The following is a 138,962-nucleotide window of genomic DNA, read 5'->3' on the forward strand; positions in this document are numbered from 1 at the left end:
AGTTTAACGTATGTTGGAATGTTTGATGTTGTCCTGCAGATTTCTGAGTCTATTGATATTTTTCTCTATGTTTCCTCTCTGTGGTTTTCAATCTGGATAATTTCTAATAATTTATCTTCAAGTTCACTGTTTTTATTTCTTCTGTCATTTCATATTTACTGTTGAGCCTTAAATTTTTTTTCAGTTATTTTACTTTTTAACTCTAGAATATCTACTTGATTTTTAAATAGTTTAAATTCTCTGTTGAGAGTATCTATTTATTTATTCTTTCCCAGTATATTTTCTTAATTTTTTGAACATACGTATAATGGCTTTTTTTTTAAGTTTAAAAATCTGTATTCAACATCTGGGCCTACTGAGAGTCAGTTTCTAACAACTACTCACCACCCACCACCCCCACTCCTTGACTTTGGGTCACACTTTTCTGTTTCTTTCCATGTGTTATAATTTTGGGTTGAAAACTAGTCATGGTAGATAATACGTGGTCGTAACTAAATTGTTTTGTTTTTCTGAAATTGTTGGTTGTTTGGTTTTGACGGGTAGTGACTTCCCTGGACTCAAACCACAAATGCTGTCTCTCCCACAGTGTGAAGCTGCTGATAGTTCTGCTCACTTTTATTGTTTTGTACTTAGCTTGACTCCCTGGGGCTCCCCATTGTGTCTGTATGGTTCAGGGTCCAGCAGTGATCGAGCAGAGATGATGCTCAGACACCGCAAGCCAATAAAGACTTAACCCTCCTCGGCCACCTGAGCTCGGGGTGGACTGAGAAGCCCAGTCAAAGGTTCTAGTTTCAGGCGCTCTAATAGTCTGAAGGCCATGAGCACCAGGGGAGCTGACGATGTAAGTCTGAGTCCAAGGCCGAAGAACCAGAGTGCCCATGTCTGAGGGCAGAGGAAGATGGTGTCCCAGCTCCAGCAAAGAGAGGAAATTCACCCTCTTCTGCCTACTTGTTCAATCCCAGGCCTCGGCTGATTGGACGATTGGTGGGGGTGCAGCTGATTGGATGATGGGTGAGGGTGCAGCTGATCGGATGATTGCAGCTTCTTTACTCAGTCTGCTGATGATGCACATGCTAACCTCTTCCAGAAGCACCCTCACAGAGGCACCCAGAAATCATATTTTATTCGTACTCCTTAGCTTAGTTGACACATACACCATTGCCTACGGCTCTCTCACTTTCAATGTCTCTCTGGTATATAAGCCACTCCTGAATCCTGTTGGCCACCTTTGGCCATTTAAGCTGTGGCCTTTGCTGCCCTTGCTGGGAGAGCTATGGCACCCCCAGGCATCGAGGCCACAAAGTCACCTTTCCTCTGCTCAGCTGCCATCCTGCCCCAAGGTAAGACGTATCCCGTTGTTACCTGCCTTTGGTCGTGTTCTGGTGTTCCATCAGCAGAATAATTTCATCCAGGTTCATACTTGTTTTCTGTGGAGGAGAATTGCTTGGTGACTTCATGCTGACGTTACTAGAAATCTTGCCCATTGTATTCTGTCAGGATTTTATTTTATTATACAACTAAAACAAGTTCCTCATCAAATTGAGAAAATGAGATCACTTCTCAAATCACTCGTAATGTATTGCTTAGAGATAATTACTGTTAACAGTAGAGATAGATCCTTTTATATCGTTTAAAAGATACACATTGAAGGTTGAAACGAGATAAGTTAGCATATAATTTACTATTGGGGTAAATGTACATAACATGAATTTTGCCATTCTAACCGTATTTAAGTGTACACTTCTGAGGCATTAAGTACGTTCCCATTGTTGTACATCTATTACCACTGCCCACCTCCAGAACACTTCCATCTTAGCGTCCCAGTTAAACATCATTCCGACCTCCCCCGGCCCCTGGCAACTGCCATTCCACTTTCTGTCTCTCCGAACGGGACTACTCCAGGTGCCCGATGTGGGTGGAATCATACTTACTGGCCCTTTTGTGTACGGCATATTTCGCTGGGCAGAATGTCCTCAGGGTTCATCATGTGGTAACCGTCAGAACTTCCATCCTGTTTAGGCTGAGTAATGTTCGGTGGCACATCGAACCCACATTTTGGGTATCCACTTATTCTGGAGTGTTTCCCATTGGGCTTGTTTCCACCTTCTGGCTTGTGTGAGCGATGCTGTTGCAACCAGGGGTGTGTGTGTATCGGTTCCAGTTCTCCTGCGTGCGTTCCCCAAGGTGAGGTTGCTGGGTCACACGGTAATTCTGTTCAGGTTTTTGAGGAATCGCCGTGCTGTTTCCCACAAATGAATCCCCCTACTGTTTACACCAGCAATGCGCAAAGGTTCCGGTTTCTCCATATTCTCTCCAGCCCTTACTTCCTGTCTGTTTTCTGATAGTAACAGTCCTAATGGGTGTGTGCTATCTCCTCATGGTTTTGACTTGCATTTTCCCTAACGATTAGTGATACTGAGCACTTTCTCTTGTGCGTATTGGCTATTTTTATATCTTCTTTGGAAAAATATTATTCGAATTTTTTGCCCGTTTTTAAATCAGGTTGTTTGTGTTTTTGTTGTTGCCGTTGACTTGTAATTCCTCATATACTACGGAGATTCATGCCTTCGCAGATACGTGATTTGCAAATATCGTCTCCCACTCCCCGTGTTGCCTTTTCACTTTGTTGGCTGTTTCCTTAGATGCACACAATTCTGATGAAGTTCAACTTAACTACTTTTGCTTTTGTGGCCTGTTTTTGTTGTCACGTCTAAGAAATCATTGCCAAATCCAGAGTCATGAAGGTTCCCCCCATGTTTTCTTCTAGGATTTTTATCATTGAACTCTTATATTTAGCTCTCAGATTCCTGTTCAGTTAACTTTTTAACATGCTGTAAGGTCCTTGCTGGAAAGGACTGTCCTTTCCTTACTGAATGGTCTTGGCGCCCTGGTTGAAAGTTATTTGATCATAAATGATAGGGTTTACTTCTGTGTTTTCTATTCTATTTCATTGGTTTATGTGTCTGTCTCTATTTCAGTGTCATACTGTTTTGATGACCATAGCTTTGTAGTAAGTTTTAAAAGCAGGAAGTATGAGACATCAAACTCGGTACTTCTTTATCAAGATTATCTCTGCTATTCGAGGTTTCTTAAGATTTTTTTTAAACTGTCAGCTGCCCAGCAGCGTATTTTTTTTTAATATTTTATTTATTTATTTTTAGAGGGGAAGGGAAGGAGAGAGGAAAGAAACATCAATGTATGGTTGCTTCTTGTGCATCCCCGCAGGGAACTGGCCCGTGCCGGAAACTGGCCTGCAACCCAAGCATGTGCCCTGACTGGGAATCGAACCACGATCGTGTGGTTCGCAGGCCCGCGCTCAATCCACTGAGCTACGCCAGCCAGGGCTCGAGGTTTCTTAAGATTTCATACAAATTTTAGGGTGAATTTTGCTTTTTCTGCAAAAAGTATTAGAATGTTGATAAGGATCGCCGTGCATCTCTAAGTTATATACACTGTGTTTACCCTACTTTTTTCACAAAATATACATATACAAAAATATATCATGAATATCTTTTATGTGCTTCAGCAGCACCATTCGTCACAGTTGCCTGATATTCATTCCACTGTAGAGATAGGTGTGATTCACTTCATTGTACCTGATTGTTCGGTGTTCAGGTTATTCCCCATTTTGGTATCATAAAGAGTTCATAATGGTTATCTGTGTACCTTATGTTCCAATAGGGCCTTTTTTGAGGGCGGTCATCCCTGTTTTAATTATAGAAAGACCACTGTTGTGAGAAGGAACTTTAGAAACTGTTTTGCTGTCTCTCCTCTGGTTTACAGACAGGAACCCAAAGGCCCCCAGAGCATTGGTGATTGGTGGGCAGTCACGCCCCAGCCCTGGCTGGGCTGGTATCTGAGCTCCCCGACCCGCGAGGCAGATGAATTTACAGCAGTACCTCTACCTCCCTTTGTGGGTACAATGAGAGGGACAGTGCCCAGCCTCCAGGGCAGATGGGCTTGCTCCGAGCCCAGCACAAAGCAGACACTCAATAAACACCCACCCCTCTCCTTCGTAGCAGGCCCGAAACCAGAACACGCGGGGGTTTCTCAGCCCAGTTTCTCCATTTCTGCAACCCGAGGCCTGAGACAGTTTTTCATTCCATCCTCTTGCTTGAAGGGAAGGGAGGAAAACCCTTTCTCCTCCTTCGGCAAACCACCACCCTTGTCATTCACATTAGCTAACGAATACTTCTGTTAATTCTATAATGTAGTTTATACATTATGTTTAATTATATTAATTTCTAGGTTATATGTGAGTTTTTATGAGTTATTGGTCAGGGATGGTTCTAAGCACTTTGTATATGTTTATTCATTGACCACCTTTTAGCTGAGAAAGAGACAGTTAGCTGGGGCCGAGAAGGTGCAACTCTGACCGGCCGTTGTCAGCCTGGGACGGCAGGTGCGGCCCAGGCCCTCTGCACAGCCACCGGGAAGCAATATTCTGCGTGGGACACGCTGCCACTGTAGAAGGTTACAATGCCTTGCTTCTTTAAGTGACTACTGCTTTCTCACTCACTGGGTGACTCTGCTCTCTCACGTGCTGTCAGGGGGATTCTGGAGAAGGATGCAAAGTGAGAGTAAAGTTCCCCCCCCCCCCCCCCCCCCCCNTCCCCCCCCCCCCCCCCCACTGAGGAGAAGCAGCCCCGCCTCCAACCCAAGTCCAGGGCCTCAGATAAGGGATGTCTGAGCGCAGCATTCCACGCCTATCTGAACCCCCTGCTCTCAAGGACAGAGTTCTGGGTCTGCTTTCAAAAAAATGTGTTTTAATCCTCACCCAAGGACGTGTTTATCGGTTTTGGACAGAGAGGAAGGGGGTGGGGGTGAGCATTGATCCATTGCCTACCTCGGCCGGGGATCAAACCTGCATCCCTTTCATGTCCAGGGCAACGCTCCAGCCGGCTGAGCCACCGGCCTGGGCTGCAGGGCCATTTGCAGTCCAGATTCGACGCCAGTCCCTTTGAATACAAATCCCACTTTGCTTTGAGGCTAAAACATTGCTTCATTTAAATTCCACCTGGACCCCACTCTCCGAAGTTCTCTAGTAACTCTACCTTTTCTCTTTTTTCCAGTTTTAAAGTTTTATTCTTCTTTCCTCGGTTAATCGACCGAGGGTGGAATAGTGTCTCTTGTCTGGATTTCATCTGTATCTGGCTTTTTAAAAACATGTTTACTGTGGTAAAAGTATATGTAACACAAATTTGCCGGCCTAACCATTTCTGACTCTGCAATTCGGTGGCGTTAACGTAGTCGTGCTACTGTGTCCCCGTCCCCACTCTCCATTTCCCAGGTGTGGTCATCGGCCCTGTAACCATGAAGCAGTGAGTCGCCATCCCCACCCCTCGGCCCCTGGTCACTTCGGACCTGCATTCTGTCTCTATGTGGACATTCTGCCTATTCTGGACATTTCGTGCAAACAGAACCACACAACACTGGCCTTTTGTGTTTAGGTTGTCTCATTCGGCGTCCTGTTTTCAGGGCTCTCTCACATGGCAGCATGCTGTAGGACCCAAGGCCCTCGTAGGGCCGAGACGCCCGCTCACACCCGTGAGGGCGGCTGGACCGTTTTCACTTATTATTCTAACTCTAAAAAACTTCAGTGTATTGGGATAACAGCGGTTAACTACCTCAGACACGTTTTAGGATCACTCTAGCCTTTTCTTTTTGGTTCTTGCGGCGGGTGTTCCCCCTCACGGCGGTGGGTGGGGAAATCCGACTTGGTCAGACTGCTGGCTTGTCCTCGGTCTTAGCTTGACCGGCTGGGAGTCAACTCTTAAGCCTCAAGGCCAAGGCTACCTGGGCTGCATGTCACTCCACGAACCAGAGCTTCTCAGACTCGCGTGTGCATCAGAATCACGTGGAGAGCTTGGTCAAGGGCACTCTGCTGGCCCCCCACCTCTTAGGGTCTCTGACTAAGTAGGTCTGGATGGGAAACCTAGAGGTACGTTCCTTAAAAATCCCTGGTGCCGTTGATGCTGCTGATTCCAAAGGACCACACTTTGGGAACATCGTTTTAACTAACCTGAGTGTCGCCTTCACTTAGGAGAGTTGTAGGGACCGAGTGTCAAGTGTACGAAGAACTGGGTTCGGATTTGGCATCAGAGAAGTGCTCAGTAAGTGTAGGCTGTTACTATTCTTTTTAAGCAAACTATTCAGACTCTCACATAAGCCACCCACCCGCTCATTCTTTTCTTCTAATATAGTGACAAGTTCGCTCACTCTGAGGCCCTCTGAGAACTTGTAGTCTAAGGCAGCCACTTGCACCTGGTGTGCCAGAAGGATTTTTTTAAAAAACTGTTTTCTTCTTTTAAAAGTTTTTATTTACTTATTTTTAGAGAGAGGGGAAGGGAGAGAGAAAGAGATGGAGAGAGACATCAATGTGTGGTTGTCTCTCATGCACCCCCACCCCCAACTAAGGACCTGGCCTGCAACCCAGACATGTGCCCTGACCGGGAATCAAACCCATGACCCTTTGGTTAGCAGGCTGGTCCTCAATCCGCTGAGCCACAGCAGCCAGGTGCCTCAAGGATTTTTAAAAATATTCGGTGCCTGACCATTTAGTCAGGGGCACTGACCTCTTTTTTCCTTAGATTGTCAAATAAGAAAATGCCAACAACCAACACAACGCTAGCTGTCCAGTGTGAATGAATGAAAATTAGACCTCTTTTTGTCAGATAGGCAAAATATGTATTTTTTGGTGTCCGCAGATTTTCAGTAATTAGCTTATGTGTGCTGTGAGATGAAAAAGGTTGAAAATCGCCAGGCTACGGGGCAGAGAGAAAACCAATTAATTACCACTCAAAGCCGAATGACATAAGCTCCCTTGCATAGATGTTGAACACGTAACTTCAGAGTCATTTTATAAATATGTTATTTTATCAATTGTCCCCCACAGAGTATTTTTAGCACAAACATTCTACCCTGTCATTGTTAGAAAACTTCTTAAACCAAAAACACTAGATTATGTCTGTGCTGAGTGCTGTTTAACCATTCCATCACGGGACACTTCACTGCTTCCAAAGTCGTTGCCTATAGAAACAGCCCTCCTGTGGAGATCTGGGGGCCAAACTATTTGTCAGAACCACAGACGCCTTCTTCAGGAAAGAGCCTTAACGTGGGGAAGTGATCGGGGCACAGGGCATGAGCTTTGGAAGGCCTCCCCAGGGCCACCGTCAGATTTCCTCCCACCTGGGGACAGGAAGGTTGCTGGCAGGTGCTTCCAGATGGCAACATCTGGGTTCCTCGCCGCAGTTTCCCATGATTCTGGGCAGCAGGCAGAGCAGGTGGGCCCCCGCGACAGACTCAGCGTCTGGTCACTGTCTCTGCCTTTCCCGGCTTCTTGCTGAGCCAAAGAGTTGGCCTGGGCACTCCGGGCCTCTGTCTGCCCTCTCCTTCCTCGGCTGGGGGCAGTCTTGGGCCCTACACCCATCCCTAACGGTGGGCAAATCGTTTTATGGGTTTTCAGTGAAGTGTGATGCATGGGAGGGCAATCATTTCCTGGTGACCCAAATTTAACCCAGGGCTTGGCTAAAGCTGGGACAAACCAAGGCAGGCGGTCACAGAGCATGAAGTGGCAACGTCTGTGGTCAGCCCTCATTTAAGACAAATCACTCTTCAAAGGGAGTAGCCACTTCCACCACCATCGCCGAGGACGCCCCGGCCTTACCTGTGTATAGAGCACTCTCCGTGGCACTGGGCACCGCCTGTTCAGCCCACCTTTGCTGCTGGGGCCTTGAGGTGAGCCCATGGGAGAACCCCCCCCCCCCGGACACCCCAGCCCGCGTTCGTCTCCTGGCCCTGAGAGCTGCTCTGGGGGCTGAGTTCCTTGCACACATCCCCTCACTCAAACTCATTCCTGTTGGTGGCCCACATCACAGCCAGGAAAACTTAGGCTCAGAGACGAATGGGAACTTGGTCGAGGGAGAAATCAGGAGAACAGGGGCGGAAGACAGGTCAAGTGTATCCTGAGGCCGGGTTGGCTGCCCCACGTCAGTCCCAGGGGCTCATCTGTGGACCATAGGCCCTGTGCAGTCTTTGCCCACTGCCGGTGGCTTGCCGCCCACGGGGAGCCCCTGTTCGCGCATCTGTCTTATTTTATTACTATCATCTCATAACCCGGGGCCTGGCTTGCTGTTCTCTGGGTGACCCAGGCTTAGCACAGGGCTGGGCACAGAGCAGGGTGCTCAGATGCTGAGAACGTCCTTTCCGCTTTTCCTTTTCTTTGTCTTTCCTGCCTTCCTCCGTTCCTCTTCCCAGGAGGAAGGATGCTGGATGACTGTGCTCATTTTGAGAAAACCTATTGAGGAGGGGAGATGCCCTCATTTCTCTCCTTGCAGCTCAACATTTTAAAGAAAGAAACCGACGTGATCAAAATCACCTTTCCCGAAACCCACTGTGATCTTAAAGAAAGCCTCGAGCATCCGGACTGTTCAGTATCTGGTGTTCCTGAGAGGTGATGGAGCGAGTTCTGTCCCCACAGGCCACTGCAGGAGTTCCACGGAGCCGGCACTGCTCCCTCCCTCGCCTTGTTTTGTCCTTCCTGCTGCCTTTACTGTTAACACGGGTGGGCCAGGGGCCAAGTGGGGCAGCCCATGACCTTGGCTTTCTCAGCAATCCCCCTGGGTCAGGATGACAGGCGCCAACGGTGAAGAACTGCCAAACAAGAGGTCACCGTTCCTCATATTCTCTTTTTTCAGCTTTATATAGTTGTATTTGAAAGTAAAATGATAAGATAGCTTAAGTGTGCGTTGTGGTAAGTCCGTATATGTGTGTACGGTGAAAGGTGAGCCTTCTAGGGGCAGGGAGTGGGGGCCGTGTGTGTGGAAGAGAATGAGTGTATGTGTGTTTCTTTACCCTAACTCCCACTGCTTGCAGCATCGTGCTTGCACATGCTAAACACGCGGTGAATATTTGTTGATTGAGTGTGTAGTGCTGAGTATGTCTTTAGAACCCTTTCCATAGCAGTGACGTCATTTTACAGAGAAACCAAGGTCCAGAGACGTGACTCCCATCGGCCAAGGTCCCGCAGCTGGAAAGGGGTGGAGCTGGGATTCGAACCCCGGCCTTGGACTCAGCCCGGTGCCCTTTGTACTTCTCTAGGCTGCCAGCTTCCTCTGAGGTTTGGCAGGTTCAACAGAAGCAAAAAGTTCAGAGGAAACTCACCGCAAGGCAGAGCGTTTACCAGCGATGACCTCACCTCCAAGGCAGTGAAAGGCTTCGCAGAAAAGAGCTGAAAAGAAAATACCTTTGCAATGAATGAGCTGGGCCGGCAGGCCTTGGGCTGACTCATGAGTCAGTTTTTCCTTTACAAGGACTTTATTGGGCCCCCTGGGCACGACTTTTGCCCTGTGCACAGGCCTGGGAGGGCGTAAGTGGGTGAATACAGGCAGAAGGGCATGTGGCCCTGGCCAGAAGTTGCGCTCTGCCAGCTCCGTGTCCAGGGACCCTTTGCTCCTCTCCTACCATGTGCTTCCCCTTTGGCTGTCTGGCCCCTGCCAAACCTTACCTGGGTGAGTCGGGGGCACTACTTGTAACCCCCAAGTCACAAGTCCCACAACAGCCTACTACGTTCACCACCAGCTCTTGCTCATCCATTCTTTTTTGGTTACCTCTCCCTCCCTCCTGCTGTGTCTTTTGTCCTTGAAGTCACTGGAGTGAAGTCGCTGGCCACAGAGGCTGTGCTGTCTATATGTGGAAATTCATGCCAAGAGTAGTTTTCCAAAGGTCCCCGCACAGTGGGCCCTTGGCGCTGTGTTCTTGGTGGTGGCTGGGGTCACTCGCACCACTCTGTTCCTGACCTGGTCCCCAAGGGCGCGCACACCTATGCCACTGCCCTGACCCCGCTCTCCCTGTCTTCTAAACGGCCATTTCCCCCCGTGAGCCGTCCACACCCGGGCACAGTCCACTCTGGCTGGTCAGTTCACCGGAGAGCCCTGAGCTGCATTTCGATTCTGGCCAGTGAGAACTATGCAGACATCCTGCCCCCCCCCCCCAGCCAGTTCCCTCACCCCTACTACTTCTCACAACCACCCTGGGGGGCCGAGTCATCGCCCACCCGTTTCAGAGATGGAGAAGCTGAGGCTCAGCGGGTCACCTGCTAAGATCTCACAGTCAGGAGGAGCCAGGAAGGCCCAGGACTGGAGCCCTCCCATCAGACTCCTCAGTCCCGCCATTGACAGGGTGTAAGGCGTTCTCTCGGATCCTGGCCCGCCGCAGAGGCTGACGCCAGGATCAGGTAGGGAAGGACCTTAGGAATGTGAGAAGGCAGTCCCAGGAATGCTTGGCACCTGCTAACTGACGGAAATAGCTGGGGCGCGACATCACACATCACTGTCTGATTGCCATCGATTGGCCTGTGTGTTTGGGTCGGAGCTGGATAACGATTAACCTACACACTCGGGGTTAGGGACGAGAGGAAGTGCAGATGATGGCCCAAGGCCGCACACTCTCTCACGTGGGAGAGAGGCCCGGCGGGAGCTGGAGCAGTGACCTGGCACGCCTGTGACAGCCAGTGTCCCTGCCTTCTCCAGGAACAGCCTCGGCCGATGTGTCAGGAAACAGAGCCTGTCCCATCCCATTTCGGCCGCTTCCTGGCTGTGGACCTGGGGCACCCCCTACGCCACACGGGGGCCAGGAGGGTCACATGAGATGAAGCAGGTGGAGGGCTTTGCGTGTCGGGATGTGTCAGCTTTGGAGGGAGATGGGCTCTAGAGCTGAATCCCACCTCTGCCACCTCCTGGGGGCTCCACCTGGAGGAAGTCGCTTCCCCTCCCCAAGCCCCAGCCCCCTCTGTAGCGATGGGGGTGCCGACAGCCGCATGGGGAGGTCGGCAGCAAGGCCCGAACACAGCAGAGTTCCACATCTCTCTCCCGTCCATCCAGTCCTTGCTTGGTGTCAGCCCTCGGGTACGGGGCCTGAGTTTCTGAATTTCCAGGAAACTCTTGGTGAAACTACTGTCACTGCTGGCCCGGCGACTGCACTTTGGGTAGTGAGGTGACAGGTTAAGGTCCATGGGATCGTGGACGTGAGTGTGCGGGGCAGAGGCAACTGCTAGGAAACTTTCCAATGGGCGCTGGCCTTCAGGATTGGCCCTGATTGAGACAGAGCTAGAGAAGACCTGGTCACTGATCGAACACATTAGTGTTGGGTGTGGGGGCGAATCAGCTCCTGTCCCCTCGGAGCCCTGGTGCCTGACAAGTATGTCCCTGCTACACCCCAAACGTGAGACCTGTGGTCATCCTCGCCCGGCCCAGAGCTCAGGCAGGATGACTGCAGGTGTCCAGGAGTCACCCTCCAGGTGGAGGAGGGCGAGGGGCCTGTGCCGTGGGGAACCAGTCACACAGACATGCATGAGGACACAGTCTATCTCCGTGTCACCCTTTCACAGCCTGGTGCGCAGGGAAGTACCCAGGCTTGGGAGGCAGGGACACCTGGAGTCATAGCTCTGCCGTGCAGACGCTGTGTCACAGACACGCTGTGTCACAGACACGCTGAGTGACCTCACCAAGAGACACATTCTTTTCCGTAAGGTGGAGACGATGCTTCTGACCTTGAGTGCTTTGGGGAGGGGTGGTTAAAAGGGGAGCGAGGGACGGTGTCTGGCTCCCGGCACTGTGAAACCCTTCCTGGGAATGTGGAAATCCCGTGTCTGGGTGCGGGCCGGGTCTCCCAGTGGCCTCCCTGGGCAGGGCAGCCCCTGCTCTGCAGCTCCCACGCATCTCCCCTTCTCCCCGCACCAGGCTTTCAGACGAAGATGGGGAGTGAGCCAGGGTCCCGGGGAGACGGGTTTTGTCGGAGCCTCTGACCTTAAGCCTGAGCACCGTCTGGCGAGAATCCAGAGACGTGGCTGAGATAACAGGGCCCTTATCGTGGTAAACAGACTCCTCCCGGGATGAGATTAGAAGAATAGACCAGGCTCTGTTCCCGCTGCTCTGGTAGGAGACCCAGCAGCGGCCCGGCTCCTGGCTTCAGCTCGGCTGCAGCGCCCCTGGGGCTGGCCCGCCTTCAGAGTTACCCCTCCGTGCCCCCTCCCCCCACCCCAACTTGCCGGTTTACCTGCTTGTTCCTCCCCTCAAGTTTACCCATCAGAGTGGCTACCCCCAAAAACCCCACAGCGAACAGCGGAGTTGATGAGATGTGAGGAACTTGTAGCCCCTGCGAACTGTGGGTGGGAATGCAAAATGGTCCCCCCAGGGAGGTCAACAGTACGACAGATCCTCAAAGAATTCAGCAAAATTTCCACGTGACCCCGTCATTCAACCTCTGGCTTTACACCCGAAGAACTGAAAGCAGGGAGGTGAACGGGTATTTGCACACCCGTGTTCGCAGCAGCCAGAGGTAGAAACAGTGTTCATCAGCGGAGGAGTGGGTAGACACAGTGTGGCACACTTACACACCAGGACTTGTCCCGCTTTCAGAAGGAAGGGGCGCGCTCTGCTCCGCAGCGGGACAGCGCAGTGCGGGAGAGATGGGCAGGGGAAGGGGCCCGGGTCTCTGGGGTCCCCTCCCTTGGGCAGACAGCTTACCTCCGGGGTGACCACCTGTCCCGGTGTGCCTGGGACTGAAGGGTTCCTGAGACACGGGGCTTTCGGGTGTAAAACAGGGACGGTTCCAGGAAAATTGGGATGCGTTTGGTCACTGTCTCTACCTCTCTGAGCCTCAGTTTGCTCATCCGTGAAACCGGGATAACTCTCTGTTGGGGGCATTAAGTGGAATAATGCAAGGAAGCATCAACCACAGTGAGTCCTCGGTGATGGTGTCAGTTACTTCTCTGCCTGGAGGAATCGCAAGGCTTCGACCTTGAATTTTTCTTCTTTCCAGGATCTTTTGAAATCAACACGGAAGCAGATTTGGGGGAGGGTCTGCATTCAAGACATCATTAAACCTGCCTGCTGTGGTTTTGGCCCACATGCCTCCTGATTGACAAGGCTAAAGCAATGAAGAACAGTGGTGGGTTAAGTAGAGAGAGACAGGCCAGAAGCCAGGAGGCTAGGCTCACTCTCAGCTCTGCCACTAACTTGCTGCGTGACCTTGGACAAGTCACTTTGCTCCTCTGGGCCTCAGTTTGCCATCTACAGAATGGAGGGTTGGGCCGCATGATCTCTGAGTGTGTCTAAGTGTGCCTTCTGGCTCTAATACTCAACGATCCTATGGCACTGAGCTTGGTACCCTGCTCACTGCTACAGAGAAAGCAATGGAAATGGGATGGTTTGATTGGTGCCAGTAACAAGGTGATGAGGAAGAAACCCAAGCTTTCAGCACCTTCTTAAGCACCAACTAAAACATTTTAAACGGCATAAGGGGGAAAATAACATCTTATAGACAGAACAGTTGGTTAATGTCTGTAAAGTGGGCTGGGCATGGGTCTCAGGGTGCCAGGCCACTGGACACTCACTCACTCATTCCCTTGTTTAACCACCTTTTTGTTTGTTCCTTCCTGCTTCCCTTCATTTGGTCTTTCATTCTTTCACTGAGGGATTCACAGAGTGATTGACAGCATGTGTTCTGAAGCTGGTTTGCTTGGGTTCGAATCCTGGCTCAGTCAGTTACTCGTGATGTGACCTCAGCAAGTTACTTGACTTCTCTGCATCTCTGTCTCCTCATCCGTAAAATGGAGACAGCAGAAGTACCTTCCTTTTGGAGCACTTTTGGTGTTAAGTGTGCTAATTTATGTAAAGTTCTTTAAGCAGCACCTGCCATCTCCAAGGTATGATATACATGTTAGCTATTGTTTGTTTGTTCTTTCGCCATTCACTAAGAGACAACTATGTGGCCAGCACTGGTCTGGGCAGCTGGCACTGGTCTGGGCAGCCACCAGGGCTTCAAATCTGAAGGTCAATGCCAACCTTGAGGAGGTCACAGTGGGATAAACAGGCAATAGCAGAGTCATGTGGTCAGTGTTGTGCAGGTAAGCACAGGGCGCTATGGGAACGAAGAGGAGGGCCTGCAGCCTGGATGGGATGGGCTCCACAGGTGGGGGTGTCTGCCCAGGAAGGCTTCCTGGCAGAGGTGTTGGTTGATCTGGTCTCCAGGCACAGGCACCTGTAAGCCAGGAGGTGAGGAGGGTGGAGTGTGCAGAAACTAGCACTGGGGACGGCTTGCACAAAGGCTCGGAAGGGAGGCTGTGGCTGTTCAGGGAGCAGACCGGGTTTGGGCTGGCTTGCGGGGGTGGGGGAGGCGGTAGGTGCAGCTGGAGGGGGAAGCAAAGCCTCAGCCATGCTCGGCATCCCAAGACTGCTAAAGAGTCAGTATTTCATCAGGTAGGCCAATGTCTCCAACTTTAGGATCAAACCTCTCCACTAAGAGATTTATTTATAAATAAATTATGTACATGAGCTACCATACAGATATATCATGCACACTATAAGACACACAAAAATAGAAACATTTAATCAGATTACTTGCCCCCTTTTTTGCTTGAATTATATGAGTTCTTTATACATTTTGGACATTAACCCCTCATCAGATATGTCATTTATAAATATGTTCTCTTGTTCAGTGGGTCGCTTTTTTGCTTTGTTGAGGATTTCCTTTGCTGTGCAAAAGCTTTTTGGTTTGACAGAATCCCGCTTGTTTATTTTTGCTTTTGTTGCCTCTGCTTTTCACGTCCAACTCAAAAAATCATCTCCAAGACCGAGGTCGTGGAGCTTGGCCCCTGTGTTTTCCTTCTAGGAGTTTTATGCGTTCAGGTCTTACATTCAAGTGTCTCATCCACTTTGAGTTAATTTTTGTGTGTGGCCTAAGATAGGGGTCCACTTTTATTCTTCTGCACGTGGCTGTCCAGGTGTCTCAACGGAATTTAAAACGTGAGATACAGAGCGCATGCGCACCGTGCTGCTCCTCCTCCTTTGCGTCGACGTTTGCTCTCGTGCGTCTCCTGGACCACGCCCCTGCCGCCCGCTTTGGAGCTCACTGCTCTGTGCCCAGGGACACATCAGAGGGTGGTAAGTGGGTTTTCACTCTTCAAAGATAATTTTGACAAATATACACGTGGGTATCCCCGCAGTCTTTACGATAAAGATGCAGTTGTATATTATTAACACCACAATGTGCTAATACATTAAGAAAAAAAGAGCAAGCCTACAAGCATCCCGGGTTGCCCAAGACCGAGTGCCTTCCTGGGATGCGGGACTTCAGAGCTGGGACCGAGCCTGGCCAGGCGATGTGTGTCGCCCTAGCGGTGTGTCTGGAACAATCCCATTTTGCAAAGAATAGAAAGGAACGTTTAGAAAAGAGTTGAAAGTCTGTCCATCCAAACTATGACTGTAGTTATCACTGGGTGGTGGGGGAGGGAGCCAATGGGAAGTTACGATTGCTTTCCTTAAAAAAATACATTATTTATTTATATTTAGAGAGAGGTGAAGAGAGGGAGAGAAACATCAATGTGTGGTTGCCTCTCATGTCCCCGAGAGGGGACCTGGCCTGCAACCCAGGCACGTGCCCTGACTGGGAATCAAACTGGTAACGCTTTGCTTCACAGACCCGTGTTCAATTACAATTGCTTTTGTGTCTCTTTATTAAGAAATGTATCTTGGGTTTTGCTTGCCTGAATTCGATATTTGCTGACCAGAACTAAATGTTATTGCACGAGTTTTTCCGACGTGAAAAACAAGAACGCTGAGGCTCAGTCGCACGCAGGGCAGAGCACAGAAGGAGAGGGCTGGGGCGGGCGAGTTAGGGGCAGTTAGAGAATAAGGTGAGAAATGAGAAGAGGGCTTGGACTTGGCAGTGACTGTGGCTGGTGCGGGGGCAGATGGGTTCCAGAGGTCAGTGAGAGAGAAAGACTCATAGGACTCGGTGACTCATCAACGTGAGGACTGAAGGAGAGGCCGGAGGTGGGTTTTTCTGAGTGTCGCTGTTAACCACGTGGGCAACGCAGAAGCAGCAGCAGTTTGGAGAAGGAGGGACGTTCTGGGAGGGGAGCGGGGGTACTGGGGGTGCGCTGTTAGCTTGCTGGCTTGGTTTTGGACAAACGGCCATGCTCATGGGACACCAGGGGAGGAGGTGTGGGAACCCAGGGAGCTAGCTCTGTGTGGGCCTGGACTTAAGCCGCTGTTGCCAGCACCCTCCCTTTGAAAATCCACTTAGACCTTCAACAATGCGCCCCACTGGCCTGGAAATCCCTTCTGATTCATGCTGGGTTGAGAGGAGTTAGGTTTTAAGATCCACTGCTATCACTCCCTAAGCAGCCAAAAATGACTCATTTGCATGATATAGAAAGTTTTTCTTCTTTATCTTTTAGCAAAACAAAAACAAAAACAAAAAAACCAGGACACATCCCTTACCATTTTTTCTTTCCAGAATTGGTGTAGTGATTTCGATCCTTTTAAATGTATTGAGACATGGTATGCAGCCCGGCATCCGGTGTGCCTTGTTGTGCCCTTGAAGAGCGTGTACACTCTGTCGTTAGGTGGGGTAGCCTATAAATGTCAGTTAGGTCCATTTAGTTGACGGAGTTGTTCGAGTTTTCTATATCCTCAATGGCTTCTGTCTGCCTGTTCTGTCAGTTATGGGAGTGTTGAAATCTCCGGCTCTGTCCGTGGGTTTGTCTGTGTCTCCTTGTAGGTGCGTCCATTTTTGCTGTGTGCATTTTGGAGCTCTGCTGTTCGGTGCGCACGTATGCAGAGGTGTCGTATCCTCTGAACCCCTTCTCTCGAATAAATATCCTTCTTAATCTCTGATAACGTCCCTTGTTCTGAAGTCTACTTTGTCCGATAATAATACAGCCACTACAACTTTGGTATGATTAGCGCTTTTCTACTATATATTTTCCTATGTTTTCATAGTCGTCTATTTGTTTTTAAATTGTTTTATTTTTGTTTCTTTTTTTTATTCAAAGTGTGTTTCTTGGAGACAGCATGTAGTTGGGTCTTGCTTTTTAAATTCAATCGGACAACCTCTGCTTTGAAATTGGAGCTCTTAGAAAAAATTCGAATTTAATGTGATTATTGATGCAGTTGGATTTAAATCTACTATCTTGCTACTTGCTTTCCATTTGCCCTGTCTCTTGTGTTTCTTAATTTCCCTTTTGCCTGGCTTCTTTTGGATTAATTATTTTTTATGATTTAATTTTATGTTTACTCTTTGTTTTGCTTTTTTTTTTAGCAGTTACTTTGGGGTTAATTATAATGCATCTTTAACTTATCACACAGTATTTATATGTTATGCAGCCTTACACATTTATTAGTTAGGCTTTGGTCAAAGAAGCAAAACCAGTGGGAGTAATGGATAAAATGATTTATTATAAGAATTTAACCCGTAGGAGTCTGTGGAGCTGGCTAAACAATTCATAAAAGGCTCTCTTCTGACAGTGAAGGGGAGGAGCTTGGGAAGAAGAGATGGATTTAAACTTGGGGAAGAGTAGACACAGACATCATCGTCATCTCTCACCTCTGCCAAGAGGACAACTTCAATGATGTGAGTGACCTGTGGGGAAAACTGGGGTTTTACCCCATGAAGCTAAACACACACCTGAGCCAGGGGTTGGAGAAACGGAAGGAGCAGTGGGCCCAGCTGTGCCTTCCTGATGACAGGATGACACAGCAGTCAAGTGACAGAGTGTGTGAGCTGCACCCAGGGTCCCTGTGCCAGTTGTCTGAGTGCTCAAAAAACAAGAAACAACACACAAATCAGCAAACCCCCCCAAAGCAAGTAGCTATTGCATTTATTTCACCTTCCAGATGTTGTACAAAGGGTCCCTGTGACCCATGCTAACTAAGAACTATATAGGGAAAGGAATTCTGGGAAATGTAGTTTCAGGTGAGCTGAGTTGACAGAATAGAAATTCACCACAACAGACAATACAAGAAACTTATAATAATAGTCTGGTTCCATTTCCTATTCCATTCTTTATTTGCTATTATTGTCTTACATTTTGCTTTTACATAACATTGTAAACCTCAGCATATACTGTCATTTTTGCTTATTTTTTAAAGAAACTAATAAATGAAGAAAAGAATACCTTTAGATTTTATTCCCTTGTTGATAACTTTGTGTAGATGCAAGTTTCTATCCAGCATAATTCTTCTTTCACCTGAAAAACTTCCTTTGTTATTTTTTGTAGTATGGAGTTGAGGGTGACAAATTCTCTCAATTTTTGTTTTAATGAAGATGTTTTTATTTCTCCCCCATTGTTTAAAGAGTATTGTTGCTGAAAATCTAGAATTCTAGGTTGATTGTTTTTTTCTTTTTTAGTGTTTCAGACAGAGCCTATTGTCTTCTGGCTTGCATAGTTTCTGGTGGGAAGTCTTTTCGTTCCTATCATTGCTGTATGTAACATGTCTTTTTTCTCTGTGTGCTTTTAGGATTTTCTTGTTATTGTTGGTCTTCAGCAATTTGACTGTGGTGTACCTTGGTGTGGGGTTTTTGTGTTTATTTTATTTGGGATTTCTTGCAATTCTGGATCTGTGGGTTTATGTTTGTTAATCAAATTTAGAATATTTGTAGCCACTATTTTTTCAATGATATATCCTGTTTTGTTTTTTTTTTCTTTCTCCTTTCCTTCTTGGACTTCAGTTACACATATGTTAGACCATTTGGCATCATGTCATACTAAGCTCATCTTTTTTTTTCCAGTCTCTTTTTCTCCCTGTGCTTCATTTTAGACAGATTATTTTGCTACACCTTCAGGGTCAGTTACCTTTTCTTCTGCACTGTCTAATCTTCTGTTAATCTCATCCAATAGTTTTTTCAATTTTAGATACTATATTTTTTACCTCTAAAAGTTCCACATGAGTATTTTGTATCTTCCATTTTTTTCACTGTGTTCACATCTATATTTAAAAAATACTTCAATACATAACCCTTTTTGCATGTTAGTTTCATCACCTCTGTCATTTCTGGATTCATTTCTATGGATTGATTTTCCTTTCTATTATATTTTCTAGTGTATTTTTCTGCTCCTTGGCACAAACAGTGTTTTCTGACTTGATTTCGGACATTATGGGTGTTACGTCGCTGACTGTCTCAGTTTTGTTGTCTTCCTGGGAGGAAGACGGGCTCTGTTGTAACAGGCAGCCAGGCTACTTGAAAACCAGCTTCATCCCTTTGAAGCCTGTTTGGAAGCTTTGCTATGTCTGGTCTGGGCTAGCCCTCACTCTAGGGCTAGGTCAGCCTATAGCTAAAGTCACGACTTCCACAAAGTCTCTCCTGAAGGTTCTAGGTTTTCAGTGACTTCTCACCACCCCGGCTGGTCACAATTCAAATGTTTCCCGTCCAGTGCGAGCTTTGGAAATCGTTCAGCTTGCAACTTTTCAGTTGTTCTCTGCCCAGGCCCATGGAATTTCACGCCCGTCGTCAGCAACAACTTCAGAAGGTCCCAGGCAGAGTCCTGGAGCTCTCACTGCCTGGCTTCCTTCTTCCTTCTTCCTTCTTCCTTCTTCCTTCTTCCTTCTTCCTTCCTTCCTTCGACACACGACTTCTAGCTGTGTCCCTGAACTCCTGTTTTCACAGCTTTAATTCAGCAAGATTAATAGATACTTGGCATTCCTCTCCCTGAACCATGGTCTGGAACCTACTCCAGGCAGAACACCAGGACCATCAGGGCCTCGCCTCATTTGCTTCTCTCCTCTTAGGTATCACATACTGCCATGCCTGTTTTTCATTGTTTGAAAGCCATTGTTTTTTACACTTTGTTTGGTTTCCTAGGTGTTTAGGGTGAGGGTGTAGGTCTCATCCTTGTTGCTCCGAAGCATCCAGGGGCAGAAGTCAGGAACTGGCGTAGAGGAAACTCTCCAATGGCTCGGTGTAAACGTTCTCCCGTCTTTCACGAAGCTGGTCGTAGTTTCTGTCTCTTCTGTATTTGCTGCCATCACACTCGGCCTTGCCTTGCAATCGCATCCCTGTGTGACTCTCTCAGTGGCCCACCGGGCCTCACAGGTGGGCACAGTGTCCCTCTGAGCAGCTCCTCTGAGCCTAGCGTGTGATAGGCTCTTGGGAAGAGAGCCTGGTTTTCCGCATGTGGCCGTGAACTCAGGTGACCCTGAGGAGGCGATGGGCACCTCAGGCTGAAACCTCAGGAGACCGGCTCTCTCCCTCGTGTGATCACCAGTGGGCACACTCCCAGGTAGAATCAGGAGGGTGCACTATTCTCCCTTATTAGGCAGGGGACTAAGGGATTGGCTAAAAGAATCCAAGCCTGTCCGGACTTGCCAACTACATCATCCTAACATTAGCGCTCCCAACGCCTCAGATGTTGACACAGTGGAAGGGCTTGACCACAGGGCCCTGGCAGCGTCAGGTGACTCCTCAGAGTGGGTCAGACCAGTTCCCCAAGGGGCCAGTCCCTGGGCCAATGTCCGGGAGCTCAGACAGCCGCAGCTCCCGCCCACTTTTCCGGGAAGTGGAGGGAGGATGCAGAGTGGTGAGGTCTGGGGCCCTGCTCTGTGACTTTGATCAGCTGACTTGACTCAGTTTCCCTACCTGTCAAAAGAAGCCTTAGGATGGTCTCTGAGGCCCTTCCCCCCTCTGAAGAGCTGGGTCCTGCCGACTGATGGGTGGATGGCCCTGCGCGTCTGTGATCCCCTGAGCTGGGCATTCGGGGCTTGGGATGGACAGTTCTCAGACACTGGCGTTCTGTGGCTCTGGGACTGGAACGGTCTGTGGCTCTCAGACAACCTGTGATGCTATGGGCCTAACCTTCTATGGTTCTGATGGTCACAGCTGGTGACAATTCGGTGACACTTTGTTACGTGACTCTGTGACCCTGGAACACCCCCTGCAGAGACCCTCAGCTGCAGCAGCAGCGTCATTTGTGTGCCTCGGATCCAGTTTTCTCTTTGCTCAAGGAGAACGCGGTGCTGCTCCCCATTCTTTGTTCCCAGGGTCATTCATCCTGAGTGATTCACTTACAGGAGCCAGGGAGAAGGAGAGGTGCAGGGGATGCCAGCCTGTCCACCCTCGGCCTGAAAGGGCTGAATTGTCTGCCCGCCTGAGAGAGCCTTTGTGCTGGGCTGTCTGGCGAGGGCCTGGCTGGGCCGGGCAGCACCGCTCTGTGCCCAGGGGGAGAGAGGTTCTGCCCTCCCGGCCCATTATCTGGCATCTGGCTTCCCCGACGATGACGCGGTGCCCCTCCAGGAAGGGTAAGCAGGAGAGGCGGCAGGGGCCATCGCTGATTCTGCTCCCAGGTTCCTGGCTGGGCTTGTGTCTGTTTGGCCCACCCCGGGTGACGCCCCTGATTCTGCCTGGCCCCCCGGCCTGGGGCCCGCCATGCAGCCCTCCGCAGTCTCCTGGCCGGGTGGCACTGTCTGACTCAGACCTCTGGGCACACCTTCTGCAATGTCTTTGTCTTCCTTTCATTTCCCTCTTAATGAGGATCCAGATGCTGCTCCCCGACCTGCCGGCCTGGGGACTGGGGACAAACCCCTGGCAACCCTGTGATTCTGTCTCTGACCATATGCACAGGGACAGGCCGGAGGAGAAGGGGTGCGGGATCTGAAGGAACCCCGCTCTGTTACTTGTTCCTGTGCCGCAGCTCACCTGCCCTCTCCACACTGCAGGCTCTTCATCGCTCACGGGGGCGGTGGGGAGAAACCATAAGAACACGTGTACAAACGTGCTCAGTGGACCAGGGGTTGATGATTCTCGTGCAGATACCAAGGCGAGTCCTCTTGGAACACACGTAAGCCCATCTTACGCCTCACCCAGGGGGTCCTCCGGCCCTGGGGAGAGTATTGGGTGGGTGCCTGGCTCTGACTCTCCCACAGGGAAACTCAGACTCTCTCTTCTGGGAGGAGAAACGGTAGTCTGGAGAAATTCATTCATCCACTCCTGTATATGTTCAGTTCATTCATTCATTCATTCACTCATTCACTCAGTCAGTCATACATTCATACTTTTATACTTTATTCTTTGTTCATCAGTCATTGTTTTAGGTGCTGGGTTGTGTCTTGGAAATTCAACCTGGAGAATGACTTCATTCCATTCCGGACTTGAAGGGCGNGGGGGGGGGGGGGGGGGGGGGGGGGGGGGGGGCGTGGCCATGCCAGCCCAGCCCTCTTAAGGAAAACAGTTCCAGACAAAGGTAAAGAGCCAGCTTGTTGCAGTCAGATGGGCGTGGGTCTCTGCCTTTACTTGCCTTGCTGTGTGACCTTGGGCAGATGACTTAGCCTCTCTGAGTCTGTTTGCTCATCTGCAGCACGGAGAAAGTAGTGGTGGTTCCCCTGCCAGGGAGGCCGTGAGACCTGAATGGAATCAGGTGTCATCCCTCCCGTGTGACCCAGTCTTTGCTCCACACTTGGCAACTCCAGAGTAGAGGTTAAGGTCATAGGAAGCTGGTGAGCTGTTCAGATCTCAGCTCTGCTACTTGTTGGCTGAAGGGCCTTGTGAAGCTACGGGGCCTTTCCTGCCTCCGTTTCATCTCCTGTCACATAGGGCTCATAGGCCTGTTGTGACAATTCAAGTTTGAAAAAGCCGATTAGGTAGCACAAGACCTGGCACACGGTAGACCTCAGTCCATGGCAGCCGACAGTACCCTGAAACATTCCTTATGACACCTGAGGGCTCAGCCTGCCTGGACTTCATTCCGGAACTTCTCACGGAATCACATGGCCCCGTGGGTGTGCATGGCGGCCTTGGAGGAAGACTGACACGTGGCAGACAGGGATAGACCTTGGAGCTTGGGGTTTCTTCTTTACAGGAACCGAGGCCTGCCGTCCCACACCCCTTGCCCAGTCGGCCCCACTGGAATTTCTAGATTCCTAAGTCCCCAGGGAAGGAGGCACCCCTTCTTGCCCCTTGAGTTTCCCAGGAAGGGTTTGGCCTCTGTTTGGATGCCTTGTTTTGGGGTTTCCATGGGGCTGCCTGAGCCCTGATTTCAGCTGATATATACCTCCGGCACCTTGCAGGGTGCGGTGGAGGGAGGGAGAGGGAGGGCGCAGCCAGCACCGGGCAGAGGATGAAAAACCTGTAACGGGTTAGCATCTCGGGGCCCAGGGTGAGCCGGAGGAAAGCCGTGTCTGGGGCCCTGCCCGTCTGGGTGCTTAGCCTTCTTGGCTGTGAGGCCAACTCTCTCTGTCCTGTCTGTTCCTTCTATTCTAGCTCTGATGTTCCAGGCTCCCAAGTGGTCCGAGAGTGAAAATGAGGCTGGTATTCAGGCTCTAAAACCAAGCAATTATTCACTTAGTCATGCGTTCAAGACGTCACTGAGGTTCTCCTGTTGCATGCTGGGTGCTGCACTGGCATTTTGGGGAAAAAGTGGCAGACTTGCCCGCATGCAGCCTATACACAGGGTGGAGAAACTGGTCAAGTTATAACCCAGCTGAAATAGCAACGTGATGAAATGTCTTATGTGTTTGTGTCTTTGCCTTTGTGGTGCCTACCCCTTTAAGAATATGATACAAATTTCCCAGAAATTTAGTAAGCTTATGAAACTTTGCCTACACTTTTAGGATGTTTATGGGTTCCCTTGCCATTTCTCCGAGAACCCCAGGCCAGGAGTTTCTGAAGCGCAGTGGGAAACCGGCTGAGAGAGCCAGGGGGCTGTAGAGATGCAGAGTGAAGGAATGTCTCTTAGTCTAGGAATCCAGGAAGGACTTCCTGGAGGAAGTCACACTTGTGCATTTAACAAGCACTTATTGAGCTCTTACGAAATGCTCTCTTTTTGATGATGAACCACTGAACAAGAAAGGCAAGATTTCTTCTCTCCTACAACTCACAGTCTAGTGGGGAGAGACAAAGAAATAAGCAATACACCAATGCACAGAATATCTGGAGGTGATGGGGAGCCTGCTTTAAGGGAAGTGCCAGGCAGAGGGAACAGTGCATAGAGGCCCTAAGGTGGGCGTGGAAGTTGGTGCTTGAAGACAGGAGCGTGGCAGGAGCTTTGTGCGTGGTATGAGACGCAGTTAGAGGGCTGAGCAAGGGCTGGATCGCGCGGCCCCTGTGGTCCAGTGTAGAAATTAAGATTTCACTTTGAGGGTAACAGGAAGTCATTTTTTTTCTTTCAGTTAAGAACTGAAAATTTGAATAAATGGAAGCAGCATGCATGTGTGTGTTTATGGCTGCCTTGTTTTCATCTGACTACGCGTGACAGATGCTGAATTAATTTATTTTCCACTGCTATTATGAATTTATTACCAACTGCCCAAATGCCTTTGTGGGATTCTATACATACAGATGTCATATTGGATGTGTCTAGTCTCCTACTGGCAGACATTGAGGTCGACCCTGTGTTTTCACGATCACAGCTGCTTCAGGAACGGGCTGATCCAGCGGAAGGGTGAGCTCCGTTGCAGCGCTATAGAGAGTTGCCAGGTGGCTTTCTGGAGTTGGCACACCCATGAACACCACCACCGGTGGCGTCTGAAAGTTCCCATTTCTTTGTGTCCTTGCCAGCCGTTGATATTGTCAGCCTTTAAAAACTTTGACAATGTTTTGGGTGTACAATGGTAACTCGTTTTCATTTGCATTTCTGTGATTACTAGTGAAGTCAGACATGTAATTTTGTGTTTATTGGCTCTGGGAGGCTTTTCCCTTGTGAATGGGTTGCTTGCAGTCATTGCCATTCTCCTAGGTGGCCGTCGTCTTTGGACTGGTGAGGGGAGGTTGTTTATATTTTCAAGTTACTAACCCATTGTCTTTTATCCGGTTTGCCAATATCTTCTCCCACGCTGTTCACCCGAGGGTTTTAAGGAGAGGAAGGACCTGATCTGATTTACATGCTGAGAAGACCACTCTCGCTGTGGTGTGAAGAATACTAGGCGGGGGTGGTGGGCATGCCGGGAAGCCGGGAAACCAGGGAGAAGACCATGCTAGTGGGCCAGGCACGGGCGATGGTGGCCCGGACTCGGCTGACCGGAGGGAACCAGGACAGTGGGCACTTCCAGAGGGCACGTTGGAGGGAGAGCTGACAGAACTGACTGGCGGGTCGGTTGTGGGGCGAAAAGAAAAGATAGGAATCAGGATGACTCCTGAGGTTTGGCCTGAGCAACTGGGTGGATGGTGGTGCTCTTCACGGAGAGGGAGAACGGCAGGTGGAGAAACGGGTTCAGGCAGAGAGGGGGGGAACGGGTACCTTGAATATCTTGGCTTGCAGCAGGCCCAGCTGGAGACAGCCCGCAGATGGCCAAGTGGTTATTAAATCAGGCGGGTGGTGGGTACATGAGTCCGGAGTCGGGAGAAACAGCCTGGTCTAGGAATGGACATCTGGGCATCGTGAACACATGGGCGGAATGTAAAGCCACGAGATGAATAAGATGGAGAAAACAGGGGTTCCTGGGGTGAGCCTCGGCACATGCCGATGTTCAGAGGTCAAGCAGAGGTGGAGAATCAGCAAAGAAGACTTGGCCTAGAATGTGAACTCCACGGGCGGGGCTCTGCTCTGCAGACTGCCTAGCATAGGGCTCAGCAAGCAGTGGGCTTGTGGTAAATATTTGTTGAAGGAACACATGAAAAAGTGAATGAGTGAATCAACGAGTGAATGAATGATCAAAGAGATTGAGAAGGAGTAGTGAGTGAGGTAGCAGGAAGAGATTAAGTTACCATGGAAACCAAGAGAAACCTTTCAAGAAGGTGGGAATGGTCAGTGGCGAATTGTCAAGCGGTTACGTAGGAACTGGACAGAGAAGTGGCCAGTGAATTTAGCAACATAGAGGTTTTTGGTGACCTTGAAAGGAGTGGTCGGGTTTGCCAGGTCCTGTGACGTATGGGAGGGCGGGGTGGGCACTGAGAAAGCGGCTTTTTTTTCAAGCAGAAGGAATGGCGTGAGAAGATGCAGAGAGGAACAGGGGCCTGGTCCAAGTCACTGAAAGTGGTTCCGGGAGACAGGAAGGGGGACCACAGGAGGGGGACAGAGTGGCCGTGTGAGGACAGGCTGGGTCTCAAGGCGGGGGCAAGGGAGGGAAAGGGCCAGTTCCACGGAGATGAGGAGAGGTCAAGGGCAGCCCGGTGTGGTTGAACATGAGCACTTGGGCTGGGATTAAGGGGGCAACCACGTGTCCCTGTATCAGTCAAAATTCAGGAGGCAGGATTCCAATTTGAGCTGTCTTAAACTAAAAGGATTTTTTTCTCACATCATCACCAGGGATAGTCCCTGGCTTCAGATACAAGGCTTGGGCCCTCTCTTCACTCTTGGTTCTCTTGTTCTCTGGGTCGGCTCTCTTGCGTGGTGGCCATGCGTCATGCCTGAACCAACCACTGTGGTCAAAGAAAGGGTGCTGTGCCCTGACTGGCCAGGCCTGGGTCATGTGCCCAGCCGTGCAGCTGGGGGTGCAGCTCAGTCTTCCTGAAACAAATTTCCTTTGGAAAATCAAGGTGCCCACACGAGAATGGGGTGAGGAAGGGCATAATGCCAGGCCAGGAAACCCAGAGAATTAATTACCCAGCAGCAGAAGGATGTGGGTTTGTAGAACATCAGACTATTTTTGAATGTAATATATTTTTATTCATTTTTAAATACATAATCTTTATTATATTTTTCCATTGCCATTTAATCCCCTTAAACTCCCCTCTCCCAGCAATCACCACACTGTTGTCCACGTCCGTGAGTCCTTTTTCCTTTTAGCCCAGTCCCTCCGCCCCTAATCTCCTGCCCCCACTAGCTGTTAAATTAGGAAAGTACCTTAAGAGAGTCCGTAACCCAGTGCCTTACAACAGAAGTAGAACGTAAGCCACAGAGGTAGCTTTAAATGTTCTAATACCCACATCCAAAATGAGGAAGAGAAACAGGTGCGATTAATTTTAGTGTATTTTATTTAACCCCTTAAATCTAAAATAGTACCATTTCCATATGTAACCAATATAAAAAGTATTAATCCGATGTTTTAAAAAGAAGGTTCTCTTTTTGTATTAGGTCTTTGAAATCCGTATTTGATACTTAGAGAACATTTTAGTCCAAAATTTTCCTCAGAAACACTCAACCCAGTGGTTTGGGTTGATCAAACGTACGTGGGAAGAAGAGAGGTTTCCACACCCAAGTTGTTCCAAATGCGCTTAAAAATTCTCCAGTGGCTGAACGGTGTGTCCGTTTTTAAAATTAATTAAAAAGAAATAAAATTTCTAAGTCAGGACCTCAAGCCTCACCAGCCACATTTCAGGTGAGTGGCTACCCACTGCACTGAACAGCCCCAACCCGGGTGTCCACCTGATGGAGGACCAGGGCGGGGGGTGGCCCACCCGAGGTCCCCTCACTGTCAGGGCCGCTTTGTTGCACATCACCGCGTGCCCCGTTTTGAGCAGGTCGCCGAGCACTCCCAGGCAGCAGCAGTTTCGGAAGTGCTCAGCGGGAACCCCAGCCCGCAGAAGGCCCGGCGGGAAAGTCGGGGTCCAAAGTTTGCCGAGGCATCGAGGCTCAAATGCCTGCTGGGCCGTAAACTTCTCGGAGTCCCTTTACTTTATGTTAATGTTACCTGTGACCATCTCCACCTCTAGATAATAAATGTGCATGGAACGAGAGCATAAATGACTGGAGCATGCATTTATGGAGCACCGACTGTGTTCTAAGCCCTACATTCAGCCGTAGGGATGTGGAGAGGACGTTGGCTCAGATTCTGGTCTTGAGGGGCTCACCCTCTGGCCCAGGGAGGACAGGGTGGTAAAGACAGGTTTGGGGTGCAACCAGGGTGATGTGGGGCAACGCTTTGGGGAGTGATTAGCTCGAGTGCCTCGTGTATGGAAATGACCAGTAAACAGCCTCTGGGACTGGTTGAGTCTTGGGAAAATCCGCAGGGAGCCCACACCTGGCTCTGCTGGTGTTGGGCCTTGGCCTGTGTGTGTGTGTGGGGGGGTGGTGTTTGGGTAACAGCCCAAAGGCTGGGAGGGGTTGTTTGGGTTGTTGATTTTGGAACTGAGAGGGGCTATTATTAAGTGGAGTCTCAGCTTGTTGGGGTGTGGGGTTGGCTCAGGGCAGTGGGATGGGTATTGGCTGCGGCATCTTTGCCGTCAGCTAACTTCGCTTGATTGACGAGAACAGCTCTGCATTGAGTATCCACAGCAGCATCCTTGTCTCTCTCTCCCCCCTCCCCTCTGTCTCTCCTCACACACACCCACACCCACACCCACACCCACACACACTCATGCTACCAACTACGTGATTTAATTTGCAGAGCCCAGTAAACAATGAAAAGGCAGGGTCCTTTGTTCCAAAATTAAGAATTTCAAGCCAGTGACGTGAAAGCAAAGCTTCCACCAAGCTCAGGGCCCTTCTGGGCATGGGACCCTGTGTGGCCGCCGGGGCCACCAGTCCTGGAAGCCGACCCGCCACACATGCGAACACAGGAGTCCCTGCTGTTGGCATTGGGCTTGTGCCTTCCCGCCTCCCCGCGCGCGGCGAACAAGGAAAAGCGTGAAGACCAGTGCCAAGCGCTTTAGAGATTTGTTATCTCATGTCATCTGTTGACACCATGTCTGCCATGACTGTCACACCCACTTCACCTACGAGGGAGTGGAAGTGCAGAGCAGGCCTGGAACCAGCCCCAAAGTCAGGTGAGTCCCCTCCACCCCAGCCTTTCCTCCCAAAAGGAGCAGGGCATCTCGCGCTCTGTGTCCTTTCGATTTTCTTTTTAAATATTCTTTTCCTCTAAAGGTTTAGGTGGTGCATCTGGTAGAAAAATGGATTCGCCGAACCCCTCGAGCCCCATGGGACCACTCTTCCCCTCGGTGAGGCACCCTGTGGGGGCCTGTGGGGCCCCTGCCTGCGCCACATTGCCAAGATTCTCAGGGGCAGCCCCACCTCTCTTTGTCCCGTTCTCCAGGTGTCGCCCACCTGAGCAGCACCGGCTTTGACTGAGACCTGGGGTCACGGAGAGAGTTGCATCACAGAACAGCAACCAGTTGGAAGGTGACATTCGATGCTCATCTCCTTAGCCGTCCCTTGGAGCCCCTGCCTCCCGGGGCCCCTGCCTGACCAAGGCCCCCCCTGAGTGGCTGCTTCTCCCTCTTTCCCGGGGTGTCTCATTCATTCATGTGTTCGGCCCTCACTGAGCAGCCGCTGTGTGTCAGGCACTGTGTTTGGTGCTGGGGACACAGGGCAGAAAAGGTGGACACATCTCTGCCCTCATGGGCTCCATCTGGTGAGAAGATGGACCTGAAACACCCGAAACCACCACAGATTAGCTTCTTGATTTCGGTTGCGCCAGCTGCTATGAAAGCAAAGGGTGGAAAATTAGACCGCGATGGGGAAGGGAGAACCCATTTCAGAGTGCACAGCGTTTAGGCCTGGACCTGAGAGAGGAGCAGGGGCCAGCCCGGGACAAAGGAGGTTAGAACACGGGACACAACCTGGGCAAGGACCCCGAGGCACGGAGGAGCTGGGGGACCCACGTGGGGTAGAAGGGAGCCAGGGCGCCGAGACTGTGGTGAGCAAGGGGTGGGTGGAAAGTGGAGACAACTGTACTTGAACAACAATTTAAAAAAAAAGAAAAAAAACCTTGAAGCTAAAACAAATACACACTGATTGTAAACCCTCTGAACATGCAACTCTGTACAAGGAAGCAGTAAATACCCATAATGTTACACCCCAAAGCTGACTGTTGTTAAGGTCTTACTCTGTATGTTTCCAGTTCTTTCCTGTATTTTCCTACGCTTAAAACTGTGACTATATTAACATACTATTTTATGACCTGCGGTTGTTACACTTCACACTATATTGTATCTTTCGGTGCCATTTAGTCTCTCAAGCCAAGTTGTTTTTTTGATGGATCCATTGTATTTCGCTTCATGGATTTACCGACATACATTTAAATTTAAAATCGACAGAGTTGCTATATCACTTGTCTTCATTATATACGATGCTATCAGTGCCTCTTTTTTCAGTCGCCCCATTGTTTGTTTACAGTAATTGGTTGGGAAACTACGTGGGCTGGAGCTATGTTAAAGCTTGTGATAGGCCTTCCAGGAGTGGCCAATATTTTGGCGTTGCTGGGCCACACCGGAAGGAGAGTTGTCTTGGGCCACACAGTAAACACACAAACACAAATGAAAACTGATGAGCAGAAAAAAGGTGTTGAGTCAATTTGTGATTTTGTGTTGGCCACATTCATAGCTGTGGTGGGCTGCGGGTGGGACACCCCCCGACCCCCCCGCACACGCAGCTGCCTTCCATACAGGGGGCACTCCCAGGCGCCTGGAGGGTCCAGCAGGTTCCTTTCAGGCCCGCTTTGCCTCAAGCTTTTCAAGAGGAGCTTTGCCCGAAGGCAGACAGGTTCCCAGGAGAAGCAGGGGTGTTGCCCTTGTGGCAGACCTTCAGAGAGGGAAGGGACATGTCTGTCTGGGCTGGTTCAGAGGCGGAGCTGCCCAGGGGACCTACGGAAGTCCTCCCCCAGACTTAAGGCTCCAGGGACAAGAAGGCAGACCACAGAACCGGCCTCAAGTTTCACTTTAACATCTGGTCGGAGGGCCAAGGCCACAGTGGGTCTGTGAAGACTCTGCCTCCGAGAGGCCGGGTTCCACGTCAAGTTTCCTGTGAGACCCACAAAGGGAGACTCCCAGGAAGCATTTGCTGTCCGCTCCAAGTGCGGCCACCTCACAAGGTTTGGCCCACCTGCCCCAACAAGATGCCAGGTGTTTTTAAGAGGCCAGGAGAAAGGCACGTGACAGACGGGCTCTGGTGAGTTGGAGGGTGACCAGTAAACTCTTTGGAGTTGCCTTGGCCCTGGAAGAGCCTCACACGTGAGCTACGGAGTTGGCCCAGGGCTGCCGAGGTGGCCTTGGCAGAGTACCTCCCGCAAGTCCTCAGTGCTCCTTCCCGCATACAAACTCTCCATCTGCCTTCCTCCTGTCCAGGGTGCACAATGTATCAATAAAGACCACCATCCACATGACCCGAATATGCGTGAGAAACACCATCACCCCTGCAACTGCCAGCTGCCTCTCCTCCTCTGGTCCCCGCATGTTGCTCTGTGAACACGAAGGGTCTTGTTAGTATAATGGAATCCTGCTGCCACACTCAATCATGGTGAGCTGCGACGATCTCTCACACATGTCCCTTTTCCCACCACCCACCACCCCCTCCTGCCAAACCCTCAGCATCGCAAGAAGGGCGAACACCTGTACTGACCTTATGATGGCCTAGGCATTGTTTTAAGCTCTCAAACATTTGTGATTTCATTTCCTTTCATACCCATGAGACCTCAGAGACGGAGCAGGTCTTCTGTCCCCAGTTTCTCCCTTGGGAGTCCCGTGTCCACACCGTTTCCATGGTTCCCAGAGTTTGGGCGGTAGTTGCATCTTTTTTTTGGACACTGAGAATGTTTCATCCCCAAAAAGCATGTCTTATATGTGAGATATTAATGATGACAATGACGAATATGCAGGCCCACATTCAACTTACGAGAGCTGACGTGACAAATTCCTGAAGCTTCCCCTGGGCCCCTCCTCCAGCTCCCCCTCTCCCTCCCATCTGGATGCAATAACCACTCTGAATGCTGTCTTTATCATTCCTCCGCTTTCCTCTGTGGTTTTCTCACGGACGAACGCAGCCCTGCACCCTGCAGTTACGGAGGAATAGAGTCGGGCTGTCTGCATTTCCCTACGGCACGCGTGTCTTTGGTGGTGAGAGTCAGCCCTGTGGTTGAGTGGAGCTGTCATGCACTCATTTTCGCCACCATCGCGCACTCTGTCGATTGAGGAAACCACAGCACCTCCGTCCCTTCTCCTATTGATGGACGCAGAATTGCCCCCACCAGTATCTGTTGCCTCACCCAGGTAAGGGTGGCTGGCAAGGCACACAGGAACAGGAATGCTGGGTAATAAGGCTTGCACCTCCGAACTTGACCAGACAAGGCCAAGTGGATTTCCAAATTGCAAGTGGCGGACAAGAGCTCGCATTGTTCCCCGGCCCCGACAACACGCCGGGGTTTAGCACCGCGCCAAGCCGGTGGGGGTGAACGGGCATGGTGTGGAGGCTTCAGGCTTGCGTTTCCCTGATCCTTGATGAGGTTGGGCGTCTTTCCACGGCTGTGGGCAGCACCTGACTCCTTGTCTGTGCTCAGCTGTGGTGTTCAGTCCTTTTTCCATTGTGTTGTCCTTTCCCCATGGACTCTACAGGAATTCGTTATGCGTTTTCCTCCTCATCTTTGGTAAATTATGTGCACTGCACGTGTCATTTCCTAATCTTGTGGCTTGTCTGTTCCCATTCTGAATGTTGTGTCTTTTGTGAGAGGAAGTTCTTAGTCTTCACACAGTATGATTTTTTGATGTTTTCCTTTATGGTGATACTTTTGTGTCTTTTTCAAGAAATCCTTCTCTCCCCTGAGATCATAGAGATTGTCTCCTGTATTTCTTCTTAAAGTTTTGCCTTGCACATTTAGGTCTGTAGTTCACCTAGAATTGATTTTGTAGATATAAAGATTAAATTTCAGCTTCTCCCAGATGGACAGGCAACGGTCCTAGCTCTATTTATCGAATAGTTGATCTTCTGTGTTATTTTGCAAAACCACCTCTTGGAAATGGGCCACGTGCCTGTTTGTGCTTGAGTTCCTTTCTAGACCCTCTGTCTGATTCACTGGTCCGTGTGCCTGTCCCCGAGCCCAAACCACGGCGCTCTAGTGACTAACACTGCAAAACAAGTGTTAATGATCGCTTTATATGGTGTGTATTGATAGGTAGTGGGCCAAGCCCTACCCTTTGTAATTCTTCAGGAATGTTCTGGCACTTTGCTCTTTCTCATAAATAATAGAAAGGTATTGTCATGTGCCAGGAACACCTCATTAAGATATTATCTGGAAATGCAATGAATGAGAAATTAACTTGTGCAAACATTTTATTTTATGTGGCTAGTATTTATATTTATCTGTATCACTTGCTCTTTTGCTCTTGTTGTTCTATCTTGTGTTTTACTCCTGTGTCTGGGATCATTTTCCTTATTCTTATGCTACATTTTAAACAGCACCTTAGGTGAAAGTTTATTTGTGGTCAGCATAGCAGTATTGGTTTGTTTGAAAATTGTGTCTTTGTTCTTGAACGATAGTTTTGCTGAGCACACAATTTTAGTGACAATTATTTTTAGTAAGGGGCAATTATTTAGCCCTTGGAAAGTCCTGTTCCACTGTCTTCTGGCTAGGTTGGTACTGGTAGAAAGTCAGCTGTCTAGAGTCCATGGGGTCTTGGTGTTGGTGGGGGCGGGTAACTCCTCTGGTGGTGGGGGGTTTTTCTCGCTGACTGTGGTTTTTCTTTGACCGTGGCCTTCTGCAGGTTCGTCGTGTTACGTAGAGATGTAGATTTGAATTTGTATCTTGCTTGTGATTTACTGTGCTTCTGGAATGTGACTCATGTCTTTCATCAGTTTAAAAAAACTTAGCCATTATCTTCTGGATGGTTGCTTTTTTCCCTGTTGCATTGGTTTCCTATGGCTGCTGTGACAAATGACCACAAACGTGATGGCCTAAAACAACAGAAATTTATTCCATCACTGTTCTGGAGGCCAGACGCTCTGAATTAGTGTGACCTGGCGGAAGTCAAGGTGTCAGCAGGGCCGCGCTTCTTCTGGAGGCCCTAGGGGAGAGTCCACGCTTGTTTCTTCTAGCTTCCGGTAGCTGCCAGTTCTCCGTGGCTTGCACCCACGTCACCCCAATGTTCAAGGGCACCACCCTCAAATTTCTCTCTGCTCTGTCTTCCTCTGCCTCCCTCTTTCTTAGAAGGATACCTGGAGAATCAGGGCTAATCTCCCCATCGATGTCTCGCAACTCAATCACATCTGCAAAGAATTCTCTCTCCTTTTTTTACCATATGTTCTAACATTAATAGGTTCCAGGCATTAGGACGTGGAGGTCGTTGGGGGCCACTTTTCAGTCTAGGATATTGGACTCCACTGAGTCGCACCTTACACCCTCCCAGTCTGTCCTCCATGTGTTTATTCCCTTTTTCATGATTTATATTTTGTCTCTGTGCTACATTGTGGGGAGTTTCTCCAAATATTTCTTCCCTTTTCCCCATGATTTTTTTTCAGTCTTATGTAATCTTCCACTTAATCCAGGCATCGAGTTTTAGATTTCCCTTAACATATTTCTCCTTCTGAGATGTCTTGTTTCTTTTTCAAACCCCCATGGTCATTTTTGTAGTCTCCCGTTTCAGGCTCAGTTTGCTTTTCTTTTTAATGGATTCAGTGGTTAAAAATCGAATCTGGCTAGAGAAAAAGTTACAACACTTGTGACATTTTCTTGTAAAAAATGACCTTCAGGGAAAAGGTGAAGATTTTCATGGCAATGAGAGGACCCGCAGACAGGGGCCAGGCGACGGGGCCGGGTCCACCGTGTGGAGGGAAGAGCAGATGGAGTCTGCTCACAGAGACGGTGAGAGTGCAGAGCTCGGAGGTTGTGGTGAGGAGAGATGAGCGTGGGCCATCTCGGCTGGTCGTTTCTGCCTTCCCACTAAGTAGCAGGGAAGGTCATCAGCCGAGAAAGAGGCTGGGGCGGAGCTGTCTGACCTATGAAAGAGCGAAGGTGTGAGATGCTTGTCTAGGAGAGCGGGAGGTGAACAGACGGAGAAATGGAACGGAATGGATGTCGGGCAGCACCAAATACTCTGGGGAGGCCAATGGGCTGACTCCAACGAGAGACTGATCAGCATGGTTGTAATTTTCTAAAGCACAGGTCTGGCTATGCCTCTCCCCTGCTGAAAACCCTCATTCACTCTTCCTGCTCCAAACTCCATTGTGTGGCATTCGAGGCTGTCCCTCCGTGACCCCAGCACTCCTGGATCTCAGCTCTGCCCTTTGCACCCCCAAACCCAGAGCGACTTGCAGTTCCCCAAACAGGTTTGACACCGCTGTGCCGTGGCTCCTGCTGTTCCCACTGCCTGGAACACCCTTCCCTGCCTCCGCCCTCCAACGGTGGGTCTGCCTAGGAAGTGGGTTTCACTACCCCTCCAGCCCATCACCCCACACTTCCCTGTACAGACTTTTCTATTGCAGCTCCCGTAAAACCTCACTGGCTCCAAATTGCTTATGGCTCTGCTTGGTCCCCCACATCGAGGGCACAGACTCTGTCCTGTCCTTCCTGTGTCCCTAGAGTTCTGCGCTGAGCAGGTGCTGTGACAGTGTCCATGGAGAGGATTGACCAACGGCTTCTAGAGGAGAGCTGGGTCAGGCCAGCAGGGGTGTGACCGAAGGGCCATCAGTGGAATCAGTGGGCTGTGGAGAAGAGACCAGGGCAGTAGCTAGGAATCAGAGCCAAGGCCTGAGGCCAGGAGAAAGCAGGCCACGCTCCCCCGTGGAGGGCTGAGGGAGACTGAGGGGGTGAGGGGCAGCAGGCAAGGTGGAACACGTGGTCCATAACACACATTTTCAGACTCTGAGCACCCGGCAGGGTGGTTCTGTGTTGTCCCTTGGTCCTTGAGCTGGGGAGGGACACAGGCTTGTCAGGACGGGGGAAGAAAGCTGCTGTAAAGTGCCTGTCTTTCTGGGAATCGTGTCTAGAAGTAGGACAGATATGAGGAGTCCCCCAGCCCCTTATTTCCAAAGAACCAAATGTTTAACTTGGAACAACCTCCAGACATGCCCTTGGGAAACAAGGTCAAGGGCGATCTGGGCACAGCCTAGAGTAGTGCCAAGGGCAGCGTGCTGGGGTCAGGCTGACTGTTGCCCGCACGCCCTGGTGCTGTGGGCACGCTGCTCTGCCTCTCGGAGCCGCAGGCCCCTCACCTGTGAAGGGGGGTGGCTATGAAGACTCATAGCCACCCATTGCAGTCAAGCAATGGGCAAAGGGTCTGAACGGATGTGTGCCTACGGAAGACGATACATGTGCCCATAAGCGCACGGAAGCTGCTCAGCATCCTTAGTCATTAGGAAAATGCAGATCAAAACCACCACGAGCTCCCAGTTCACACCCACCAGACAGCAGCGAGTGTTGACAGGGTGTCCAGGACGGAAACCTCCACGCATTGCGGGTGGGAGGTCAAATGGCACCGTTGCCTGGTAAAAGCGTTTTCTCAAGATGGAAACCAGAGTGACAGTTCGTGTGGTCATGACACGGGCTGTGAAAGCATTCCCAAAGAGAAGAAAGGCAGAGTAAAGGTTTTATTTTTACTTTCCCTCCGGACGGACAGGGCCGGGTGCGGAGAGGTGGGCCAGCAGCAGCACCGGCCCTGAGGGGTGGTCGGGGCTGTGAGTTTTATCGGGTGGTGGGTGGTTGTAGGGCAGGATTTTTCATCAGGACTACAGCTCATGTCCATGTTATCTTCTGGGTGCGGGTGGTGGTGGTCAGTTGTGGTCTGGTCTGTCCTGTTTGGCAAGTTCCTGGGAACTCAGTGCCTTCAGGGCACTTCCAGGAATTTTCTAGTCCTGAGGATAAAGGCCCATGAAACAATTAGGGCCAGTCATGCTTTATGGGGTCCAGCCAGCTCTGGGAAAAAGGACCTGACAAGTGGCTTTTGTCCTGTTAGTTACCTTGTGACCCAGAAGTTCTACCCCTAGGGATCTCATTGAAAATGAAAACATATGTCCCCACAGACACTTGCATGCAAATGCTCATAGCAACGTTATTTATCATAACCAAAAAGTGGATTCAAATGTCCATTAACTTAGACAATGGATAAGCAACACATGGTATATTCATTCAATAGAATAGTGTTTGGCAATAAAAAAAGGCTTGAAATATTGAAAACCTATCACACGGGTGAACCTGAAAAACACGATGCTGATGGAGAGAAGCCAGACCCAAATGACCACATAGCTTACGGTTCTGTTTACATGAAATGTCCAGAACAGACAGCTCCGTAGGGACAGATCAGGGACTTGTGACGACCTAATGCAGGGGGCAGTGGGGGTGGTGGGGAGGTGTTGAGGGGAAGGGTGGAATGACTGTACACGGACAAAGTTCTAACATTTGATTGTGTGATGGTGGGCCAACTCGGTGAATATAATAAAAGACATTGAACTGTGTACTTGCAATGGGCAAATTCTGTGGTGTGTCAATGAGACCTCAGTAAAGCTGTTGAGGAGCGAGAGGGAGATAACGGTGTCCGCCTTGCAGGGCTGTTGAGGGCTGCGTGGGGAATTGTGTGAATGGTACCTGGGTGTCTAGAGCACAGCAGGTGCTCACAGCAGAAGCACTGGGTGCCCTGATAGGCCTCACCATTAACACGGGTTAGCACCCGCAGCCCAGCTGCCCTGGCCCCTCTTCCGGCTCCTGGCCCCTCCCCGGGAGCCTTTTCCTGCAGGCATCCGCAGTAGGTGTGACGTGCTGGGGAAGTTCACAGCCCCAACCCCACCCCAGGAGCTCCCTTTTCTGTCTCATTTCCCCTCTCCCCCATTGGCATTTCCTGGGATCACCTCCCCAATAAACCACATGTTCAAGCACATGAATCCTTGTATCAGGCTGGATTTGGGGGCACTGTGTCTAAAGCCGTCATTATGGTCCTCAAGGGGCTAGTCAAGTCTCGGGACCGTGGCCGTCCCATCTCCATCTTGCTCCCAGTGCCCTGCACAGCTCTGGGCTCCCTACTCTGCCCTGAGGAGGTCAGTATGAGGAGGGAGGAGTTGCTCTGGAAGGAGCTGAGGCCCCGAGAAGGAAAGAGAGGGACCCAGGGGTCCTCCAGGTGATGAAAAGAGCTGGTGAATGGAGGATTTATTTTGTGCCTGGCACTGTGTTCAAAGCGCTTCCCAGGTATTGCTTCATCCCCACGGCAGGTCGGTGCCTCATTTCACTGAATCGAAAACTAAGGCTCAGAGAGCTGAGTGACTTGCCCAAGGTCACACAGCTGTTAAGTTCTGGTGTCTGGGTTCGAACCCAGGCCCTGAGCTCCTCGCCCCTGCACTACCCTGCCTTTCTCAGCAGTTCACGCACCTCCTTTCCATTTCGACTAACCGGGACTCTGGTTTCCCAGGAGGTTTCGGTTGGCCCTGCATGCCACCACCTCGGCCCCAAGTCCAATGGTGAGGACGCCATTCAGGCGTGTCTTTGGTTAGGTCCCTGTTTTTTACAGATTTATGGTAGAGGGGAGCCCACTCTCAGGAGAGAGCCTGTGGGCTGGTCGAGGAACAAGGACGCTGGTGTGGCCTCCTTTGAGGTCACACTGACTCTTGAACAAGGCAAAACTCTTAGTCTGTTTCCTGGCCCACAAACCACGTTCACAGACTCCTTTCTTTGGGTTTGCAAGGGACTGGAGGGACCACTGTGGGGGCAGCGCCCTGCATGGCCCTGGCAGCTGGAGCCCTGGGATTAGGTCAGGGACCCCTGTACGAAAGCACACCTGTACTTGGGCAGGCTGAGTCCCAGCCCTGGCCAGTCTGCTGTGTGCAAGTGGGGGCAGGGGCGGGGTGCAGGTGAGGGGGAGAAAGAGGGGAGGGAACTCACCCCTATCGAGTACCTAACCCGGGCCTGCTGCTGCGTTAGGCCCTGGGAGTCACACTTGGATGAGAGCCAGCGCCCACCGCAGTGGGACCCCACCCCCCATCACTTCGAGGGCAGGCAACACAGATACTGACGGTTCCGATCAATCACAGTGAACATTTACTGAGCATGTACTGTCGGAAGGGGCTTCGTAGGCATTACCTCGTCTAATCTGACCCCAGGCTTACAGAGCTGCCACTGCCCCACAGCTTCACCAGTGGTGGGGGCAGGGCATGGAGACAGCCCAGGGGGGGGAGGGGTCTGCTCTGTTGGGGGTGAGAGTGTCTCATGGAGGTCTTCATACTAATGTCCGATTGAGGCTTTGAAGGATGGATAGGAGTTTGGTGCAGAAGGGGCAGGGAGGGTGTTTCTGTCAGAAGGAACTGCCTGTGCATCAGCGAGGAGGCAGGAATGAGCCAGCTTGATGGGCTTGGGGAACTATAGGAGGTTCTAGACCAGGCTCAAGGCACGGGGGACCTGTCCTGTCCTGTGAAATTGCTGGGCATGTATGTAAGACACACTTCCCACCCTCTAGGGGCCTTTCCTGAGCTTGAGGAGATGAGCTTTATCTTCAGGAAGTGATGGCGAGTGGGGGAAGGGCAGAGGAGAGAGGGGGCTGCCCGAGGCCTGAGAGGCTGGCTGTCCAGAGGAGGGGCCATCTAACTGGACGGAACAATGGGAAGAGGAGGCAGGAGGCACATGAACCGTGGTGGGGAGGTTGGAAAGTGGCCGTGTGTTTGCTGGACCTGAGGAGGTCAAGAAGCAAGATCACGAAGCCCGTGTTTGGTCAGCCCTGCCCACCAAATGCCCCTTTGCAGTCTGACCTAGGTTCAAACCCCGACTTGCTGCTGACTAGCTGTGTGATGCTGGGCAAGTGGCTAAACTTCTCTGAGCCTCGGTTTCCTTTTCACCTGTACACTGTGTGGAAACAAACCGTGAAATAAACCCAGAGTTCTGATGGGTTTCGATGCACTCACCGGTACAGTCTCTAAGGCCATTGCCCTGTTAGCCAATCAGCCCCATGAGGGGGTCAGCGCACTTTTTCTCTAAAGGGCTGAACAACAAGTGTTTTAGACATCGTGGACTAGTTGGTCTCCGTGGCCTCTACTCAACTTTGCCATTGCAGTGTGAGAACTGCTACAGACGAAACACAAAGCAATGAGCAGGGCGTGTGCCCCTTAAACAATTTACAACCACGACTTTGAGTTTCATGTATTTGTCGCATATCACAAAATATTACTCTTTGGACTCCCTCCCCCTCAGCTGTGTAAAAATGAAAAAACCATTTCTGGTTTGTGAGCAGCGCGCAAAGAGCAGTGGGCAGATGTGGCCTGCGGCTGTGGTCTATTGATCCCCGACCCAGACTTTATCCTTTCAAACTTGCTTTTGATTCACCTTTTACTCACGTAAATAAATTCCTTTGAAGAGAAAACTGTGCATCACGTCGACACCATTTCACATAAATGGAAGGTGATCATAAAAAGAGCAAAGAAAACAAACAAACTGGTGTCATTAAATTCTCACCGGGTCCAGTGCAGGGGTCTGAGCCTGGAGCTGGGTCTCTGTCGGAGAGGGATGGAGGGATGTCAGGGCGAAGGAGGGGGGACTGGGACCTTCTCCTGGTCACATTCAGGGGGAAAATGGACACGGACTGAACACGTGGGTATCTCCTTGCAGAAGTTAACGTCGTTTGCCCTGTCTGGGTGGCTCAGTTGGTTGGGCATCGTCCTGCAAAGCGGAAGGTCGCCAGGCCCATTCCTGGTCAGGGCACCTGCCTAGGTTGCGGGTTCAATCCCCGGTCGGTGAAGCATATAAGGGAGAGAGGCAACTGATGGACATTTCTTTCTCACATCAACATTTCTCTCTCTATATATAAATCAATAAACACATCTTAGGGTCAGGATTGAAAAAATAAAAGAATTCAATGCTATTTAATGGGCATCTTTTTCAGCCCAATGTCATCTCGTGGGAGGCAGGCCTGATGTCATTTGGTAAATTGCCTCCCTGCGCTTGATTCTGTTACTGGGGGCTTCTGACCACCAGCATGGTGTCCTAAGTTCTAATCGAGGTCACTTACTGTCAGGGGAGAAAAAAACTGTCTCCGACAAGCCTGTGGGGCGTGAGTCAACCTTTGCTAAGTGTTTTGAAATCACCTAATGACACAGTTGATGACCAGGGCAGGAAATTAGTATCGTTAATTAAATACTAATCACAGTAATGGTAGAGAATTTGGGCTGCGGACACGTTAGTGCCCAAAGGCCTGGAAGCATCCTTTAAAAGCATCACTAAAAATTGTCATTGAAATTGCAAGAAGAGCGAGTCAAGGACCTACAAGCCTGGTGGCAGGAGGACACAGGCCCCGTGGAAAAGCCACCGGAAACAGCCCCAGGACTCCCCCTGCCCGTGCCAGGCAGAGGCCTTTGTACAGCTTCAGGAGGCCCGTGAGGATGTGCACCACAGTCAGGCTGTGGGGAATCTTAGGGCCCCAAGTGAGATGGTACCTCCTGATGTGAGGCCTCTTACAGGAGGTTCATGGGCCTCAATTGCCTCAAGGGAGAAGTGGGGAGAATGATACTTTGTGTCCAGGAGGAGAGGGGCTGGACCAGACAAGCCCTGTAGGTTTTATGCCAGTCCTGCCCACTCTTACCTGGTGTGAGTCTCAACTCCTGGTGNGAGGCCTTTGCACAGCTTCAGGAGGCCTGTGAGGATGTGCACCACAGTCAGGCTGTGGGGAATCTTAGGGCCCCAAGTGAGATGGTACCTCCTGATGTGAGGCCTCTTACAGGAGGTTCATGGGCCTCAATTGCCTCAAGGGAGAAGTGGGGAGAATGATACTTTGTGTCCAGGAGGAGAGGGGCTGGACCAGACAAGCCCTGTAGGTTTTATGCCAGTCCTGCCCACTCTTACCTGGTGTGAGTCTCAACTCCTGGTGCCCAGGTTGTCTCCGGGGCCAGGTGCTCTCCGTCTGGGGGCAAACACCTACCTCGGGAAGTGTGACCTTGCTATCTGGGGAGCCAAGCTGGCCCTTAGACGTGCTTGTAGTTAAATGTTAAAAAACAAAGCACAACTTTCGGGATTGGCACAGACAGATAGAAACAAGCACAGTTCATAACTGAACAGCTGGGTAGCCACCAGCCAGGCTGAGAGAGCACAACAGGGCAGGCCACTCTCCCCCGGCCCCGAGGGCCTCCTTGTGCCTCCTCCAAGCACTTGACACTGTATTTTTCTTTTTTGAATTCTTAGTTTGATCATGCGACGTCTTTTTTCTGAGACCACACAATGTCAGCGTTTGCCACCCCAATTTCTCAACTCTCCAACGCCAGCCGAGTCTCTAACAATGCAGTTCAGCTCGGACATGAACTACGTGGAGTCAGCACACACCCACAAGCTAAGCGCTCAGTCCCCCGAGACTGCCCCCCAACCCAACCAGCTGCAGACATCAGTCGTGAGTCCTGGCTCAGTTTCCTCATCGGTGAAGTGGGGATGTGCGCACCGGCTCACGGCGCTGCTGTACAAGTAACACTGCGCACAGTGCCTGCCCCTGCCCCGTGGCTGCAACCGGGCCAGGTTAGCTGTGACTGCTGTGTTCTGCCTCATACTGTGCTGCCAGGACTGGGCTGGGGACGGTGTGAACGCCAGAGTTCTGTGTGCGGTGCCCTTTCCTCCTCGTTCGCTCTGTCCTAGGAGAGGTCTTTCCCCTCCCTTCCAAGGCCCCTCTGACTCCTGAGTCTCCACCTTTTATGGGGTGTCCAATCCACGTCCCACATGCAGCATGAGCCCAGGACGCCTATGAATGTGGTCCAACACAGAATTGTAAACTTACTGAAAACATTGAGATTTTTTTGTTTTCATTAGTGTTTGTGTATTTAATGTGTAGCCCAAGACAGCTCTTCTTCCAGTGTGGCCCAGAGATGCCCAGACGTTGCATACCCCTGCTTATCACGACCTGTGACACCATCATCCTCTCGCCAGCCAAGAGGTTGACAGATGGAAATGGGGGGTATTCTTACCCCGCTCAGGGATGTTTTTATTAAAACCCAACAGCAAGGATTAGGCTCTGATAGCTCAGAAACCTTTGCAATACAAAGTAATATTAATAATAACGGCCATTTATTTGATGCCTACTATGTGCTGGCATTGCTCTGAATCCCTTAATGCATTCCTACATTTAATTGTCTTTTACAAAACTAGAAGGTTGAGACGTTTTCTATCACCCCCATTTTTCAGATGAAGAGAATGAGGCACAGAGAAGTTAAGTAACCTGCCCAGGGTCACACAGGAAGTGGCCGAGAAGAGACACAAACCCAGGCAGGCCGACTCCAGAGCCCAGTTACATGGCTCCTATTTAACTAAGTGCTCACTGTGCGCCGGGCATGTTTTCAAGGTGCCTGACACACACGGTGACCCAGGGCCTCTGCCTCGAAATACATTGAATTTCTCTGTTCATCCTCACAGCAACCCTATGAGGTTGGCATTGTTACCCCCAATTCAAAGGTGAGAAAACTAAGGCCTGGGCAGAGACTGGCCTTCGCTGGTCTCTGCTGCTGTTGAAACATTACCTACAAAGCAAGTTGGAACTCAGAAGCTGCTTTGTCCTGCACACCCGACTGGGGATGGTGGGAGCGTCAGGGCTGGGAGAGACAGCACTGGCTTTGTACACGGAAGCTAGAATTCTGTCTTTCCTGGTCCTGGCTGCATGGCCCTGGGAAAATTCCAGAGCCTTGGTGAGCCTGGATTTCCTTCGAGTACAATGATGGAAGTTATGTGCACCCCAAGAGCTGCTATGAGCCTGAAATGAGATAAAGTGTTCAGAGCAGAGGCACGTAGTAGGTGCTCAATAAATATTTGTTTTGTGTCCTCCTCCAAGCCTCAGCTGTTGCTCTGTATTCTCATAACACTGCTGAGTGCCTGTCTTTGTCCACTTACCAGATGCAAACAAACATTCTAGTTACGTAGGTACCTGGGGCTGGAACCTTCTCGAAGTCCAGGACCACATCCCGTGGGTCTTCAGTTCTCCCACTCGGTCCAGTGTCATTTGTGCAGCCATAATCGATAAATGGGTTTTTTCCTTCAAAGTGAAAGTAGCTTCTCCATTTTTTCCTTATAAAAGGAATACATTCTCATTGTAAAATGGGGAAGGAATTTACTGACCTTGTCTTGATGTGAGGATTAAAAAAATGAGACCCCGCTGGTACAGTGTCCCCGTTACACCTGACACCGAGCCCTGTAACAGCCACGATTCAGGAAACACATGAAGACACTTAACGAAAGCCAGAGCCACCCACTGACATTTTGGGTGTCCTTACAGACTTTTCTATGTATGTATGCAGACAGCCCTGCAGACATACGACACGCACTTTTTAGTGGAGTTTAACTCCATTAAACCATGGACATGCCTTTCAGTTCCATGGTAACTGGTTAGCCTCTCTCTATGCCAGGAAGTACGGGTGTTACCCTCTGGGTTGCTGAGTGTGACTTCTCAGGGATGTGTCACGACCACGACAAATTTGGTCAATGCCCTGCTGCTGGACACCTCAGTGACTTCTTTTGTCCCTTTGGAGTTGGACCGGAAGGCACAGGGCACCTGTAGACCAAGGCAGCTTCTCGCCAGCTGAGGACACCACAGTTATGAAACAGCTGTCGGGGAAGTCACCAAGGCTGACACAGTGACGTCTGTGATGTGTCACTGAGGTTGTGATAAGGATGCTTCCCTCCTTTCCCTGGCACTGGAAGGGCAGCGCTCTGGGAAGCAGGCCTTTGACTCACCTTCTTTGTAGTCACCTCCCGGGAGGGGGCCCCGTGCTGGGGTGTCTGTTTCAGCAGAAATAGGACCATGGGGTGACAGAGGACCTGCCCTGCCCTCCTCTGAGGGCTGTGTCTGACACGTGAGAAGCTGTTTGCAAACCAGAAATCAGAGGTGACGTAAGTGGAGGTTCTCCAAGCTCACAAAGCCAGCCAGTGGGGAAGATGGGGAGGGGGTACCCCAGAGGGTGAGGACACCCCTTACTGCCTGCCTGCCTGCCTGCCTTGTGGTTTGGGGAGCTCCCAGGGCCTCCCTGACAGTGATCCGCTCATCCTGGTCCCCCAGGCAGTGGCAGGGTCCTCCCCAGTCCCGAGGCTGGTGCGGACACAGCAGTAACCACACAAGCCCTGGCTTTAGGTTTCAGACCTGTGATCTCCAGGCCCTGGAATGGGGGAAAGAGTCCCCCCTCAGCCACCTGGCTTTTCCTCTTCAAGCCTCAGTTTCTCTATCTGGAATAGGGGAAGGACAGCCCGTTCCTCAAATTGCTGAGGTTGGGATAGAAGGAGGTGCTGTAGGCAAGCACCTAATCCAACGCCTGGCGCCTCAGCCATCCCTGTGAGCGCGGATGGAGCCGGGAAATGTGAGCAGTGAGTGACATGCTGCATGGGGAGAGGAGGCTCCTGGTGCTGGTTGGTTTGTGAAGTCAGGGACCCATGTCTTTGGTCAGAGATGGACGTGTCGCTTCTGTCAGCTGGGCAGTTTCCAGAGCTTCCAATGGTGAGACTGAGGCAGGAGAGGTCATCTCCGAGGGAGGGCTGTGGGCTCTAGTGTGACCTTGGGGCACCACCCCCCTCTGCCAGGCACCCTCCCAAGGACTGAATAGATAGCACTTCTATTGGCCTGGAAGTGGGGTGACGGGGTCTGGCTCCTCTTTCCTCCCAAGGGAGCTTTGGGTCCTTCCTTCCCTTGAGGAGCCCCGCCCCCATGAGACGAGGTGGGCAGTGAGTGGGTAGAAATGCTACAGCAAATGGATCTGCAGGGGGAGAAGATGGGGTCCCTACTCTGGCCTGGGGGTTGCAGAGTGGCTGGCTTCCCGGGGGAAGTGCCACCCTTCACACCCACCAGAAAATGTAAACTAGAAAGGACCGACCGTACTCGGTCTTAGCAAGGGTGCGGAGCAATTGGAACTCACAGACCCTGCGGAAGGGGGTGTGAATCACTGTATGGCCAGCTCGGAAAACTGTTTGGCACTAACTACTCACTCTAAATGCAAATATCCCCTAGGATGTGGCCATTATATCCCTGGTTTGTCCCCAAGAGGAACAAGCACTTACAGTCATCAAGAGACTCCTGTGGGAGGGGTCACAGCGACTTCACTCCAAAAAGCCCCAAACTACAAATGGCCCAAATGTCCATTCGCAGTCAAATGAATAAATAAATTGTGATAACTTCATCATATATAATACCACACAGCAAAGCAAAAGAACAAAATGCTGGTACACACAGCTACGCGGTAGATCTCAAACAGTTAAGATTGTGCAGGAGAAGCCAAAGATGCAGTGTGCAAGTCCCTTTGCCCGAGGCTGGAAAGGAGACGTGATGAGAGAGGTCAGCAGCTGCCCGCCTTTGGGGGCCACCAGGGAAAGGGAGCGCCAGGGAGCCTGCTGGGCCCTCCCTGGGAAGGGATCTGGGAGGTGAGTGCATTGAGGTGTGCATAGGTAGGAATGTGCTGAGCTGGACGTGTAACACTGAGGCACTTTCCTGAACCTAGGTTGTACCTTGTTGCACAGTCAAACAAGACAGCAAGTGACAGAGAAGGTGGGGACCGAAGCTAAGATCTGAAGGATAGGTACAAACTTGCTGGCTATGGAGGAGGGAGAGCCGTGTTTCTAGAGGTGAAACCAGCATGTGCAAAGGCCCAGGGGCAGGCATGCAAGGCGCTGCTGCTTCTCATCTTGGCTCTGGGCTCCCTTGATGATGCCTGTGCCCCTCGCTTCTCTGCACCTCTCCACTCATTGAGGGTTTGTGCTGTGGAATAGGTGGGCGGAAACGACTTCAGCGGCTCAGCCCTCAGGTCTATGTTTGAATGACCCACCTTTGAGTTGTTGAGGAAGCAGCTGCAGTGAGAGTGTGATGGATGGGGCTTGGAGTTCAACTGGGTTCAGAGTTCAACGGTGCCATGGATAGGCCCCCTCACCCCTCCCCAAGCCTCAGTTTCCCTATCTATAAGAGGGGTCTTTATCATGGAACATTTTAGTGAGAGGTGGGGTAAAAGAGATGTTCAACAGATGCCTGTCCAATGGGAATAAGGCCCGAGAGCAAGCCGGTCACCCCAAACTCGTGGCTCCCCCGAGAGTAATCCAGCATGGCCCTGGCCGAGCCTCTGAAACCCCTGGCCTTGACTTCTGGTCACATGAAGTTCAAACCACCATTTAGAATGGTGGCTGGCACATACTAGAGGTTTGAGGAGTGTTTGCTCATGACAGCCAGCACTTACCACGTGCCCGGTTCCGCTCGGAGCTTCTTACACACAGGGACTGGTTTAATCCTCACAGGGAACACGGCCACTCCATTGGTGGTACAGAGGGGGACTGAGGCACAGAGCAGCTGGGTCACTTGTCCTCGGTCATGGATGGGACTTGAATCTGATCCCTTGCTCACAACCACACCTCCACGTGGCCAGATTATATGGCACTGCCCAACTGGCCTTCCCAAGAAAGGCTTGTGGAAGCTCAGAGAAGGTGCTGGAGGTAACCAGGGCGTCCCCATGGCTGTTGACCAAGATCGCTGTCGGGTAGCCACTGGGACACTCTGGAGCCCTGACGCCAGTGGAACCTACGCCCTTTTCCAGGAAGGCCAACCCGCCCAGAATAATTGTTGAGCCAGCAGGCACCGTAAGCCACTTGTAAGCCCGGAGGTGCCCAGGAGGGATGAGGTCCAGCAACGTGCCGCCGCTGCTGAGGCGTGGCCGAGTTGCCCTGTTTGCCAGCGTTGGGTTTTTAGTTCCTGGCTGCTGTTGTTCTTGTCATTATTGTTTTCGGGGAGGAGAGATGGGACACCTCAAGAATTTGCTGTTTGGTTTAAAGGATTAGTTTTCACCTGTAGCATCATGTGGACCTCGCGGCCACGCCCTTTCCTCTGTGCGGTCACGTTTTACTGCTCTCTTTCATTTCTCCGGGAAGAAACCTGATGAGAACGTTCTAGAAGCTGCAGCCTGTGGGTGGGGGTGGGGGACACAAGGGAGAAAGCCATTGGTTCTCCCTGGTGGCAGGACGACTCAGATGCCAGAGCCGGTCACAGGGTGAGGGGGCCTTTGAGATGCTTATGTTTCTCCTGCTCTTCGTACATAGATGGGCTTTCCACACTCGCATAAGCAAAAAGATTGAAAATGCTTGTGGGAAAATGGCTAATGCTTGTTGAGTATTTACTACACGCTGACTGTACGGGTATTAACTCATTTCACTGGTACAACCACCCTGGGAAGTGGATATTTTTATTAGTCTTGTTTCCAGATGGGGAACTGGAGTGCAGAAAAGTCAGTAAGGGAATGACAAATTGCAACGATCAACATTTAAAAAAAGATCGTCACTGGAAAGGAATGACTTACTGATGCTGTGACATGGGCTGACCTCAGAACCTTGAAGCTCAGTGAAAGAATCAAGACACCAGAGAGCAAGTATTGTATGATCCCGGCCCCGCGAAATGCCCAGAAAAGGCAAACCTATGGAGACAGAGGCAGATTAGTGGTCGCCTGGGGCAGGGGTTGGAAACAGGGAGCAACAGTAAATGGGCACGAGAGATCTTACTGGCAGAGATGAAATATCCTAAAATGGACTTATAGCGATAGTTGCACAACTTGGTAAATTTACTAAAAACCATTGAAATGGGTAAATTGTACCCATTTATTTCCTCTTACCCACCAAGATCAAGATACACAGCATCTCACTTTTGCACTTACGAGGTCACAGAACTTTTTTTCTGGCCATTTTGTTTGTTCTTACCCTGTTTCTACGACTCAGTGGGAAGTCACTTCAAGTCCAGGTGTGACTTCCTCCATTTCCTTCAGATCTCCTGGTCTCTCTGCTCAGCCATCTGCTCCAGGTCAGGTTTCCCTCCCCCGAACTCCCTCCCACGTCTCAGGGTGGTCTTGTGGGCTGTCTCTCTTCATTAGCTCCCCCAGGGCTCCTTGAGTTTTCGTTCACAACCATTTCACCAGCATTTAGGCAGGGTCTGGCCAGAGCTGCTGCTCAATAAATGACCGTGGACTGTCTGACTCTCTTCAGTGCCCAGGACAGGGCCAGGTACCCTGCTCCCCCAGCCCTCCCCAGGGTTGCCCACCTCAACTCCAAGGCAATTCTGTTAGCAGCAGAGATTCTTGCTAGAAAAGGCTGCCGAGAACCATTCCCCCAGGTGTGGCTTCTTAACCCCGTCTGCCCTGTAGGCTCCTGGAGCATCTGGTGAAGCCTGCGACCCCTTCTCAGAATAATTTTAAAAAATTGCATTCAGATGACAATAAAAACAATTTTTACTAAAATACAGTTATCAAAGTTTTTAAAACTTTTGTGATATAGTAACATGTGCATCTTTCTTAATACATTGTATAAGATTTAGTGGTGAGCCTGGTATGATCTTAATTTCAGAATTATGGTGGCTTAAACAATATTTTGAGATATCTGTAGTAACTGAAGTGTGATATGAAAATAGCTGTGATTTCTATTAGTGGCAAAACCGCAAGGACTTCGCCCGCATTTTTGATCAAAGGAAATGCTAAGAAATTGGTGAAAATGAAGATACGACTTTTGTCCATCCCAATGTCGTGGACACCTCAGAATTCCATCCTCAGCCCTCTTGTGGGTGGGTGTCCATGAACTCCTGTTTTAAGACAAAGGGGTTTTGACTTTTTCATTTAGATAAACAAGAAAATCACCAAGACACGAGAGAACAAAAGAGTAAGGGAAGAGCTGGGACCATGCCAGGTTGGGATAAACAGAAAAAGGTTTTGGGACAGGCCAGTTTCACGCTGAGTATTGCAAAGGTGAGCCTACTTTGGAAGGAAGGAAGCAAGGAGCAGGGGGTGAAGGAAGGAAGCACATGGAGCGTTTGCCCTTGTGACTGCATCAAAAACAGCAGACTAACACTACAGCCTTGACCTCACCCTAGAGCAAGCCCACATTGCCTTTGTGTCTCTTTTGTCTTTTGACAAAGACAAAGCCATTGTCCCCATAAAACAGGGTACCTGCCCTCAAGCTTATACTCAATGAGACAAAACAAACACAAACACAAACACTGATAACAAGACAAATATTAAATTGCAATTCAGAAAATGTGTCCAGAAGAATCTGGACGATGCCGCATATCTGGCTAAGTGCATGCAGTGCAATCCACAGGCATTTCAAGGAGAGGGGCACCTCCCCTCTGAGGTTTGTGGTGAGGATCAAAGGTGGAAATGGACAAGAGGCCAGCAGAATCGGAAGGATAGTCAGAGATAACATTTGCTTTGGGACTGCTTGCTGCTCCTCTGGTCTCAGTGGCCTCTGTAAAATGGGGATAATAACTAAGTATGGCACCCGGTATATACTAAGCACTCAATAATGGGAGCTATTATTACCACGTAAAAAATGACAGATATTTGCAAATTGATTCTAGCTACACCAGATTGGAGAATTTGGTCTTTAGGGTGGCAGGTCTGAAAAACAGACTTGAATGAATGAAAGAAAGATGAATGAATGCATCCTCGGATTGGCTCTGCCCCCCAGACCGGTTCCTTCCAGATATTGCCCCTTAAGCGGCTCAATGAAATGGACCGCAGCACTGGGGTCAGCTACATCTCAGTGCGTGAGTGAACGATGGTGGGGAAATGGTCATTCTGGGCTGTGGAGCGACAGCAGCTCAGAAGCAGGCGGGTGTCATATTCCTGGATGGTCTTCACTCATTCTCCCTCCCCCTGCCTTCCAGAAACGGCGTGGCGCCTCCATGGGCTGCGGGGACTAGAGGGCTCTGCAATGCCTAGGCGGATCTTGGGGACACGTGGTGGAGGAGCCTGCCAGAGTCCACTGCGTGGGGAACGTGCAGGAGGAGTAGCGGCCTTATCCTGGGAAGGTCGATCTAGGCCGCCCAGGCTAAAGTGAGGGTGGGGTGAGGATGCACCTTCGAATGCTAAGGTCTCCTAGCCCTTCCAGACGGAGGTCTCCCGCACCCCGTGGGGATCTGAGGCATGGAGAATTGGGGTGAGAGATAAGTGAAACAGAGAACGTGGCAGAGGACGTGGGGGAGAGGGCTACCTAAAGGGGGAAACGAGCGCTGCCGAGGCTGCCGGTCCCTTTAAGAAGCCGGGCTGGCTCTGCGGCGGCTTCAGCTAACCGCGCGCCGGAGCTCTGCAGTACGTGTCCCCGGCAAAGAAGGAGAGCCACGCGGGGAGGCAGGAGCTGAGCAGAGGAGGAGTGGCAGGGTAGGACCTGGGCGGAGCCAGAGCTGCAGGCAGGGTGTCATTGGAGCCGAGTATGCGGCGAAGTCCGGGAGTGGGCAGAGCCAGACTCCATGGGCGTGGCCGGACGCTGAGCATCTCCGGGGCGGGGCCCCAGAATCAGGGAGCGCCGCAGGAGGTGCGGTGGGCGGGGCTATTGTAGGCGGGGCCTGTTTCTGCAGTGGGCGGGGCCCGCCGCAGAGGGGCAGTGCCGGCCAAGAGTCCTCTGCGCGCTGCTGCCGCGGCGCTTCCACATCCTCTCTGACAGCCCCGGCGCCGGTATCCGCGACCCTCACTACCTCTAGCAGCTGCCGCGGCCTCCATCGCAGCCTGAATCCCGTTCCTTGCCTCCGCACCCACATCCGGGGGCAGCCCGGCTCGCAGTCGCTGCGGAGGCCGCATCTGTTACACATCTGGAACCGCCCGGCCGGCCGCGCTGGAGCCCGCGCCCAACCTGGCCCGGCCGCGCCGGGAGCCCTGCCCGGAGCTGGAGCCTCCCCTGGAACCGCGGGCCCGGGGCCCTGAGTTGCGCAGCCGGCGCATGGTGAACTCGTTGCTGTTCGGAGAGATGGCTTTGGCCTTCGGCTGTCCGCCGGGCGGCGGCGGCGGCGGCGGCGGCGGCGGCGGGGGCTGCCCCAGCGGTGGCGGCGGCGGTGGGGCCGGGCCAGGGCCATCGCCAGTGACGGCGGCACTGCGGGACGACCTGGGCTCCAACATCCACCTCTTGAAGGGGCTCAATGTGCGCTTCCGCTGTTTCCTGGCTAAGGTACACGAGCTCGAGCGGCGCAACCGGCTGCTAGAGAAGCAGCTGGAGCAGCAGCAGAGCGAGCGCGAGCGGAGGCTGCGCTACAGGACATTCACCCGCGAGCAGGCCGTGCAGACCGGGCCCGATCTGCTACGGCCACCGGCGCCCGGCAGCGGGCATGGCATCGGCAGCGGCGCGGCGGCCGGCACCAATGCCAACGCGGTGGCCCTGGGCGGCCTGCCCCCCGGCGGCGGCTCTCACCCGCAGCTCTACGGCCGCCTGCCTGGGACCATCTGGAGCTACACGCAGGTGCGGCGCACGGGCGGCGGTGGCGTGGAGACCGTGCAGGGCCCCGGCGTGTCGTGGGTGCATCCCGACGGCGTGGGCGTGCAGATCGACACCATCACGCCGGAGATCCGCGCGCTCTACAACGTGCTGGCCAAGGTGAAGCGCGAGCGCGACGAGTACAAGCGGAGGTGAGTGCGGCGCCCCCTCTCCTCGCGCGGCCGCGGAATGTGTGTGTTCCGGGTGGGGGGCAGGTGGCAGCCAGCTGGTCCTAGCAGGTGGGCTGGAAACTGTTTGCAGAGTACCCTGCATTTGCTTGGAAAACTCAGTTATCTAGTTCCAAGAATGGGGGCGGTTGCTGACTACAGCAGGGGACAGACACATCCAACCCGTTGTTGGACCAGACACGTTCGTTGTTTTGTAGGTGACAAAACAGCTATCGATGTTTTAAGTAATCTTATTTCATTACCACGGCAACTCAGAGCATACGGAATTCTTGTCACCATTTCGTAGATGAGATGCAAGTGACTTGCCTAAGGAGTCTTGGCTAATAAATAATGAAGCTGGAATTTGAACTAGTGATTTTAAGTACCTCCAGGGTAGTCTGTCTCCTAGTCCAGGTACTTTCTCAAGGATGTAGAGGTGAGTTCTCTTCCCTCCATGGGTGAAAAGAAAAACACTGTAAAGTAACTCACTAACCTTTTGTTCCTTGAGTTAAATGAGGTTATGTATTTGAAGCTGGATGGATCTCTCCCCACTCTCTGGGGCTGGGTAGGCTCTGCCTTCTTGCTCCATCTCTGTAAGGTCCAGCTGGCTGGGCTGGATAACCAGCCCTACATCAGATTGGCCACAAGCTTTTAAAAATACCTCCCTACAATCCTCTTCCCCTGAACCCTCATTATCATGGTTTATTGGGCCCCAGCAAACTCAGGCCCCGAAAGGCCCCCCGGAGGAGGTAACCTTGGACTGGAAGACTGGACATTGAATGGACCCAGACCACCATCTCTGAGTAGAGTTTGGGATAGACTACCTACGGGACTGGCCAGTACATTACTACCCAGCCCAGATTACCCAGGTGGGAAACTAACATTGTTTCCTGCCTACAGCCTGGCTGATGATACTGTTTGCTCTACTTTCCCATTAGAGGATAGGGGTCTGTCTGTAGCATCTCAGGCCTGGGTGGGCGTGGGCCCTCTGCTGTCCCAGCATGGACAACTCTGCATTGGGAACCTGGGCTCCGAACTCCTAGATTTGGAGGATGTGCTGAGAAGGACCTTTCCTTCCACTCTCTGGGTCCTGGCGCTCACAGCAGCACAGAGTCTGCCAGGGGAGCTGGGCATGGTGCCCCTCCTCTTCCTCTACTGGGCAGGATTTGAATCAAATGGCAGCTCCGTCACCAGCCAGTGAGGTTGTTGGACCACTTGGAAGCCCGTTTGCTCACCCAAGAAGTGGAGCAATGATATTCAGTCTCAGTTGCATGAGGGGAGAGTAGGATGGTGACGCTTTTTGGAAGGTGTGAAAGAATCAAGTTGATGTTTAAGATGGTAGTGTCTGTCAGGCTGGCAGGACACAGATACCTGCAATCTCAGAGTTATCTCATGTAGGGCCTGGCTTTCTGGGGGTAGGTCTTACACCCCGCTGTATCCTAGCTACTCTTCTGGGCTGGTTGTCTCTCTCGAGAGCTTGAGAATGGCCTGGTGCCTGGCCATAGAGAGGCCACCTCTCTGCTCGCCGTGGACAGCTTCGCTGGGTGGGTGGGGTAGGGAAACAGGTACTTGCTCTGGATGGTGAAACTCCTCAGAGGGATGGGCCCTTCTGTCTGCCACTGCCGGTTGTGTGGTCATGCCCAGGTGTGTGTTGTGTTTGTTTTATTGTGTGTATGCTCTTGGACCTGGCTACTAAGGAGATGGAAAAACCGTGCCCAGTCGGTCTTAAAGGGAGGTAGGCTGGCGTTGAGCAATGCTTTGTTTAAGTTGCACTCAGGGTGTGGGGGTGATGTCAGCCTCTGGTGCCGGCCTGGAATGAGACGGGTGCTGCCGAGACAGGTGGAGAGCCCGTGTCTCTCTTCCCGCCGCTGGGAGGTGTGTGCACCTTCTCTGCCTTTTTTTTTTTTTTGGTGAACTGGGGAGACACATCTTTTCTGAAGTTGATTCAGAGCTCAAGTTAGATTTTTCCAAAGCGAGTATACTCCCTTACTTGGGCCTCAGTTTCCCTATTCGTGCAGGAAGAGGTGGGTGGTGTATCACCTCCAAGCTCCAGGCTTCCTCAGAGATGCCTAGGGATTCCTTGCATATTCAATAAAAATGAATATTTAAAAGCACATTAAAATGTTAATAGGGTCATAAAAATGGGCTCCTTCACTTTTAAGTTCNTTTCTGAAGTTGATTCAAAGCTCAAGTTAGATTTTTCCAAAGCGAGTATACTCCCTTACTTGGGCCTCAGTTTCCCTATCTGTGCAGGAAGAGGTGGGTGGTGTATCACCTCCAAGCTCCAGGCTTCCTCAGAGATGCCTAGGGATTCCTTGCATATTCAATAAAAATGAATATTTAAAAGCACATTAAAATGTTAATAGGGTCATAAAAATGGGCTCCTTCACTTTTAAGTTCTGCATGTTAACCCATCAAATTCCCTCTGCACCAACCTGTTAGTAATGGACGCAGGTGCAAGCCCTCCTTCTGCCATCTCTGTCTGTCTGAAGAGTGTTTTGAGATTGCAAAGCAAACTGCTGAAAACTCTTCCCATTCGTAGCTATTCGTCTCTGTGAGTCAGGAGATTCCTGATGCTCTGCAGCCAAAACTGGAGATAAAAGGAAATGGAATGTGGCACTGCCATCCATGATCCCAATTCTAAATATTAACAGATCGGAATAGCCTCTTCAGCGTCAGTGACTGAATTCAGAGTCGCTAGCTGTTATATATTTGAGCCCATATAAATTTATACAAGCAACACTCTGGTTTTACGTGTTTCTATATTCGGGTTTCTCGTAAGAACTTCCTTTTGTGAGCAGGGAGGGCGGATGATCAACTTTTTAAAAAGTTTAAAAGCCACTGGACTAGATGATCTTCCCAGCCTTCACAGTAAATAAGTCTGAGCGTGCGCTCCCGGCCCACTTCTGATTTCCTGTCCATAAGGGCAGTTGCAGACTGAGGCCTGAGACCAAGGCGTCTGCCCTGGCCTCCAAAGGCCTCAGGTTCTTCCAGGGTGTCTAGCATGGAGCCCCAAGCAGTGAGCCAAGAAAGGAGCCTGTGCCAGGAAAGGAAAGGTTGCCGGATTACCTCTGGTCCACCTGGGGGAGGGAGCACACAGCTCGGAGACCCCACTGGCTTTTCCAAGGGGCAGCCTGGTATGTGTGGCTCGGCGCTCTCCAGGTTGGAGACATTTCTGCTTCCACCGCCATGACACTTGTGGCCGTATCCACATGCCAACGCCTGTGTTACCTCTTATGTCAGATATATTTAACAGCTTTATTTAAAATGCTCACCGTCAGCGCAACATTCAGTGACTTTTAGTGAATCCATAGAGTTGTGCCACCATCACCACCATCCAGTTTCAGGACCACTCGCATGTCCCCCCAAAGAGCCTTCATGCCCACGTGCAGTGGATTCCCCATCTTGCCCCAGCCCAGGGAACTCCTGATCTGCTTTGTTTCTCTAGAGTTGCCTTTTCTGGACATTTCATGTGAATGGCATCATGCATTAGGTGGTCTTTTGTGTCTGGTTTCTTCCACTTAGGTATTGTTTTTGAGGTTTGTCCACGTTGTATCATGTAGTATTTCCTTTATGTTGCCAAATAGTATTCCACTGTGCGAATACACCGCCTTGGTTTTTGCATTCACCTGGGTGGCCAATAAAGTTTAAATGTAAAAAGTCACCTGCCATCATCTCATGTGGCATCAGCAATGGCACAGGAATTTCGGTTGGCAGAAACACCAACCTGAACCAGAGCCCCTGGCCTGGGGTCCCCGGCCCCAGCTCTGCTCACCATTGCTTTGACTTTGCCTTGGTCTGACGAGCTCTGAGCTCTTCACTGGGAGGAAAATGTGGTTGCTGAAACTGTAACACCGGCAAGGTTGTCAAGCACTGATTTGGAAACCAAAACAAACATTTCTGCTCTGTCACCACCCAGCGCCACCCAAATATCCTGTTCTGAGTTTGCAAGCTGGGGGCTTTTCCTGGGAGATTCCGGCTGAATCTCTGAACTTGCAACAAGTGGAGAGTTCTCCGAATTGGCCTCCAAGAGACCCAGACGCCAGGTCTGCCTCTGCCACTGGCCTCTGTGTGGCCTCAGACCCGTTGCTGTTCTCTCTGAGCCTTAGGCCTTCCACCTTTACACGGGTTGGGGGGGTTCATTTAGTGTAAAGTGGTCCCTTCCAGCTCGCTTTACACTTTGGCCCTGTGACTTGAGGGGTCTGAGTCAGGGCTGCTCTTTCTGCCCCCTGGGATGAGATGGGGAAACTGAGGCCCGGAGGGGACTGACTGGCAGAGCCGAGTGGGCAGACTCCTGTGTGCTGTGGGGAGCTATCTGTCGTCTGCCTGAGGGTCTTCACACCTCTCTGTGTGTCTGCCTTGAAGCATTTTTTGAAAAGCCACTTTCAGGGATGGGAGGGACTTTTGTCACGGCTATTTCTGATAGTGAACCGGAAGGGGCTGGGCTGTCAGCCCGAAAGGACGGCTCCAGAAAGAGCTGGGGGGCGAGCCAGCTGGAGTGTGCCCTGCCTTCCCATTGCATCCTCCACGACCCTTGAGCAGGTGGGTGTTGGCCTCGGGCCGCCCCAAAGCTGGAACACGTATCCTGAAAGCCAGCCAGGGGCTTTGTTTGCTGTTGTTCCGTGGATGCTAGGGTCCCTTCTGAAGCTGCCACTGATATGGGTGCGTTCGTCACTCTGACGCCCTGAGCGACTCTGGGCAATTGCTTGGCCTCTCTGAGCTGTCTGGTTCTCTGCTTTTTGTGAAAGAGGGAGAAAAATGTTGCTCCCCAGAGACTGGGAAGGAATAAATGAGCTCACGTGTTCAGGGACCTGGTCTTCCGTAGGCCCTGTGTCTCCTGCACCCCAGCCCACCCCTCCCCCGACAGTGTCTGTGCTCTTCATTTATAGGGGTCCCTCAGTACGGGCTGGACCGCCCCACACATCCATTTCAGGACATGTCCCCTGGAAGGCGCCAGGATGGTGTTGGGGGTGGGGGGAAAGGGCTGCTTCTTTGTCTGGCATTGGAGGAGGGTGTTCTTCCTACTTAGCGGTTGATTTGTGCCTCCGGAAACCTACCCCCCCCCCCCCCCCACAACCCAACAACCTCCTTTATTTAAAAGAAACACACAACCCCCCTCCATGTAGCTCCTCAGTATTCCAGAGCCTCCTGGCCAGGCTGGCATTCTCTCTGGGGACAAATTTGGGAGGGATTTTCAGAGCCTTAAGTTAGAGGGAAGAGAATGAAGTCCCAGAAAAGAAAAGGAAGCAAAGCTGGGAGACAGCTGACGCTGAAGATTCCTTCTCCCAGGAATGTGAGGGCGGGGCTTCAGCCTTGGCCACTGGATGCAGGCGAGGTCCCCCACAATACACACACACACACTCTCTCTCTCTCTCACTCTCAGGCTCTCTCTCCAGGCCTGTGGCCCACATCCCCACACGTGTCAGTGTTTGAAGGACACGGAAGGGTAGGCCAAGAATTCAAGTGCACCCTTTGCTGCAAGGCAAGGCGTTGACTTCCTGGGGAACTGACTTTTAAACTCAGTGATCCTGGAGACCGTGGGCTTTGCATCTGGAGTCCTGGCGTTTGAACCCTTCGCAGAGATGTAGCTGGCCTGGTGTTCTGTTTGTTCCCCATGTCAGGGGTGGCTGGAGGCCTGGGTCAAGAAGGAGGCAGTGCAGTTGTCCCCTGTGTGGGGATTAGGATGTGTGGCCCTTCCCTGACATTCTTTCATCAGGCATTTCTGAGCACCTACTGTCTCCCCTATCGCAGCACCCTACACCCTGAATCATAATTGCCTGGGATGTGTCTGTACCTCTGCCAACTGTACCAGGGGGACCCCCAGGAAAGCTGGGATTATCTTCTGGAGGGCGGGCGCCTTGTAGTACAGGCTTCCCCTACTAGGTGAGCGTTCTAGGAACCCATCTGTGTCAGTGTACCAGCTGGTGTTGTTGTGAGAGGTAGCATTTGGCCTCAGGGAAATTTTTTTGAAGGCTTTTTCAACATGTTTGCCGTTTCACGATGGGTAATTAATGAGTGCACCAGCCTACACCATGCTGAGTGTTCAGCAGTTTTTGACCAAAAACAGCATGACCCCCATGCTCCACCCTCCCTCTTTACCTGATCTCGCCCTGAGCAACTGTTTGTTTCCCCGGATAAGAAAAGACCTCAGCCCTGGCTGGTGTGGCTCAGTGGATTGAGCCCAGCCTGAAAACCAAAGGGTTGCTGGTTCGACTCCCAGTAAGGGCACGTACCTGTGTTGTGAGCCGGGTCCTCAGTAGGGGCCACATGAGAAGCAACCACACACTGATGTTTCTCTTCCTCTCTCTCTCCCTTCCCCTCTCTAAAAATAAATAAATAAAATCTTTTTAAAAATAGAAAAGAAAGTCCTCAAAGGGAAACATTTGCCAATGTGGAAGAGGTGAAACAAAAAAATGGCAGAAACACTAAAAAGCATCAAAGCTGACCAGTTCAAAAACTGTTTTGAGCAGTAGAAAAAATGCCTCAATAGGTGTATTGCATCAGACGGAGAGTAGTGTGAAGGTGACTGAAGTTTAAACATGTAAGAATAAATACACAATTTTTTATAAGTAAATCCTGTTTCTAGGGGTCCCCCCCTTGTAAGCTCTGCAGGACCGGCTTTGGGTCTGTCCTCTTCCTCATGTAGTCACACAGCTGGACCGGGCCTGGCCACAGCCCCCTTGACAACTTACCTGTGTGGCGAGGGAGGTTTTGTGCCTGGCTGCTGTGTGCTGGTAGGTCCCATTCGGGGCTGGGTGGGGGGTGTAAGGCACAGTGACACGGTGACCAATATGGGCTCCACATTCAGGGACTTGCAGCTTGCAGAGGGAAGGGTTTGGACTTGGAGTCAGAACACCCGCACTCTAGTCCTGACACATCGGTTCAACGAGTCTGAATCGACATTCATTGCTCGGTGCCAGAGGCTGGGGACTCAGCACAGGAGATGGAAGCTGAGTGAGCTTGGACCAGTCACTTTGCCTCTCTGAGCCTCATTTCCTTATCTGCCAAAGTGGTATGCTGAGCTCTGTATCCCGAGTTTGTGGAAGAAGTAAATGGGCTCATGCAGCTGCAGCTCTTTGTAAATGGTGAAGTTCAGAAGAGTTAGCTGGCAAGATTTCATAGGCAGAAGGGTGAGCACCCTAAGGGTGGGCTTTGTGAGAAGGGCAGAAATTGAGAACCAAGCTGGAAGCTGGGAGGAGGGTGGTCCATGCCCTTGCCGGCGGTGTCTGGGGGTTGTGTAGCCCCTGGGCATTGCTGGCTGTGAGATACTGAGGAAATTCTGGGCCAGATGGGAGGCTGGTGAAGACTTATGCTGGTGCTGCCTGCCTCCCAGGATGGTGCCCCCTCCCACCCTTCGTGGGCACTGGGGACTTGGTTTCCTGGGCAGGATGTGGCTTCTTACTCTAGTTCCTGGTACAAGAGAGGGTAGTCTTCACCCGTTGGTAAATGCCTCTGGTCCCCTTGAGGGGCTGTGGCTGGCTGACTCCCTGGTGGCATGGGGCAACTAGAGCCTGTGGAGTCCCGGTTGTGCTCCCAGCTTGCCCGGGCTTCCAGTTGTGCAGCTGGGGTGGGGGGAAGGTGGGCTTACTTGGTGCCCTGTGAAGACTGCTTTCTCTAGCTTTACCGCCGCGGTCTGGATTCTCTACGTGCTAGTTCATCTCTCACATCTCAGTTTGTCTCTCTGTGAAGTGGGGGTAAGTTTCCTTATGAGTTCTGCTTCCCAGAGTTGATCAAAAAACTAATTGAAGTAATGTGGGAAAGCATTTTGAAAAAAGTTTAAAAAAAAAATCATCACAACTTAATAGCCACCACCAACTGAGCACCTACTACATACACGCTAAGCTCTAGGACAGCTTCTTTAAATACAGGAGACTTATTTAACAGCAACCCCCAGAGATGGGAATCGATGATGCCTATTGTGTAGATGAGCGGTCCAGAGAGAACCTCTGGCCCAGGTTCTGCAGCGGGGTCAGCCTGGGTCTCCAGATCCCACGTTCATGCTCTTCCCGGGGGCGACACGGGCTGACCTTGTCCCATGCCAACTGAGGCAGGTCGGAGGCAGGCTGAGGCATGGGGTCTCCCCGCCGCCTGTCACAGTATCGCTGAGGCTGGTGGCAGAACGGGAGGCAGCTGCTCCTCTGGGAGGACTTCCTGCTGTCGTGTTACAGTAACTCTTTCTTGAGAAGCTGATGAGTCACAGGCAGTGGCACGGTCCTAAGCGCCCCCCTTGCCCCTCAGCTCTCCGGAGGTCATCCTAATGGGGTCCGACTCTGGGTAGGGCCGTTCCTGGTCTCAGCCAAAGAAGGTAGCACCCCTGGGCTGGCGGGCCTGGCAGGGGCTGGGATGGGGGCAGGGGACATATGTTACTACCTGTCCTGCACCGCGTGATCTGATTTAAAACTTGTGGCAACTCTGCAGGATGGAAACCAAGGTTCAGGGGGAACGTAACTTGCCTGGAGTCTTACAGCAAAGCCAGGGCTGGACCTGGGTCCCACACTCGGGCTTTGTGCTCCTGCTTTCTTGCCTAGCACCTAAATCTTAGCTCTTGGGAGTGGCCTGGGCTTCACACTAACTGATTATAGGCGGGAGAGACCATCAGGCATTCTGGTGGCTGGAGAGAAGCTGGCCTCCGCCCCGGGGCTCTGGTCTCCCTCACTTTTGCTTTCAGTTGGTGCTGTGAACTTTGCCAGGGAACAGGGAACTTGTCACAGTCACTCCATGCCTCTTGTTGGGGAAGACGAGACTGCTGGGTGTGGATGTCTGAGAACCCACAGTTCTGTTCTCTGGACAGAGGCTGGGCACCTACCACACCAGAGACAGCCCTTCTTCGCTCAGGAGTCAGAGACGGGGTACACAGGCAAATGTGGCGATGCCACGTGACAAGCACCTGTTCAAATAGCGCCTGTGCCTACTAGGGGCACACTCCGTATTTATTAGTTAATTAATTTATTAAACAATTGTTTATATAGTGCTCACTCTTTGCCAGGCTCCATTTAAAGCAGTTTGCATTTAATTCATGTAACCTCATAATAACCTTATGAGTCGGGCACTATCATTAGACCATTTTAGAGATGTCGAAACTGAGCCGCAGAGCCAGTAAGGGAATTGGGCCAAGACACAGCCTGTACGCAGCAAGCCCAGACCGGAGCCCAGGAAATCAGGTCCCACAGCCCACCCAGAAAGGGGCATGCCTATTGCAAGTGTCTTCCTGCTCTGAGCCTCAGTTTTCACGTCTGTGAAATGGGAGTGATAAATCTGCCTTCATGGAGCTGTTCAGAAGATTAGATGAAGATTAGAGGAAGATTAGATGGTGTCTGTGCCGGGGACACAAATGGTCGAAGCCCTGGGACCCACCTGCCCACACTGCTGTGTTTTTTCCAACTTCTTGTGCAACCAAGGGCTACTCGAAGCTCCCTGAGATGTCCCATCTTCCCCTTGCAATTACATTCATGCCTCCCTTGGATCTGGAGACAAGCTATGAGGGGTGTTGGAAAGGAGCCCGCAAAGCTGGACAACGCGGAGCAGAGCACTCGTGTGGAACTTGGGCGCTGGGAGGAGAGGAGGCCAAAGCATGCTTTCGGCTGCTTCTCAGCTCCGTGACCTTGGGGAGGTCACTTGCTTCTCTGAGCCACGTCTCCTTCTCTGCCAAGCGAGGCCAGTCATGTTGCACGGACGGCAGGAGAAAGTGAGTGGGACTGTGGGGCTCAGACGCTGGTGGAGGAGGCTGGGTGACTGGGGAGAGCAGCAGAGGTAGGGATTGAGTGGCACTGGGGCGGGCCTGGGCAGGAGCCCTCCGCGTGGCTGCTCTGGGCGGGGCCTGCCTCTATGCTCTCTGAGATGCTTGCTCAGCGCTCTGGCCTACTGGCTCTGACTTCGTGTGTGCAGGTTCACACATCCCCTGGCTCCTTGCTCCTTGATGGATAGACGCCCCCGCAGCGGAGACACTGCCTTCCGCCCTTTTAACTGGCCATTTTTATTACTTGGGTTATTTAAAACGGTGCTTGGCTTGCTGCCTCCTGTTTGCTGTCTTGGGGGAGGGGAAGAGCCGCTGGTCTAAGTGGCCCTTGTGAAATTCCCCGGCATATGAGCTCTTCTTTGGGCAGGGTCAGTGAATCTCCCCAGGGCCTCCTTTTTGCCCCTGGCCTGCTGTGCTAATGGGCAGAAGGCCGTCTGGGGGTGCGGTGGGGAGACTGGGGCTGGAGTAGCTTTGGGGAAAGCTTGTTGAGCGGTTAGACCTCAGGACCAGAGAGCCTTTGAGCTCTGGGTGGAAGCCTGGTGGCACAGTGCGGGGCCTGAAACCCAGGGATTCTGGAAGACACCTGAACCTGATGAGGGCCCGCTAAGGAAGGCTTCCTGGAGGAGACATCACTTGAGTTTTGCTCGGAAGGTCCAGTAAGAGTTCAGGAGCAGGGGGAAGGGCGCTCCAGGTAGAGAGAACATCTCGTACCAAGTCCTGCAGGTGAGGTTGTCGTACCGGTGCCTCATCCAGAGCTCGTTCCTCAAGCCCCGGCCGGAGTTGGCAAGGGGCCCGCCCTGGCCTGCCTGCTCTTTCCTCTTTCCCTTCTTCCCCACCTTGTGGCCTTCATGGCCCTCTTTGTTCTGCTTGCCCTCTCACACCCTCTCTCCCTCTTTCTTGTTTTGGGCTGTGCTCCCTATGGCTGGCTCTCTTACTTCTGCTCTGTGTTTCACCTGAGGCAGGGGAGAGCTGTGAAGGGGGTTGTGCCACCCTCCCCCCACCGCCTAGTGCCTGGGCTGGGGGCTCTCTGTCTGCTGCTGGGGCTTTGTGAGCCCCGAGTGCATGCGTGCGTGTGTCTGGGCCGCTGTCTGCATCCTGTGGTCCTGAGGTCAGGACCCTGCCCCCTGGCCACCCTAGACCCTTTGTATGACCCTTTGTGCATCATGGTGGAGGGCCCAGGAGGCTGCCTGGTGGGAGGATGGCTGCCGGGTCTTAGAGGTCGGCGCTGGTCATGGGGACTGCAGTCCCCCAGCCCCCACCCAGCCAGGTCTGAGCCCAGGATTAGCCACAGGTTGGGGAGTGGCTGTGGGAGGCTAGGCTTCTCACCTTACCTCTCCAGGCTTGTCCCTACTCTCTCACCTGTGACTTCCTCTTAGTGGAACACTTTTGTGTGCAGGGCACTTCCTTTCTCGGGCAGTGAGGAGAAGCCATACCCCCGCTGCCCCCCATCAGACTCCTAGCACAAGGTCACTGGGAGGGCAAGACCTAGTCTGCAAGGCCTTGCCTATAGTAGCATGTCCCCTAGAGCCAGCGTTTTCCAGTGGCCTGTTGGAGAGCGGACTGGAGTGGGGGAGTCTGTCCCTGTTCCTGCCACCCAGGAACAAGGGCCTCCTTGTGCAGATGCGGACGCAGCCTCCGGAGGTCGAGTCCCCAGTCCGAGGTCTCACCCAGAGGCAGGGGTAGAGCTGGAATTCCAACCCGTGTCTGGCGGACTCTTCCAGGGCACTTCCTGTCACACCGATGGGCGTGGTCTCCCGGGCTGAGAAATGGGGCAGCTTGGTCCTGGCCCCGGCCCTTGGGCTGAGATACGGGAGTTGGAAGTTCCGGTCCTGCCTTGCCCCTCAGCAGGCAGAGGGGAGGCTGTTTTCCTTCTGGGCCTCTGTAAGGTGACAGGAAGGTGGCTTCTGTTTTCGTCCAGTCCATGGTCTGCTCGGTGAGGCCTTATGGGTGAAGTGCTCACTCCCAGATCTTGGAGGAGAGGTGACGTTGAAGGCTGTCTTGGCATTGTTTTTCCAGGGTTGACGTCAGGGCAGCTGGTTTAGGGTTTCATCTGGGAGACAAAGGCTGCTTTGTAGCTTCTGCCCAGTTGAAGTCCGGGCACATCACCCCCAAGGTGGGAACAGGCCGGAAGGGTTTCTGGGCCCAAGCACAGAAGCCCTGGGAGGCATGGCTCTCCCTTAGCTCCTCCAGGGAGAAAGCTGGGATCTCATAATCCTGGAACACTCACCTCACCCCTTCCCAAGAATATCGCGTGTGCCCAAAGCAGGTCAAACTTCAGGGATGTATTCTCTGGACATCAAGACACTCCTGGAGGGTGGCTGTGGTCATGCCGCCATATACATGAGGACACAGTCTTGGCAGCAGAAATGACCTAATGGCTTAAAAGATCCCCATTGAGTTCCACCACTGTTGAATCTCCTTGTAAATCCAGATTTGGGGGTGTATCTCAGAGAGCCAGGGTGCCCTGGGCAGTGAAATCTCAAGGCTTGGGGGATTCAGAGCTCCAACTTCTATTCTCAGAATTCAGAGTTGGGCTACCATGCTTGGAGTGTGTGTTGAGTGTGTAACCATGCACCTGTAGGTGTATGCACACGTATGTACAAGTTACAAGAAGGAGACTGGCTACTGGAGGTTGGTAGCCATGAGAAAGTGATCCTAGGAGGCCTTCTGGGCAGGTGTATAGAATCATTCCAGGGGATTCCTGGGACCTTCTGCTCTTCTTTGTCAGGAATTGCCCCACTTTATCATCGGTCCATCCATCGGTCCCTCCGTCCATCCTTTTCGGGAGCCCTGTGCTTGGGCCCCGGGACGGGTGCTGCATGAACCAGAAAGGCAGAGTCCTATCCGCTGGGAGCTTGCCAGATGACTGTTAAATCAGAGCTAGAAGAATCCTTAGAGATTGTTTAGTTTTCCCTCAACGCACAGTTTCTCCAGAGAAAGGCAGTGACACCCAAGATTGTGCAGCATGTTGGTGGCAGGGCTGCGCCTCCCAGCCAGGGCTGCAGGCTCTGCCCTCCCCCACCCCCACCATTCTTGCCCCTCTGCTGTGCTGACAGATGGCTCTCCCCTCCTGGCCGGCAGTCCTCTCACCCAGCCCCTCCCTGCTTGGCTGTTTCGATGTATTCTTGGCTTTTCTGGAGTCCTCTGCAGCCACTGCCCTGGGGGACCTCAGGACATGCCGGCTGGACCAGAATGCCAGTCCCAGCCTGGAGACAAGCTTGGCTGTGCTGTACCCTGAGATGACATGCTTGTCCGTTTGGAGTGACAGGTTGGCTGGACTCCTGAGTGCAGAGGCTCTGAGGCCTGGCTTTACTGCTCCTTGTGGACAAGGGAGTCTCCAGAGGTCACCTTTTCCTGTTTTACCTTGAGGCTAGGAGGTCCTACAGACCCCATAAAGACCTTATTGCCTTGGAAACACATTCCAGAGCCTTCCCCAGATGTGCCCTCCAGTGTCTTTGTCACCTTGTGCTTTGGGAATGCTTCCTGGTCCCTAGCCCTAATCCCATGTGCAGCCTTCCCGCTGTTTAGCCTTCCACAGAGTCCGGGCAGGGGCGGATTTCAGCTGCCTCGTGAAGGCCTTTCCCACATTCTCAAGGCAGCACCCCCACCCCCCATCCGGAATTCACTGTCTTCCTGCCTGAGTCCCTCCTGACTCATGAACACTGGTCTGGGCATGCTCTGTGTGGAAGGGTCTGGCCAGTCCCTTCAGGACCCACAGGTTTCTAGGGTGGAGATGCATTCCATCTCTTGGAGACATGGAACCCTCTGAGCCAGAAGTGGCCCTAGATAGAGCCCAGGGGTCACTTTGCCCCCCATTTCCTGGTGGAGAAACTGAGTCCCAGAGAAGTTGAGCAGCATGTCTTTGGCCATTTAGTTGGCCTGGTGGAGTTGGGTCTCTCCCTCGCAGGGCAGTGCCGTTTCCAGGGTTTGGCCCAGAAGTGGGTGTTTCCAGCCCAATCGAGGTGGCTGGTGGCTTTCTGGCCTGGCGGTCCCTGCCCCAGACGGGTGTTCTGGAAGCAAAGCGGCTGGTCCCACTTGGCCCCACAGGGCTTCCCTCACAGTGTCAGCACCCTCCCCCACTCGCCCTCTGGGCTGGCAGATTCCTAGCGGTCCAGCCCTGACCTCAGAGCCCAGCAAGTCCACCAGGCCTGTCCCCAGGGCCAGGCATCGGCCTCCTGCTCTCCCACCTGTCCCCTGGTTCTCTCTCATCCCACAGCTTCCTGGCCTCCCTTTTGGCCCTGGGGGGGGGGCCCTCACTCTCAAGGGTGGTGGATAGGAGGCACAGTGGTTAAGTTGCCAAGGAGACACTACCTACTGCGACTGGGGCAGGAAAGGGTTAAGCAGCTCTGCCTGCTGGTGCTGGACTCCCAGCTGGTGTCCTGGCCCTCAGGCCAACCAGGCCATCTGGCTTGACAGATGCCACAAGGTGTTCCATCTGTACCAAGGCAAAGTCACCAGGAAGAGGCCCACGGGGGTGGGTGTGGGCTGGCTGTCTCTCCCTAGCAGGCCAGCCAAGTTGGGAAAGGGCCCACCAGGGGCAGGCTGCTCTGGGGGCGGCTGGCCTGTGATCTCCTGGCCTGTGGTCTCCAGGGGCAGGAGTAGGGGAGAGCCCGAGTTCCCAGGGGTGGTAAGAGCTCCCTTGCGTGGAGGGGTCTCGGAGGTGCAGGGACGGGCCCACGGTCAGTGCTCGTGGGGTGGGACTCGCACCTGACCCTGCTCACTGCTCTGCCCCGTGGCTCCTGCTCACAAGCTCATTCGTCCGGTAAATACCAGTTGAGGGCCTACTGTGTGCTGGGCCCTTGGAGACTCTGGGTGTCAGACAGCACCCCAGTCCCTGCGTGGGGAAGAGGGAATCCAGAGGATGAAGCCTCTGAGTGGAGGGATGTCGCATCTCAGCCAAGCCCAGGACCCTGGACCCTGGAAGAGCACCTCCCCTCCCCGATCCCAAGCAGCTGGGAGTGGGGCCTACTTGCTAGGATGCTTGGTATTCACTATTTTGTCCAGTCCTCGCAGCCCCGTGAGGTAGATATTGTCGTTACCCACACTTTGTAGATGAGGAAACTGAGGCTCACAGAAGTAAAGTCACCTTCACCGGGCCTCCAGCTGGGGAGTAGCTGAGTCTGCCTGACGTCACCGTATTTAAGTGATGGCACAGTGGGTAAGGGGCGGGGCACGGGTGCAAGCGGCCTCACTCGATCCCCAGGCTGCTCCTTCTCTCCCTCCATCATGGGCCATCATCTCCTTTTTGGCTTCTCGCTAAGTCCAGCCCAGGGATCGTGTGGCCAGAGGACCGTCTCTTGCCAGGGAGGAGCGGCCCCAGTCAGGTGTGAGAAGAGAGGCTGTCTGGTCCCTTGATAGGGCTGGGCTTGGCAAACTCTGCCTCCCCTGGGCCCCCGGTATGGACTGGGCAGCCTGGGAGTTCTCTGGAAGGGAGTCTCTAGTGTCTGAAAGACTCCCAGTCTGTCTGAGAGCTGGGGCACTGGACCCGGCTTGGGGGGACTTCATTGCAGGGGCCGCAGCCCGGGGCCTCTGCATTTCACTCTTACAGTTTGGAGGCCGTGCAACGGGGGTCCATGCTCCCTGACCTTCCCCCACCCATTATAAGGCCACCTGCACGGGGGAAGGAGCCCAGGATTTGGAATAAGAGAGACTCGGTTCTGATCTAGCATCCGCTACCCCACGAGGTGAGCAGAGGCAGGTGAGTCTGGTGGTGCTGAGCTTGAGACAGTCTGGATTCGAGTCCCAGCCCTGCCACCTTCAAGCTCTGTGACCTTGCACAAGTGGCTTCACTTCCCCAGGCCTGTTTCCTCATCTGTAAAATGGGCACAATCCCAGTGCCCACCCCCTGAGGGAGGTGGTTGCGAGGATTAAATGAGCCGACCATGCCCACCAGCACTAACACTTGGTGATGTTAATGATTCTGTCACCCCGGACAAGCCACCAGACCTCTGTGAGCCTCAGTTTCCCCATTGGCAGAATGGGGGCGAGGGAAAGAGAGGCTCCAGTGAAGGACTCGGGGAGGGGCTTTGCTGTCACAGAGTGTTCTCTGGGCGTCTGCTCGCTTTCATCCCCCTCCTCTCTGGGGGAACAGGAAGACGGGAACTGACCCGTCCCTACTGGGGGAGGGCTAGCCCAGCCCCAAAGTCGGGGGGCCACTCCCTGTGCATCTGTGTGTGTGTTGGGGGGGCCCAGTGTCCTCCTAACTGGTTCCCATCGAGTTGAATGTCAGGGCCTGCATGATGACAGGAGGCTGGCAATAAGTAATGAGTCTGTCCCCTTGAGCTGTGTTTAGTCACTAATCCCTGTCTTGGTGCAGGTGATGGCAGTTTGTCCTGCTGTGCCCGCAACCCTCCAGGCCACTTATGAACAATTAGGGCACCGCTCACCTGGGTGGTGCCTGCCCAGACCCGTCCTCGGTTGCACAAGCCCCACATGTAATTAATTGTTTTCCCGGGTCCTCGTCATTCCTCCTTCCTTCCTTCCTGGTGACCACTCAGGAATGTCCTTCTCATCAGTGGCCTGGCAGGAAGCACATGGGCTCTGGGTTCCTGTCCTCTGCTGCCACCTGGCTGTGTGACCTTGGGCATGTCACTTTACCTCTCTGAGCTTCAGGCTTCTCATTGACACGTGGCCTGGACTTCTGAGCTTCCTTTTCCGACACCCTGGGACCCCATTTCCACATTCTGTGATTTTTCTTTCTTTTTTTTTTACCATGCATGGAGGCTGTCTGGGCTTGCCTATCTTCATTTAATTCAACTGGGGGTCATTCTCCTCCATTTCCCAGATGAGGAGACCGAGGGCTGGAGAGGTGACTTGCTTAAGGCTGCAGACAGATCCTTGGTTTAAACGCAGGATGGGTGTGCCAACTCTTGCTGGTGAGCGATGCTTCTGGGCTGCAGGTGATAAGGGAGACTTGGACCGGGAGGCAGTTGGCCCAGGTTGCTGGGTGAATGAGTGAGCTGTCTGCCTTTGATGGGCAGATCACGTTGAGCTGCAGTCCCACAGTGCCTTGCATTTACCTGTGGGCACAGTCACTTGGAATAAACAAGGGAGAAACCCAAGCTGCAAATTAGGTTTCCAAAATAGCCTTGGGAGTTGCTATTTTTCCTAAAACTGTAAACATATCAGGGGTGGGGCCCTGCAGCCTCCTGGGCCAGACCCTGCGGGCCTCCTCGTTCTTGGCCTAGGTGCTTAGAACCCCTGCTGGCTTCTGGACTTGGGCAAGAGCTAGAGCCGGGTGGCAGAGAGCCTTCTGGCACTGGGAATACAGTTGGTTGGAGGGTGTTGGGGGCTTGGCCAGGCGTGGGCAGGAAGGGGAAGGCCCGGGAATGGAGCGCTGTGAGGAAGGCCCGGACATGGGGGTGAGAGAAGAGGGTCGTGGACTGAGAGTAGCAGAGCTGGCAAAGACTGTGGAGGTGGACTAGTGAATCGGAGCGGGTGAGGGAGGGCCTGTCCAAGGTCACGTAGTTGAATCGATCCTCGCTGACTGCCTACAGGTTGGATCTCCTAAGGAAGGGCCCAGAGGCTACGCTCAGTGGACCTGCCTGCCATCCAGCAAACATTTATTCGGTGCCTGTGCACCAGGCTCTGTGCTGGGCTCTGGAGTTGCAGTAGAGCCAGAGATGGGCCTGATCTTACAAGAGCTGAGTTAAGGAGGGAGGCCCAACTTGAGGCCCTTGGTAGCAAGGGACTGGGTGGGGCCTTTGGAATATAGAAGAGGGACACCTGACCTTGACTAAGGAGTCGGGGAGGGCTTCCCAGAGGAAGGGGTATATAAGCTGGGTTTTCAAATTGGCATAAGTTTCAAGAAAAGAGAAGTTAAAGGAAAGAGAAGTTAACAAAGGACACGTAGGACAGAGCCTTCCAGGCGGAGTCAGCTCATGCAAAGGCCCTGGGGGTTTGAGGCAGCTCAGCACACCCAGGGCTGGAGGTGCTGGGGGGAATGCTGTTCTGTGCTGGCCCCCTCCAGCATGTGGCCACTTGCTCCAGGGCTTGTCGGACACCAGGCTGGTGCCCCCACCGTTTCAGAAAAGAGGTCGAGTCCCTCCCAGCTCTTGCTCCTTGGGGAAGACAATGTGTCACCCCAATAAGGGCATGGAAGGGAAGTACTTACGATGGGGGTCTTCCTCCCCCTGGGCCTTTTGACTACTAGGGAAACTGAGGTGCAAATCAGTGTTGTTGCGGGAGCTGAGGGGAGGGACGTGTCCTCCCAGTGACCTGTCCTTTCTTGCCCAGGCTCCAGCAGAGGCTGAGCCCCCCTTGAGAGTGTGCCCCATCACACACAACTCTTCAGGGGGGCACGGGGGCCTTTTCACAGTCCCCACCCTTGACCTGGCACTGCTCCACGCAGACATCTGGACTGATAGGCGCGCATGTGTGCCCAGAAGTTCCTCACGGTGTTTAGATTGCTGGGATTTGGGAATGACGGCGCAGGACCCATTAGATCGGTGGTGCCACAGCCCCCTGCGGCGTCACCTGCTCCGAGAAGGCTGGCCGACGCTGTTCAGCGGGAAAAGGATGCCCCAAGACCGAATAGGGACTGATCCCGTTTTCATTTTTAAAAGATCTCATAAGAAAAATAAATCTCATAGCAAGGATGTACAGCCAATATTAACATCAATTGTCTTGGGACGGGGGCTTGGATGGGTTTCTACTTTTATGTTTTTCTGCTTGGCTTACCTGACTTTTTTTTTTTTTTAATTTCTTGTGTAATCATTTAAATCCATGCAATTTAAAACAAGGGGAAATGAGCAGCTATTTTTGTCTTTTAAGAATGGAAGTGCTTTGAATTTCTTGATTAGGTGATATACATCATTAAAAATTTAAAACGGTACAGAAGAAAAGGGTATTCTGACACACGCTACCAAGGTGGATAGACCTTGAGGACATGCTAAGTACAGTAAGCCGGACACAAAAGACCAGAGAGCGTGTGATTCCACTTACATGACGCACCTAGAATGGTCGGATTCAGGGGGACAGAAGGTAGAATGATGGTGGGGAGGGGCTGGGGGAGGGGGCAACGGGGAGATCCTGTCTCATGGGGACAGAGCTTCAGTTTCGGGGACAGAGCTTCAGTTTCGCAAGGTGAAGAGTTCTGTAGACGGATGGTGGTGATGGTAGCACAAAGATGCGAATGTGTTTAATGTCTCTGAACTTGGAGCCCGAGAGCCCAGGATGAGCACCCCCTTTCATCCCCACTCCCTCGGCCCAAGACTTGCCAGGCCCTGATTGCCCTGCCTGTGGGGCTGGGGGGAATGAGGCCCGGTGGCTGGGGAGCTCTGGGGCGCGGCCGCCCTCTCTCAGCGAGAAGGGAGTGCTCTTCGTCCGCTCCTGTGCCCTCGCCATTGGCTCCTGAGTGGGCACTTGGGAAATGTGTCCGTCGTGGGGGGAAAGAAGATGGACTCTAAGCCGATGGCCAGCGGAGCTGGGCCTCGGTGCACACGCCCTGTGGCATCCAAGGTGCTGGGTCTGTGCCAGCACCGGGACATGGTGCGGGACTGGACCTGCGGGGTGTGTCATTGTTGGGTGGCCCCACGTGTTACCAGGCGTCGGAAGCACCAGGTGTGGTTTAGCACGCAGGGAGCCTGCTGGTGCCTGGGACCCTGGCCAGTCCACTCGGGAGAGCGGTCCTCCCAGGCCGAGCCGCCCGTTATCCACAGTGGGAAGGACATAAAGACCACATTTGAGGCTGATACAGGGTGAGGAAAAAGTGGGTTTACAGTTATTTGTATGGAGAAAATACAATGATTCACAAATAACAATACAAGGATAAAGTGTTTCACGTACTCGCAACTGTGAACCTACTTTTGCCCACCCTGTGTGGCGTCCATCCATTGGACGTTTACTAGGAGCAGGGTTCCGAGCTAAGCACTAGCCATGCGGCTTCTTGAATACACCAGCCCCACAAGGTGGGTGCTTCTGTTCACCCCCCCATTAAAGATGGGCCGGGAGCACATATCTGCCCTTCCCAGCATCCTCGTCTGGTGGGGAAAGTGAGGGACCTCTGTAGCCAGTGCCTGGGTGCCTGGTGACAACCTGCAGCCTTCCCCCACCGTGCAGTCCACAGAGCAGCAGAGCTGAAAGAAACAGACCATTTATAGATGAAGAAACTGAGACCCAGAGAGAGCAGGGTGCGACCTCAGGGAGGACAGGGCAGGGCATGAGTTCAGAGCCCGCGTATGTCGCCTCTTTCACAGACTGGAGCAGCCCTGAGGAGGGGGCCTTTGCGACCCCCATTTTACAATGACCAAGTGGGGCGGCTCGGGCCCAGAAGCCTGTGCCCGGTGGAGTTGGGATCTGAACCCAGTTCGGTCTGACTCCAAACCCAGGGCCTGTGTAGCCATCACGCAGCCCAGGCCAGTTGCCGGGCTGGGGTGGTGGCAGGGCTGTGGGCGGTCAGTCGTGGCCAGTGGAGAGGGAATGTTCAGGCCTTGAGAAGTGAGTAAACAGCCCAAGCAAATAGGCTGGGTAAGCAGCTCTTTTCAAAGTCAGCGACTGTGACCCGTGGGCACATATCCATCCACGCATCTGGCCCCAGCCTGGTCACGAGATGGCGTTTCCTGAGCAGCACGCTGGGGTCGAGGTAGGGAGAGAGAGGGTGGGGTTTGTGGAGCTGGTCAGACAGCCTTACCCCCGAGAAGCCGCTCAGGCATGGGCATCAGATGCACCTGGACTTGACACGGAGCAAGTCATTTCACCAGAGCCTCTCAGTCTTCTGACCTGTAAGGTGGGAATTATAGCACCTGGCTCCCAGGGCCACGGTGGGAGTGCAGTGGCGTAACGCAGTTTCACAGTGAGTACAGTCCTTCTGGGGAGCAGAGTCTGCTGAGAGCGGCAGCACCCCAAATGCCACGGCGGAGGCATGTGCCAGGACTGGAGACACCGGGATGGGCGTCCTGGTTCGTCCTGAGGAAGTCACCAAGGGCTCCCTGGAGGAGGTGATGAAGGTGTAGCAAGCCTGAAGGAGTTGGAAATGGTGCCCCAGAAACCTCACGGTGGCCTGCAGTTTGGGAGGCAGACCCCTCATCGCCGTGAGATGCTCGTTGAGTCACTTTCCTTCTCGGCGTGGCCTGGTTTGTGGGGGGCAGTGCCCACTTGGGTATAGTTTCTGGACAGAGGACTGGAAGGAGGGTGCTGCCCAGCATAAAGCTCTGGATTACAGGCGTCTACAGAGCTGCTGGGTCTCCAGAGGTATTTTCAACAAATGACAACGAAGTCAAAGTGACCCTGGGAACCAGCGCAAATATGGACACTGGGTGACAGGAACAATGACTCGTAGTTGGAGGGACTCTTAGAGATACACAGGATAGGAGACTATGGAGTCATGCAGTGAATTAGTGACAGAGCGGGGACTCGAACCAGGACCTCCTGCCTCCTAGCCCAGAACCCTGTGCCCGACAGGGTACTTCCCTGTGGGCATTAGACCCCTTGCTTACGCCCAAGTAGCCTTGCACGGGCCGTGTCTGCTGTGAGCCGCTGTTCCAGATGGAGAGAGTGTCCGTGTGGCGGCCGCCTGCTGGGCAGAGGGGCACCCTTGACAGGCGGCTGCTCAAACCCAGCCCATCACCAGCTCACTGCCAGGCTCCCGCCTGTGCGGGCCATTACCGCCGCCTGTAATGGAATCGGCTGCCCTGGTTAAGTGTTCACATTAAATTAATGCCTCCTCCGTGGAGACAATCAGTTGGCATTTAATTTGTGTTTCCTTCTGAGCAGGAGAGTACAGCCGGGCAGCCGGGCCTCTCATGGGCACGCCTGCCAGGCGTCCCTTCGCTGGGATCAGCGGCCCAGTGCAGATGGGAGCCACAGGGAGGAGGCGGGTGAGTGTGGCAAGGCAGCGCTGGCAGGTACCGGGAGAGCGTGGCGGGCCTCCCTGCTCAACGGCTGAGGGACCCAGCCCTCCTTTTACTGGAGAGGGAAGGTCCAGTGAAACCAGAGGCGAGAACGAGGTCAGGAGATGGGTACGCCACGTGCTTTGGGGTTCTCCCGGCCCCACCCACTCCGACTGCCCTTTTCACTCATCTCAATGCTTTTCTGCCACAAACCTGAATCGTGTGTGATATTAGACCAGGGAGGTGGTGTGGAAAGAGGAAGTTGACTCAGTTGTGATTTTTCAGCCCTCTAGGGGGCTCTGCAGAAGCTAAGGGGGTGGGGGCCCTGGTTTTCGCACACAGCTCCGGCCCCACCACCAAGTGCCCACTCTGATCTGTTAACCCACTGGCCTCTTCGCAACCGCACTGAAGGGAGGGCTCGCTAGTCCGCATCTGTGCCAGCATTTCCCCTCCATTTCAGCTTAGTCTGAAGAGGAACCTGCCAGTCAGGGCATGGGCTGGGCCCCGGCTTGGCAGCAAGGGGCGGGGAAGGGGAGAGGTGCCTCCGGGTATCTGTGGGTGGGCTCACAGAAAACTGGGGGCAGTGTACACAGCCCAGGGGACAGGCAGCAGAATGACCCCAGCACACCCTGGCCGTCCCCTGGCAGCCTACCCCCAGCTGTGCTGCAGTGGGGTGAGCCCCCCGTGGCCCCGTGGAAATCCCTCTCCACCCGCCTGCTCTCCGCCAGAGGGCCAGGCCCAGGCTTGGCCCAGAGTGCAGGTTTCTGCCGGTGGCTCCTGGCCCAGCCTTACCTGAGCTTCCTTCCCATCACCTGAGCCGGCCTGGGCGTGCCGCCCTCACCTTTCCTGGGAAAGGTGTGGACCGTTCCTGCCGTGGCCTCCCAGCTCTCTGAGGTCTGGCTGCTGGAGCCAGCGTGCGGTTCTACAGTTCAAAGTGAGTGCCGAGCGTTCTGTCTGCTGTGTGCTGGGGCGGGGCTGGGTGTTTTCGCCCACACCTCCCACCTCGTGGGGTTCTCACCACCACCACCCTCATTAGCTCCCCATCTCACAGATGAGGAAACTGAGGCTCAGAGAGGGTAATTGACTTGCCCAAGCTCACACAGCTGGGAAGTGGTTAGATGAACCCAGCGTCTTGCCAGCCAGGAATCTCCAGGACTTTCTCCCCAGAAGCCCCAAGGCTGTCCCTGGAACCTGAATCCTTTTGCTGGAGTGGCCCGCACTTTCCTCTGGAGCTGGAGCCCCAGAGCCTCTTTCTCTGATCGCAGAGGAAGTGAAAAATCTGTGAGTCAGTCCCTCTGCCAGTGACTTCAGCTTGGCTTCCCTCCCCGCAGTAAGCAGGCTTTGTCAGCCCCTTTCCTGTGGGGCGTGTGTCATCTCGGGCTGATGGGGGAGGCGGACGCTGGCCGAGTGTTGGGAGTCGGGCTGACTTTGAAGCTGCCCGTCCCCTCCCTGCAGCCCCCTCCCTGCAGCCGCGGGCTGAGACTTCTCGTCCACCACGTGATCCAGCGGTGGCTCCTGGAGACCACGTCTGGCTGGGGGTGGGTGCGGCCCCTCCTCCTGGCCCCTGGCCTCACACGTGCGCTCCTTCTGCTAAGATGGTTGCTCAGGCCACAGAGCTCAGTGGCAGTGGAGTCTGGGGAGTCAGTTCCCCTCCCTGCCCTCATTGTCTGGCATCCCTGCATCCCCTCCTTGGCTGGAGGGCTGTGGGAAGTGGGAGAGGGAAGCTTTCTCCCCCTGCCTGCTTCCTGCCCTGGCTGTCTCTCCCCCTGGCCTGGCCTGGCCTCTCCCTGGAGAGGCTCTGGAGCCAGCCAAGTGGACGAGCAGACGGAGCTGAGTGGAGAGCTGGTGCTGGGAACTGGGCTCCTGGAAGTCCCCAGGCTGGGGGTGGGGGGTGCAGGCAGGGGATGATCCTTCCAGGCAGGAAGGGCCTTGGGTGGGGAAGGGGTGAGCAGGAGGGCTGCGGAGTGGTTACAATGCAGATTCATTCATGCGTTCAGCAAGTGCGGGCAGCAACAGTGTGACTCCTCACCGAGTGCAGGAGGGTTGTAGGTGCAGGGAGGTGCGCGGCAGTGGGCACAGGGACGGCGATCACCGGCAGCTCTCTGGACTGGTGCAAGGGCCCGACCCCGGCTTCAGACCCCTCTCCTCTAGTGGCTTGTTTGATGGCGCCCGTCCTCTGTGCCTCTTTCCCACCCTAGAACAGGCATCTCACCCCTGTCTCCTCTATGCGCCGACAGGCCAGGACGCAGGGTGCCTGAGACCTCCTGAGCTGGGTGCCGGCCGCCGGCCCACACAGCCACATTCCCGATTTGTGGGCCCCGTGGTCCGAGCCCCGGCTTGTCCTTGCGTTGACCCAGAGGCCCTCCCGCACTGCCTTGTCCAGCACCCGCCCCCGTGTGTGGATCACACCCCAGTGGCACCCCCCAAGGGTTTCTGGGGAGGCTGTTGTTCCCAGCCCTTCTGGTATGTCCCTTCCTCCCTGGGACCCTGATTTCACATTCAGGGAGTGTGGGAGTGGAATGGTTTTCCCAGAGTGTCCCTGGGATATGGTGGGCCACGATCCGTCTCCCTGCCCTCCTGCTCCTCCCTCCCCCGGAACCCTGGCTGAGGCCGCGGGGCGGAGGGCACCCTGCCTCCCACTCTGTGTGACCCTGGGCCTCGGTGTCCTTATCTGTACACTCAGAGGTTTGGACGAGGTGAGCCCTGGTGCCCTCAGCCTTCCCTTCGGGAGATTCTCTGAGTATCGGTTTTCTCCTGTGAAGTAGAAACAGCCCCACCTTCCTGGCTGTGAGATCTTGGCTAGTGGTTTTGGACTTGAGCTTTATCAGTAATGTGGCTGTACCTAAAGGTTACTGTGCAACCCACTGAAATGAGGTTATGCACGTAAAGCCCCTCGGAACGGTGCCCGGCACATCGGAAGCACTCAGACCATGTCAGATGGGCCATTAGTATTATCGCCGTCCTCCTCCTCCCCGTCCTCCTCCTTGCCGTCCTCCTCCTTGCCGTCGTTATCTTCCCTGCCTGCTTCGGAGGCCACTCTCGGCATCGTGCACTGAGAGTGATCGGAGGACCTGGCACACGTGAGGTTTGTAGGGCGTTTGCCCGCAGGCGGGTGGAGAGGGAAAGGATCTGGGGCACAGCAGACCTGGGGCCGGGGCCTGAGCACCCGTTGGAGGTGGGGAAGGTGGAGGGTGGTCCGTCACTGTCTCTGGCACCGTGGCTGGTGCTTGGGGTGAGAGTTGTGCGTGGTTTGATACCACCGTCGAGCCGCCTGGGGAGGGTGGGGTTCCGAGGCCCGGCTGCCTCCAGCAGGGGCTTGGAGCTCGGGGGGGGGGGGGGCAACTCATGGAAGTGGCTTTGGGGGCTCAGGGAGCGGGTGGCCTTTGAGAGTGGCCTGGGCGGATGCGTAGGATTCCAGAAGGCTGTGAAGGAGGGAGGGACAGGGAAATCGAGTTGCCTCGGAGTCTCTGTTTCCTCATCTGCCGAGTGGGGACAGTTCCTAGTGGTGCGGTTCAGTGATGCATTTTATGTGTGTATGAGTGCCTAACGTGGTGAACACAACCCAGAAGGTGACCAGTACGTGTGCCCCCCTCGCCTTTCTCTTATGCGACACTTTAAGAAGAATTTGGAAGTTTTATGAGCCGTCGGCTTGGTGTGGGCAGAGGCGGCTCTGAGAGATTCGGACAGCCTTGGCCCTGGCTTGAGCTGTCTCTGTGCCCTGGGCCTTCATTTTCCTCCCTGTACAATAGGGAAGGGTCCTTCTGTGTGACCCCTTCGCTGCGTGGTGGGGTCAGTGAACTTCAAAGGACGTGACAACCACCAGCCCTGACCCAGAGTAGGTGTGTCCCCTTTTTAGTGTCCGCCAGGCTCCTCCCTGGCCTTCCCTCTGTCCCTCGTTGCTCTCGCCATCCCTCTGCCTGAAACAGCCTTCCCGCCGAAACCCTACTCCTGGAGGCTGACCCAGGTCCTGGGAGGAGACAGTGCCTGGGAAGCAGGTGTTGAAATTTCATAGCCCACAACTTGGCGGACCAGTTCTCCGTGGAGCTGGGAGCTCCCTCCTCTGGGCTGAGTCGCAGTGAATGTGGGGTGTCTGGGGCAACTTAAGAAGCACTTCCCCTGTCGTCATCCTCTCACCCCGCCAGCCGGTGCAGCTGAAGGGCAAAGCTTTTCTGCACAGTCAACACCGGAGCTGGCAGAGCCAGGCCCCTCCGCGCCGTTGGGAGGCTTGTCAGCGCGGGCAGCGGACTCAGTCTGCCAGGCCAGCTGCTACCTACATGCTGGGGTCAGTGTTCTGCCTTCTGAGACCAGGAGTGCCGGCTGCCCACCCAGCTCGGCTCTGGACACAAAAGGCCCATGAAATAACTTGTGCAAGCTCATCTGCTGGGGTGCAGCTTAGAATCGCTGGCGAGGTGTGGGGCCACTCAGGGTGCCATCTGCGGGGGATCCCGCTCCTTAGAAATGCAGTGTGTCCACCCCACCCCGGCCCTGCTGGATTCAGGGCTGCATCCGAGCAAGACCCCTGGGTTATCCCCATGCTTGTCGCAGGTTTAGCAGGGGCCTGGCTTCAGTCCCAGTCATGCTTACTAGCTGAGTAAGCTTAGACCAGTTACCTCACCTCTCTGAACCTCAGCTCTCTCCTCTGCAAGAGGCCTCTGGGGGAAAATTCTTTACCCGTGAGGGTTAATAGTCCACGTGAAAGCTGATGAGATGTGTGTACAAGGCACTGAGCCCAGGGCATGCGTGGCACCCGGGTGTGCTCACTGGTCAGTGGCTGCTCCTACAGCTGCGGTTGTATCTGGAGATCCAAAGACGCAGCTCGGGTTGTCCCTCTCGGTTGACTTGGGGCAAGTCGTTCTCTTTCTCTGGGCCTTATTTTCCTCATCTGTACAATGGGTCTGTTGACCCCTGCCCCGCCTTCCTCCTGAGGAGGTTGCTGGAAGGACAAGTGAGAGGGGGCTGGGCCTCATCCTCAGGAGCCTGGGAATGGGTGTGTGTGTGTGGGTGGGAGGGGGGGGTGGCTGAGATGCCCCTGGGCGCCCAAGTCCTCATCCCTCGCTGCCCCCTTCTGTGAAAGCAGTGGTGAGGCAGGCCCTTTCTCGCACCCCCTCGCTGGGTGGACTAGGAATCAAGTTCTCTGCCCTCACTCAGAGCAGCATGGCCAGGAGAGTGACTCACTGTGGGACCTGCATTCTGGCATTGGCTTCTCTTGAGGGAAGTCCTGGGTGCCCCTTGCTGCTGGGTGGGGGTGAGGGTAGCTTGTGAAGGTCCCCCACCTGGGATTTCTGTCCCCCGCATTGGGCCCAGGAATGACCTCCTGGCCTGGCCTTTGCCATACTAGGGGACCTTGCAGATTCCTGGCACACTGTGGGCCTTGGTTTTCCTGTTTTTACAGTGAGTGTATTCAGTGAGTTGTCCGGCCTGCGATGGACCCTCCGTAGCTTCCTCTGTGTCCTTCATCCCTGGCAGGAGCACCCCCCCCACCCCCAAGCCCCACTGCCCTCTAGGTTTGGGACCCTGTGGCCCACAGCGGATCAAGGCTTGCTGCCAGTGTTGGGGGCTGGTAAAGGGAACAGGAGAGAGGCGAATCTGTGCGTGTGTGTGTGCGCGCGTGAGCCATCCGGGAGCCCTGGCCAGGCCCGTCTCATCTTGTGTGGGAGAGTGGAGGAATTTTCCTCTGTGTGTGCAAACAGTATCTGTTTTCTTGTTTCCAAAAGCTGGTGACGTAACCCACTCTTTATCCATTCCTCCCCTCTGGCCTATTTTTAGCTGGCCCCGACAGCATCCTAAAAGGCCTCCAGACCTGACTGCTCTGAGGCCATGTAGGGAGGCGGCAGTGGGGTGAGGAAGGCGAGAAGCTAGTCTGTCTGTCCCAGGATGGAGAGGGGGAAGGAACCTGCCCCAGCTTCCTCTGTGGACGGGGAGGGGCCTGGGCGTGGAGCCCGTTCAGTCTCCAATGGGGCCTGGTCCACGAGGACCCCAGTGGGGTGGCAGCCACTCAATCTGGAGCCTTTGGCCCCGGTTGGAGTCCTGGCCCCACCTGTCCTCACCCTGACCTTGGGCCCCTGCCTCTTTGCCTCGCTTTCTTTACCTGTAACCTGGGGCTGATGGAGGCACCTGTGCTGGAGGGTTGTTCTGAGGATCGAATTAGGTCATGCAGGTGGGTTCCTGGTACAAAGTAAACACTCAGTTAAGGTGAGCTGGAGTTGTTAGGGTGATGATATGACCATCTCATCCAGCCTCCAGTGATTGCCGGGGGCACCGTTTGCCCTGGCGTGCCTTCTCCTCCCTATCGCCTCCTGTCCCGCCTCAGCCAGCGTGTGCACGCATGGATAACATGTGTAGAGCCCCTGGAACAGGGCCCAGCGTGAAATAAGTGCTGAATAAGTGCTGAATAAGTATATTCACTATATTATTAAATATAATAAAACAAATATTATATTTTTTGTTTTAATGTAACGAGGCAGACTTGGGTATGAAGTCCAGCCCGACTCACTAACTAGCTGTGTGTCTTTGGGCAGGATGTTTAACCTCTCTGAGCCTCCAGGTCCTCACCTGTAGGATAGGGATGCTAATAGCTATGTAGGAGCTGTCTTCACTGGTTAGTGCAGGTTGCAGGACCACAGACTCTGAGAGTGCAATAATTAGCGCAGTGAAAGTGTGTTCCTTGGTGTAAAGACTGGCCTGAGTGTGGTGCTGGCTGCAGCCTGGCTCCTGAGGGCCGGCCTTGAAACTGCGTCTTGCAGCAACAGCAGGAGCAGCGGCATCGGTGCAGCACTATATGGTTTGCTTGGAGGGGGAGTGGCGGTCTCTCCCACCCTCGTCTCCCCATGGTGCTGTGCTCATGCATGGAGCGTGTGCTCGGCAGTGTCCACCTGGACACTGTGTCCACCTGGCTGTCCCTGCCCCACCTTCACCACGCCTAGACTGGGAGCTCCTGGAGGGCACGCAGGGATGGATGCTCTGCTGTGCCTTCCTTGCCCAGCCCAGGGTGGCTGCCTGTCCTGTGTCTGAGGACTGGCGTGGGAGGCCCCCTCTGACCGCCTGTCCTTCTTGGCTCTTACAGATGGGAGGAGGAACTTGCCAAGAACATGAACCTGCAGACCATGGTGGACACGCTAAAGGAGGTGAGAGCACTCAGAGGTCCTGATCGGGGGAGGCTTTTGGGAGGACCATGTGGCCAGGGGACGCGGTCTCCAGAGGGCACAGCCCCTACTCTGTGTTACCTCCTGCTGCCTCAGTCTCCTTGATGGAGCCAAGAGGCCTCTTCTGCATCCCCTGCTGTAGCGCTGGGAAGGAGCCAGCACAGTGTTGCAGAAAAGCTCAGGCACAGGAGTTGGGAAGCCCGAGTCCCAGTTCTGGTGCTCTCCCGGCTCGAGGGGTGACCTTGGGCTAGTGACTCTCCTCTCCTGCCTCTTCTCCCCACCTGAGGCTTGGACTGGGTGGTGTCTCAGCGCCCCTCCTCCAGCTTGCAGCATCTAACTAGGTGCCAAATGCCTTGGAGAGGCTGGTGGCATGTCACTGGGTGGGCTCTGAGCCCTAGCAGGTTCTCCATGGTGGCCCAGGGGTCCTTCCTTGCTATTCTGGCCCAGTAGCTCTGTGCTCTGGGCCCTGCACTCATCTGCTTGCTGAGTACCCCAGGCCACAAGCTTCCCCTTCTTGGCTTCTCTTTTCCTCTCAGTCAAATGGGTACATGGATAGTGACCCCACGAGAAGGCATGGAATGCTCTTTCAAATACTTTTAAAATCACTTTCTGATATTTAAAACATTTGTCTTTGAGAAAGTTAGACATTAAAATATCAATACGTAGAAGGGAGGGGATGAACGTTTCCCCATTTTTATCACAAAAGCGCTTTTTACTTTACAAACATAACATGTTCATGCTCAAATATTTGGAAAGTTGAGAAATGCTTAGAGAGTCAAATAAAACTTCTCTCCAGTTCGGCCTCTCGGCTGTTGACGTACTGGTGTGCGCCCTCTCGGTCTTTTCTGTGCAAATGCACACATATTCTGGGTGTGTATGTTTGGGTAGGTTGACACACCTGGCCTTGCCGTGTGGGAGAACCCGGCATGGTCAAATATTGGCAGTTTCCCACAAACTGACCCAGTATTTTAACCTATCGGGACCGCTTGTTGCAGTCACCTGCTTTCTCTCGGACTATCTGCCATGGGTGTTTCCACACCGTTAATATTCCTTTGAGAAGAAGTGTTTTAAGCTGAGGGGCAGAAAGCCAGGCTAGGTGAGGTCTTCGGTGCACCCCGTCCCCAGCCATCAGGCCCCCGGCTTAGTTGGACCCAGGGTCCAGGTCCTCCTGCCCCTCAGGTGCCCCGCCCGCTAAACCCTCCTGGTCTCCGCCCCCCACAGGCAGCACAGGAGGCGGAAGCCATCCAGGAGGAGATGAACGAGACGATCGAGAGGCTGAAGGCCGAGCTGGTGGTGTTTAAGGGGCTCATGAGTGATGTAAGTGCCACTGGCCGCTGCCCCCTGGTGTCGTGACCTCCCCTCACTCCCATCATGCAAAATGCTTCATTCACTCCGAGGCTCCAGAGCTCGGCTTCTAGTTAGAGTCCTGGCTGGCTGTGTTTGACTGTGAGGATGACCGATGCATCGGAGACCAGGCACCCTCCTCCCGCCCCCTCCCACTCCCGCTTCCCTTGGTCTGAGTAGAGATGCATTAATCTGCTGCTTAACCCATCCCGCCCTGCTCGGGCTCCTCTGAGGGTCTGTGTGTGTTGGCTCCGGCTCCTCCCCAGCTCGCCGTGACGCGGCGGGTGGTGGCCGTGGGGCCTCGGTGTCTGGGCACGGGTTGAGGGAGGCCCTGGGCAGCCTGAGAGGCCGCCTAGGCTGGTGACCTTCCGCAGGGTTGCTTTGTAAAGTCAGGGAGGCCACTGTATGTGTCCTTTGGATGGCGATCAGAGCCCTTCTGGGTAACTGTGGGTGAGGGGAGCTGTTGGCCCCCAAGGTCTCCTTCCTGCTGGGGACCGGGGTTTCCTGCCACATTCAAGCAGCGGACATTATGTAGGGAGAGACTCCAGAAAGGAGAAGGAGCCTGACCAAGGGAGGCCCAACGTGGTGTGGCTTCTGGTCCTGGGGGGGCATGAAGCTGGGTGTGGATGGAGAACCACCCCCCCGGGGCTCCAGGTGGAGACCATTTGGCTCATCCTCACCAGGGTCCGGGGGAAGCCCCCTGTCCTGGGCAGACCTGTGCTGTCAGCCACGGGAAGGATCTTTAAGAGAGAGAGCCGCCTTGGCAGGCACCTCTGGGTGGGGGACAGGTGGGGTGCGTCGGGAGGAAAAGAAGGGAAGTCTTTCACCGGTGGGAGCTGCCTTTGTTTTTCCTTTGCTCTAACAAAATACACACTGACACTGTGTCTGCTGAGAGGATGCCTTCCAGCCCCAGGGAGACCAGCACACGTGGTCTCACATTGTCCACTCGGCGCCAGAGCCTTCGGCTCCCACGGCCCCCCCACCCCCAGCCCCAGCCAAGCAGTGCTGGCCCGGCCCTTCATGCCCAGGACAAGCTCAAGGCCCCTCTTGGACTTCGGCGCCTCCCCCCCAGCACTAGGCTCTCCCGCCCCTCTCTGCCCATCAGGGGCCTGGGAGCAGTGCCCCCACCCCTGCTCGCTCCACCCCTCGCTCACGTAACCCCTGCTGTCCTCCCTGCAGCCCATGACAGACCTGGACACAAAGATCCAAGAAAAGGCCATGAAGGTGGACATGGACATCTGCCGCCGAATCGATATCACGGCCAAGCTGTGCGATGTCGCACAGCAGCGGAACTCGGAAGACGTGTCCAAGATCTTCCAGGTGACTAGGGCCGCCCCGCTCACCAGCCGCCACTCCCACCCGGCACTGCAACCCTCCCAGAGAGCCCCGGCCTCTGCCCTTGCCTGGCCGACCCATTCCCCTCACACCCCACCCACGCCCGTCCCCAGAGTTAGCCTGGCCTCCCCAGGAGAACGCAGAATCAAGGACTCTAGACTCCCAGGCTGGCCCGACTCCATCATCAAGGCTGACGGCTTCATCCTGTGGCTGAGGAGACGGCTCACCTGGGGGGTGACGTGACAGGCTCCAGGAAGGAAGTGGCAGACCTGGGACTAGAACTCGGGTCTCCTGACCCTGCAGGGCTTTGTCCACCTGCCCACGCTGGGTTCACTGTCTGGCTTCCGGCCCCTTCCTCGGGGTGCCAGAACTGGGTGCCGTCGAGGAGCCCTGGCCAGGCTGCGGGGGCATTGGTGAGCGGGCCTGAGCCCTGGCCGATGAGCCACAGAATTCCAGGCACGAGCTGTTGGCCTCGGACTGTCTTTCATTCCCGCTGGAGAGGCGCTCAGCCTCCACCCCGCCCCCTCAGTGAGCAGGTGTGTGTCCCGAGAAGAGGCGACGGGTTCGCTGGCAGCTGTCCACTGGGGAAGGTGTGGGGGCCGGCCCAGCCGGCTGCCCGAAGGGCACTTCTCTTGTGGTTTGGCTGTTGCTTGAGCGCAGGGCAGCATGGTGTGTTGTTGCTTTAAGTGTGTGTTTGGATATCACCAGGGGAGCTCTGGGCTTCCCTGGGCCCTCTGTGCACCTCTGGGCCTTCTCGCTGACCCTCTGCTGGAGAGCAGAGGGGCCCATTTCAGCCTTTCTTTGGTTTGCTCACGTCTTGTCTGCTTGAAGTGGAGGGAGCATGGTGAGCCCGGGGCCCCCACCTGCTGCCTTTGCATGGGAGCAGGGGGCCTCCTGGTGGCACGGAGCTACCTGCGCCTCCTTGGGGGCTTCTCTGGCCCTCTGGCTTCTCTGGTGAAGGGGTGAGCTGAGCCGGCCCAACCAGCAGGGCAGGGAGGGGTCCAGGCTGTCTGTGTCCTCCGTCCCGCACGTCTCCCTGCCTCACGCTTCCTGCTAACGCCGCCTGCTTAGTAGAGGACCTGTGCATCTCTCCCGGCGTGGCTGGCCCCAGCCACACTCCATCTGCCCCGTGGGATGCTCGCTCCCTTCCTAGCCTGCCCCGCCCCTCCATCCCGGCAGAGCTTCCTGGTCACCTTGCTCTCTTCCTTTCCGGCTCAGGTGGTCCCTAAAAAAAAGGAGCGTAAGGTGACTTCGGACGATGACATCTCAGAGCAGGACGGGGAGGTGAACCGGTTCCCAGATGAGGAGGTCGGCTCCATGAACATCACCGACGAGATGAAACGCATGTTTAACCAGCTGTGAGTGTCCCCACTGCCCCAGCTTCGAGCCCCTCTCTGCTCCCCCAGATTCCCGGGGCAGGGGCAGCAGATACCCAGGGCCTGGGCTGAAAGTCACCTGCAGGTGTGTTTTGTTGGACCAGCATAAGGAACGAGTTTGCATTCATTTGTGACATTTATACTTTGGGGAGCTCCCCGTTTTCAGGAAGGATCAAAAGGTGGGTAGTGGTGGTTGCATTTGGGTGAGGGCCTTGTCCAAGGCTGAGACCCACTCCTGTTAGATTTTCCTGGAGTGGGACGGCTGAGCTGAGCCGCACCCCGGGCCCACCACACTGGCTACGACGCATCCCCTTCTGCAGGACGCTTTACAAACATGACTTTACTGACTCCAGACAATGCACCCTAGGAGGTCGGGTCATCACTCCCCTTTTGTAGATGAGGGCACTGAGACTCAGCCGAAGCAGCCTGGCCCAGACCACTCCGCTAATACGCAGCAGAGCCGGGGTTCTGAGCCAAGCCCATCTGCCCGCGTTCTCTCACTGTGAGATACTGCCCAGGCTGAATGTGGCAGAATGTGGGCTGGGCATGGTTGGTGGTGGGTTGGAGCCAGCTTGTAGCAACTCATGGAAGCTGATGGTTGCATGTCTGCCTGCTCCAGCTTCAGTGATGGCACATTAGTAGCTTAAAGTTTGCCAGGTTGGAAATTGAGCAAATGCCACCTGTCAGGGCTGCGCTCTCTGCCCCTGCGGAGAGCTGGTTTACCCGGAGCTCACTGCATAGAGTCATCTGGGTCAGGGATGCTTTGTGGCCTTGGCCGCTCCAGGTCCATGTTCTCAACCCTGGTCCAGCTTTCACTCTAATCCATGTTGCACCCTAAAGTAGGGGAGGGGAAGAGGGGGAGGTGCCACTTTGGGCATTGGGCAACTTGTGTAAGGGCCTGGAGTCAAAGCGCAGGGCTGGGGCTGGGTGTCCAGGGTCCCCTTTCCCCCTGTTCCCATAACCAGCCCCTGCCTGCTCTCTCTGGAGGTGCAGTTGGACACCCAAGCCCTGAGAACTCAGCTTTTCCCCAGAGCTCCACTGCCCTCACCCAACTCATCACCTGCTCCAGCACCAGAGTCCCAGGCTGAGCGAGCTCTCTGCCCTGATGTCTCTCCCCTGAGGTCTTGGGTTTCTAACAGCAGGGGTGGGTTTGCAATCTTGGCTCAGATGGCTGGCACCAAACCTCCTGGACCCCCTCCGAGAGGGCACCCTCCTCTTAGCATGTGCCTCTGGTATCAGAGTCCTTTCAAAAGTTAGGGGCATGGGACTCCCCTAAGACTTCCTGTAAAGCTCTAGGGCTGGCTTAGCTTTACAGACTCCAAACGTCATTTTGCCCAGCCCCTTCCTATACTGATGCGGAAACTGAGGCTCAGAGAGGGACATGCGAGGACCCGGGATGGAGTCTGACCCCCATTGTCAGTCCAGTGCTTTGTCCCCAGCCACCTGTCTTCATGCTCGGCCCTCTCTGCGGCACCATCCCTGCCCCTTTGCAGCTGAGCCAGGCCACTCGGGAAGGAAGGCAGGACTGGGGACCGGCGGGGCTGCTCTTGCCCACACTCCCCTGTACATGCGGCTCCCCTGAAACAGGGCCCAGATGGGGCTGTGTCTTGGGGACTGCTGTTTGAAGGTGACAGGGAGACTCCCAGACTCTTGATTCCTCTTTGACATCACCCCTGAGAATCTCCCATTCTCATCTTTCGCTGACGTGAAGGGCTTTGGGGGAGAACCCTTGGCTGGTTCTCTGAATGTTGCTCTGGGCATTCCTCAGCTTCGTTGGAGGCGGCAGGATCGTAGGCCCCCACAGACCCAGAGTGGGACCGTTTGGTTGAATGAAAAGGCCCCTCTGAGGAAATCATTGTCCTCATTTTCATAAAGTCACCAGGAAATCATTAGGCTGCCCAGGATGGATGAGCCGAAAGGGGCAGGCCCAAGGGCTAAGGGGTCAGGGCGGCGGGGGGGGGGGGGGGGTGCTCCATGGACCAAGCTGTGCGTAAGCAACTAGATTGATCTGGTGGTGAAGTTGCCTAAGTTTTAAAAAAGTCCTCTGGTCACCCCTCCACCCTCGCAGTTCTCTGCCCTCTCTCCTGCTGACCCCACCCTGGGTGGGGCCAGGCCCCTCCCGCTGACAACACAGCATACTGAGACCCAAGCGGAGACTGCCCCAGGCCAGTTCCACTAAGTCTTTGAATAATGCACCCGAGTCAGGGCTGTTTTGTTTTGATCCACATCAGTTGCTTGGGCCCCGGGCCAAGGAGAAGGGGAGGAATTTGCTACTTTCTCTGTACTGTGGCCAGCCCTCCTCCTTCGCCCTGCCCTCCAGATCTGTTACGGGGTGGGGTCGCCTCTTTGCAGCCCTTTCTCTGGTCCATCTTCCTGTCTTTTCTGGCTTCCTGGTCCTCAGCCTGAGGTTTCCTTCAGATCCCAGATGCTGGGAAGGAAGTGAAGTCAGCAGTTGAGTATGTGATGTGGTGCTCCTGGACCCGGGGGACTTGTCTGAAGCCAGTCCAGCCTCGGGGCTCTCGGCCCTGCAGCCCCGGCCCCAGCTCTGCTCTCTGGGCTCACAGAGCCACCTAGAGGCCCTGGTGTTTTGGAGACAAACCTGGCTCCAGGGGCTGCCCTAGGCAGCTTTTTACTAGAAATTCTTTCTTCTTGGGCCCTGCCCAATAGCCCCCTATTGGGGGGTTGGGAGAATCCAGGAAGGGGGTGAGGGAGGGAGTGTAGGCAGTGGGGAGAGCCCTGCCACGGGAATCCGGACACTTGGGACCCACTTCCGTTTCCGCTGATTCACCGGGTCAAGTGATTTAACTCTGCTCGTATCAGCTTTCTCCTCTGACTTGTGGGAGTGTTGGGCTGAATGATTGCTTAAGGCCCCCCCACTGGGCCTCCCTGCCTGCCCGCCCCCGCCCCAGCCCCAGCAGGGGTAACTGTGCATTTCCAGAAGCCCCTCAGGCCCAGGCAAACCTGTATGGCCTGCCCAGCACCTACCTACTTCCTGTTCTAGTGACTAGGGCAGCCCTGAAGTCACCCAGGCTTTGAATTCAGATCTGATTTTCAGCAAGTATGATTCTAGAAGTTTTCCAAATTCCTTTGGGTCTCAGTTTCCTCCTCTGTAAAATGGGAACAATACTACCAACCGTCCCAAGCTGCAGAGATTATATAAATCTCGTAAAAAGTGGGGGCTCCAGAAATGAGCTGCTCAGTGATTCACGAGATTGGACTTGGGAGGAAAAACGCCTTTCGTCTCTGTTGATTTTAAAGCCTGGCACCTTAAAAACATGCATTTTGAATTGTATAAAGAGTACCGAAAACTTTCTGCATTTTAAAGAGTTTTCCGTGGGTAAGGCCTGTCTGTCTGCCACCACTCTTGCCTTTTTGGAGGGCTGCCTTGTAGGAACGGACCCACTGGGGCAGGGCCCCTGTTCTCTCTCCTCCTGGTCCCTGTTCAGCCATGCTCTCCCGTGTCACCCCCACAGGCGGGAGACTTTTGACTTTGATGACGACTGTGACAGCCTGACGTGGGAAGAGAACGAAGACACACTCCTACTCTGGGAAGACTTCACCAACTGCAACCCGTCCATCGACCTGCAGGGCGAGGTGAGCCCTGGGCCTGGCTTCCCGAAAGGCCAGGACCTGGAGACTGGGGGCGGGTGGGGGCTACCTCCTGTCAAAGGCCCCTCTTCCCTATTCTCCCCTGCAGCCCCCACCACCCAGTTAAATTGCCCCCTCTGTTCTGTTTCCCTAGCAAGAGGAAAACTTGGGCAACTTGATCCATGAGACGGAATCCTTCTTCAAGACAAGAGACAAGGAGTACCAGGAAACGATAGGCCAGATAGAGGTGAGGGCTCGGGCTGTGCAGTCCCCCGGTGCAGCTGACTGAGGTCACATGAGTGAGACCCCTGGTGGCTAAGTGGTGGCCACATGGGCAGGGACAGGTGGCCTGGGACAGCCACAGGCTCCGGAGTCAGAAGGCCTGCCAATTCCCTGCCTGGTGCTGGGAAAGCCACACCCCTCTTAGGACCTCAGTTTCCTAATCTGTAAAATGGGGGTGGTGATCCTCATCTCCCCCAGAGAGGTTGTTTTAAAGTTATTCCGCTGAGGTGGTGATCCCAAAATAAGGAGAGCTGACATTTGGGTGACATCACGTGACACTAGGCACTGAGTGAGCCGTTTTCAAGTATACCCTCCCTGGTCTCCCCACACCCTAGTATGGACCTGGAGGTACTCAGGTGCTCCGTGCAGTGGGTGCTGAGCACCCTGTCTAACAGAGGGGGATATGAGGCTAAAAGAGACCAAATGACTCGCCCAAGGCCTCCAGCCAGCAAACAGCCCTCAAGCCCGGCCCACTCTGCCCAAGAGCCCGTGCACTTGGTCATGTCTCTTGGTGAGAGTCATTGCTGTCGTCATGCTGGAGAAAGAAGAGCTCCGTTCTTGGGGTTGTGTCGCTTGGTAGAGGAGGGGGCAGAGATGTGAGGGACCTGAGGGCTCTTCCGATCAAGCCCACAGGAAGGAGAGTAGGGATGCTGGGCGGAGTGGGGCTGGCAGGACCTGGAGGGGCTCATGAGGGAGGGGCGCCCCCCTGGTTGCTAAGCAGCCATTCCCTTTTCACCAGAAGCAGTTCTAGGTGACCAGCAGGCAGAGAGCAGAGGCTGGGGAGGGCCCTGAGGGCACGGTGTCCGGGGTGTCTGCGATGGCACCCCCTCTTGGGTGGTGCGGAGCGCACTGCCGAGGGTTTTGCTCTGAGGATGACTCGGCCTCACCTGTGTCCCACGCTGGTTCCTCTCAGCTGGAGCTGGCCACAGCCAAGAGTGACATGAACCGCCACCTGCACGAGTACATGGAGATGTGCAGCATGAAGCGGGGCCTGGACGTGCAGATGGAGACCTGCCGCCGGCTCATCAAAGGCTCCGCAGACAGGTGCCCGCCCCGCCCTCCCTGGGGGCCAGCCGTTGGGTTCTTGGGGGCACTTTGCGGGGCTGCAGCTTACAAGTCTGGCCTGTCTCATCTGCCCCCCCCCCACATGTCTGTCCCTCCCTCCCTCCCTCCCTCCCTCCACCCAATGCATATTGTAGTCACTCACCCACTCTGCGCTAGATGAGTGACCTGTCTAATCTCACATAACTCCCTGCCCCCACTTACTCAGCCGCTACTTGTCAGAGGCCTACCCTGCCCAAGGCCGTAGGGTCACAGTGGTGAACACGGCAGTCCCAGCCCCTGCCCCCGTGAGGTTTGCACCCCACTTTCTACTGAACTGGGGAGTGGGGAGAGGCGGGGCACTCCTCTCTGCCACCACCGACGGGGCTCCCATTTGTCCTTAGGAGGCAATTTCATGTCCGTTCCCACATTCCAACCCAGGGCCAGGTGGGTCGGGCCCCTTGTATTTGCTGGGGGACACGCAACTCAGACAGAGCCCCTGCCTTTGAGGAACACACAGCCTCTTGGGGAGACGGCCTCGCTGATGATAAAACGGGATCAATACACTAAAATGCTTGGCACGAAGTACAGATGAATGTTCCTTGTAATTGTCTCTCTTATCATGACCATATTCCTGCAGGCTGTGGCCCAGGCTGTAAAAGAGGGAGGGGCAGCTCTGCGGGCGGCTGCGTGTGGGGCCCCGGGCGCAGCCTGCCCTGCCTCTAGCTCGCTGAATCCCCCCGAAACCACTGTCCGGTATCTCCATGGTTCAGGCGGAGGAGCGGAAGCTTCGGGGAGTTACTGAGTTTGCCGAGGCACCCCAGCTTATCAGTGACAAAGCCAAAATTTGAACCCAGTGCTATTAACCACTGTCCCGTACAGCCTCCCTTTAGTGCTGAGTTCGTTGGGATTTAGTGAGCACCTACTATGTGGCCAGACCTGTGTTAGCTGGTTTGAGGGTAAGAACGGAGCTTGATCTATGGTCTCTGCTCCCAAAGGGGCTTCCAGCCCCCAGAGCAACTAGAGGCTGGTACAGGAGGTCCCACAAGCTCTGGAGAGCCACGTCCAACTGTGAGCTTAGCAGAATCTAAGGAAAGCCGGGTCCCCCCTCTGAGGTTAGATTTTATAGGAGTGGCTGGCTGCTCAGCCCTTCCCGCTCCTTAAATCCCTTCAGGGGTCCTCCCACCGCCCTCTGACTGTCCCCCATTCTCTCGCGCCTTCTAGGAATTCACCGTCCCCCAGCTCCGTGGCCAGCAGCGACTCAGGAAGTACAGACGAGATCCAGGACGAGTTTGAGCGAGAGGCAGACGTGGAGCCCATGGTCAGCTGATGACCGAGTCCCCGGTGCCTGGTGGGCTTGGTGATGGGGCCTCTGCCCCCCTCCCCACGGAGCCAGGAAGGCTCCCCAGAGTGGGGCTCCAGTCCTCACCACACAGACTTTCTCTGCCCTCCCTTCTACGGAGGCCCCGAGGGACCGCTGCTTCCTTCCTCCTTCCCACCCATCAGCCCATGCCCCCTGTCCCCCCACCCCCCCACCCAAGGAATGGTGCTCTCAATTTCTATTCTCCGTGTTACAAATGCAGACTTTTGTCCAGGTGATGCAGTGTTAACCGTGCCTTCTCCCTTAAGCTGAGCCACTTTGAGCTCCAAAGAATTATTCCTAGCAGGTGTTTTTATACAAAACTTGAAGGTGAGGGCGGGGCCCCCGAGGGGTGTAGTGTGGTTTTCTATCTTTCCACCTGCTCCTCTGATTGGCCATGACCTCTGCCCTCCTCTGCTCTGCTGGCCAGCGCTCAGCGAGTTGGGCCTCTGGTGGTCCGCCTCCGCCCGGGACCGAGCTGTTTGCCTCTGTGAGCTCCCCTGGGTGGGGACCTCCCAAGGGTTTTTCCACTTATCAAAAGGAGAGAAGATGGGAGGAGGGAGGGAAGACAAAGTTTTATTTTCTTTTTGGATCGAGTGGCAAAGCGGAGGGACAAGGCACTGTGGGGGAAGGCGGAGCCTCACTGTGTTTCAACCACTATGCAAAAAACAACACACACACACACACACACAAAAGCAGCTTGCCTTATACACTGTGGAAGGCAGGCCCTCTCCCAGACTCATGATTTTCCTTTGGAGCTGGGAGGGAGGCCAAGGCTAGTGCGACGTCTCTCGCAGCCTCTGAAGGGGTTTGGTCAAGGTCAATAAGGAGGCCTGGGTCCCGTGAGGCCTTCGGCTGCCTGTTTGCGTTCTTGGGACCTCTGTGGGTTTGGAGGGCCTTTTACTGCCCTGTGACTTGATGTTTTCCCTCTCCTTCCAGCCAACTCTATGGCATTCTAGGTCTTCAGTTTCTCTGTGAGAAAGTTTTAGGGGAGCCAGGCCTGCTGTGGCCCTTCCTCCGTGGAGCCCTGTTGGGCCCACCTGCCGCCACCTCGCTTTTCCATGGGCCTCGGTCGCCCACTGTTTGGCCACTGGCCTGCACTGGACAGGGACAAGGGGTGGGTGATGAGGGCTGCTGGCAGAGTGGAGGTGGCGGGAGTTGGCAAAAGAGTGAGAACCATCCTTGCTGGACAGATGTGAGCTTCTTTGTCCCCTTCTCTTGACTGACCAGCTGGGGAGTTAATTGAGCCAGTCCTCCCCAAGACCCGAGTGGACCTTTGTTGAAGAGCCCTGTGTTAAGGCCACCTGCCAGATCTTGGCTTGGAGCCAGCTGACCAGGTTTTGCTTTTTACCAAAAAATAAAAATAAAAAAAAAATCTTTTGTACCCACCCACTCCTGTGGGTCTGATTTCCAATTTTTGCTTTTGTTGGCCCGATAGCTCCCCCTGGAGGTCAAAGGAGCACACTGTGCCCCAGGGCCAGAACCCCTTACCACCCATCGCTTCTGTCTAGAGGCAGAGGCCCGGTTCTCCCTCTGGGTGGGTTCCGGCCCTGGCCTTTCCTCCCCAGGGTACCAACCGCCTTTAAGGGCCTTCTTTCTCCTCCATTTCCCGCACCTGTTTTGCAATCTTAAAACTATTGTACATAATATTCACAGAATATATATTATATATGTAGAGAGAGAGAAGAGAGTGTGTTAGTGAGGGTGTGTTATTTTTATTTATCAGCATTTGGCAGCCTCTATCTTTTTTCCTAACTTTTCCTTTTTGTTGTCATTGGGGCAACACTGGACTGTTGCCTGTGGCAGTCTGGCCGTCCCGGGCCAGCGCCTCTCATTCGCCCCACACACAGTCCTGGTAGGTACACGGAGGGCCTTTGGTACCAGGGGAGAGACGGCCCCTCCCCCCCTCCTTACCGACCCTTGTTCTAAAGGTTACAGGGTTCAGACACACCTGACTAGTATTGCTGTTAATTGTTATTGTTGTTTTAGTGTAGCTTTATTTTAACCAAAGGTCATCAGAGCCAGTGGGCTTGGACCTCAGCTGCTAAAAAGATTTTCCGTTTCCGGGGGCAGGGCGGGCCGTGGCCGCCCCCTGTGGCCTCCACTGTCCAGGGCTGTGGGAGGCATCGCAGGGTGTGGTCCGGTGGAAGCTGGCCCTGGGTTATCCTCACGGGGGTGGAGGTGGGGCGACAGACCTATCTTTAGAATTAAGACAGTAAGGCAACAGTGTCGTTTGAGGGTGACTAAGGTCGCCATGGTGACTGGCGTCCAGGGGTATTATTTTGCTTTCCCCTTTTGTCGACATTGGGGATACGGGACCCTGAATTTGTCCAAGGATTATGGGAAGGGCAGGAGCCAGAGACAGGCACTGGCTAAGAAGTTTCTTTCTGCCAGTTGAGATAGCTACTGTGTTCTCCTGGGGAGCAAAGATTTGGGGCAGGTAGGTGGGGCGAGGGGGAACAGCGAGGGTGCGGCTGGCCTGTTTCCTGGGCAGGGTGCTGGGTCTTGGCCTGGCTCCCTCTTCCGGCACCAAGTTCTTTTTTGAGTTAGTTGCCAGTGAGCCCTGCTTGTCCCCTCACTGCAAGCCCACGGCTTGCCAAGAAGAACCCCAACGCTCTCTGAGGCCGCCCCAGGTCCAGACGGGACGCGCTGGGCCGTATTTTGTAAAGCTGTAAATACTTGATTTGGGTTTTCTATTGTTCAGCCCAGGGTCACATTGACGCTGGTATTTTAGGCTGTTCTCCGGTGGGCTCTCCTGGTCTGCCCTCTCTCGCACTCTCCTATTTTTGGGGGTTTTATAAAAAGAGAGGTTGGGGAGGGGCAGGGAGAGCAATTCATTTTGGTTCCCTGGTTGTGAAACGCACATACACACGCACACACACACTCTTTGTGAGCACGTTTTGTTTTCTTGTGGCAACATGTCTTAAGGTCTCTGAAGGGCAAGTCCGTCTCGGACTTGACTCTGTTGATGCAGCTCGGTCAAGTTGGGGAGACGCAGGCCACTCTGGCTTCGGGTGAGGGAGAGGGTGCGGGCAGGGCCTAACTTAAGCTAAATGTAGTCTATTTATAAAGCAAGATACTCTTATCTATTTTTATGAAAGGAAGGGTTTTTTAATCTAGGGTAGGCGGTTGTGGTCGCCCAGCATTTTTTCTGTGGGCATGATGCATGTTGCTGCTGGATTTAATATAATCGGTACCCCTCTCCCTGTCCTCCTGTCCTCACCACCTACTCATCCACCCCCATGAGCGGCTTTGGCAGAGTATAGACCCCACCTCACTCCATATCCCTGTACCCTGATCCCCCAGCTCCTGGGTCCTTGGAAGTCTTAGCGGGGAGGGCACTTGTGGGAGTGGGTGGCCAGTGGGGAATTCAGAATTGAGGTGGGTGGGGGGAGGGAGAGGGGATCCTAGACAGGGGACAAACTCTGCTTTGAGAGTGGGCTCTGATTAGCTTCTCGAACTGTGCCAAGATCCACTGCGTGGGTGGCAACAGGCCTCTGGGTTCAGGTGCCGCACGGCTTCCTCGGGGCTGTTAGGCAGCTGGTGCCACAGTGGAAGTGCCACGAGGTGCCCACAGTCCTGGCTGTGTGCCCACTGCCTGGGCTGCCAATCTTTACGAGCTCCTTCAGGGCCCAGGATGAGGGATTAGGGTGCTGGGGGCTCCCCTAGACCTGTGTCCTCTACTGGAGACTCCAAGCTCCGATCCTAGTAGGGCACTCTTCTACAGTGGGCGTCTGGAGATGACCAGGTGGGTGTGGGCGAAGGTGGGTTCTCTCCGGAGGGAATTTTCCATGGGTGGGAGATTTCCAGGCTCAGGGTAGGCTATGTGTTAGTCTTGGGGCAAATCCCTCACTCTTCTTGCTGCGAAGCCCTCAAAGCAATGAGGCAAAGGCACCCAAGATCCCTTTGTGGACATTTTAGCATCTCTGTGATTTGTAATCCCATGCAGGGAGACGCCCTGTCTCGTGGCCCCCCCCACCCCACCGTTGCCGTTTGTCTGCCAGCTGGGTCTAGCATCAAGAGGGGGGGTAGTTATACTCATTGAAAGACTACTGATCCTACCGGGAAACCAACCTGTTTACTGTACTGTTGTAAATATCATGCCCTTTATATCCTGTATATTGGCTTCTTTTAAATAAAGTGAAATGTCTTAGAATTGATGGTGTCCTTTTTTTTTTTTTAATGGAAGATAAAGTGTTGGTAGGGGAGGGCCGGGAGGACTGAGGCTCATACCAACACTAATACCAAACTAATTAGCCCGTGAGTGATAAAACAGGGAAACTCCACATCATCTGTTACATTTGCATCTCAATAAAATCTTCACAAGCAGGGACAGCAGGATTTATTACACACATTTTACGAAAGGGGAAGCGAGAGCCAGAGAGATCGCAGGCTGAGTAACTGGCAGCACCTGGTTTGGAATGGCAGCCCTGTTAATCACCGAACTCCCATTTCATAAGTTTCCTCGCACTGCCCATGAGACCACCCCAGCCCCCAGGCTCTGGATTTGACCTTGTCCGATGTCGTGGTTTCTTCTTCAGGGAGCCATTGCCCCATAGGAACTGGGTTACCCGACTGACGTTTTCTTCAAGGATGAAGAGAGACAGCCACCACCAATCCCAATTTGCTTTTCGCCATATCCAAGACTTAGGCTTACTGTAGTTTCTCTTTCCCGCTACCAACTGTTTATATTCCCTGAATGTGATCTTCTGAAGAGAGAGTAAACATGAGATAATGAAGTCATTCTAAGGTGGACATTATTGCCCCCACGTTATGGACAGGGAAACTGAGGCCCAAGGAAGTTCTGTATTTTGCCAGTGTGACAGGGAGGAACCACCATCAGGATTGGATAGGACTACTAAGTAAGTTCTTGGAACACACTGCTGGAGAAAATATAAACAGATAAATTAGAAGAGAGTGTAAGAAAAGCCAGCACAGTACTTTAGGAATAGAATGGGTTCCTAAGATCCCTGTCATCAGAAAAGCTTCAGAACCTGAGTTTTAAATAACCTTCAAGCCTTCACCAAACGTCTCCAATTGAAAACCGAAATTTTAATCCGAGGTGGGGGGTTGGGGAGGGAATAAAGCGAAGGAGCAGCTGGTTCCGGGGCCAGAAATTCTGAAAGAAAAGCTAGGCATAACCAGCTCAGCTTTTCTCTTTTATAGACCTCAGTCTTCAAGGAGTCAGGCTGCTTATCTAGGCTCCTGGCCCCCGGCAAGCTGGGTGGTCCAGCCCCAGGCTGGGAGGTGGAGCCAGGAACTGCAGTACCCCCCTGGCCAGGGAATGCACTCCTGGCCCTGCAGGGGAATAGGAGTGATAACCACAGGCCAAAGGCTGCCCAACTATTCTGGCTAGGACCTCTGCGGCACCTTACGCCCCGCCCACACTTCTACCATTCCCGCTCTCTCATAGGACCTTTCAGCCCCACCCCTGGCGGTAGATGACTGCAACATGACCACCCTTCTGATTGGCCCAGAAACTTCCATGTTTTACTCTGATTGGCCTATGTCCCACCCCGCCCCAGTCCTGGGCTCTTAAGAAGGCAAGTGGATCATACCATAAAGAGAGGAGGGAAAAGCGTGTATATTTCAAGACTTCCCTTTTGTACTTTCTTGCTCTATGTCGCGTAATGGCCTCTATCATACACTAAAAAATAAAATTACTTATTAACATGAGAAAATATAGAGGTATTTCCGTTGAACCTGACTCATAGGATGGCCGGAGTGACCGGAATCTCCTTCTTCCCGAGGTAGTGCGGTCCGGGAGGGGCCCTGAGGTCAGCTGCGCTCTGGGTGGCCGGTCTTGCAAACAGCCACACCTGGAGTTGGAGATGCTGCTGCAACCTTCTCTTCGCCGTGCCCTGCTTGGCTTCCCGTGGAGTGGGGCCAGGTGAGTGAGCACAGGGCCTAGGGAGGCCCCGAGCGACTCTGCTGGCCCGGGGTCCCAGGAATTGCCGGGCGTCCTCCTCAGGGGGACTCCGTCCTTGCCGGACTCCCGCCGGGCTCGCAGGGGCTCTCCTCCACGCGGGTCGCTTCCTCCGGTGCTTAGTGACGCCACCCAGGTCTTCCTCCCACTGCGACTCCCAAGTCTTCCTACAGGAAGGGGAACCTCCTCTTTCTGAATCCTGCGGCCGATCGCGTTGCCTCGGTGCTCTCCCGGCTCCCACGCTCGGAGAATAGCCTCCTACGTACTTGTTTTGCTCCGAACACAGACCTTTAAAATGTGCCCGCTCCCAGATTGCGCTGGCTTCCTCCCGGCGACCTCTGTTTTGGGCACAGCACACTCTTCCCTCTCCTCCCTCGGTTTCACACTCAGGACCCACCTTTGGGATTCGCAGTCTTCTCTCTCTTCGGGGATTTCTACCTCTCTCTTCCTCTTCCCCATTTTTTTTCAAGTTAAGTGTTGGGCAGAAAAGGGACTCCTTTCTTGTGGCAGGTGGAACAATGTTTATGGAGTGCTTGTAATGTGCCAAACGCTGTGCCGGGCGTTTGGTATATGTTTTATTGTAATGACTGTATGAGTTAATACATTAAAGTGCATTGAACGGTGGCAGGCCCTTAGGCAATGGCCAGTCATTGTCGCGATCGTCCTTGTCGCGAGTATTTAACCTTCTGTGCGGTAGACGGTATTTTCTTTCAAATTAAGATGAAGAAGCCAAGGTGTAGTTGCAGAGTGGAGGTGCCCTGCAAACCCAGATTTGTAAACGCCCACACTGTGGTGTTGGCTTCCTAGACCCTTGCACACTCAGTGACAAATGTTCTCAGAGCCCCTTTCTGTTGGGGGCTGAGTGGGGAGGTTAAGACACAGACCCTGCTTCGGAGGGGCTCATGTCTGGCGAGGCTGCACCTTTAAGGGCCCGTGTTTCCCTTCCAGAGCTGAGCAGCCCCGCCCCCCTATTTGAGTTTTGCTTGCCTGGCCCCTCCGACTGTGGCCAGCTTGTCTCTTCTGCTGAGCTGGGCCTTTTCTGACTTAATCAGTGTCCTGAGGACAGCATAGCAGGGCCCTGGGCAGGAGTTCAGCACTGCTGTGTGTCCTCAGCGGATGGGGATTGGGCAGAAAAGGGCACAGGAGGAGGACAGGGGAGAGAAGGGCTCCTCCCCCATGCCAGGGTTGGGGTCGAACTTGGCACAGGCTGTCCCATTCACAGGCCTCTCTGCACTCTGAGACCACCTCTCTGGACTCCAGATGGAAGTCCCAGAGACTGAATTACTCACTGAGAACCCGCCACGTGCAGGTGACGTTCTTTAGTGTTTCCCTTTCTGCCCAGACTACCAGGAATCGCAGCCATTTTGTAAAAATACTTTTGATTGGCTTTTCTTTTTATTTAATTAGTATGTGTTCATAGTAAGAAGTCCAGATAACGCCAGAAAGAATACAAACATCCCCATAAGCTCACCACACAGATAATCACTGTCAGCATTTTAATTCATAGTTTTTGACTTTCTAGGGTTAAATCTGCTTCAAAAACAACCACAACATAAAAACAGGCTCATCTGCAAATACTTTTTAAAAAATTATAGTTGCCATATAATATTATATTAGTTTCAGGCGTATATAGCATAGTGATTAGACATTTCTCTACCTTCCAAAGTGATCACCATGTCTGGTTCCCATCTGACACCACACGTAGTGATCACACTATTACTGATTTTATTCCCTGTGTAACTGGGGGGCCTGGTACAAGAGCAAGTCAGGGACAAAAATGGACATTCGTTGTAAACTTACTACGTGCCTGGGCCTGGGCTAGTTTTTTTTTTAAATTTGTTAAATTTATACATAAATATAGAAATGTATCTTGGCTCTTTGCAAAGACATAATTTAGGACACCCATGACAAAGTGGATGAAATAGAGAAAAGGGCAGAAGTCAGGGCCACAAGAGAGAGGAGGCAGTCCTCTGGAAGGCCTGGAGTTTACTAGGTTAGGGCCGGGGACGAGCCGGGGAGGAGCTAAGTGAAATGCTGGGGGCCTGGTCCCTGGGGTGCCCTCCGCCGTGATGGAATAATGGAGTGAGTGGAACCTACCATGAACCTAGGACTTGCTTCTGAAGAGACTAGAAAGTCCCCATCAGGCAGCAGTTGGCACCGGCACACGCTGGAGCACTTGCTTTCAGGGCCCAGTGCCTGGCTCGGCACTTAGTAGGTGCTAAACTGTTCCTGTTGGAAGGGGCGGAGGGCAGCGGGAGGTGGGGTCCTGGCTCCATGCGTTAGCAGGTCTGTGGCCCTGGGCACATCCCTTGGCCTTTCTGGGCTGCCTCCTGTGCTCAGGTGGGAAATCAAGATAATAGCATTGTCTTGGAGAGTGAATGGATTCATTCCTGAAAACCACTTTCAAGTGTGTGGCACCTGGAGAACTGAGTGTTTCTCCGTCGTTATTTTGATCCCTTCCTCCACCAGCGAGCTCCCCCGAGTGACTGTCCTTTGTCAGGACCATCGAGACAAGAGGGTCCCTGCAGCACAGGGATGGTGGCAGGTATGGAACTCAGGTGTCCTCAGCCCTTTCCCTCCCCTCTAATTAATTACTCTGATGTGCACACAAGCCCTTCCCCGGGGGCAGGGGGGACACCTGCCCTTTGTGGGGAGCTCTTTCTCCCCCAGACCTCCCTTTTTATGGCAGAGACGACATTGTGGGATAGCAAGCCCAGGGCTGAGGTGGCAGTGCCAGAGGGCCACTGCGTGACCTTGGGCAAGCCACTGCCTGTCGCGGGGTGGCCTCCTTCCTCAGGTGGGAAGTGCTGGGAGAGAGGAAGAGGCACCTGTCCCACCAGCCCTGACTGACCACGGGTCTCTGAGGTGACCCAGGTGCTTCTGCCATAGGGTGTATCTGCCCAGCGCAGAAGACCTGGGTTCAGACCCTGCCCATCACTGGATCAGGAGCTGCGAGGAGTAACATAATCTCTTAATCTCAGTTTCCTCAGCTGCTGAGTGGAGGTAATAATACATTTGTAGGGTGGATCCACGAGATAATCACTTGGCGTAGGGCCAGGCGTGTTGTAAGCGCTTCATTAATGTCCCTTGGCGTTTTCCGGGGCAATAAAGTAGAAACGCAATGTCCCGGGCTCAATGCCCCGGGCTCAATGCCCCTCCCTGCCTGACCTGCTCTGGGCTCGCACTTCCCTGCTCACCTCCCCTGCTGGCCCCGTATTTCTGTGATAAGAAAGATTAGCCTTATTAGGTTCAGATAACGGCTGGAAAAGCCGGGTGTGGAATAAAGCAGCAGCAGTTTCCTTTCTATCCCCCTTCTTGGCCCTGGCCACCCCGGGCCTCAGCCCCTGGGGGGCCCGCAGGGACCTGCGACCGGCCCCAGGTCTTAGGAGGAGAGCCCTGGCCTGGGAGTCCAGTTCTCATGTCAGCTCTGACATCACTTGGGCGTGAACTGTTCTAAAAGGTATTTCTCAAATGCGTATCCTGGGTCAGGCAGGGTGTCGGTGGCAGAGGGGATGGACACCGGCCGGCCAAGCAGAGCTTATGGCCTGGTGGGAGCACTGACAGCTAGTCAGAGCTCCGGGGTGAGGGTTGGTGCCCCTGCCGTGAGAAAAGTGTAGGGCTAAAGGGGACCCAAGGGGGCCCATCCAGGTGGTTTGGGGCCTGCCCCGAGTCAGGAGTGTCCCATGCAGAGGGGACCACCAGCTCGACCGGGTGACTGGACCACAGCAGACGCGGCGGGAGGCAGTGGGCGCCACGGGAAAGGGGTCTGGTGGCCTCAGTGAGGAGCCTGGCTTTGTATGACGTGAGAGACGAGAAGCTACTGCGTAGTGTTGAGCCAAGGGCTTCCCCTGTTTCTCTGTGTTTGATGATCGGATTTTCCTGTTAAAGCTGTAACTTTGGCTGAGATTTGGAGAGTAGCTTGGTGACCGTGGAGCAGGAGTGGCCACTGCAGAAGCTGGTGGTGCTGTGTACCAGGACGTGGCCCGCAGGAAACCTAGCGGGGGAACCGAGCTCCCCTCCAGCCCCCGCCCTGCTTCCCCACGGTTTTCCGTCTGCAAATTTCTGAGGTGGTGGGGGCTGGCCCACAGCTCTGTCCTGCTCTGACACCAGTCCTGTCGGGATGTTTTGATGTGGCTTTTTTAGCTGTGATCCTGGCACCTGCACTGGGTCCGGGAGTGGGGTGGGGGCAGCTCAGGTCTCCTGTCCAGGCTGTGAGGTCCCCAGGTACGCGGGAGGGGTGCTCCAGGTTGTTAGGGAGTCCAAGTCAAATTCAGACTCTGCTCTGTGCCCCCTCCTGCAGTGGGGAGGTTGGGGTGGGGTTACCTCTGCCTCCCAGAGCCAGGCACCCCGTGGGTGCTCAGGAAACCTGTGGTGGGAAACCGTGCCAGCCCTTCCCTCCTCGCTGTGTTCTTGCGGAGTCCTGGAGGTGGAGTGAACGTGTGCCTGAGTGGACGGCGCAGTCCCGCCTGGGCAGGCCTCCTTGGCCCCCCTGAGGCCCCAGGTTTTGCGAGTGATCCATCTGTACCTTTTCCTGAGGCAATGGAAGGGTGTTCCTCTTAATTCCAAATGGCCCATGAGCCGAAAAAGAAAAAACAAACCATGTTTGACAAGAGTCCTTGGATTTATCGATCTATCGATTAATTTTTGGCTCTGGCTGATTCGGACTGATTTTTGAACTAGTCTCTCTGTCCCCTGGGCCACACTCAGCTGACTGACAGCGGTGCCAGGGCCTGCAAAGTGCAGGCCCTGGTGGTATGTGATCTGTGGCTCACAGTGGACCTCTGCCCTGGGGGCGGGGGGCAGGCCTGTGGGACTTTGGGAGGGAGCAGGGGAGGCAGAGCTGGGAGCGCAGGCGTTTGCAGCTTCTGCCCTTGGATGGAATGTGGTGCTGTTGATCCCAGCAGGGTTTGCTGGGCACCGGGGCGACCTCTGACCAGCTCGGGGGTGTCTGGCAACCAGTTTGCCTTTGAAAGCCTGGCATGGTGCAGTAACCATCTGGAAGACCTTTGCTGTTTTCTTAGAAAAACCTAAGGGCAGGGGCCTGCGCTTACCCACATCTCTCAGGAGAGGGGCAGAGGCCCGCAGCGTTGAGAATAATGGCTGTGGTCTCGGAGCAGGGGCAGGCTTTGGTCCGGGATATGTCCGCTTCAGAGCCCATGCCTTCCCACTCAGCAGAAGCTGGGGTTCAGAGGGGTGCAGGGGGGTGCCCAGCTCCTGGCTCCAGCCCAGCCCTCCTCCTCTGCTGACTCTCAGCTGCACTCTCTTGGGCTCAGAGAGGATCTGGCCATATCTGATTACTGACTGGTGGTGGTGTGCTGCTCCTGAGGTCCAGAGGGGCTGCTGGAACCTTCCAGATGTCCCTAGGGGTAGACACCGTCCTCCCCGTGCTGGTCTCGTCTGGCCTCTCTGCCCTTCCCCACTACGATGGGTGGAAGGAGCAGTGTGGATTTTAATGTGTTGAGCACCCCTATGGCTTAGCATCAGTATCTCTTCAGGCCTCTACAGTGACCCCACGAGATGGGTGGCACCCTTAGTCAGTGACTTGCCCAAGGTCACACAGCTGCTGGGAAGCTGAGCTTCCTGTGGTGGGGAGGGTGGGGCCTGAGGCCTGTGACTGGCTTCCTTGGGCCTGATGGGTGTGGCCTGGGTGGGGTGGGGGGAAGGGAGAAGGGCCACCGATGCCTTGTCCTTGGGCATCCTGGGTGACTCAGCCCCGCCCCCTCACCGCTCAGGCCCCTTCTCGTTCTCCCCTGGGCCTGAACCGCTTCTCCCAGCTCTTCTCAAACCCTCTCCTGGTCTCCGCTGAGCTCACCTCCTCAGAGAGGCCCTCCCTGACCACCCCAGGTAATGTGGCTGCACCATTCATTTTTGGGTCCCTTCTGTCCCGTTTATTTCTTGCCTGTGCCCCTCACTGGAGGTCAGTGGCATACAGCCAGAGGCCCTGCTGTCTTGGTCACTGCCGTGTCTTCAGGGTCTAGAACAGCAGGAGAGAGGCAGCAGGTGGTCAGCAACCAGGAAGATGATGGTGGGACACTCCCTCACGGCTCCCTTTTCGTGTCCTTCCTCCAGGCCTCCCGGGGTAGCTCCGTGAGCCCCCAGACCTTTCCCACCGAGGAAGGGAAAAGTGCCTCTGACAAAATGTTGTTCTGCAGGGCATGAGCCAGCCTGCTCAGCACAGGCCTCAGCCAGGTCCTTCTGAGGCCGTGGTGCAGTGAGGTGTGACAGTCCCTGCTCTAGTTTTGTGTAGGCCCAGACGAAACCAAGGTCACTGTGCCACCCCCAGAGTACCAGACATCTCCCCTCTTGCTAACTGAGGGCCTGCACCCCAAGATGTGCATTCTCCCTCCTGCATCAAATAGGAACCCGCTTGTCCAACTGCAGGGGTGCCCTTGCCAGCCTCCGGCCATGGACGTCAACACCAGAGGGGATGCTCTCTGTTTTTTTTCGGGACACAAATCCGGGTCTCTCCTCATCTTGGTCTGGAACGAGTCATTTCCCTTTTAGGATTTCAGTTCCCTTATTTCTTTAGTGGGGCTGCCAGCGAGACCCATCCGACCTGTCCATGATGGATGGGAGGTGTCCTGAAGTCTGACAAGCCCTGTGTGTGTTAGGTGGCCTTTGTGATTAATGTCCTCATTTACAGACGAGGACGCTGAGGCCTGCAGGGAAGCCCTGCAGCTGAGGCTCCAGTTCTGGGATGACTGACCCTAACGTCTTACCCATGCGTCCTCATACCTGTGACCCCAGACACAATAGGGGTGGTAGTCACTATTAGTGAGGTCCCAAGGTTCCAGAATGAAGAACAGTGCCAGAACAGGGGGTTCTTGAAACTCAGCACCCAGGACTCTGATGCTGAACCCCCAAACCAGCCCTCCCCGTCTCTGTGAACTGAGTGCAGGGCACTCCTCCAAGTTCATGGTCCACATCTTGGACTTCCTGCCCACCCTGAGTTCATGTCTTTGTGCCTGGGACTGTCAGCTGGTTCAGTTCTGGGGGACCCAGCTCTGGGATGTCCTGCCTTTTCAGCATAGAGAAAGTGACTGGGTCTCTTTTGGAACCAAGTTTGCATTGCCGGGAAAGGAAGGGAAATAAACCCTCTCCATGTGCAAACACTTTAGAAATGGTTTTGCGTCTGTGCATTTAAACGTCAAATAACCGTGTGAGTTCGTATCATTATTCTTACTTCCTAGAGGCAGACACAGGCTCAGAGGAGGCAGCTCAGCATGCCCAAGGGCACATAGTAGCAGGACTGGGACTTGAACTTGGATTTTGCACCCTAAGGCCTGCCTCGCCTTGCCAGTTCTGTAGTTGCTCTGGATTTCAGGATCCTGGGCCATCCTGTTGGAGACAGAGGGGATGGGTCTCTGGTGGTCCCCGCTGACCTGTCTGTCTGCCTCCCTTCTCCATCTTTGCACCAGGCTGCGGTGGAAACACACCTCCTCCCTGAAGGTGGCCAACGAGCCCATCTTGGCCTTCACGCAGGGCAGCCCCGAGCGAGCTGCGTTGCAGAAGGTAAGGAGGGGGGTGCTAGCGGGTGTAGGGCATGGAGCAGAGTCAGCCTTCAGCAGCCCCAAGATGCTGCTCTGTGCCTGCAGCCACTGCCCGCTCCTGCCCCTGCTCTCAGCCCTGGAAGGAAACCTGGGGTCTGGGGAAGGCTGTGTGTCTGGGGTGTGGGAGGGGCCGGGAGCAGCCGGGTGGCAACCAGGGCCTCTTTGGGGCCTCAGTGCCAGTCAGGGGCCATAAGCTTGTAGACGTTTTATGCTTCAGTGTGTTGTCCCATTAATCACCAGTAATTTATAAATGGTGAGATTCCACGTATATTGCAGGTGCAGTTTTTTAAATCTCCTTTTGTAACGGGAAACCTGACAAATCAGGCCTCACCTTCCTGCATGACGGGCAGGAGGTGGCAGTGGAGAGGGCCGAGTCCTGCTGCCCCCAGGGGAGCACACTTTCTCTAGCCACAGACCTGGCCCAGCTGGTCCCACCTGGGCATCTGCACTTGCAGACTCTGTCGAGTTTTAGGTGGGAGAACAGGGGAATCTTGTCCTCTCCTCAGGCCTTGAAGGACCTGAAGGGCCGGACGGAAGCCATCCCGTGCGTGGTGGGGGACGAGGAGGTGTGGACTGCGGACGTGCAGTACCAGGTGTCGGTAAGTGTGGTGGGTGGGCAGGGCTTGGCCCCTCCCTCAGTCTGGGGTCTGTCTCTTGGGCAGCAGGTGAGCGTGTGAGGTGGGATGTCTGCCTCCACAGGCTTTTTAGCCCACTCCCAGATCTGGGCATTCCACCCGCGTGGAACTTCCAGAGCGTCTTGGGGCTGCCTGCCGGGAGGACGTTGAAAGCAGTGACTGGTACCAGCTCCACCAGCGCTTTAGATCAACGGCCTGGTTGAGCACTGTCTCGTAGGAAGCAAGGATCGAATGTCAGAATTAAAGGTCACCCTTCCAAAGGAAGGGCAGCCGCCGAAGCCCTGGTCTGTACTTGGGAACCACAGGTCCAGCTGACCGTGACCTCCTTTGGGATAAGCGCCGAGGGCGTGGCCAGGTGAGGCCAAGGCTCCTTCTGCAGACACCTCCGTGAGGCCCTGTCCCACCCGCACAAGCTCCACCTCAGGAGCAATGTCACGGACACACACTGCTGACTTGGGGTGTCCGTAGTCCATTCAGACATGCTGAGTTGAAGGGCACAATCACCCTGGCTCCTAGCTGCCTTCCTGGACCCCTAGGTGTCACAGGCTAGCCGCAGGCATGGACAGGACACAGGTGATTGTGCCAGGCACTAAGTGAAGGGGCAAGGGCCGTTTTCTACTGAGACCTGGGCTGCACAGCCCAGTTGAACTTTCTATCTTGACGGTGGATTCATCTGACATCTGTGCCGTCTGCTCCGCAGCCACTAGCCACACGTGGTTTCTGAGCACGTGATGTGCCTCATGCAGCTGAGGAACTGAGCTTACATGTCATATGGCCATGTCATGGTGGCTGCCATATTAGACAGGAAGGCCCCACGCAGTCCGTGGGCAGACAGCAGGTGGCAGAGTGTTGGTAGTTACGGTGTAAAACACATTGCCAGCCTTGGGCAGGGAAGAAGGGAGACGTCCCCGAGTTACTGCGCGTGCCGGCACCCAGCACTGCCGGGGTCTGCGTGTCCGAGTTAGGGCTGTCCCTTTTAGGTGAGTGAGTTTGGGCCCCATGCACGGGGCTCTGGAGGCAACGGCTCTGCCGCAGGGACCTCGGGGCGTGCAGGGGTCCTGAGCACCTTGCTCCACCGGGGCATTGGGTTGGGCCTCACATGGTGGCAGTGCCCATCACCGAGGGACAGCCTTGTGCCAGACTGGGTGTGAAGAATTTCCACCTGTGACCCCAGTTGGTCCTCCTCTCCTTGCCGGGAGGCAGGGAAGTCCCCATCCTCCAGATGGGTAGATTTGGAGAGGGGAAGTCAGCTTACGTGGGCCCCATAGCTAGTGGGAAGATTTGAACCCATGTCTGTCTGACCACAAAGTCCACGCTTTCCCTGAAAGACTGTGCGGTCCGTGCCATTCTCCTGGACTGGGAGCCTTTTGGAGAGGGAACCAAGTCTTACTCATAGAAATGCAGGTGCCCCCATGACCCTCAAGGGTCAGAGGTCATCATGGGCTGGGCTACTGGATGCTTCATGGGGGCCACAGGGCAGAGAATGGCTGTGCTGAGAGCTACTACCTGGAAAGCCAGCTCTGAGCCCCACCCTGTCCTGGTGCCGCACCCCCCCTGGGCAGCGACCTCACTCTTGTCTCCTTTCAGCCCTTTAACCATGGACACAAGGTGGCCAAGTTCTGCTATGCAGACAAGGTGAGTCCCTGGCGACTTTGGGGTAAGGGTGCTGCCTCTGGTTTTGGTCTGCTGGCTGCTGACAGGGTGGGTCAGACGTGGTTCCCCTCTGGCCATGGGCGTGGGGGTGCTGTGGGGGCAGTCGGGACTGAGGGCGTCCCTGGGCGGTGTCTTTCTCTGGGCCAGACACGCAGTGGTTAACCCAGTGGAGGCTCCTCGGTTGGGGCTGGGACATCCCCACTTAGGCCAATTGCCATGACCCTGACGTGGTGTCTGGAGCAGGTGGGGGTGGGGCATAGATTCTGGAAGGCTGAGTCTGGAAAATCGGGAGACATCATGAATGCAAAGCCCGACAGGGAACTGGTATCAGGGAGGACCATCGAGAGGGGAGGGGGTGACGTGGCACGGAGACTGGGAGCTGGCATTGTGTGGCCATGAGGGCTGTTGACACCTGGGATGCCAACAGCACTTGTGTGTCTCGGGCTGTGGCTCTGGCCTGGCGAGGGCAAGACCAGGGCCCTGACCTCCAGGCCTGGTGGCTCTGGAGGGTAGGTGCGAGTCCCCAGACCCCAGGAGTACGGTGAGGCCCAGAGGAGACCATAGGAGGAAGTGGAGCAGCTGAGGGCCTCAGTGGCACATGCTTGGTGTGCTGACCCGGCTGGCAGGTCAGACGTCTCCAGACCAGCAGCAGGACAGGTTCCAAGCCTGGGGTGGCCTGGTTAGCCGTGGGACGCAGTGTCAGCAGCTGTGGGGAGGGGGCACTGAGGGCCCCCCTGGGTGGAGTGTGACTTCCAGACCTCTCCTCCGTCGCTTCTCCCATGGGACCCTTCCTGCCACAGTCAGAAGCCCCCAGCCTTTTCCTCCTTACTAGGCCTTGCTCAACAAAGCCATCGAGGCTGCCTTGGCTGCCAGGAAAGAGTGGGACCTGAAGCCTGTCGCAGACCGGGCCCAGATCTTCCTGAGGGCAGCAGATATACTGAGTGGGCCGCGCAGGGCAGAGGTCCTTGCCAAGACCATGGTGGGACAGGTGAGGCGCCTATGGCTACAGCTGGGGTGGGAGGTGGCTGTTCCCCGTCCATTGCGGCTGATGTCAGCCAAGCAGTTGCTAGGTGCCCAGACCCATGCTGCTGGCTGGTGACTCAGAGGTGTCCTTTAGGGTCAAGGCCTAGGAGAGGGAACAGACACACATGGAATGTTAGGCCAGGTGCACTGTGCTAAGCCTGCGTGTCCTGCCCTGGAAACACCCCTTTGCCCGTCTGTCCCCACCCTAGGCCAGGCCTCTGTCATGCTTTCTCTGGACTTACAGTTGCCCTGTGCAGACCTCCGGGCTCAGCAGAACTCCTGCAGCCCTCCAGTTTTTCTGAGACCTCCAGCGGGTCACTCCAGGCTTACGCACCACCAAGATCTGTCCCTGATAATCCTATCCTGGATCCTGAGTCCCACCCCACCACCCCAGGGCCCTGCATTCCCACCACGGGCATCCCCCCTCCCTGCCTCTGCCCTGTGTGTCTGGCCTGGGATGCTTACTCCCCTCTGTCCCGTGACCTGTCAAGGCCAGCCCAGATAGTGTCTCCTCTGTGAAACTTCCAGGACCTTCTCTGTCCAAAGGGATCAGGCCCATCACATAGCACGCTGTTCATTTGTCAGTTACAGCTCAGCTTGCATTGGGGGTAGTGACTTCCTGTGTGTTTGGGGCCCCTTTACAACCTTTTTGGGAACAGTTACACGCGTTAATGTCCTCCATCTTTCCGGGCCTTGCATCATGTCTTCCTGGAGTCCTGATCCATGTTTTTGAGTGAGTGCCTTTGAGCCAGAGAGTGGCGGCAGCAGCCCAGAGTGCTGGGAAAGGAGCAGAGGGGGAGAAAAGGTTGATTCACCAGCCCCAGGAAGCAGACCCAGGGGTTTGGGGCAGCCCGGCGCCCTCCTGGCAGAGAAGGTCCCCCTGCTGCACAGAAGTGACAGCTCCACACCTGCCGAGTGTCCCTGACTTTCTCAGCAGCCCCCGGGGTGGGTGCCAGGCTCCAGGGTGCCCCCGGTAAGCCACACTGGGCAGGAAGAGACACACACACTTCGAAGACCAGATGGAGGTGCCTCTTTGTTTGACTGAAGACTTGGGAGCTTGTAGGAAGTGCCGTGGCTGTGCGGAGTAGGGGAGGTGCCTCTTAGCCTCCTTGGCTCTGAGTCCTGAGCAGGGTGAGCAGGTGCCCATGACCCTGGGTGCCAGGCAGGGCCGTTCTGACGGGGGAAAGTCCCATTCTTGTGGCCCTTTCCCTGTGGTTCACTTTTACCACTGGGAAGAACAGTCTAAGGAAATGTTAACAGCTGCCAGGCTTCCTGGCTCTTGGCCCACTGTGCCTAGTAAGGACGTGTACTCATCTGGGGCAGGAGCCACCAGCACCCTGCACATGTCATCGTGGGCACAGGGTCCCCGTGAGGGCTAACGGGGCACGTCTGCCACTGCTGAGTCCCTGGCCCTCCTGCCTGGCAGGGTAAGACAGTGATCCAAGCGGAGATCGATGCTGCGGCCGAGCTGATCGACTTCTTCCGATTCAACGCCAAGTTTGCCGTGGAGCTGGAGGGGGAACAGCCCCTCAGCGTGCCGCCCAGCACCAACAGCATGGTGTACCGGGGGCTGGAGGTACCCACAGGTTCGGGGTGGGAGGGGGCGCTGGATGCCACGAGCGTGGCCTCACCGCCTCCTCTGTCTCCAGGGTTTTGTGGCGGCCATCTCTCCCTTTAACTTCACTGCGATCGGCGGCAACCTGGCGGGGGCGCCGGCCTTGATGGTGAGTTGTGGACAGCGGGCAGGGATGGTGGGAGCTCAGCATCAGCCCCGTCTCGGCAGACAAAAGGCCACGCTGAGACTCCGGGGTCCCAGGCCTCGTCATGGGGAAAAGCTTGGAGGGCGGAGGCGGTGTGGGGCCGTGGAGAGGCTTTGGGGGTTGGTTCGGATGCCGGCTTCACCTGCTCCAGGTGACCCAGGTTAAGCCCCCACACTGCGCTGAGGCAGTTTCCTCATCTGCGAAGTGGGGACAATGGGAAAGCCTGCAGTTCAGGGCCGAGGAGCCAACAAGACCAGGCACATCAAATGCCAGGCAGGTCTGGCCCCATGCGGGCAGGCGTATGGTCCCTGCTGGTAATGATGATGATTTTTAAAAACTTATTGTGGGCACTGACAGAGGGCCACCCCCCACCCCTAGGGACGATGGTAATTACAGCTCACCTCTGCATGCTTGCCGTGTGCCTGGTGACTGGTTTGTCAGGGTCGCACGGTCGGTGAATGATGGGGCAGATGAGGATTCAGGCTGGGTTTTGAGGTCACTGGGCTGTACTGCCGTTACCAGGGTGAAGGTGGCTACCGCCCTCGTGAGCTTCCAGCCCGACGGGGCGGCTGCAGCCCTGCCTGCAGAGGGCCTGGGTGGCCTGAGGAGTCGTAAGGAAGAGGGGATGCAAGTCATCAGGGGCCTGGGTCCCGCTCGGGGTGGCCGGGCGATCTGAGGGACAGTCATGCACAGGGCCATCCTCGTGCCCTGGTGCGCACACACCCGGCGCCCACGTGCCCTCGCCGGGACACGTGCCGCGGGAGCCCTGTGAGCACTTGCCCAGCCGCACCCAGCGAGCACCCAGCGCTCGAACACCAGCACAGAGCTGCCCGCGGGGTGCCGGCAGCAGCAGCCTGTGGCAGGCCTCCAGAGGACAGGAGCCTGGCCTGGGCGGGAGCAGGCAGGGCTGCTGCGGTCATGTTGGCGAGGGCTTTCAGACCATAGTGCCTGCCACCTGGAGGCGTGGGGTTGGGTAGGTGACATCCTGACCTGCACGGGGGGCTTGGTGGTACCAGGTGAGGGGTGACCATGCTTCTAGGTGGGATGGAGTCAGGGCTGGTGTCCCCTGGCCTGAGTCATTACTGTGTCTCCCGGGCAGGGCAATGTGGTTCTGTGGAAGCCCAGTGACACTGCCATGCTGGCCAGCTATGCTGTCTACCGCATCCTCCGGGAGGCTGGCCTGCCCCCCAACATCATCCAGTTTGTGCCGGCTGACGGGCCCACATTTGGGGACACTGTTACCAGCTCAGAGCACCTGTGTGGTATCAACTTCACGGGCAGCGTGCCGTAAGTCCCTGGGGTACTGGGGGGAGCTTTAGGGACATTCACAGGGTGACCACCTTTTCACCTCCATCCAGGAGCTGGGGAGGTGAACCCAGAGGTCCGGCACTGACTGCACTCACTCACCTGCGGTGTGGCTGTGGGTGAGCCTCTTCACCTGTGTAGCAGGACCAACGATCCCTACCTTGCATAGTAACCGTAGAGGTTGAACTAGTTAACAAACAGGAAAGAACTTCACGGGCTGGAAGCAGCTTACAGGTGTTTGGCGATATCGATTTTGATGCCGTCTCTGTCACTGGAAAGGGCACAAGGGAGTTTGGGATAAATTGGAGGAGGAGAGTCAGGAAGGCTTCCTAGAGGAGGTGGCATCTAAGCTGAGAGTTGGCCAGGCAAAGGGTGAGGAGGTTGGAGGAGTGTTGTTGGAGAGGGAACAGCACGCACAGAGGATTAACGCTGAAGCTCTTGGGCTCTGGACGGTGGTGGTGGTCCCACGTGGGGGGCGGGGGGAGTGAGAGGGCAGGAACCAGACACGGTTGGGTCCTGACTGCTGTGCATCCACCTGTTCGGCCGGACTCTGCTCATGCTAAGACTCAGCAGTGAACTCTAGTGGACGAGGCCCCGCCTCTCGGGGGATGTTAGTTGTGATTCTAAGGCCCTGTGACTTAGCAGGTGTGTGGACTTTATCCTGAAGGTGGTGGAGACAGCAAAGGTTTTGTGCTGGGGGCGTGGCTCAGTCAGGGTTCAAGCATAGGGCAAATGGTAGCTCCTCAGGGGGCCCTGGCAGGCGGTTCTGTTTTCTTTGATCCAACCTTGTACCACTCTGACAGTTTCATGTCAAAACCCACACAATGGCTTCTTTTGACAACCTGGACATTCTGGGTCCCCTGGGCCTGCATTTCTACGTGGCACCACTGGCCGGAGGTGGGCGGGTTCCCTAGCTTCCCTAGCTCTCCCACAGCCTGGCCACAGGTCTCCGCATGCCTGGTCGGCCTCTGTCGCCCCCTGCCGGCCTCTCTGGGTGCTGCGTCTGCAGCCTCTGCCCTAGATGGTGGCTCTGGCTGCTCTGGCTGCTCTGTCCACATGCCACTTGTGCTGGAAGCAGGAGGCCACAGGAGTCTGTCTGCATCTGGCAGGGGTGACAGGACCTGAACCAGGGAAGAGACAGTGGGAATGGGGGAAAAGTGGGCCTTCAAGTGAGAAAGGAGCAGGGAGATTCCATCACCTCTCTGGGATGGGGGGGTCGATGAGAATGTCCAGGCTCAGGGCAGGGGGTATTGTTCACAAGGTGAGTGCCGGAAGGCCCGGCAGCAGGAAGGTCAGGGCACAGATGACTCACGATTTGGTCACTTTGTGTTTCCGGTGCCTGTGGGTCGTCTGGGTGGAGATGTTGGGGCCAGCACTGGGGTGCTTGCAGGTGTCACTGGGATGGTGGTTTTCTCTGCTCGCCCCAGGCTCCCCCACCTCCGCTCCCTCCAGGGTTTGCAGGGTGGTGATGGCGGCAGAATCGCTGAGGCGGGCCGTTCTCCAAAAGGCCTGTTCTGCCCGCCACGGGCCCCATGGGTCCCTGCCTGTTAGTGGGCAGAGCGGCCTCGCCCCATTTGCCATGCTCTGGTGAGCGTGGGGCTTAAAGGTGGGAAAGTCATAAATTAGTATGAGCTGCTGTGTCGCTGGCTCCCTGGCGATTAGCATTTTTATTGTTTTGTGGTGCCGAGGTTGGTCACACTCAGAGCCCAGGGAAAAGGCGGGGGCCTGGGCTTCCTCTCTCAGGACCCTCCTCAGTTCAGCCTCTGGCACCTGGGTGCCGGGCTAGGGGCACGGCTCCCAGCCAGCGACAGCATCTGTCCTCCATCGGGCCCCCGCAGTGTGCCCGGCACTGTCCTCAGCACTTGACTCTCACTGGAGTGAATTTCGGAACAGCCCTGCCCAGTGGGACTGTTCCCCCAGTTCCCAGATGAGGTGCAGAATTTGAGGCTTAGAGAGGTTAAGTAATGAGCGAAAGATCACGCAATCGCAGGTGTCTGAGTCGGAGCTCGAACCCAGTACTGGCCCCTGCCCCGGCCTTCTCCATACCATCTTGCCATCAAGCCCCACCTGCTGGGTTCTTCCCCTCCCCCATGTGACCCCTGCTCACCTCCTCCTAGGCTGCTGACCCTGGCCTTCCTCTCTTGGGTTTCCGGCCCTTTTCTCTGGCAGGGCCTTCACCCATCCCCCAGGACCCTCACCCTCTCAGGCACCCAAGCAGTTTCCTCATCCCCACCCTGTCCTCTGATTTCAGCACCTTTAAACACCTGTGGAAGCAGGTAGCTCAGAACCTGGATCGCTTTCGTACCTTCCCACGCCTAGCTGGAGGTAAGGGCCCCTCTCCCTGCCCCCTCCCCTCTGGCCCAGGGACCTGTCCCTTCCATGGCCTCCATGAGGAGGAGAAGGCAAGGCAGCCATAGGTGGGGTGGCCCTGCAGGGGCTGAGCCCTGGGGCCTTAGGTGCAGACCCACTGCTCTGGCAGGTCCTGGGGGTTGTGCAGAGCACCTGTGCCTCAGGATGTGCATTTCTCATTCACTCATTCATTCATTCATTCATTCATGCGTCAGTCGTTTGGCAAATTAGCTACTGTGGATTGGGAAGACGGAGCCCTGGTGGTTGACAGGAGTGGCCCCCTCTTCTCTCGCTGGATTGGTGGGGTTAGGGAAGCTCCAAGACAGCTGTGCCCACCTCTGGAAGTGGAGTGGTCCTTCCTCTGCCATTATATTGGGCAGCAGCCCTCCCCTGGCCTCAGTTTTTTCTCCGTGTAATGGGCGGTTGGTCCTGGTGACCTCTGATGCCCTCCACCCTTGGGTGTCAGTGTTTTCGTCTGCAGAGTGGAAGTATAGGCTGGTGCTTCGGTTCCTTGGATGTTGTCCAGCTCTAACCCCGTGCCTCTCCTGCTCTCATCTGCCCAGAATTGGGGGCTGGCCACAGGGCCCCAGGGACAGGTGTAGGCAGTGCGGTGGGCCCCTGGGCTGGCGGGGGAGCCCACTGTTTCTTTCCTTCCCCCGCCCTGTTCCCCGTAGAGTGCGGCGGGAAGAACTTCCACTTCGTGCACCGCTCTGCCGACGTGGACAGTGTGGTGAGCGGGACCCTGCGCTCAGCCTTCGAGTACGGGGGCCAGAAGTGCTCGGCCTGCTCCCGCCTCTACGTGCCGCACTCGCTGTGGCCGAGGGTCAAACAGCGGCTGCTTGAGGAGCACGGCAGAATCAAAGTGGGCGATGTAAGCGGTGCCCTCCTCCTGCCTGGGCCCAGTGGGCGGGTGAGGGGGCTGGGGGCTCCTGTGCGGGTGGGGTTGGGGTGTGTGGAAGGGGCCCCCTTTGTTTAGGGTTTGTGGCAACTCTGTCTCTTTTGGTGTCTCCCTGCCTTTAGCCTGCAGAGGATTTTGGGACCTTCTTCTCTGCAGTGATCGATGCCAAGGTACAGGCTGGAACCCAGCTGTTCTGGGGAGCTGAGCCTTGGCCTGGGTAGAGAGGGAGGAAGAGATATGGGGGGCCCTGACTGGGGGACTGCCCAGCCCCACCACTTCTGGGAAGCAGCCAGATGGCCACCCTCTCCTCTAGCTGCAAAGGGCAGAATCGTCCAGCCAGAGAACGCGCCTGCTATGCACCCTTGAAGTGCTGTGTTCATACGCACAGACACAAACAGGTGTGCACATCTGTGTGCGTAAACCCAAACACACTGCACACCCATGAACACCTTGGGATGTAGGAGTGCATGCCAGTCTTTCCACATAAATGCACACACAGCCACAAACACATGAACAGACCCACCCACATATGTGCACGCACAGGTATCCATGTGTGTGTGTGTGTGTGTGTGTGCGCAGAGGCACTGCTTCGTGTATTATAAACCCATTTTGCTGGCCCTGTGCATCTACATGCTTAAAGGCATGGTTATCCGTGTGCCCATGTGTACATTTACATCATCTGTGTGTTTTGTCACATGGGTGTGAGTATGCCCACAGCTCTGACACTGGCACACGAGCATGTGTGTCTGCCCTTGTCTCCGCCAGGGCTCACACAGACCCTCGGCCTCCCCACCCCACTTCAGAAGTCAGACCTTCAGAGCAGGTGTGGGGGTGAGTGTATGGGAGGGCTACCTCCAGAAATGGCCCCTAGCTAGTCCTTGACACCCCCTCCGTCCTCCGCAGTCCTTCGGCCGCATCAGGAAGTGGCTGGAGCACGCGCACTCCTCACCCAGCCTCACCGTCCTGGCTGGGGGCAAGTGCGACGACTCCGTGGGCTACTTCGTGGAGCCCTGCATCGTCGAGAGCAAGGACCCTCAGGACCCCATCATGAAGGAGGTGACTGGGCAGGTGGCCGAGACATGAGGGAGGCCAGCCTCTCACTCACACCATGCATTCACAGGGCCCGGGCTCGTGGTTTTCTTCTCGGGGTGTCACCCCATTGCTCAGATGAGGAAAGTGAGGCCCCAGGAAGCGAATGTCTCACACCCAGTGAGAGCAGAGGCAGCCCTTGAGCTCAGGCCTCTTGGCCCCAGAGTCATTGCAGCGTCACAGCACTTCCATGGCCCATGATGGCCACAGGGACCCTCACGGCTGACATTTGCAGACCTAGCTGCGGGCTGGCTACAGCTGGCACTTGACTGAGCTGAGGGGGTATTACCAGTCCTGTTTTATGGATGAGAAGCTGAGGCTCTGAGAGGTCAATACACCTTGGTGGCAGCAGGGACAGTGGTTACGTCAGTCAGTCCTGGACTGGCTATTGCCAGAAGTCTCCCATGTATCTCGGCATGGGTTTTTCCCCAGGTTGGAGTGGGGTCAGCAGGACAGGGGCTGATGTGTGGGCTGAGGCCTGGGGATCAGGGACTGAGAACAGAGGCAGAGGCCAGAGCAGGCTGGGAGGCCTTGGCGCTGGTCCTGCCGGGGGCTGACACCGGGGCTTCTCTCCCAGGAGATCTTCGGGCCTGTGCTAACTGTGTATGTCTACCCAGATGACAAGTACAAGGAGACGCTGCGGCTGGTCGACAGCACTACCAGCTATGGCCTCACGGGGGCAGTGTTCGCCCAGGATAAGTGAGTGGCTGCGGCCCTTCTAGTCCTGGTGTGCTGTCCAGGGTGTGGGCAGGACACCAGGACATGGATCCTACAAAGCCACCCTTACTTTCTGTCTCTCCCCCCCCTACCTCAGCCTTGACTGGCAGGCAGGCCTTCCACGCACCAGTACACAGAGGCAGCCCGGCTGTTTGTCAGAGTGCAGATTCTGCAGCCCTACTATTGAATCCGGACCTCTAGGGGAGGGGCCAGGAATGCTTGCTTTTGACCTGCTCCTCCAATCTGGTGGGGCCTCCAATCTGAGCAAGGCCATTGCCTCATGCTGCCGAGTGGGCCCTGGGCTCAGGGCCAGGGGCACCCATCCATCTTGCACAGGCAGGGTTCTAACCTGGGTGCCAGGTGCTCATCCTGAGGCTTGGCTTTCTCCTTCCTCCATGGCCGAGGTGTCACCCCTTGTCTGCCTCTAGAGAGTGGAGAGGGGAGTGAGCCTGAGGGGCAGGGTGGGTCTTGGGGGTTCCCCAGCTCCCGAGGGGCAGAGAAATGGGACTGGGAGGGGCCGCTCCCCTGAGCATATGCTGCCTGACCCACATCTCCGTCCTTGTAGGAGCCCTGCAAGGGAGGCATGCCAACCCCCTTTCCAGGGGAGGAAGCTGAGGCTCAGAGACCCTAAAAATCTGGCCCGAGGGCCCACAGCTGGTGGTTGGCCCGTGTTGCTGTCCCAGGCGGGGCCTAGTGCTCACCTGGCTAGCCAGCCTAGGCTGGGGTGGGTATTGGAGGTTGAACCTGGGGCCACACCGGTGGGTGAGCTCGCTCGCTGCTTTGTCTTGTAGGGATGTCATCCGGGAGGCCACAGAGATGCTGAGGTACTCTGCCGGCAACTTCTACATCAACGACAAGTCCACCGGCTCGGTGGTGGGCCAGCAGCCCTTCGGGGGGGCTCGAGCCTCTGGTGAGTGGGCCTTCGTTTCCAGAGGGGAGCCAAGCATCTGGCAGGAGACTAAGGACCCTTCATTTCCATTGTTCTTGACCCCTCAATGGGTCAAGAGCAGTGGGAACAGCGCCCTTCCCTGAGCAGTCCAGGACAGGCACCGTGCGCACCCTGCATCCTTTCAAAAACCTCGTGGGCCGAGGTGCTAAGTCCTCCTCCCCACTTTACCGAGGAGGACACTCAGGCACAGGTGGCGAAGTGGCCCCCTCAAGGGCGCCTGGCTAGGGAGTGGAAGAGCTGGCTTTTGAATGCAGCACGCACAGCTTGGACCACCACGCGCCAGGCCCCTCAGCCCAGCTCCCTCCTGTTTACAGATGGGAAACAGGCTCGGATTGGGGTGGGGATGTTCCAAGGTCCCGTGGCCCAGTGGCAGAACCAGTGCTCCCTGCCTCCGAGGCCCCCGTGGCAGGCGTGGCGCACGGACCGGGGAGTGTCGACGTCCTGTCCCTCACAGCCCCTGCCTCGCCCGCCCTCCGGCTAAGCCCATAGATGCGCTTGGGAACCTGTGGGCCCTGTGAACACGTTGCATTTTATTTAGTTGTTTGCAACCCACGCCGGTGCCCCATTTATTCCGTCCACTCCTCCCCACCCCTTTCCCCTTCTGCCCCGAGCCGTTGTATGTTTTTGGAGAAAAACAGAGTTGTCTCTTCCACAGGCACCAATGACAAGCCGGGGGGGCCCCACTATGTCCTGCGCTGGACGTCGCCCCAGGTCGTCAAGGAGACGCACAAGCCTCTGGGGGACTGGCGCTACTCGTACATGCAGTGAGCCGGCTCAGCGCCTTCACTGTCCTGCCGTCCGTCTGTCCCGGCGCCTGGCCTCATGCCCGGGGCCCACCCCAGCCCCTCCAGCCTGCTCCCTGTGGGCCAGCCCCTTGCCCCGTACTACCCTGTATCCTGGCCTGTCCCACATCTCGGGGTCAGGTGCCCCAGCTCTGGTTTGAGATCCTGCTGGGGAGGAACAGGCCTCCTGCCCCTCATCCCATCCGGAGTCCTAGGAACCACATCTCATAGGTGTGACCTTGGTGCGGCTGTTTCTCCACCTATCCTCTCCTCCTCTTCAACACGGTGGCCCAGTGGTTTGGGGTCCCAGGGAGTCAAAGTGGGGCAGCTCCCGGCCCCTGGGGAAAAGGAGGTGACTCTGCACCCTCTGGCAACCTCATTACCCTCAGAGGCTTCCGGCCTGGGCCCTGGCTATCCAGGTCTTCGGGTTAGGTGTGACCAGGGTGGTGTATAGGGCGTGGGGCTCCAGCTGACCTTGCCCTCTGTGGTCTGGGCCCCCCACCTTTCACGCCAGCTTGCTGCCCAGACCCACATGAGCCAGTGGGTAGCTGTACCTGACCTTCAACCTTAGATGCCCACGTGCCTTTCTCCTGGGAGCTTGTACGACCACGTGGTTCCTGGCCATCTCCAAGGGGTGGGCCTGAGGACTGCTGGAGGCCACCTGCCAAGGTGTGGGGTATGCCGGTCCTTCCTGTTGGGGCTGCAGTTTTAGAAATTGGGTGGACTGTGCTGTCAGCTTTCCCTGGGCGCTCCTGCCCTGCCCCCAGGGTGGCCACTCTCAGAGCCCATGCCGGCCTGGGGTCTTCCGCAGGAGCACCCTTCCCACCGGCTGTGGTGGGACAGGCTCCGGTAGGTGCTGCCCCCACCACTCCCCAGGCCCCGATACCCACTGTGGGTGCCCGTCCTGCCAGGGCCGAGGATTGGCCATAGAATCCTCCTTCCTGTACACGCTAGTGGCTCTGTGTGGACTGGCCCTTGGTGGCCTGCTCTCTGCAGTAGCCAGTCAGTGGACTCTCACAAATGGGTCGGATTCTGGGTGGCCAGGGATCTATAAGGAGTGACTTTAGAGCCCATTTTTTGGGAGCCCTAAAAATGCAGGGCCCTCTGCAAGGACAGCTGGCAGGGGGTCCCCACAGGGTTGCTGTGGCCATTCTTCAAGTGCCATGATCCCACACCGTCCGTGGCCATCGGTCAGGGCATGTGCCGATATCACTTGGACGGGGCATATCTTCTAGGTTCTGCACTGATTCCCACAAGGGGCCAGCTCCGGTGCCCGGGGTGGGTGGGTGGGTGGGCTGCAAGTGTCCATGGTTCCACTGGCTCTGCACTGTGAAGTGGCAGTGGGGTTTGCCCCAATGTCACCCAATAAAGACTTGCTACTTTGTCAGATTGGTGGTCTCTCTGGTGGGGCTCACAGGCACTGGTTGGCTTCTAAGTCTGATGGCTTTGCCACCGTGTCATTAGGTGTCAGCAGCACGGTGCCCACAGTGTGACAGGAGGGAGGGCAGGCACTGATGAATGGGAATCGCTGCTACAGGTGGTGGGAACCCTGGGGCCGGATGGGCGGGGTTCAGATCCCAGCTCCACCAAGTTGTACAGCCTCTCTGACCTTCTGTCTCTTCATCTCTGTGTAAGTTAGGAATGATCACACACACAGGTTGTCATGAAAAGGAACTGAGTTGACTGTAGGTGTTTAGAACAACGCCAGACGTAGAATCAGTGATTCGACCGTGTTGCCCATTTGCCCATTGTTGAAACAACCACTGTTGCCTGCTGTGATGGTTAAATTTATGTGCCTAGATATTTTACTTAAACATTATTCTGGGTGTTTTCGGAAGAGATTTGCATTTTCATCGGCAGACTTTGAGGAAAGCAGACTGCCCTCCATACTGTGGGTGGGCCTCATCCAATCAGTCGAAGGCCTGAACAGAACAGACTAACGCCCCCCCGCCACCCGACACACACACACACACACATACCCTGAGCAAGAAGGATTCCCACCAGCATTTGGACTCGCCCACAGTTCTCCGTGGTGGGTCTCCGGGCTGCCAGCCCCCTGGCAGAATTCGGATTTACCAACGCTCACAATCTTGTGAGCCAGTTTCATGTAGTAAATCTCCTCCTTGTGTGCCTGCTGTTGGTTTGGTTTGTCTGGAGAGTCCCGAGAATACACATGCCAAGGCCTTTGCGTGTTCTCTCACGGCAGCCTTACATAAGGGCTGCCGTGCTTCCGTTGTGCAGATGAGGACAGTGCAGAAAGGTGAGAGGGCTTGCCAAGAGCGTGGTATCACTGGAATGGAAACCCAGGTCTGCCTGACGCCAAAAGCCATTCCCTTCCCGCCACCCGGCTGTGCACATGGTGCTGACTGCCTCGTGGCGCCCCGGTCAGCTGCCGGGTGACGAGCGGGGAACGACGGTGGCCAGTTGGCTTGAGCCCAGAATCTGTGGGTCCAAGCCCACCTGGGCCAGCTGGCTTGGAGGGGGGACATGTGTGTCCTGGCCTGCCCCCACCCAGAGACAATGTAAAGGAGCTGCTCCTGAGCCACACCAGCACCCCTGTCCCAGGGTCCATCGATCTGCGCTGTTGGCGTGGGGGCTCTCAGAGCTATGGAGGGGAGTGGAGACTTTACCCTTGGCAGAGCCCCCACCCTGCTCACCCCAGGGCTGCCACTGATTTGGGCAAGGGGGCTTGCCTGAGCACCAAAGGGTGGCCTCCAGTGTCCTTGCTGGACGGGAAGGATGGCAACTGTATTTTATAGTTTTTAATGTTTTAGTAGCTATTGTTTTTGCATGGTGGAGTGGATTGCTCGAGGTCACACTGAGGCAGTAGCAGAGTTGTCTGGCTGATCACCGGCTAAGTGCTTTGGCCGTCTAGTCTCATAGAGCCTTGACATTGACCTTACCGGGTAAGGCACACAGAGGTGTACTAGCTACTTCAGCCACCTGTGCCTCAGTCTCCTCCTCTGTAAAGTGGGCGCGACGGAATGCACCTGTGGGGCTGTGTGAGTGTTCAAGGGTGCGAGGTCCAACACGTGGGTATAGTGCCTGGCACGGCCTGTGTTCAAGCGCAGCCAGGTCTGTTCGTGACCCCGGCTCCAGATTGATGGTGCGGGGACAGAGGATGCGCGTGCGGTGGGGGAATGCATGAGAGGGACGTGGCTTCATGAAGAAGGTGGGTCTGACACCTCCTCTGGACCCCCAGAAGCTCCGAGTCAGCCTGTCGGCCAGGAGCCGGCACAGGTGGCCCTCATTTCCTTAGAGTGCACGCCCGACTGACAGCCCGGGGACAGTGGCAGCAGGGACATCCGGCCTCAGGCAAATGGTTCATGCTCTGAGCCCAGACCTGCGGCTGGGCCCCTGAGGCACAGCAGGGAAATGAAGAGGCTCCTGGGCCACTACGGACCTGGGGACTTCCTGTGTCGACCATGCAGAGAGGCCTTGGGCACCTGGGCAGGTGTTGGGCTCTCCAGAGCCATCAGCCCCAAGTCTGGGGGACAAGGGAAGGTAGAGGAAACAGCGAGCAATGGCTTTGACCTGCCACCTGCCTTGGTTAAATGGAGGCAAAAGGGCCTGATTGGGGGAGGTTAAACGTCAGTGGTAGAGGGTCAGGGTCACGACCTGATGGAGTTGGTGGGAGGAGCGTGAGCTGTGAAGTCCAGAGACCTGGGTTCCACCCTGGCCCTCCTGCTAACCAGCTGAAAGACCTTGGGCTAGTTATTCCACCTGTGGCCTTGTAAGTCCTCCCACAGAAGGCACTTGGGCTTCTGAGCCTCGGTTTCCTCATCTGTGCAGTAGGGATAAAAGTCCTTCCCGGGACTGTGCAGAGCAGACGCAGTGATGTTGGAAGGCTTTGCAGAGGCTCCGTAAAGGCTGCTTCCCTCCCTTGGGCTCTCACTGAGCCCGTGGTCATTGGGAGCTTCTAGGTCTTTTCTCTGGTTGAGACACAGACTGCTTGACGTCAGCCAGCCAAGTTCAGTGAGGAAGCTTAGGCAACTCTGTGGGTTCAAGTGGGTGTCTCGACCATACCACAGGCCTCAGCTGACCCTTGGGTCCCCAGCCTCCAGGGGCCACTCCACTTTTGAGGTCTAACCTCTCCCAGAGGTGACCGATGAGGCTGGGCCCCCTGAGGAGGGGCTCAGAGGCCTCCCCGGTGTCCCTCCTCCAACGCTTCTCTGAACTAAGTCAGCAGGCTCAGGAGGCCCATTGCTCGGACCTTCTCTGGGAAGGCCCTGCGTGCCCATCCTAAGCCAGATTGGAGCTAGGTTTCCAGCTGCCCAGTTTTGTCCTGGAGGAGGAATATGGTAGGAAAGAAGCAGGCGAGATGGGGTGGTGTGGGGTGGGGAAGAGGAGCTGATGCAGCCTCCAGTCCCTGGGGTCAGACCTTTCTTGGGGGCTCCCCTGTGCTCCATGGGAGGGGGAGGAAGGAAGGTCAGGGCAGCCCCCTTCAGCCAGTTCCTTTCCGTGAGCACCTGGCGGAGCGGATGCCAGGCAAATGGACAGCTTCTCCAGGGCCCCCATTTCCACACTGTCCCCACCCCATGTACTTTACATAAGCCTGTCATGGCTCGCTGTTGCCTTGGCAACCAGTGGCTACACAGGGGACCTTGTGCCCTGGACTGGGCCAGGAGGGCAACAGTGTGTCCAGCCTGGGCCACCCAGGGCACGGGCTATGTATGTGTAACCCTGGCAGAGAGTCAGGGTGACACAGTATTCCTGGGCATCTGTCCTCGGAGCGGTCAGGGCCTCAGCCACACCCAGTCACCCCTCCTAGATGGTGTCAGGGCAGAGGGGAGCATGCAGATCCCCCAGCCTGGGACGTCTCGGCACAGGGTCTGCAGACAGGCCTCATGGAGCAGGCCTGGCGGCACCTGGGTTCATGGTCTGCTATGCGCTTGCCGAGTGTCATGTGAGTGTCTGGGCCTCATCAGAATCTCGAAAGGACCCTTGCCCCTGCTTGAGTGCCTTTTACAGGTGGGGAGACTGAGGCCTAGAGAATGGAAGCCACCTGCCCGAGGGCAGCCTGCAGGATGTTCAGAGTTTGGTCCTCAGGGAGGTGCCCCGTCCATGCCAATGGCCCGCACACACTAAGAAGCCCTCCCTGCCACGGGCCCTGTTATTCCTTCCTCATCGGAGCCCCTTGGTTCCACCACTCTCATGCCCCCCCATCTGAGCCTTGGGTTCCTTCTGTCCACATACCTGCTACGTGGCGTTGAATAAGTTACTGTCTCTCTGAATCTGCCTCCCTGTCTGCAAAACGGGGAAATAGGAGAAGTGGTGACAATGAAGGGGGCGATGAAGCGCGGTGAGCACTCAGCAGTGAGTCCTCGAACCACAGAAATAACCTGTGCTCATCATCACCCCCCCCCCCACCCCATGCTCTGTGGCACAGCCCCTGCCTCCCCCGTGAAGCTCTGGGGCAGCCAGTACCTTCCCTCCTCCTCGTTCCATCTTGGGGCTGGCGTGGCCTGGGGCATCACAGAGCCGTCCTGGCACACTTGAGCCTTGAGTCAAGGGGAAATCAGCCTGCTTTTCGGGTCCTTGGGCAAGCGCCCCTCTCCGGGCCTCAATTGCCCCATCTGTGTGACGAATGGCTTTGTGGATCTCTGCAGGCTCTCTCAGCTCTGCCGTGATCTCCTCACTGTGGGGGGCCCTGGGGCCCCTGTCATCCCAGCACGTACCACCCTCACGAGGGCCCTGATTTCTGCCTCGACTGTAAGCCAGATCCCTTGCAATGTCCCTGGCTGTGTCCCTTGTACCGCACTCAGCCCTGTTACAGGGTGGGCTCAGCCAGTGCCCACTGGGTTAATGGCTTTCTCAGCCCCCCTGCGCCCTGGCATCGGGGCCGGGCATAGCAGGACAGCTCCTGTGGGCAGAACACAGCCAGTCGGGTAGCACAGGGGTTGAGAGCTGGGGCCGCCTTGGTCTAAATTCTAGTGCCACCCCCTGTTAGAGGTGTGACGTTCAGGAAATTAACCTCTCGAGTTCAGTTTCCCCGTGGCCACTTTGCAGGGTACTTGTGAGAATTAAATGACATACTGTACATGGAATTCTTGGCACAATGTCTGACATGCCCTGGAAAAGGTTCTGTTTTGTTGTCATCCTCCAACCTCCTGAAGTGTCTAGAAGTGCCAAGGGGCCGGGCTGCCAGGGGGCCGGGGTGGCTGTAGTTTGGGGCACATGGTACAGGCTGGAAAGGCAGGGACAGGGAGGCCTTGAATGCCGAGGCAAGGAGCTCAGCCATGATCCTGCAGGCAATGGGGAGCCCTGGGAGGTGTCAGAGCGGAGGACCCATAGGTTCAGAGGATGTAAACTGCCAGGAATTTAAATGGTCAGCACAAAGGGCACAGAGGGGTCCAGACAGGAAGCTGAGGGTCTGAGCTTGGGGTGTGGTGAGGGGGGAGGGGCCTGGAGAAAACACAAGGGACAGAGGACGAGTTAGTGCTGGGACCTTTGATGGGCGGTCAGAGGGTGGGCATGGGCAGTCCAAAGAGAGCCTTCCATTGTACAGATGAGGAAACTGAGGCCAGAGAGGGGAGGGCCAGGCCTGGAACCCACACCTCCAGATGCCCCATGCAGGGCTGTTCCTTTTGTTTTAGGGGATGGATCTTCCCCTCCCCGCCAATGGTTTGCCTAGGCCCTGAGGGGGGCGGACACAAGTTCAAGATCACACAGTAAATCCTGTCTTCCCGCAGTATTAGGACGCCTCTCCCCGCTGTTCTGAAAGTCTGTGGAATGACTCCACCCCAGGACAGGTCACGAGCCAGGGAGGGCACGCTTCCTTGAGCTGCTACCGGCATGTGGCATCTTTCGAGGTGAGTTCAAGAAGCCCTGGCCCTTTTGGCCGGGTGCAGGGCCCGTGGTGGCCCCTGGGGCAGTTCGTGGTGTTACAAGAGACAGTGTTGAACTCTGGCAGAGTTGCCTTTTCCCAGGGTCTGCTTGGCACCTCGCCATTGTCACGTGACATTTTATTCAACCCCCAGACGAATCCCGTGGCACCGGTACTGTGATCCCTGTTCCAGCTAGGGAGCAAACAGGTCCGGAGAGTTTACATGAGCTGCCTGGTGCACCCAGCAGACAGCATGGTGGTCTAGGCCGGGCGGGCCAGCGCTGGCTGCCCCGGGGTTCCTACAGCAAGGACATGCACATCAGCAGGAATCAGTCGGTGATGTAAGGCTGCTACTGGACGCCCAGTGACCACACAGACGGCTGGGTCACTGCAGCTCAGAGCAGGGCGGTTCCTGTGAACTGGGGGCAGGGACGGTTTCTTGAAGGAGCCTCAGCTGGCCCTTGAGGGAGAACCCTGGGTTTCCAGTGGCCTTTTTGTATTTTAGGGCCTCCTCCCCTCACAACCCGACAGGCCTGGGACAGGCCCAGTGGAGCTGGGCACTAGGTGCCTGTCCCCTCAGACTCCTGTTGGGCCCCACGTGGTTAGGGCTGGGAGGGACCAAAGTAACGCTGCGTGGCCAAGGATCTCTGATTCCAGTGGGGCCCCGAGAGCCAGCTCCCTCCACCCAACTTTTTGCGATTGTCACGTTTGACTTCAGGAACTGTCAACTTTTTTGCCAGGACCCCTGCCTATGGGCTCTGGACCCAGATGGGCAACTCAGAGCGGGCTCACTCTGCAAAGCTGACTGACGGCCTATGGGCTGAGCACGGCAGCGGTCAGAGGGAGCGAGACCTTCAGCCCCCTCCCCGAGACCCCCCAGCCCCACCCCCACCTCCCATTCTCTTTGCCAGCTGCTTTTATCAAAACCAGTGACATTATGTGTGTGACGTGGCGTGGAGTGACCTGCGTGATTGGAGTCTCAGCCCTGTGGTTGTGCAACCCAGGGTGAGTTTCTTAACTTCTCTGGACCTCAGTTTCCTTGCCTGTGAACTGGTTTGGTCACAGCTCCAGTTCTCATGAGCATTAGGAGGGATGGAAGATGGCAAGCATTCAGCGCAGTGCCTGGTTCCTGGTGACAATGGCTCCTCCTCCGGGGACACCTGCTGTAGGCCCGGTGCCATTCTTATTACCACACGCCAGGCCAACTTGGGCCCTAAAGCCGGGCTCCATCGGCCACCCTACTCTATCTGCTCGTGTGATCAGGGTGCTGTGACTGGTTGGCAGCACACGCTCTCTCTACTTCCAAATGGGGTTCCTCCGCACCCCCCAGGCCCCACTGTGCTCTCGGGGGGGTCGTCCTCACTCCAGCCTCCTCCCCTCCCCCCCCACCTCGCCACCTGTCCCAGGTGCTTTCCCCACCCCCGGACGGTGGCAGGACCGTCACTATGTAAATGTCTGTGCAAATCCCTTGGTGTCTAGTGGCCAGCTTGCTGGTGAGGCAGAGCCACTTCTTAGGACCCCTACTTCCTGCCATGGGAGCCCAGGCGAGGGCGGTCTGCTCCCTGTTCTTCTTGCTGCAGGTCCTGGCTAAGCCGGCCGAGGACTCGGACTTCAGCCTGGCTGGGGATTACCTCCTGGGTGGCCTCTTCACCCTCCACGCCAACGTGAAGGGCATCATCCACCTCAACCTTCTGCAGGTGCCCAAGTGCAAGGAGTGAGTCTCCCGTGGGAGGCTGGCTGGGGTGGCAGGGGTGGGTAGGGACCAGGGTTGTTTCTGGGATCCGTGGGAGGCCAGGCCAAGGCCAAGACTAGGGGCTCAGAACACTCTTTCTCGTTCACTGCCAAATCTCCTCCCTGGACCCACCTTACCGGCTCCCGGGGAAGCCCCCCCACAGTCTGTGTGACTGAAGTCTTCGGCTGTCGTGCCCTGAAGCACTGTGACCTGGGGTGCCCCAGTGTCACCTCTCTGAATATAAAGAGCTTAAGGATATTTGAGATCAGGAGACCGTGACCCAGAGACCATCAAAACCGGCCCCACCCCCTCTGGCAACCAGGGGACTCCCAGTGCGTCCATGCTGAGGCCCAGTAGAGAAACCAGGTGTCCGACCTTCAGAGGCAGAATGTGGCTCTTCTGCGGTGGCGGGTTCTCAGACCGGTGGGGGAAGGTTCGCCTTTTCCTGGGGCTGTGGGGAGGGGATCAGGGCGCTTCCAGGCCTGGAGGGGCTTTGCTCTCCCTCCCTCCCCTGGCAGCCCCCTTGGGGTGGCAGCATCACTCAGAGACTGGGTGGGCCATCTCCATGCCGGGATGAAGGCCAGATACTGGAGCCAGCCCGTGTAGAGAGGGTGAAGGCATTCTGGGAGAGAGGGAGGGAGAGAGGAAAGTGCAGAAGGGGAGTAAGCACTGACTTACAGGATGCTGGGGGAGATTGTACGCTGGCTTGTGAATGGGGAGGGTGGTGGTCCCAGGCATGGCTCTAAGCATGATGTTAGCTGTCCCGACACACGTAATAATGGTAGGGAGTCCAGTGAAGGGATGGTGGTGATGGAGGGGTTTATGATGGTGAGGGCAGTAACGCTGGTGATCACGAAAATGGTGACGAGTGTGGCGATGGTGGTGGCGGTGATGATGGTGATGGTGATGATGGTGGCCACAGAGATCCGTGCCCGAGGTGGTCATAGGGACAATGAGGACCCTAGAGCTGTGGTGCCGTGACAATAATGTGGTAAAAGTACCAGAATCTTCTGGAGTGGCTCCTTCTTGGGCAATATGTGGGCCTCCCCTGGGCATATAGGAGAAGTAGGCTGGCTCTCTGCTGCCCGCCCCTCTCATTCTGGACCTGCTGCCACCCCGCTGCACCCCTGCAGGTACGAAACGAAGGCGCTGGGCTACACCTTCATGCAGGCCATGCGCTTTGCCGTGCAGGAGATCAACAACCGCAGCGGCCTGCTGCCCGGCGTGCGGCTGGGCTACGAGATGGTGGACGTGTGCTACACCTCCAACAACGTGCAGCCCGTGCTCTTCTTCCTGGCAGGCGAGGACTACCTCCTGCCCATCCAGGAGGACTACAGCCACTACGTGCCCCGTGTGGTGGCTGTCATTGGCCCCGACCACTCTGAGTCCGCCATGACTATGGCCAACTTCCTCTCCCTCATTCTCCTTCCACAGGTGGGTGAGGCCCCTGGGCCCTGGGAGAAAGGGCCGGGGAGGGGGGCAGAGGTGTGGTTGTCCAGGGAGCTCACTTGCCCTTACCAGTCCTGGGGCAGAGACAAGAGCAAAGGCAAGGTCGGGACATTGACCCCAACCCTGGGAAGGCACCTGGCCTTTTGGATGAGAGTTTAGGCTTTGGAGGCAGATGAACTTGGTCATGCATCTTGGCTCTGAGTCTTGCCCATTGTGAGACTCATCTCTCAGCTCTCTGAGCCTCCGTCTCCCCACTGTAAAGTGAGATGATGAGCGTTCTCTCCTACGACTGTCTGAAGATTCAAGTGTTTAACCTATGCAAGTATTTCTGACACACAGTAGGTTATCGGTAATGTTACTGTTATGTCGAACATCTTGCATGAGAATGGAAACTCAAAATGCTCAACATTTTCCTGTATGGTTGCCCAGCCCAGGGCCTGCCACGTAGTAGGTCCTCAAGAAAGTACTGTCACTGTTATGAGCACTGTTGTCACCATCATGATGGAAAGTGTCTAGTCCAGAACGAGCATAAAATATCTACTCATTAAAGAGCAGCTAGCAAGGGACTTGGCACACAGTAGGTGGTCACCAGTTCTGTAATTTTTGCTGTTGGTTTTTGTTGTGTAAAGCAGCTCACACAGGGCCTGACACATAGTAGGTGCTCAGTATGCTTTCTTATTCCTGTGTGAACCATCTAGTCCAGGACTGAGCTCATGGTTTCATTCATTTAACAAATATTTGTTGAGCACCTCCTATGCCAGATACAGTGGGAGGCACTGGAGAAACCAGCCGGGGACATAGAGATTAGCTTCCAGTGGGGAGAGGCAGGCAGTAAACGTGAATAAGTAAGTGATTTAGGATGTTAGACAGTCAGGGGTGCAATGGAGAAAGGAAAATTCTCGCAGGGTAAGGGACGTGCGGCATGTCTGGACAGGGGGCGTGAGATGGCAGTTTTAGACGGGGCGGGGCGTCAGTGCTGGCGGCCCCTCCCCTCTCTCTGTCAGATCACCTACAGCGCCTTCAGCAGCAAGCTGCGCAACAAGCAGAGCTTCCCCTCGCTGCTGCGCACGGTGCCGGGAGCGGATCACCAGATCGAGGCCATGGTGCAGCTGATGCTGCACTTCCGCTGGAACTGGATCGTCGTGCTGGTGAGCAGCGACGACTACGGCCGCGACAACAGCCACCTGCTCAGCAGTCGCCTGGCCGGCTTCGACATCTGCATCGCCTTCCAGGAGTCGCTGCCCACGCCGCAGCCCAACCAGGAGGTGACGCCACAGGAGCGTGAGCGCCTGGAGGCCATTGTGGAAAAGCTGCAGCAGAGCTCCGCACGCGTGGTGGTCCTGTTCTCGCCCGACCTGGCCCTGCGAAACTTCTTCCACGAGGTGCTGCGCCGGAACTTCAGCGGCGTCGTGTGGATCGCCTCTGAGTCCTGGGCTGCCGATCTGGTCCTGCACAGCCTCACCGAGCTGCGCCACACGGGCACCTTCCTGGGCATCACCACCCAGAGTGTGCCCATGCCTGGCTTCGGCGAGTTCCGCGCACGCCACGCTCAGGCCAGGCCGCGCACGTCCAACGGGAGCGCCACCTGCAACCAGGAGTGCGACACCTGCCTGGACACCCCTCAGTCCTTAAACACCTTGCTCAGATATTCCAGCCAGCGCGGGGCCTACAATGTGTACGCTGCTGTCTACGCCATTGCCCACGGGCTGCACAGCCTCCTGGGCTGCAGCCAGACCGGCTGCCCCAAGAAGGTGGTCTATCCCTGGAAGGTGAGGAGGAAAGCCTGAACCCTGGGGAGAAGGTGCAGAGCCTTTGGTTGCCATGGAGAGTGCAGGAACACCCTCCCCCGACGGCCCCCCGCCTCTGCTCTAGCCTCTTCATCCCTTGGTGGGTTCTGGGCCGACAGATGGGAGAGGCCTTGGGACGTGCCCTGCCTCTGGAAAACGCGAAAACAGAAATCCTTCCTGCTGCCAAAACAAATGTCCTTCTTCATTAGTTTAATCCTCATCATCCAAGATAGTCTGTCGTGGGAGGTTCCGGTGAAGTTCCGTGGGAACAGACCCCACAGAAAGTGGAAGCCACAGTGTTCCCTAAGGTCACTCCGGGCGGGGCCCAGGGCTGGGAGAGGGGGTTTGGGGATTCCCGTCAGTTCTCCAGGTGCCACATCAGGTTCAGGGGTCATTGCCCCAAATCTGTGTCCCCTTGATTCAGGCCTGGAGCTTCAGTCTGTGTTGGCTGATTCCCACACACCTCTACCACCAAGGCCTTGGGTGGAGAAGGTTTCAGGGCAGAGCTGGAGAAGCGGGGAGGGGGGGCGGGGGGGTTTCTCGGTGTGCCCCTCAACCCCGTGCTGTCAGACGTGGCTGTGCCGAGGCCGTCCCTTGGTTTTTCAGAGGCCGGGGCTCAGCCAATCACCCACCCCGTGTCTCTGGCCTCTCTTCATTCTTCCCTTCTCTCCTAGACACCCACCCATCTCCTAGGGACCTGCTCACTTCCTTAACAGAGCACTTTAGGTAGTTCTTTAAAAATCCTCGCTACTTTTATTTTATTTATTTGTACCTCTCTACTCTGTAATCTCAGAGCCTAACCTTGCAAACCTAAGTGTTTATTTTTTTTTAAGCGTAGTTGTTCTTTCTTTTTGAATGTGGTTATTCTTTAAAAGATATTCTGGCGTCAGCTGGTCAATACTCTGTTTTACCACACGCTCTGCTACATTAATAACATACGTAAGCGTCACGGGCGCTTTACCGTCGTTTGAGTGCCCACGAGCACCGAGTGCCCAGCACGCATCACCTTGACTCATAGCCATCCTGTGAGGCTGACGATCTATAGACAGGGAATCTGAGGGACGGGGAGTCAAAATGATTTGCCTGTGATGGCTTAGTGGCAAGCCGCGGACCGTGGCTTTGAACCCAGGCCGGGCCCATTCCACAGTGGTTTTCCACCTTCTCCCTCCAGGTGTTTCCCCAGCCACAGTTGGCAGTAGCTCTGATGAAGGATCAGTCGATGTCTTTCCTCCCTTGATGGTGGAGCCCAAAGAGCACCAGGCTGTCCAACTCCATTCACTGAGTTGTGCCAGGCACCCACTGTGTGCCAGGCCCAGATTGGGCATTGTGAGAAAATTAGCCTCTCACCCAAGGAGGGGACTCTGTCCCTGCTGAATGCAGCAGGAAGTCAGAGTTGGAGCTGTGTGTGGTGGGGTGGGGTAGGGGTGGAGGATGGGGGGCGGAGAGGGAAGGCAGGATTTAAGCAGGGGAGGGCAGCTGCTGGACATTCCAGGAGGAGAGACCTGACTCTGGAAGCCTCTTTGGGGAGAAGGTTAGGGACCAACTCCCTTGGCTGTCTGTCTGTCTGTCAGCCAGTCTCCAAGGTGAGGTGAGCTCTGTACTCCCAAGATGTAGCCCAATAGGCTCTCCTATTTATGGAGGAAAAAGTCTAGGAGCCAGACAGGTGGGATATCTAAGCTGGAAGCTCTTCTGGGGTCAGACCAGAGAAGTTCAGTGACTTGCTCAAAGTCACACAGCAAACCGAGGACAGAGCTAGGGCGGAATTCAGGCCCAGGGAATCCCAGTTCCACACATGTGCTAGTTTGTCCCGGCGTCTGCATCCTGAGAGTGAGTCGTGGAGTTGGGGGGACTGGCAGGACCTGTGCAGGGGGCAGGGAGCAGAGCAGGGGAGATCCCAGCCAACTCTTACAGAGAGAGGGACTCTGGGGGCAGGTACTGGGTCCCCGAGGGATGGCCAAGGGGACTTCCTGAGAAAAAGAATATGATCAAATCTTCAGTAGGGGGTGAACATTTACTGTTTCTCAGGCACTATTCTCAGCCCCAAACATAGATGAACTCCTTTATTGCTTCAGAGTCCAGAAAATAGGTGTTTTGCTGCTCCCTTTTTGCCGTCGAAACAGGTTGAGAGGTTAAGCGACAGGCCCAAAGCCTCACGGCTGGCGGCACGGCTGGCACCTAAACCCAAAAAGTCTGGCACCAGAGATAGGAGTCTCCGCATAAGGCGAGCAGGACGGCAGATTTCTCCCAGGACGGCCCACCCTCGGAGGCCAGCCCACTTCCCTCTTCTCTGGTCCCTCTAGCTACTTCAGGAGATCAAGAAGGTCAACTTCACCCTCCTGGGCCACCGCATCCACTTCGACCAGTACGGGGACCTGCCCGTGCCCCTGGAGGTTGTTCAGTGGCAGTGGGACCTGAGCCAGAACCCATTCGAGAGCATCGCCACCTACTACCCCATGCAGCGGCAGCTGGAGTGTGTCCGCAACGTCTCCTGGCACACGCCCACCGGCTCGGTCAGTTCTCAGAGGCTGCGGGGACCGGCTCGGTGGGGGGTGGCCACAGCCCTTTTTATCAAGGATGGCATCCAGGTTCGGCACCCATAGCTGGTGGGGTCTCTGTTTGTCTGGGGTCCTGCCCTCCCACCGCTGGCTGAGAACTGGAAGTTTGGGGCTCTTTGGCCCCTCAGGACCTCGGGGACCAGGGCATTCACGCTGCGTCCTGTCCATTAATGTTCGTGCTGTGGGGACGGTAGCTCTGCCTTCCACTGTGTCTGACGCTGGTCAACCCAAAGGTCCCATTTTAATCCTCTACTGACCGTCAGCTGTCAGGACTCTGCTGGTGCGGGGAGGGGCAGAGGCCCAGCCTGTTGGGGGGAGGGGAGGGGACCAGGGACTTATGAAGCTTCTCGAAGACCCCTCCTGGCTCTCCTGCCTTGCGCTTTATCCCCAGTTCCAGACTCTTGATGCTGCTGGTTCCCAGGCCTCTGGGGGATGTTTATGGAGGAAATTGGTTTCTGTCTCTGTTTGCTGGGGCTGCTGTAACAAACAGCCGCAGCCGGGGGCGCTTAAAGAACAGAAATGTGTTGTCTCGCAGTCCTGGAGGCTGGAAGTCCGGGACCATGGTGCTGCCAGCAGGGCTGGTTCCCGCTGGGGGCTGTGAGGGGGCACCCGCGCCACCCTCTCACCTGGCTCCTGGAGGCCTGCTGGGGACTGTTGCCTCTCCCCAGCTTCTGCTCCCTCCCCCTGGGCCTCTACCTCCTTTACACGGGGCTCTCCCTTCTGTAAGGACATTGGCCACCTCAGAGGAGGACCCACCCTGCTCCGGTAGGACGTCATCTAAACAAGTTATGTCTGTCCATCGACAAGCAAGTGCTGGTGGAGGTGTGGAGAGGAGGGGATCCCCAGGCCCTGTTGGTGGGGCTGCAGCTTCACCGCGGAAAACAGCGTGGAGGGTCACCACACAATTAAAAACAGAGCGACCCGCTGACCCTGCAGTTTCACCTCTGGGTCCGTATCCAGGGAAATCCAAACCACTAATTCAGACAGATGCGTGAGCTTCTGTGCTTGTTGCAGCGTTATTTACAATGGCCAAGGTACGGAAGCAGCCCCTGTGCCCGTCAGTAGATGAGCAGAGAAAGGTGTGGAACGTGTATACGACGCCCTTGCTTGTGAACGTGAGCATTCATAGCTGTGAATATCCCCCTTCTCCTGCTCCGCTGTGTCCATTTTGGTAGGTTGAGTTTTCAACTTCATTCCTCTCTTAAATGTTTTCTCATTTCCCCTGTGATTTCTCATTGGATCCATAGGTTGTTGAACAGCATTGTTCAAATTCCGTGAATTTGTGAGTTTTCCGGTCTTCCTTCTGTGTCTCATGTCTAACTTGCGTGCTATCTGCCTGTGAAACATCTGTCAGCCCTTCCTCCGAGGCCAAACACCCGGTCTGTTCCGGGAAACGCCCCGGGGCCAGCTTGAGAGGGATGTGTGTTCTGTCATTACTAGACAGTGCTCTGGACGCCTCGGTTAGGTCGACTCAGCTCGTGCACTGGTCTAGTCCTGTTTCCTCACTTACCTTCCGTCTGATGGTTCTGCCCGTTACTGAGAGGGAGGCACTGACGTCTGAGCATTACGGTGGAATGTTATATTTCAGTTGTCTATTTCTCCTTTCGATTCTGACGGCTTTTGCATTGTGTGTCTCGGGGCCCTCTTGCTGTATGTTTATAATGATTCTATCATCCTAATCCGTTGACCCTGTAATCATGATAAAATGTCCTTCTTTTTCTCAAGTAACCATTTTTTTGTTGGCATTTCCCCTCCTCTGGCTTTTGTTGTTGTTGAGATTTTATTTTTGTCTTTGTCTTTTGCACTTTGGATGTGGCAGACGGCGGTGCAGGTGTCTGGCTGCTTCTCCTGCTGGGTGTCTCTCAGCTTCCTGGATCTGGGGGTTGGGGTCTGTCATTAATTTTAGAAAGTTCTCAGACAGTATTCCTTCAAATATTTCTTCTGTGCTTTGCTGTCTTTAGTCTCCTTTGGTTATTCCAGTTATGCGTATGTTGTACCTCTTGTGATTGTTCATAGTTCTCAGATATTCCGTTCTCTCTCTTTTTCTTTCTCTTTGTTCCTCAGTTTGGGAGATATTTTTATCGGACCATCTTCGAGCTCACTGATTCTTTCCTTGACTCTGTCCAGTTCACTGGCATTCTTTACCTCCATTAGCGGTAACGTTGGAAGAAGCATTTCTGATGTCTGCTTGCTTTTTAAACCCCGAGCATCTCCTTTTGATTCTTTCCTAGAGTCTCCATGTCTGGGCTGACGTCACCCGTCTGTTCTCGCACGTTGCCCACTTTTTCGGTTAGAGCCCCAGCCTGTGGGTCACAGTTAATTGAAGTTCCCGGTCTGATAATTTCCAAATCTTGGATGTTCTAAAATCCGATGCTTGTTTCCTCTCTTCAGACTGTGACTTTTGTTTTTGTCTTTTAGCATGCTCTTTAATTCTTTTTGAAGGCCTGACACGATGTATTCCTTAGAAGAAGATGAGCTACATGAATCTCTAGTAGGAGATTTTGTGTTTATCTGGGTGGGCGTTAGGGCGTTAGGCTGTGCTTCTTATTTGCTGTAACTGTGGTGTCAGAGGCTAGAGAGACTGAGGGGTGGGGCAGAAGACAGGTGACCTCTGAGAGGCAAGAGGAGGGGGCCCCTGGGGCCAAGCAGTCCTGATCTGTCCCCACTTGTCGGGCCCTTGGCCCTTCCTCTGCGCACTCTCGACACCTGGGTCATCAGAAGGACTTCTGTCCGACCAAATCTGATCGGGCCCTCTGCACTCTCGGGAACCGTGGTTGCCTCCCACCCCCCTGCAGTCTCAGTGCGTTCATAGCGGAGCCCCCAGAAGGCCTCCGCGCTCCCCGACCCTCTCCTCCTGCGACCCAACTCCAGCCAGGCCCAGACGCGCCTTCTTCCCAAGCGTGCCGTCCCCCTCTGCTCCTCCACCCCCCTGTTCTCACTGCTTCCTCTACCTGTGATTCACTCAGTCACTTACTGAACAATCATTGTCCGCTGGGTCTTCTTCTAGGTTCTAGAACTAGAGCAGCAGAAACAATAGCTATGGTCACCACTGCTGCTCTTATTCACCCGAAAACCCCACCCCTCCGTAAAGGCTGCCAGTGGCAGAAAGCGACGACGCAAAGTGATAATTTATTGCCATGGAAACCTCCAGGGTAGAAGGGAGGCTTCTTCAGGCAAGGAGGGATCCAGGGTCTCACGGGCTCCATCTCTCAGATTCTTCCTCAGGAGTGTTCTGTGCCCTGGAGACAAGGTGGCTGCCAGCAGCCCCAGGGTCACATCCTGTCCTCTCAGGAGCCTCTGTCTGGACTGTTAGATCTTGGGCAGGCGAAACTAAGAGGGTCCCCACAAAGGTCCATTCCTAATGAGAGTCCCAGCACCCCTTTTCCTCCCAGACAGGAGGCAGCCTCCCCTGCCCTGAGCATCCTGATAGGTGGGGGGAGCTGGCAGGCCCTCAGAGTGGGGGGAACGAGGGCTCGGGCCTCATGCCCTCCTCCCCGCAGGCCCCCGTGTCCATGTGTTCCAAGAACTGCCTGCCTGGGCAGAAGAAGAAGGCTATGGGCGTCCATTCCTGCTGCTTCGAGTGTCTTGACTGCCTCCCCGGCACCTTTCTCAACAAAACTGCAGGTACAGCTTGCCAGCCCGCACCCTTGCCCTTGCCCCAGGGGTCTCTTGGCCTTTTCCTCTTTTGCAGGGTCTCTGGGGTCTCCCTGAGGCAACGTAAGTGTCCAAAGGCCAGGGACCACGTTTTGTTCCACTGGTATCTCCCCAGTACCTGGTGGAGAGAAAAATCTCCCGTGCAGGCTGGTTTAGGGAGAAGGAACAGCCGGGTGGGGCTGCAACTGGCCTGGATCCGCACACACTCAGTCCGCGGCCCAGGGGAGCCAGGCCAGGGGAAGTGCACTGGATGATGGGTGGATGAAGGGGCGAATGAGTGGATGAACTGGCTCTGCCGGTAGAAGAAGCGTTTCCGGCAGACGGGCAGTATCCAGTTTCTCTCTCCAGCCTCCCAGGTGCCTAGTGTAGTTCAGAGCCTGGAACGGTTGCTCAGCGAATATTTCCTGAGTGACTTGCTTGATTAGAAGGGTTAACTAACGTCTCTTCCGGCAGAACACGTGCTCCAGGAAGGCGGGGACAGTGTCCTCTGTCCATGTCAGCATTGAGCGCCACAGCTCACAGCTGGGGCTCCGGTGACTGTCTTCACAGCTTCACTGACGCATGCGTGAAGTGCACGCACGCACCTGCTCTCAGGGTGCTTACTGTGTGCTCAGCAGGGCACAGCGTGGGGAGTGATCTCACTGGCCTTTCTCTCCCGACTTGTCCGTAGCCTGAAGGCAGGGGGCTGGGGTTTGTCTGTCTCTGTGACCTCCTACCTGAGGACGGTGCTCAAAAACGTTTGCTGAATGAATTCTTTTTGAGTAAGTAGCTGAATATCTCTCCCACCAGAGAGCGAGGTCTTGGAAGAAAGGAATTAGTCGTTAGGCTCTGAGTCCAGGAGGTTGGTGGCCTTCCCTGGCCGAGCCTCAGTTTCCTTTGTCTGAGAAATGGGTCTGCTGTGGGGTTGGATGAGCCAGCAGGTGAAGGAGGCTCAGCGAGTGCTGGCTCTGCCTGCAGGGGTCGCCCTCAGCTCTCTCTCCGTGCCCGGGGCCCGCAGGGTGGGTTTGGCTGATGGGAGTTGCCTTGGTTCTTGCAGATGAGTTCGACTGCCAGCCCTGCCCTGGCAACGAGTGGTCCCACAAGGGAGACGCCGCCTGCTTCAAGCGGCGACTGGTCTTCCTCGAATGGCATGAAGCGCCCACCATCGCTGTGGTCCTGCTGGCCGCACTGGGCTTCCTCAGCACCCTGGCCACCCTGGTAATATTCTGGAGGCACTTCCAGACGCCCATGGTTCGTTCCGCCGGGGGTGCCATGTGCTTCCTGATGCTGGGGCCACTGCTGGTGGCGTACCTGATGGTGCCCACGTACATAGGGCTGCCCACGGTCTCCACCTGCTTCTGCCGCCAGACCTTCTTCACTCTCTGCTTCACCGTCTGCATCTCCTGCATCACCGTGCGCTCTTTCCAGATCGTCTGTGTCTTCAAACTGGCCAGCCGCCTCCCGCGCGCCTATGGCTACTGGGTCCGCTACCATGGGCCCTACGTCTTCGTGGCAATCATGACGACGCTCAAGGTGGCCATCCTGTCTGGCCGCCTGCTGATCACAACCAGCAGCCCCACCGCCCTCACTGACCCCGACGACCCCAAGGTCATGATCCTCTCCTGCAACCCCAACTACCTCCAGGGGTTGCTGGTCAACACCAGCCTGGACCTGCTGCTCTCCGTGGCGGGCTTCAGCTTCGCCTACATGGGCAAGGAGCTGCCGACCAACTACAACGAGGCCAAGTTCATCACCTTCTGCATGACTTTCTATTTCAGCTCCTCTGTCTCCCTCTGCACCTTCATGTCTGTCTACAAGGGGGTGCTGGTCACCATCCTGGACCTCTTGGTCACTGTGCTCAACCTCATGGGCATCAGCCTGGGCTACTTTGGCCCTAAATGCTACATGATCCTCTTCTTCCCGGAGCGCAACACGCAAGCGTACTTCAGCAGCATGATTCAGGGCTACACCATGGGGAGGGACTAGCGCTGCCCCCTGGTGGAGAGCGGGGGGAACGCAGGGCAACCCTGACTATTACCACCTCACCGTGGTCTCTGACTGGGCATCCCTTCCAGCTACTGTGCATCCTGGATGTTTTTACCCAGCTGGTGGTGGATGCCTAAAAATATTTCTTTCCCTCAAGCTATTTAACTTAACCAGGCACTGTCACTCCTAGAAAAAAAAAATGACCCAATGTGACCTATCAAGGGTCTGCAGGACGGAGTCCGATGGAATAGCCTACTACCGCCATCTGGTGGTCACAGCTGGTATCTGCAGATTCTGGCTCATTCCTTTCACTGGTGCTCACCGCCCAGCTGGGGTTGGTGAGGGAGAATGTGAGCTCAGTAACGTGGCCCGTGGAATCATTCTGTAGCTGCCCCACGTGTCTGCGTCTAATCTCCTGGATCCCCCCGGAGCTCGAACCCACACTTCTCTGTTATCTCTGAGTCATGCAGGGTACAGAGGGTGCTTCCTAAATGCTCGTGAATAAACTTCACTTTGGGTGAAACAAATGAAGTTTCCTTCTTGTTCCCAGAGGTCCCCGGAGTAGGAACGTGTGGAATCGAGGGACCTTGGTTTGGGTCCCGGCACTGCCACTTCCCAGCCATGTCTCCTGAGCAAGACATTACTGCCTTGAGCCTCCATTCCCCATCTCTAATGTGGGGATGATAGCTGCTCCCAGGGACACCTAGGACCAGAGATGTTGTGTGCATGGTGCCCCTAGTAGGTGCTCAGTAAGCACCAACCATTGGGGATCCTCCTGACCCTGGAACCATCAGGGACAAGCTATGGTGTGTTTCCCTTTCACATCCAGACGACGGTGGCATGCAGTCTAGTCCCGGGTGCTACTTTCTGTTGGCAGGTGGCCCCTGCCCAGCAGTTCTGGGTGTTGTCTTCAGGGTCTTTGGGCCGCAGGTGTGCTCCTGAGTGAGCTCGTGCCAGGGTGCTGCCTAAACACGGGGAAGCTGCATGGTGTGGCGTGGCTGTGCCCTCGCTGCCCGCCTCCAATGGTGGGCTCCAGGGCAGGAGGGACCCTGACTTTTTTGTCTGGGGGGGGTCAGACCTGGCCTCTCACAGCTCACCAGGTAGCCAGAACCTCAGCACTGAGGCTGCCAACCTGCTGTCCAGAGAAGTTAAGTGTCCAGCGGAGGTGCACCGAGCTCACAGGTGAGAGAGCAGGTGTCAGAACCTCACCGCCCTGAAGAATCCACAACTGCCGTGACATTGTGACTGTCTGTGAGCTCCCCCCGCCCTGGGAGTGATCGCTAGCTTGACCAGCACCGGCCCCATGGGGGACACTTCACTCCTCTGTCCCCTCCGTGTCTTAGATTTACCTCTTTCATGCTTCGAGGAGATGGGTGGCGGGATTTGGCTTGGATCACCTAGGATTTGGGGGAACGGCCCTTCTTTTGGGGGCCGCTATCTGCATAATGGCAAAGACAGTCCCATTTCCCTTCTTTGAGCCTCTTTCCAGAGCCTGGCACATAGCAGGTGCCCCGTGAACATGGACGAAGTGCTTAAAGACACTGTTGGACTCCTTTATCTTCCCCTCCCCACCCAGCCCCTCAAACCACCGCCTCATAAATCCAATTCATCTCCCACAACCTTGAG

General features: G+C 54.9%; 3 protein-coding genes across 4 annotated transcripts; all 3 read left to right on the plus strand.

Annotated features, from left to right (window-relative positions):
• The first annotated feature begins 50,666 nt into the window (after positions 1 to 50,666).
• IFFO2 (intermediate filament family orphan 2) lies at positions 50,667 to 94,888 on the plus strand. 2 transcript variants are annotated; one of them, XM_037045061.1, is made up of 9 exons: positions 50,668 to 51,685; positions 80,328 to 80,388; positions 81,628 to 81,723; positions 82,930 to 83,070; positions 84,304 to 84,443; positions 87,935 to 88,055; positions 88,204 to 88,296; positions 89,245 to 89,375; positions 90,597 to 94,888. In XM_037045061.1, the coding sequence occupies exons 1-9, from the start codon at positions 51,006 to 51,008 to the stop codon at positions 90,700 to 90,702; spliced, it is 1,569 nt and encodes a 522-aa protein (XP_036900956.1). In that variant the 5' UTR covers positions 50,668 to 51,005; the 3' UTR covers positions 90,703 to 94,888. The 2 variants fall into 2 exon arrangements, with proteins under 2 accessions (XP_036900957.1, XP_036900956.1); XM_037045062.1 differs by lacking the exon at positions 82,930 to 83,070 and having other exon boundaries at positions 50,667 to 51,685.
• A 1,432-nt stretch (positions 94,889 to 96,320) lies between these two features.
• Positions 96,321 to 118,757, plus strand: ALDH4A1 (aldehyde dehydrogenase 4 family member A1). The gene is made up of 15 exons (XM_037045063.1): positions 96,321 to 96,622; positions 104,077 to 104,170; positions 104,715 to 104,807; positions 106,431 to 106,478; positions 107,329 to 107,484; positions 108,946 to 109,095; positions 109,169 to 109,243; positions 110,379 to 110,566; positions 112,836 to 112,909; positions 113,608 to 113,804; positions 113,954 to 114,001; positions 114,735 to 114,887; positions 115,498 to 115,619; positions 116,429 to 116,547; positions 117,242 to 118,757. The coding sequence occupies exons 1-15, from the start codon at positions 96,564 to 96,566 to the stop codon at positions 117,352 to 117,354; spliced, it is 1,689 nt and encodes a 562-aa protein (XP_036900958.1). The 5' UTR covers positions 96,321 to 96,563; the 3' UTR covers positions 117,355 to 118,757.
• A 6,923-nt stretch (positions 118,758 to 125,680) lies between these two features.
• TAS1R2 (taste 1 receptor member 2) lies at positions 125,681 to 137,463 on the plus strand. The gene is made up of 6 exons (XM_037045316.1): positions 125,681 to 125,908; positions 127,060 to 127,360; positions 128,380 to 129,144; positions 131,463 to 131,672; positions 135,218 to 135,341; positions 136,408 to 137,463. Exons 1-6 carry the CDS (start codon positions 125,727 to 125,729, stop codon positions 137,334 to 137,336), a joined length of 2,511 nt encoding a protein of 836 aa, XP_036901211.1. The 5' UTR covers positions 125,681 to 125,726; the 3' UTR covers positions 137,337 to 137,463.
• Positions 137,464 to 138,962: the final 1,499 nt, after the last annotated feature.

The sequence above is a fragment of the Sturnira hondurensis genome, unplaced genomic scaffold, assembly GCF_014824575.4.
Source record: "Sturnira hondurensis isolate 20B ecotype Veracruz unplaced genomic scaffold, ASM1482457v3 Scaffold0004257, whole genome shotgun sequence".
Taxonomy (NCBI): Eukaryota; Metazoa; Chordata; class Mammalia; order Chiroptera; family Phyllostomidae; genus Sturnira; species Sturnira hondurensis.

Excerpts from the sequence above, each read along its gene's own strand:
- IFFO2 (XM_037045061.1), top strand. The coding sequence starts at position 51,006 with ATGGTGAACTCGTTGCTGTTCGGAGAGATGGCTTTGGCCTTCGGCTGT. Across the intron at positions 84,444-87,934 it reads AAACGCATGTTTAACCAGCT|GCGGGAGACTTTTGACTTTG; the intron begins GTGAGTGTCCCC and ends TCACCCCCACAG. Across the intron at positions 89,376-90,596 it reads ATCAAAGGCTCCGCAGACAG|GAATTCACCGTCCCCCAGCT; the intron begins GTGCCCGCCCCG and ends CGCGCCTTCTAG.
- ALDH4A1 (XM_037045063.1), top strand. The coding sequence starts at position 96,564 with ATGCTGCTGCAACCTTCTCTTCGCCGTGCCCTGCTTGGCTTCCCGTGG. Across the intron at positions 104,808-106,430 it reads ACGTGCAGTACCAGGTGTCG|CCCTTTAACCATGGACACAA; the intron begins GTAAGTGTGGTG and ends GTCTCCTTTCAG. Across the intron at positions 106,479-107,328 it reads AGTTCTGCTATGCAGACAAG|GCCTTGCTCAACAAAGCCAT; the intron begins GTGAGTCCCTGG and ends CCTCCTTACTAG.
- TAS1R2 (XM_037045316.1), top strand. The coding sequence starts at position 125,727 with ATGGGAGCCCAGGCGAGGGCGGTCTGCTCCCTGTTCTTCTTGCTGCAG. Across the intron at positions 125,909-127,059 it reads CAGGTGCCCAAGTGCAAGGA|GTACGAAACGAAGGCGCTGG; the intron begins GTGAGTCTCCCG and ends GCACCCCTGCAG. Across the intron at positions 135,342-136,407 it reads CTTTCTCAACAAAACTGCAG|ATGAGTTCGACTGCCAGCCC; the intron begins GTACAGCTTGCC and ends TGGTTCTTGCAG.